The sequence below is a fragment of the Telopea speciosissima genome, chromosome 7 (genome assembly GCF_018873765.1).
Source record: "Telopea speciosissima isolate NSW1024214 ecotype Mountain lineage chromosome 7, Tspe_v1, whole genome shotgun sequence".
Lineage (NCBI taxonomy): Eukaryota > Viridiplantae > Streptophyta > Magnoliopsida > Proteales > Proteaceae > Telopea > Telopea speciosissima.
The window spans coordinates 5,464,944-5,599,193 of NC_057922.1; the positions used below are offsets into that span (position 1 = coordinate 5,464,944).

The window sequence follows — 134,250 nt, forward strand, 5'->3', positions numbered from 1 at the left end:
TTATAAACATAACCAGAACATCAAACAACTTAGGCTTCTAATTCAGAAGTTTAATAGGTTATTTCCTGCTTAAATTAGGGGTTCCATTGGAAGACCGTGGGGAAACCGATTTTAGTGGTCCGATCGAGTCAAACCCAGTTCAATCAGAAGGCTGTTATGGTTTTCAAAACCTTGACAATAATCTACTATGGTATGAGTCGTGGATCATTGCAGATAGGCTTCTATATATAATCACCTAAAGGTGTCAATCGGTCAGTTTGATTTGGATTCAGTCTGTTACTGGGTGAACTTGAAACCAAACCGTTGAAGAAGTGTTTGGTCTAGTTTGACCTGGTTTCTTATCGAATTTTTGTTATCATTTTTAATCAGGCTACTATCAGGTTTGGTTCGAGCTTCCATGTATATATAAGGAAATTAATTGACCCCCCCCCCCTTTTTTTTTGTTGCTTTCAGTTTCTTGTCACGTTACCATCGATCTAGTCTTCTTTTTTTTTTTTTCGGGTTTGATCCATTTTTTATTTTGGTTGATGCATTCAGTTGGTCTAGTATCAGTTCCATAAATCCCAAACCCAAAATTAAATTACCAAATTGATTAAAAAATTGGTTGAATCAGGGTTGAACCGGTCGATTTTGGTTGATCTTACCAGTTCAGGCCAAAATCAACTTGAGGGTCCCAATTAATTTAGTGCTATTAATACTTACTAAATCAACTCAAAAGAGTACAAACAGTAACGCAGTAAAGGCACTTATAGCAATCGCAGTTGTTATTGATATTTGGCTGTCTCTGGAGCTAATTAAGAATCATTTTGATGTTGAATAAATTGCTCTAATAAGCAAATTCTAACTAATAATGTCCTTAAAAGAGTTAGTGGGACAATCGGTGTCTTCTACCATTAGTGGCTTCTTGTTACTTGTTCTTTTAGTCTACTTCTTCTTTTAGACCTCTCTTTTAACTTTTAAGCCACATCAGTTACATCATTTCTTCTACATACCTAGAGTTTAGTGTTTTTATCCTTTCAACTAAAGCTTTTTGCCATCTTGAGACTTTATATTTGTACTTTTTACCTTTCGTGGCCTTACCAGTTTCAACGCAATGGACCAGTTTCAACATAATGGACCATCCAAATAGGAAAAAAAAATATTTTTTCTCTCTCTAAGATATTTCTAATTCAAGGAGCTTCTTTCAGTTTGTTCATGTTTTTCGTGAGGCCAATTGCGTTGCTGATCTACTTGCTTCCACAGCTGCAGGCTCTGGCATTCTATGTGCTGGCTTTCGATCCCTCCGCCTTTCTTATCCTCTTTGTTGTTTGCGGATGTTTCGGGAACGTTATTCTCACGTTGATGAAATCCGATTATAAAAAATAAAAATAAAAAAAAAAGAATTTCTTTAGAAGTCTTATTGAGGCTTCATTATGTGCCATATGATTGGATATAGATGGTCATGTAATAGGATGTCTTACACTCATTTCACTAATAAAAAATTGAGATACTAAAGTGGTTTTAAGTTTAATCTAAAGTTTCAAATTTAGAAATTGTCAAATGACAACGAAAAATGAAAAATTAAAAATCTATCATTTTGAACCATTTCTACTACACAGTTTAGGTTGAAATTTTATCAGTAAATTACAAAGACCTTCCCTATAACTTTATCTAATGACAAGGGATATCCTTGTATTTTCAACAATTACATTCACTATTTATATGTCACTCCTGTCGACCCCACTTCGTTAGTGATTTACTATTAAGTGATGACATCATAGAGAAAATAAATTCATAATGACCAAGTTACCCTTCCCTAGAAGTTATAGTATCTTTTTGCTCTTTCGAATGAGTTGCCCCAAATAGCGATTTGTCCCTTTGACCAGCTGATTCACTAATGTCTCTGCCTCCATGAACCCAACCACATCATCCTCCTCCACTTCCTCTGATTCTGTAACGAATCATGCCTCTTCAACTCTTTATCACCAAACCCCCTTTCTCTCCTCCTTTTCTTTTCTTTCATTCTCAGCTCACAGTTAATGTGATTCGTAGGGAAGATGAAGACATTAGGTGTTTTAGGTGTAAAGGTGGTAAGGTCATTTCATGTTTGTACTTAACAGAGTCTACCGTATTAGGGTTGATTGTAATTTTTAAAAATATAGGGGTGTTTTTTGAGGTTATCAAAGTTACAAGGGAAGTCCATATAATTTACTCTTCTCCTACATTCCTATCCTTAAGATGAAAACCAGCTGATTTTAAATAGGGTAAAGTACATGTATCCCTTATAATGCACCCAATATTCCTCTAACCCTTCTAAGCGGTTCAATATTCCACGTACCACTCCTGTTTTACACCTTAAATCCCAGATAGGTCCAATCCGTTAAATACCATCGTTAGATGCCAAAATTTTGACCATTTTACCCTTTGCTCTATTTTCTTAAATCTGCAAAGACTTAATTACCCTCACTTATTTGTTGCTCTAAACTAATTGAAAATGACTATTTTACCCTTTGTTTTATTTTTATAAATGAAAAGACCTAATTGCCCTCATTTATGTATTACTCTAATCTATTTTGAAAAGACTATTTTACCCCTAAATATTTATTCCTAAAAACCCCAAAATGCTCTCATCTTCCCCAAATCATCATCTTCTTTTACATATCCATCACCACCACCGCCACCGCCACCACCATCTTCTTTAAAGAAAGTTGCAAACCACATCGGGCAAAAAGGTTCAAATAATAAAGCTCTAGGAAGTCAGAGGGTGAGGTGTGTGTGTGTGTCCATCGGTGGAGCAATTTGTTTGGGGATGAATGATGGAACGAATGGAGAGGAATACTATCAAACAGTCATTGTTGATCTTCAGTCGCGTCAGTCAACTTTATTCCCAGATCCAAATCCATGTCGGCAATCGGTGAATCGGCTGGAGGTTCCATAAAGAAATGGTGGGACAGGGGATGGGCTTGGATCCAATCAAAGAAACCCCCATTCGCCAGAGATCTAGAGATGAACGAGGTGGAATCCACCATGTTGGGTTGTCACAGCAAGGGCAGCTGGAGGCATGTGTTCTACAAGGTGAGATCCGAGTTCAGGAAGCTCATGGGTTCTAATAAGGTTGGTTTACCTCAGACCTTCTGGTACGATTCTTACAATTACTCTCAGAATTTCGATGATGGCAAGAAGGTTCAGGATTAATTAACCCACTGTGAAGCCTCAAGTCTCAAATCTGAGCTTTAATTTCTTTCTTCTACTGCTTAATAGTAATAATCTTCTTCCTGGGGGCTCTGCACCTCTTCATGTTGAGAAACTAAGATCAAAATTAATATCAATTCTTCCCTGGGGCTCTACCTCTTCTGTGTAACAAATATTGAAGTGATTAGGATCTCGCGGATTGTGTCGGAGACGGTGAGATTGGGAATGGAGGACGTGAAGTGGTTCGTGATGGGAGATGATGATACGGTTTTTATCACAGAGAATCTGGTTAGGGTTTTATCGAAATACGACCATAATCAATTCTATTACATTGGGAGTTTGTCAGAGAGCCATCTGCAAACATCTACTTCTCATATGGCATGGCTTACGGCGGTGGAGGGTTTGCCATTAGTTACCCATTAGCGAAGGCTCAGGAGGGAATGCAAGACAGATGTATTCAAAGATACCCAAGATTGTACGGTTTCGATCATCGGATGCAAGCTTGCATGGCCGACCTCGGTGTTCCCCTGACCAAGGAGCTCGGTTTCATCAGATGGTGGGTGGTGGTGGTGGGTATGTAAAAGAAGATGATGATTTGGGGAAGATGAGGGCATTTTGGGGTTTTTAGGAACTAATATTTAGGGGTAAAATAGTCTTTTCAAATTAGGTTAGGGTAATACATAAATGAGGGCAATTAAGTCTTTTCATTTATAAAAATAAAACAAAGGGTAAAATGGTCATTTTAATTAGTTTAGGGCAACAAATAAGTGAGGGTAATTAAGTCTTTTCAGATTTAAGAAACTGGAACAAAGGGTAAAATGGTCAAAATTTTAGCATCTAACCTTCTAACGGTGGTATTTAACGGATTGGACCTATATGGCATTTGGGGTGTAAAGCAGGGGTGGTACGTGGAATATTGAGCCGCTTAGGGGGGTACGAGGAATATTGGGTGCATTATAGGGGGGGTACGTGTACTTTATCCTTTTAAATATGAGGGATTTCTCTCATTGTCAAAGGAGTACATCTATTAAGAAAACAACGCCCAAAATGGCGATTTGTAGAAGAAAACGAAAAATAGAGAAGACATACAACACTAGAGATTTACGTGATTCACCCCCAAGATGGGAAGCTACATCCAAGCAAGAGAAAAGATTTCACTATCTTTTGGAAATGTTACAAAACCTCTCTTACAACCCTCCTAGAGATAAGAATATTATATAGAGAAGCGCTAATCCGAGAAAGTACAGAATTGCCCCTAGACCAAACAATATCAAACCGGACAGGATCGGACCAAAACATAACATATATCCCAAAATATACTGTTTTGAAGATCTCGACGAACCCAACACAAACCATTACCTTTGGCAGTAACGTACCCCATTTTTCGGCAATCCGAAATCGTTTCGAGACCGAAATGGTCCTCCAAAGATCTCAACCGCATATTCTGAACCAAAAATCTGACTTCACCAATAACAATACCTGAATCTAATCTCTCAAGAACCTCAGTACAGATCAGTCAATTGAAGATAACATAGGAGTCAAATAGTAATGAAATCCAAGTGAACCATAAGAAAATTCCATCACCCAATATCAATTTGTTGTGTTGTGGACTTTGTGGGATATATGGTGGTTGCTATTGGCAATGTCAAATGTTGAAAGTTGAAATTTGTTGAGCTTTTTATATGTTGACCATTAGCCACAGAAAGAAATTCTTCAATTAATTCACTCTGATCGATCACAAATATAACTTTCTCACGACAAAGAAAGACTTTTTTTTTTTTTGGTAAACGACAAAGAAAGACTTCAATTCCATCTTTTTGGTGAAGGCGACGCGACACAACGTCTTCTATGAGGACCATGACCATGGCCACTTCTGTAATCCTTTGCCGTCTGGGTTGAGTGGCTTCGAGTATTGCCAAGCAATATATGTCATTGTCTTCAAAAGCCAAAATTGACTCAACCTATAACCCCTACCCCCACCACCCTCCAATCAATATGCCATGGTCCACCCACTTGATGTTTCCATTTTCCTTTCTTTTTATAGTTTCAGTACTTACTCTTTATATAATAAAACTTGCCTTCTGTTCTTATCTAGGTTTGAAACATAATTTTGGGCAATGGAAAATGTATTTTTTTGGGTCTCAAAATTATTTTTTCTTACACAATTTTTCAAAGAAGATATCTCCTTGTGGTTATATCAAGAGTGATTTAGAAAATTCGACTATTGGATATCTAAGGTAGCCTAAGACTGACATGTGTCAAAATTTTAAATTTAGATTTTATCATATACCCTCTTATGTAAGGGGTTTTTCTTATTGATACCTCTCATGGTATCATATAATTTATAATTTTTTTTTACCCTTTTTAGTATGATACATATTTTTTTTTCTAATGAGGGTTATAATGTCATTTCACATATATACTCGAAAAATATGCATGACAATGATCCTTATAAAAACCCTTTTATATCCCTATCTTAAAGACCTTTTAGGAAAACATTTTTATATCATATCCCTATCTTAAAGACCTTTTAAGAATATGACAAGGGACAATTAAAAAGAATCATTTTTAAAATACACCTATAAAGTATCCTTAGTTTGAATCATGGAAATCCAAACTACTGTGAATTAATCTATCTTTAGGTTAGATTTGGTGATGATTAATAGTTCAATTGGCAAATTAGGTTTCCATTGAGAACATTTTATTCTTTCATCTAAAATTAAATCAAATTATGCTACTCAAGTGAAGCATGAAGATGGAGGATGTAAGTCCATACTACCCAAGTATTTTACGTCATAAATGTAAGCCATGGTAATCGCCAATTGCATGAGCTGTTATCATCCAAATTTAATGTCAATATGGTGAACCCAAAAAATCTATTTGTGATGAAAATTAGAAAGGAAATAATAAAAAATTCAAACAAAACTTATGACAATTCTAAATAACTTTTCATAGTTAAGAGGGGTTTTTCTTTTTTACTTTCAACAATCATAATACTACTACTTTTTTTTGTAGGACAAAAACTTCATTTCACTTAACTTTTCCCCACTTGGCATAGAAACAATTGAAGCTCTAGTTAGCTGTCGGATGTGTGTGATATAGCCCATTCGTTGAATGTCTCATTGGGCGATGCCCTCCAAAGAGAGGAATCGAATCCTAAACAATTAGTCACAAAAAAAAACCACCTAATTAAGGGTGATTAATCGTTCTGATAAAATTTAAATATAATAGATGGAAGAGAATGATGACTAGAGTTACTTTTTCCTCCCTCAAATGAAACCAACTTTATTGTCACCCTTCTCTATTGACATATAAATGATAGAATATTTTATGATCATTGGGTGGATAAATTATCAATCTCCACGCATAATGAGATGATGACAAATGTACTTACCTACTAATAGATGATTCATCATACAAATATAATATTGAATTAGTTAGATATAGTTGACTACATTAAGGCTCAACTTGGTTGCAGGTAAAAGGAAGGGAAGTGAAATTCATTTTAAAAACAGAAAAATAAACTTTTGTAATCATGATTACATAATCTACTTAAAAATCTTATTATTTTTGGTAATTATGTTTTTTCAAAGGTAATATTTTATTTTTTTTCAATCAAAGGGATTTAGTAGCAAAGTAAAGATATTGAATAACCAAATTTAGAATGATTTGGATTTAGTTACACAATTATATTAAGAAAATATCAGAAAATTTTTCTTTTTAGTTTTGATTTCATTTCACTTCCTTGCAACTAGACGAGATTAACAAAGAGAATGATAACTATAATTACACTTTTTTCTCCCCAAAGAAAAATACAATTTTTATTGAGACCTTCCCCCATGATAAATGAGTTCTATACTTCAACTTTTGCCATATTAAAAAATATAATATTATTATTGGCACGATGAAATATCAATCCTCCTAAATTTGCACATCTAACGATGAGTGAGTAATTAGACATATTTCTTAGTATTATTAGCTAAAAAAGTTTGACTACGCCAAATAGAGGGCATGATGATTATACTTACATTTCCCTCTCCAACAACTCATGTTTATTGCTATACTCTTCCAATGATAATTGAGCTTTATCCCTCTTCCATTAAGCATTGGGAAGATGAAATTTCAATCTTCCAAATCTAAGCAGTTTGTTGAAATTTTGAGATGTAAAATTGCACCAGTAGGAGAACATCCGGCCTTAGAGGGAAGTACCCGCACAAGCAAGTGTGGATGAAGCAAAATCAAGAATATCGACTTGAATAATGCAAACATTGGTGACAATACAATGTCCCGAAAACCTAAGGGTTCTTCCGCAAGGTTTGTCCATGCCTCCATGGTAGGTGAATCAAGTTAAGATCAAGCCAAAAGGCATAGTCAATCAACAATAGATATGAGATGAAAGCTAGATTAGAAGAAAATTTTGAAGAAGTTACATTGTCGTAAGTTAGGGTTACTGTTACTTCCTAAATTCATTTTATTTATATTTTGAAATATAACTTTCAAAATATATTAGATTAAAATATCTATTTTATTTTATTTTGTTTCTCATGTTTTTTCTAGGCATAAAAGAAATGAACATTTTAACATCATGTCACTTTTTTCCACCTTCCTTTGTAATACATTTTTTTGTTTTTTTTGGTAAAGTTTGTAATACATTAACTAATAGCTCATGTTTGTACAACTTATGAGATTTTATTATGCATGGGAAAAGCATTTATTTGAGCATATTTATGGTTACAAAGGTTATACCAAAATCTTAAGAGTAATGACTAGGTCACCAACCAAATGACTTGAGAGGAAAGGGCACAAAGGCATGACAATGGGAAAACATTATAACAGGAAAAAAGTACTCACTACATAGCATGTAACCACCCTCTCGTGTCTCATCCACTCTTTGGAGATGAACACTTGTTGTTGAGATAGGTCCAAATTTAAAATCTCATTTTTTTTGGAGAATCATTATCGAATTGGATGTCTCACTCAATTATTTGACTGTCACATATATTTCTTTATTTTTTCTAAGATAGTTTTATTTCAATTTCCAACTTTTTTTTTTTATTTTTTATGAACATTTTTAAAAGTATTATATTGAGAAAAAAGAAAGAGAAAACTTGCAATGATGAACTGACAAATTTTTACAAAAAAAAAACTGTTAAATTTAAACCCTAACTCAGTTTAATATTTATTTACTCAAAAAATGTTAATTAATGCTTTCAAGAAGAAAATTTTTTTTGAATGGGAACACCATGTATTGCACAATTTCAATCTTTTTTTCAAAAATCGTTTTACCATAAGCAATTTTTAACCACTTTTGTCCACTTGATTTTGACATGTTATCAGATATTTATTAAAAAAAAAAAAAAATGCCACGATGTGGGCCCCACTCGGGTGGTCCCAATGTACTGGAGCGATCATCGGCACCGTCGGAACACGTTGTTTTGGCATCTTCCTAAAAACCAGAAAGAAACAAATGTGTTGGGCTCATCTTAGCCATTGGATATAATCAATCACGTGATATACTGCGTGGTGGAGGGAAACTAGGAACTCTCTCTCGTCTGCGGATTCTGGCGCTAATGTCTGTCACTATCACGCCCCCTAATGCTTACGCAATTATGGGGCCCACATAACTAACGACCGTACTATATATATTAATATCTTAATCACAACGAGGGAAACCTCAACGCAGGCACTCCACATCACTCTCCCAATTCTCCCTAGCCTCCCAGTCACTGACTCCCCCAAGCCATCATCAGCTCAGTCTTTAAAACGGCTCGACGCGAAGCCGAGCCAGCTAACTCTGTGGCTCTCTCTCTGCGAGAGATGAGAGAACACATACTACAGCAGTCGCACGAACGTGTTTCGCTCGCTGCCTATGCGCTGCGTCCGTACACGTGCCGGAGGAATCATTTAATTGTTTTTTCGCGAATCTGAAACGTGGCCGTCTTTGGAAGATCAGTACCGTGAGAATCCAAGGGGTGGGGGTTTACTGTTCGGATTCGAAAGTACATTAAACTACCGTCCTAAAAAGGTTCTGGGGATCCGCGTAGCTGCCGCGTTTCGAATCCGTAATGGGTATCTGTTTCCTTTTTCGTTTGAACTTTTATTTATTTTATTTATTTTTATTTTTTTATTTTATTATTTCTACCTCATAAAGCGATAAAAGGATATCACTAGAATCAATGCAAATGACACGTGGCGGAATATTAGTAGTTGATGAGACCTCGATTATTGGTGACCTTTAAAACCGATATGTGTGCATGTGTGTGAGTGCTGTGACGTCACATCAATGGTTACGGAGCCCACGAGGTGGCTTTTGTTCGTTTCAGTTCATCTTCCGATAGTTATTTTTTGTTGGACTAAAATATCCTCCTTATCATGTAAATTACCATTCTGATGCATTCCTTTTGATTATTAGCTTTACTTTTCTTCTTCCGTTGACTATTTACGTAATGTGTAACGTTCCATTTCTGATTCTGTTGTCGTCCTTTTCTATCTAAAATTGAAGAATCTCTCCGATCCTCCTCTGTTCGCGTTGTTGGGAACATGGTTTAAGGAATCAGATTAGAATCCGCTGTATCCGCTAATCTGTATCGGTATCAATAGAGATAGGTTCGGGTTAATATTGGTGGAGACAGATTCGTATCGGTATCAATAGAGATCAATACAGATTCCTAATTGATGTCTGATACAATATCGATCTATGGAAACTGACCAAGGATAAAACTATAAATAAAATCGATTATCATTGAAATTTAAGAGTAAAATTGTCTGATTCGGATCAATATGAGTTGATCCAATCTGATATCGTATTGGTATCAATCCCCATATCTGCTAATAAAACCTTGGTTGAAAGTTAAGTACTTGGGACTTCAGACCATGGTTCAAGCTATAGGTCGATATTGTACGGCTAATACGGTATCGTTGGAATGGCATAGGTTAGAGGTAAAATTGTTCAAAAATCCAATTTTTTTTAAGAAAATCAGGGTCAAAATTGCTCAATATAAACCAATCTGTGACAATCGATATTGGTTATGTATCAATTTTAAAGATGATCGATGTCTAGTCTAATACTATGCACTAAATCCATGTTTGGGACAGACCTTCAACAGTTAACATTTAAACCTCTCAATTTCCTAGTTTTCACAGGTTTGTTTTATAGAGGCTCAAAGACAAAATCATGTGAAAGGAGTTTTTTTTTTGATTTTTTGGCTTGGTATGACCTAGCACGTTATACTGTAAGCACTCACCAACAAAAGGGCATGATGGTATTGTCATACCCTTTACCAACAAACCAAAACAAAAGAGATGGTGTTGACATACCTTAATCTTTATGTCTCACAACATGCTTTAAAGGGCATTCGAGATATTTATCAATTAATATCAGCGTCATAATGATTTTTGTCTTCTTCTCTTATCTAAAACCTAAAACCTAGACATGGTTACATCGTTACACCAAGAATTTTTTTTTTTTGTGTTCTCACCAAAAAAATTATCACTTTGTGTGTTTTTAACTTTGAAAACAATGATAACCATGTGAATATGGTCGCCATGTCGAATTTAACTTAAATTTGGTGCATAAATAAATCATATCCATTTTTATTTTTATTTTTTAAAAAAAATTTGTAATAAAATAAAAACTTATTCCATTGAACGCAATTAAGATTTACACACTAAATCAAACGACATTGGAGCTAAAATTAAACCATCAAGGCAATTTTACTAGTGAACCACCCATGACCCATTTGTGCATAGTCAATATCAATCGAGATGGGCATAGTCTAAAAATATTTTGATGTATATAATATAGGAAAAGGTTCTTTGAGCCATTGGGGTAGGTTACACTAACACCTCTGTCTCTATCTCTAACCTCATGTGAAATTACCTCACTATCCTCCAATGTAAGATATCATTTTGTTGAACCTCATTGGTGCATTTTTCTATGCCACTTGTTCAAAGAACCCTCTCTCATATAATATATAGAATACTACAACTGTATAATTATTGATTTCTTACAAATATTCATATTTTCATCATTTATACTGTATTTTTATTTAGAAGTTATTTTTTATTTAACTGCTTTGTAATGGTGTGTCAACTTGGTTGGGGCCAACCCCAATTTGCAAGAAAACAAAGTATTGCTCTTCTTGATAATCACTGGCTTTATATATATTTCGATAAATAACAAGAATGGAATGCTTTATTCTCAACAAGAAAAGGTAGAGGTTTTTTACAACTATGGAGTAGGAAGCTGCATCGTTGTTAGGGCAAGAGACAATTTTAGGGATTTACATCTTACTTGAGGAGCGAGAATATCAATGTGGATCCCATGGCTCATTATGTGAGGGCGCGTGAAAAAGAATCTCCACTCTTGTGTTGTGGAGATCTTTTCCCAAAAAAAAATCATGAATGATATGCTTAGACTCAAATGGTTGAATCTTTTCCTAAGGGTTGATATGCTTGTTTGCCACATTCTCTAGTCTAAGTGCAAATCCAACAACCAATGCTCCACATTCTTCTTGGGCTGTTTCAAAAGTTAAAACTTGAAAGTAGGGAATCCAACTAAGACTCAGTTGGGCTGGGCTTTTTCTAGCCCAATACTAACTTTAAGGGTAACCTGGTTCAATTCTTGCTTGGCAATGGTTTGGTAAGGCCGTAATGGCGGACTGAAGTTGAACCTAATGTTAAGGCTAGTTGATTTCCCTCATAACCTTTTTTGTTTTTGGGTTCATGGCTATCCTCATATCAAACGTTATGGTCCTTTTGTTTACATGTAAAAGGTTGTAAAAAGGATAATTTTCCAACGAAAAAAAAAACAAGAAAATATGATTTGCATGAAAAATTTTACAATGAAAGAAACAAGACCTAATGGTAACCCAGGGTTTTAGCAAAGGAAAAATGTGCTCACCCTTAAGCCAGGCCTTGGGAGGGGGAGGGGGGATTTTAAGGCCTAATACAACTAAAAGAGAATGGGCTTGGGCCTTGCTTATCAAACACAATGAGCGATAATATACTATACCTAATTATTTTTTGGGTAACAATATACTATACCTAATTAACATGTAGACATATATATATCAGGAGGTGAATTATTATTGTCACAAGGACCTGTTATTATTCCAAGCTTCACAAGACGACATCTATTCTACAATGTGGACAGATGATTTGTCCATTCCAATGGTTTAATAGTATCGATTTTCAAAGTCTAATTCAATCAAGGGTAAAAGATTTGCACAATGTCAGCTAAATTTCAAAATTGCATGTTGGCACCCCTCATAGGATTCAGATTACTGTAGCACACCTTCTGTAAAATGTCTCATATGCCCCCCTATTTTTAATATTTTTCCCACAATGCACCTCTGTCAAGGCATGAACCTGGACATTGTCCGTGTACCAAACCATCTCCCTTCAATCAAATATCCTCTCAGGTTCCCTGCCCTGTGCAGTCCATCAGGTTTGTCTCATAGGGGGAGAGAAAATGACCACCTTACCCCCTGCCCGGGTGGGGTCCACCCCCCTCTTATTAGAGGCACTAGGGAACTGTACCAGGCAGAGAACCTGAGAGGATAATTTTCCATATTGGCATGCATCTAATGTATGTCCATGCGTGTGTACTTTAGACATTATTGTGCATTCTCCCAACTTTAGGTATGAATAGACAATTTAGATAGAAAAACCATGACAAGGGACAGTTCAAATCGATCTTCATAAATAGTTGTGACTTGTGACCATGGTTTAAAGAATTGGTATCAAATTGGCCGTATCGATTGATATCGATACTTGTCCAATTCTGTATCAATGTAACGATTTGCTTTAATGGTAAATGTGTTTAAAAAATTGCCAATAGTGAGGGTAAAACCATCTGATCCAAGCCAATACGAGCTGATCCGTATTAGTATTGTCTGATATTGATATTTTAAATCATGGACGTATCATATCAATATCGGTGCCCTCAAAGATACTGATATTGTATGATTTTTTTACATTTTTACCCTACATCCGTACCAAGGTTGTGACACCAAAAACTACCATGAAAAACAATGGTTTTGCATGTATCCAAAAGGTTTTCTATGTATTCACCGGAAAAAAAAAAGAGGTTTTTTTTTACGTATATCCTCAACTTTTTACCATATTTGTGTATATTCACACATGTCCTATACTTCTCTTAACCTTGATTACCCCCAAAAAAGCCAACCGGTTGTGTAGCTAATGAAAGTAAACAAAGAGGTATTAGTTTGGATACAATTTTCAATTTTTTAGAGGACTAACACAGCCTTTGTGACCGCGTTCTTTTCCCCACCCATAAAGGGGAAAAAAACTTCTCTTAAACTTGGATATCAAGTATCAACAATCCTCTCAATTCCCATTAGGGATGTCTAAAAAACCAGGCCAGCCTGAGCCTGCCCTAACTAGACCTGAGCCCGGAGAGGGGCTGGTCAAGCTTGGGATTAACATAGGATCGGACTCGGTTGAGGTATCGCACTAAGTCCAGCCCTATATGTATATATATATATATATATATGGCTAATCAGGGTCGGCCCGGCCCAATCAGAGTCAATCAGGGCTGGGCCGGGCCGGGCTTGAAAATACCCTGGTAGGGTCAGGCTGGGTTCGGTGTATGGGATTGAGTTTAGGTTAAGCCCCTTGGGATTGAGTAGGGTTTAGGACAAGCCCGGTCCACCGGCCCGTTGACACTCCTAATCCTTTTTTTGGTAGGAGACACCCCTGGCCCTAATACCCATACTCTATTTCAAAAACTGGAGGAGTCTTGTTGCATCTTCAATTCAACCTTACGTCGTTTCGTTCCACCAAATCCTTGCCTCGAAGACTCCTTAAGTCGGCAACTCGGCTTAACTTCAGGTAATCCCATCTCTCTCTCTCTAAGGGTGAATTTGCCGTAATGACTGAAAAAGAGTCGGAGTTTCATGTCCTAACCCCTACAGTCGAAAAACTTGGATTCTTAATCAGCATTGGAGAAACCAGAAAACCAGCAAACATTAATGAAAAAAAAAAAATCTCCATACCCATGTAAGAAAACCTCGTTAATCATATATTAATGCCAAAAATAAGGTTGTTGCTAACCTGATTTCCCTGCACAATTTCATCTGTTGATGGAAATCATGAATTTCTATCGCATCTTTAATATTTCATTGGTATTGTTATATTTTCACCCCTAATGGATCGAGTAGACTAAGCATGTATGCAAAGATGGTTCCCTTAACCAAGTTTGCAGAGGCACTTTTACTCAGATTGCTGATTTGAAAATTTAGATGCTTTCGGAAATCAAAGCGAGTTATTATTATTTTTTTATTTAATTGCATTTGAATGGGATATTATCCGGTTAGATGACCTATTCGAAATCAGATAGTGCCATATTCACTTAATATATGCTTAGTCGACAACTAGTTTTGCTTACTTCTTGTGATATTTTAGTATAATTGTGCAGTTTTTCTAAGCACAATTGCCTATTTTGTTATAGTGCATCTCTCAAATGCTTGATTAGATAAACCCAGCTTCATGATATTTATGTTACCTATTCACAATCACATGTATTTTGTTAGGATTGATTTAAAAATAAAAATAATAAAGTATAGTTAATTTGCAATTGCATTGGGATTCTTTTAAATTACAGTTTGAAGTTTTTGTTTTTCGTTCAATTTTGCTTCTTGAATAATTGAATGATGAATCTATCAGGAAGCATCTCTAGTGTTAATTTCTCAAAATGTCTGGTGAAGAGGAAGAAAATGCTGCAGAACTCAAAATTGGAGATGGTAATAGTTTTCTACTCTCTTTCCTTTTTCTTTTCTTGAGTGCCCTGTTTGATGCCCCTCCCACGAGAAAGGGGGGGGGGCATTGAATGTGATTTAGCATCAGAGAAAGTGGATGTAACTTTTCTTTGTTACATAGCTCTATTGGAGAGCTGATATATTTTTACTTTCATATTGATATGAGCAAAAATTTTCTGCGATGTGAGATCATTGAAGGGACACAAAAAAGAGTTATTACCTAATCTGCCTGAAAGCACACAGAATTATGTCCGACTGAAATTACCTCCTTAGAAGAGGCTGACCGAATCCTTTTATCCTTCTCTACCTCATCTTGGCTCTTAGATAATCTCAGGATGATATAAGTGAGCATCACCCTTTCGGACATCATTATGCCTGGAATTATTAACTGTTTGTTGCTGTTGTATTTATTTATTTGTCATTGTGATACTGAATATATTTAGGGTTACTTCCTTTTTCCATCTAGGTCTCCTGTTATGCTTTTACAGGATATAACTTTATTTTTCTCATCCTTTTTTTTAATTTTTATTTTAACTTTAGAATTTTTAAAGGCCAAGTGTTTAATGAATTGTGAAGTTGCACTTATCCTTGATCGGAAATATGAGCAGCTTCAGCAAATGTCTGATGATCCTACAAATCAAATTTCTCAGTGAGTGTTAAAAAGCTTTTCTCTTTTGTGGTAACTGAGCAAGATTGATTTTTACGGCTTCAATCCATCTAATCTTATGCCAGCGAAGTTAATATCATGCATTTTTTATTTTTCAGAGTATTTGAAAAGTCATTGCAGTATGTGAAGCGCTTTAGCCGCTACAAAAATCCTGATGCTGTTAGGCAGGTTCGAGAGTATCCTTCAAATTTTCAGACATCTGATGATAGTCTTTTGTCATACTGATGGAAAATCTGATCCTCATGTTTAAATCGAGGACCCAAAGGGATGGGATCTGCCAGGTGGATCTCCAAACAACAAAGAATAGTTTAGGAAAACGAACAGGACAGAAAATGAAAGAACTGAAAATTTCAGAATAAGAGAACCTGAAGAAAAAACTTTGTAACTAAGTAGGAGCGTAAAATGACCTGATACTCTGGTCGACTGTGCTGTCTGATGGGTACTATTAGTCCACAAAAGATCTCAGGATTCTGAGATCAAATAGATTGTGTGATGGGGTAGTCCTAGTACATCTAGGAAATCAGAACAGGATGGCTAGAACTTGAATTCTAACCGTTCACACACAGAGTTTCAGAACAGAATTAAATAGAGCAAGTTTCAGAATCTTATGTATCAAACTTGAAGCAAATTCTGATCAATAACGTGAGAGATGTATGAATTCTAAGTTAACAAAAAATAAAACCAGAAGCAGGGGTGCTGCAAGGTATGGTATAGAGAGTGACCTGAAGTAATGAGGAAATAAATAGAAAACAAAAGAATGAAGAAAGCGAGAGAGAAGAGAACAGGAATCCGCGTACGGGATCAGATCCCTGGAATCTGCCAAGCCAACCCGAGAAATCCACTCAAATTGACTGCAAATCCTCATGGCACACAAAGTTGGAAAATAAAAACTGAACTTTCTATTAGCATAAAATTTTGGTGTGCTCTAGCCCATACAACCTATTTATAGATTTGATCTAGGGACTCGGTTCAATTCATTTTAACACTAGGAACTCCAAAAACAACTCTGATAAACTACAAAAACAACCCTGCCTGAGAATTAAAACTGAAATCAAATTCCTAAGGGCTCTACTCCTAAGTAGCTAGATGGAGAGAGGCACTTTAACCCCATCTCCTCTTCTTCCCAATGGCTGCATGACCTACCTGTGGAGAAATAATAAAATGCCCAATTTTTACTGAGGTTACTCAAAGTATTCTGAGACTACTGAAATTTGGATGAATTTCATGAATTATAATTTACCCAAGATTTTTCTGGTTCTGTCACATCAGAAAGTCCAAATTAAATCCCTTTTTTGAATGATTGAGGGGCTGATTGTATACCTTGTCCGGTTTTGAAAGTGCAGCATTATGATGAGTATTCATTAGTAGATTTTCAGTTGGTGACTTGTTCATTCTGAGGCTGGGCATTTGGCTTGTTAGATGGTCCTTTTTTATCGCAACCTTGAGGTCATGTTCTTCACCAAACCTTACCCTCAGAATATGGGAACATCTGTCAATGGACTCTTGCTAACATGAACAAGATGCATTTGTTAGGTTTTGGATATTCTTTTTGTTGGTTGCTGCCATTCTTATTCTCTGTGTGTGTGTGTGTTTCTCTTCCCTTGTTTTAATTGATATATTTAAATTTCGTTTCCAAGCTTTGTACCTGCAACCAACAGGTTGCAATAGCGCAACTTAACTGCTGCGCCAAGGCTTGTCCACTACTTGGACCTCTTTAGTACCCATCTTTTTTCATTTATACATTAATTCGCTGAATTTTTGTCAGTTTGCATTCCCTTTCAACTGGATTTCTAATTAATAGATCTCTCCAAGATCTAATTAGATGCATGATAAACATATGTACAAAGAGGAGACTTCTATGTCCCTGTAGTACGAGAAAATAGTGAAATCTAACAAATTTCATGTGCTTTCTGTGTAACTTGGTGCCTTCTGCTGGCTTTTGTTGTCGTTTCCATGTAAGAATATGTTATTTAGATTTGACATCAGCAGTGTGATTTCTTAACTGAGTACAGAATCCTTAGTAGATACCAGTTGGCTGAGTTTGAGGTAATGCCACAAGTCATTCTCTAAATGAAATCTAAAACCCTATTAAAGATCATATTTATTTGTCATTTCTATATGTTATGCAGCTCTGTGTCCTTGGCAACCTTTACCCGGAAACTGTGGAGGAAGCTATAGCTATGGTGCCATCTATTAAGGTAATTTCATCAATGTACACATCTTTTACTCATTGCATAGTGTTTCTGCAGCTTTTGTTTGTGTTTTTTAGCAAGCAAATTTGACATTATGGATCATACATGTGGGTACATGCTGATGGAAAAGTACACATGCATATATCTAGAACATAAAAAAAAAAAAGTGTCTCAAATCCCTTCATCCCTGATCCTAAATCCATGAACTATACCCAATCCCTAGCCTCTTCCTGGCCACAAGTCTGCTCCTGGCCTAACTAACCCAGCAGGACACCATATTTTAAATCATCTTTAGTTCCTTAGAAGTCATAAATGCCATGTAAGACCTTAGATTCCATGATGTCGGGCAGAAGTGCCCATATTACCAAACTGAAATATTAAAGAGAAAGTAGAAGAGAAAATAAGGGTAGAGAGAAATGACTAGATGAGCTGCAACCTACTCAAGGTTTATGTACCTATTGGAGTATTGGACCTATTACACATGGATAACAACCTCAGAGCAGTTAAAAAGAGCGACAACTACAATTCTCTAAATTCAACTCCAATATACCATTCTTTGAAACTTGCGATGCTCATCAATCATGTTTTCATTAATTGAACGGATGATTCCTATATTTTAATTGAAAATCTCTTCCAAATCTGAACTTTTTCATTACTGCCTTAGTGCATGTTTGGGGGAGCTTCCGGTGTGGCTTCTTAGAAGCCAGCTCCTAAAGCTTATGCAGATTCCAAAACGTCCAGCCAACTGAAATATGATTGGAATCTTACTGCATAAGCCCAAGAAGCCTGAGCAGCTTGGGGTGTCTAGGTTTCTAGCGCTTCAGGCTTTAAAGACTCCAGACATTTTAATTTGGTTGCTGCATGTATTAAACTTGAGAAGCTCTTTTTGGGAAGCCCAAAACCTGAAGCCCGATGAGCTTAACCAAACATGCCCTTAGTCTACCCTCTTCCATGATCCCACCAAGTTTAACCTTGAAACTCAAAGCATAGACCTAGTTTTCACACTTTTATCCTTTAATTCATAATCAGCTGCAATTCTTACAATTATCAAACCTGTTACACTTGACCTGAAACTTTTACTTTTATTTCTTCTTTTCTTATTTCAAACAATTAAACCCTGCTTTTGCTTGACTCTAGTTGAGATTTACTAGATCCTATCAAGTTTAAGATTTTTTTTTTTCCGCCCAGGTGGGGGGGAGTTGGGAGGTGGGGATGTTGTGAAACAATGATTATGTTATTTGGAGTTGGGGGACTTGGTGGTTTGACTCCCCTATTTAGAAAGATTTTAAGTTATTTTCTTATTCTCTCACCCTTTTTAGGGGGGGAGGGTTCATCAAGTGATTGGAACTTCAGTTGACGTGTTGGTCCTATTGCCCGAGTGGCGAATGATGCAGAATAAAACAATTAGTTCCATTTTTGTTTCAGGGGCAGGAGATTATTTTTGGCATTTTAGGCATAATATATATTTTCCAAGGTTGGATTTAACCATGGTTTAAAGTATTGCACCTTATCGTATTGTATCAGATGATGCGTATCAGTAGCGCAGGGTATCAATATGATACAGTGAGACTCTTTTTTTTTTTTTTTTTTAAATGTCATGTATTGATAAGTACCGAATTGTATCGGCCGATACATTCTGATACAATACGATACTACCGATACTCATCGATACATCAAGTTAAGGGTTTAAAAAAAATTAAAGTATCAGTATGTATCGCAAACGTATTGGCCGATATGGCGCGATACAGGCCATTAAAATCTCGTGTTCACATTCCATTCCAGAACTCAAAAACGAGTTTTGAAGGCGGAAATGACCACCCGAGAGTCTCATTCCTAACTCTCAAGCTCTTTTTTTCCACTTTTTTGACTTGGGGTTTACATTGAAGCGTAAAAATACGAATCAGATTCAACCAATAAACCTTTCTTTTGATCATTTATGTGGCTGCAATCAGAGATTGAAGGAGAAGTTCTCAGAAAAGGTAGGTTTTCAAAGACCTTGATTTTTCCAGTTAAATCATTAAGAGAATTTTTCTCATTATACGATAGACTATTATTACATGTAAGAAACCCCATCCTTTATAACAATTTCAATTGAATGCACTTGTCTCATTATACTTTGTTCTCCATTTTAGTGTTTATGCATGATATATGTTATATATTGCTTATTTATATAATTTTTGACTCCAAAAGTGCATTTCCATGTATATCTTGACAATGTTCATGCGTATCTCCGATACGTACGTCTCTTAAAATCACCCCACCGATACGATACGTGATACCGATACTTTAATCCTTGGATTTAAATCTTGCTAAATTTTAGTATTATCTCAAGTTAGTGTTGGGCTGTCAATTTTGGTTATTTTCTGGAGTTAAAGTGGAGTCTAGGTATCCTTTCTGCCAGTTCACCATGTGTGGGTCTCTAGGTTGACTAAAACTACTTGGGGGATCCTCAGAGGAAGACAGCATTAAGTAAAAAAATAACAGGAAGGATGTGTTTACCAAAATACTGTTTCATATGAAGGGATTATTTAAGGAATGAAGTTGTATGTTCCATTATCCATTTTTCTAGCCAAATATATCTTGTCTGCAAAATTGTCTTCTCTGGATAAGCTTTGGGTTTTAGATTCAAAAGACATCGCTCAATTGAGCTTCATGGTTCTGTTGTTTAAATCCATGAGGCTTCAGGTCTTGAAGCTCAGTTACCGTCTCTATAAGTCCTGCATCGATCTCTCAAACACTGTGGAAGTTTATGATCTCACAATTGCACGTAGATTGGTTGAGGAACAGTGAAAAATTCTTTCAGTTCTTGATTTCTGGATTACTATTGAGTAATTGGAGGATTTTACAAGCCTTTCTCTCTCCCTGGTCAACCCCCTTTCCCCAAGTTCATCTCTCTTTCCCTTTTGGAACATGAAATATTAAAATACCATCACCACCTCCTTGCTGCAGAAGCCAGTAAAAGTTTTAGCCAATCCAGATCACCTCCAGCTCCAAGGAGAGAGAATCCCAGATGAAATGTCAGTTTTCTACTATCCTTAACAAGGATATTTTTTGGATAGATTTAATGAGTGATAGTTTTTAGTAATTGTCAGTTTCTATTTGGTCAATTCAGCTACCATTTAGTGCAAATTTTAGTTCTTGTCCATTTTTTGAAAAGTAAGGCGAGCTTTTGAGATTCAGCCAATTTGACCTAGTTCGCTAACTGACAACGCAAGTTGCTCATATAACAGGTATTTTAATCCTCCTATAATTAATTTGATAGAGATGATACGGCCCCCTTAATTTCTTTTGGGGAAGTCAAAACTGTAAGCAGCTAAAGTGGCGTGAGAAGTCCCCATGTTGCTGCTATCCTTTAAATTCCATATTTAAAATGAGATTGAATTCTTGGAGCTCTCTTTGTTTAAGCAACTACAGATTCCATTTTCCTTCCTTTTTTTTGTTGAGTACTTTTCTTCTGTTTATTTATTTTATTGCATTTATATTTACCAACTCTACCTGTCTTGCAGACCAGAGGACGAGGGCTCGATGATGAGGCAATTGAAAAGATGTTAAATGACCTCTCTTTGATTAAGAAATTTGAGTAATAGCCTCCCAAATTTCTTCTACCATCGTGGCCATGTGGTAAAGATACCACATTAATCTAACTTGCTGTAAACTTGTGTTCATCTTATCCACCAGTATTTAGAGGAATTGGTGTACCGTTAACATATCAAGATGTCAGTATTCTTCAACTGATGGTCCCAGGTCAAGCACATACCATTGCCAGTGTAAATTGGGTATTGCAGATCTTAATGAGCCAATGTCATATGGAAGCATAGGATTTTGATCAAATGTGAACACAATCAGTTTGTTTGATATTTCTGGTGTCTTACCCCGCATGTATCAAGGTGCTTGATGATTAATATTGATGTTGTTTATCAATTGGGAGTAGTGTTGTATCGTATCACTGGTTAAGTATGGTCATAAAATATCTCCCTATTTACGAATGGTCGAACATCCTCCAAATGTGTGCATGATACCCTCTCTTGCGCATTTGAAAGTTGTGGTCAAGAATTCCCCTTCACTGGTCCTTTCTCAAATGACAAGTTGTAACCCATATAGTGTTTGTAAAGTGATAAACTAAAGCTTTGAAAAGATACTAGAAAAACGAAAATTTTGAAGTACCACACAAAAGAATTGGTAAATGTCAATATATACATAAATGAGATCTATTTTCGGGAGTGTACCCCCTTGCGCTTAGACACATTGTGGGGGATGACCACTTTGCCCTCCATGAAAAAGGGTAAGGACTGCCCTGTTGATGTTGCTATGTGTTTTCCCATCAGCCCCAATGCGTATGTAGGGGTCTTGCTCCCCCACAGATAATTCTTGCCTATACATAAACAGAGAAAATTTTCCTTCACCATGCTTGAAGGTTCACCACACCATCCTAGGGTTCACAAACCTTTATAGGATTATGTATGTCTATTGAAATACCCTTTTGATACTAGGGATGTCAACGGATAATCGAAAATCTATATTCGATCTGCGTTCGTATTCGTTTATTAGAATCCAAATCCGTCTGAAATCTAATCGGATACGAATATGATAATCCCCTATTCGATCGATTATTATCCAATTCATTTAGCAATCCGACGGTAATAAAATTTCTGAAATATATCTTTGTGTCCGTTTGTCTGATTAAGTTACCTTATTGGGAATTTTTTTTTTTTAATTTTATAAGTTAAAATAATGTGATTCTTTTTGTAGATTTTCTATTGATATATATATATATATTGACATATTTGATTTACCAAAAAAGAAAAAGAAAAGTATGACATCTATTAAAATAAATACAAGATAGAATCAAAAATAAAAAACGTATAAAAATCAAAGACTAAGAAGAATATAAAAAAAGGTAATTGCTGAACTCTCAAGTCTCAACCCTAACCCTCATCAACAAAACTGTAAAAATATGTCAACAGATAGTCAAAAATTTGTATTCGATCAGCGGTCACATCCATTTAGGAGATTACGCATCTAAAAACCAATAGGATATTATCCGAATCCATCTGTATATAATTGGATACAAATATTATAATATCACTATCCGACCAAATTCGATCCGTTTACATTCTTATTCGATACCTTTCGTGCATGGTGTATATAATTGAATTTAGCTTTAAAATTACACTTTTAGCTAATCTATACTATCTCCTTATATATCATACAAATGGAAGTATATATAATGGAAATGCCATCTGTTTTGTTTTTCCCCTCTCTCTGGTACTATTTGATAAACCATCAAAGAAAAACATCCTTGACTTCCATTATGATCCAGAGTCTTCAACTTTCTAATGAATATGCATATCATTCAACCACTTTAAATGTATTTTGGGTAATCAATAACTTTAATTTAACTATAAGTATTTTTCTTTCAAGTTTTTAAAATATCCATTTTTCCCTGGTCATCTATTTTCTTATTCTTATCATCAATTTTATTTATTAAACCTTTTCATACTTTTACGCCATCGTTTCAAACATTTGTTGGTGTATTTAGAACTTGACATTTTTTTTAATGCCTATTTATTTTATTCTCAAAAGTTATTTAAAAGTATAAAGGGTTATAAAAAATAATTTGAAAATAACATATCATTATGTCATTTTCAAAAGATATCATTATTATGCACATAATTTGAGTACATAAGTGAAATGATGATTTACCCTCATCAGACAAAAATGTGTGTAATACTACAAGAGTAAAAAAATAAGGTTTAAAATTATTTTACACCTTAAAGGATCTCATAAGAAAACCCCTTGAACAAGATTCACAAAATTACCCGTTAACAAATTATGCACATCTCTCACTCATATTTTAGCACATCGCCATTCACTCAATTAGCAAGTTTCAGTTCATTGATATCAGGTTTTCAAAAATGGTCTTTGATGGGCATATTGGTCGATTCATATTGGAATTGGCGGTGTCCGATACTATTATCTATTTGATTTTGAAAATTAGTGGAATGGTTTTAACTAAGATTAAATTTGGTTAGAAATTTATTTTCTAATTAAAATTAAATACAAACTCGTACAAATATTAGTATTGGCCGAGATTGATACCGATTCCAATAATGTTTTTTTAACACCATGTTTGACACACTATATACCATCAATTAGTTAAAAAAAGTATGAAGCATAAAAAATATATTAAACACTTTTATTTTGAATAAATTGGTTTAACCAAAGAGTTGGTTGATAATGGTAAATTGAACTTATTTTTTGGAAAATCTTTAATTTTTCGCACCATTTAAATAAAAAGAAGACAACCGCTTGCTTGCTCAAGTTGGTGTCTTGTCAATAGAGTGCAGACTCCCAAGAAGTTACATGTGTCAAACCTTAGTCTGAACTGGTGAAATCGGATCAAGTCAAAGGAAAAAGCTCAAACTGAAATGAACCGATTCCTTATTGGTTTGGTTTTAAATTGGAGTATTATAGAACCGGTTGAAAATTGGATTGCATTTAAACTAAATTAAACCGTACCAAACATGATGAAAAATGGGGTTGAAACCGAACCCAAACCAAATCGATAGCAACCCAAACCATGTATACATGGTAAATCGAACCCGATAAGACGGAAACCGAGCTACGCCGAATCGAAAACCAAACCTTGCCTTATTAGTTTGGTTTCGGATTCAACCCTTCTCACCCCTGCACGAGTCACGGACTCACAAGTGTAAAACATTCTTTACAGATCGTAATTTTATATAGAAAGAGAAGGAGAGCGCGCCAAAAAGGGTACCGTAATCGGCGACGAACTTTAACGGCACTAACCTTTTTCTTCCTCGGCAGTCAGCTCAGTACTCGAGTCGTCTGGAGACTGGGAAACTGGGAGTCGCTGCCGTAGTATAAGCACACGGTGGATTGTAGGAGACGGTGGCGTTCTTCACAACAATGGACGGGGAAAAATTCTAGGAGTAGGAGGAGAAAGAGCATGCTAGGGATAAACGATTTGTCTCTCCCCTGCAATCATAGCCAACCTCTTTAGTGGCCTTTTTTTTGTTTGAACTTGATATAAACTCATCCTTTCAAAATTTTCATCGTTGTTTATGTTCAGCTAGGGTTTCTATTTCTCTTTCTCTGTGTTGTCTACGTTGTGTTTTCTCTGAAGCTTTGATGCCGCTAATGTTCGTGCTGTAGTTCTGATGTGGAGCAGTGTCTGGTTTGGGCTTGTCCAACATTTCAGGTGATCGAGATTAAATGATGGGGTCAAAGCCAGCTGTATCTTTGATCTGTTTTTGAGTTTGGGAACAGAACATTGCAATGCACTCAAGGAGATTCAAGTGTAGGAGTCAGAAATGGAATTATATGTTCCGAATCTTGAGGTTCTTTAGCTCTGAAGGTGACGGAAGGAATGCGAGACAGGAATTGTTCAGAAATGAGTTCTTGAGGAGGGTGGTCACCTGGGAGAAGATTACAGTTTCATGGGATACATTTCCATATTATATTCAGTAAGTACCATTTTATTTCTTCTTTGTATTGTCCTTCTATGTTTGTACATCTAAGCCTTGTTGCTTCATCCAGTATAATTGCATTTCTTTGTTACAGTGAACATACCAAAAATCTGTTAGTGGAATGTGCTGCTTCCCATTTGAAACATAAGAAGTTTGCTGCGTCTTATGGTTCTCGCTTGGACTCTTCAAGTGGGAGAATATTGCTTCAGGGTGTCCCAGGTTGCGTAACCAAACTAATTTGCTCAGTTTTTTCTATTTTTTATCTAGAAGAGTGGCTTATTTTTTATTTAATTTCGGAATCATGAATTTCGCCTACAGGAACTGAGATTTATCGAGAAAGATTAGTTGGGGCACTTGCACGGGATTTACGAGTCCCCCTACTGGTTCTTGATAGCAGTGTTCTTGCACCTTACGTAAGTTTCAAATTGGAATTCTTTTTAATTCTTCTGCTTCTTGCTGATCATGAAGAAAATATGACAATTGTTGTCTAATATAACTCCGGTGCAGGATTTTGGTGAAGACTGTGGATCAGAAAATGAGTCGGATGATGGTAATGCTGAGGGTGAGGAGTGCTCTTCAAGCAATGAAGAAGAATGGACAATTAGCAGTGAGGCATCTGGTGAAGTCCTTAGGAAGCTTAAACATCATGGTTTTGAAGGCCTTGAGAAGGTAAGAGATGATTTTTAACCATTGGTATACTAGGCAGTTAAAATGGAACTCTGATGCAAAAGATTTACTTTAGATTTATGAATGAGCAATTTGCATGAAACTAGTAGTTTCCCATGCAAATCAGGTGATTAATATATGAATTGGAAAAGGGGCATCTGTGTTGATGCTGTATTGTTGTGTGATGTACTGCATGAGACAGCAACATCTTTAGACAATGAGTTGGCTATTTTATTTGGACCTGTTAGGTTGACCAAATGGAACACCAAATTGAAACATAGGTCCTGCTCCCCCCCAAAGAATCTGAACATAGATCTCTGCTTTTAGTTATCAATTAGAAAAGAAGATGTTGGATTTGGGAAAAATGACATGTGTCTAATGCGACACATGCCCTCTTTATTTATAATATGGAGGAGAACAATCTAGAATGAATACAAGACCAAAGTACCCCTTTAAGACAATAAGACACCACTTACAACATTCCCCATCATGTTGGTGCATAGATATCACACATGCCCAACTTGGAAACAATAGAATGAAAAATCCTACCACTAAGTCCCTTAGTAAATACATCAACAAACTGATAATGAGAAGGAACAAAGGGAACACAGATGAGACCAGACTCCAGCTTCTACTTGATGAAGTGACGATCAATCTCCACATGTTTAGTCATATCATGTAGAACTAGATTATGGGCAATGCTGATGGCGGATTTGCTATCACAGTAGAGCATCTTAGGAAGGGTGACAGGAACAGCCAGATCAAGAAGAAGACCATGGAGCCATAAGAGTTCACAAATGCCATGTGCCATAGCATGAAATTTTGCTTCACCACTAGAACAAGCCACAACAGCCTGCTTTTAGCTTCTCCAAGTAACCAGGTTGCCACCCACAAAGGTGCCATAACCTGTGGTAGACTGACGATCATCAGGTGAACCTGCCCAATCAGCATCTATAAAAGCCTTAATTCTAAGATGATGATGATGAGGAGAGAAAAGAACACCACAACCTGGAGCAAATTTCAAGTAACGGAGAATATGATGAACTGCTTCCATATGCGTGGAGTATGGGTCATGACTAAGCTAATGACATAAGCAATGTTAGTACGGGTATGAGCTAGATAAATCAATTGGCCAACCAAACTCTGATATCGCCCCTTTTCCACAGGCTCACCTTCTTTGCTCAAGAGAGGAGCATTTGCATCAATAGGAGTTTTAGCTGGCTTGCAGCCCAAGAATCTTGTCTCAGACAGAAAGTCAAGAGTATACTTCTTCTGAGACAGGATGATACCCCTCGAGTAGACCTAGCCACCTCAATACCAAGGAATAACGAAGCTGCCCCAAGTCTTTGATTTAGAATTTAGTACTCAGGTAGTCCTTGAGGCTAGAGATCTCATCAACATCATCGCCAGTGACAACAATGTCATCAATGTATACAATCAAAATAACAATCTTGCCCGAAGATTGCTTAGTGAACAATGTGTGGTCAGCATTGCTTTGAGTGTAGCCAACTGACACCATAGCCTTGTGAAACCTCCCAAACTAGGCACGAGGTGATTGCTTCAGTCCATATAAGGCACATTTCAGCTTGCTCACCTTTCCCTGAGTCTTAGGATAATCAAAACCAGGTGGAACATCCATATAAACCTCCTCTTCAGTTTCCCCATGAAGGTAGGCATTTTTGACATCCAGTTGTTGAAGATCCCATCCCAGATTTACAGCAACTAATAAAAGAACACGTACAGTGTTTAACTTGGCCACTGGTGCAAAAGTCTCCTAATAATCTATCCCATAATCCATGTTCGTGTAAAGCCCTTGGCAATAAGTCTTGCCTTATAGCGGTCAACTGTACCATCAACCTTCTGCTTCACTGTGAACACCCATTTACAACCGACAGTCTTCTTTTCAGGAGGGAGTCTAACAAGATCCCATATATCGTTTTTCCTCAGATCCTGCATCTCTTCAACCATAGCTGCCTTCCACTGTGACTCCCTAAAAGCTTCCTGCCAGTTCTTGGGAATAGAAACAGAGGACAATGAAGACACAAAGGTAACGTAGGAAGGAGAAAGAGAATCATAAGAGACAACCTGAGCTATGGGGTGCATGGTGCAAGACCGAGCACCTTTGCTGACAACAATGGGTAAATCAAGTGTGGGATCAACCAAGGAATCAACTACAAGAGAGGATGTAGAGTTACTTGTTGTGATGGAAACTAGAGCAAGACCGGGATCAGGATCAAGTGGCGGCGATTGGTTAGGTAGAGTAGGTGTGGTGGTAATAATTGGCTGCTTGTGCTGCTGTTCCAAACATACATACACATCTCTTGTCTAAGCAACGTAGTGTCCTGTGGAACAATCTCCCCCTGAATAAAATCTGGGACTAACTGTGGCAAATCAATAACGACTCATCTTCCAGAGAAATAGAAGGCTCCCTCTGAAGATGGTGTCGCGGAGTAGTAAGCCACTGACTCATGGAAAATCACATCCATAGTCACAAACCAACGCCGAGTAGGGGGATGGTAACACTTGTATCCCTTCTGAGTGGTAGAGTAGCCCAAAAATATGCAGCGGAGGCCGTAGGGATCAAGTTTACCATGGGGATGATGATCACGAGCATAGCAGACGCAGCTGAAGACCTTAGCAGGAATGGGAAATGCAGAAGACCCTTGGAGGACATCAAGAGATCAGAAATCATGTATCCAAGAGGGCATCCGATTGATGAGGTAGGCTGTTGTCAACACTGCATCACTCCAATATTAGGGAGGGACATGTATGGTAAACATAAGAGAGCAAGCCACCTCCAAAAGATGTCGATTTCCTTTTAGCAACACCATTTTGAGCAGGAGTATCAACACAACTTGTTTGATGTAGGATGCCATGGGTGGCAAGGTAGAACTGAAAAGTACGCTCCATGCATTCACGACTGTTATCACTGTGGAGCACCTGAACCATGGGAGTGAATTGAGTATGAAGCATACGATGGAAGTACTGCAAGCAACAAAAAACCTCCCAAGTAGTTCGAGTGTGACAGTCAATAAAAGTGACAAACCAACATAAGCCAGTAGCAAAATTACAACGGGAAGGTCCCCAAATATTAGAGTGAATAAATGAAAAAGGAGTGGCATTTTTATTATTTGAACTGGAATAAAATGATCGAGTTTGTTTGGCCAAAACACAAGCCTCACAAAATAAGTCACTCGAATTACAATGCTTAAAAGAAGGAAAAATGCAAACTAATGTTCCTAAGGGGGGGGGGATGACCCAAACGTCTATGTTACTGTAGTAAGTCAGAGCCGGTAGGAGTAGGAGACATTGTCTGAAGAGCCTGACCAGAGACCGAAGTAGGTCCTCCGTCAAGCAGATACTGACCACCTTGCACTCTACCAGAGCCAATCGTTGCCCCTATCACCAGATCCTGAAACGCACAATGAGAAGGGAAAAAGGTGACGTTGCAATTATGATTGGAAGTAAGACTACTAATGGACAAAAGGTTAGTAGAAAAATTTGGAACATATAAAATAGAAGAAAGAGACAATGTAGGAGAGCACTTACAGACAAGTCAACGATCACATAGACAGTATGTTCTTTAAATTTGGACTCCAAGTAAGCTGCCATATTACAGATATTTAGGGCAGTGGAGATTAGCTTACAAAAAAGGAATGAAATTAAAACCTTACGGTGAGGTCAGAAGCCCTGAGGATTACCCACATTATAAAAAGATCATTGTCTGGTCTTCACTAACTCTTTTAGTGATGCCAATTTTTCCTGCCCGGCTAAATGAGATAGAAATGATTGGAATACTAGCCAGTGCTTCAACAGAATGTCAGTCTTTATCATAACTCAGCTGGCCCTAAAATTTTGGCTTCTATCTTATCTAACTGTAGTTCTGAACTTTCTATACATCTTCAACCCTTAGTTTCCTCAAGGATTTGATACGCTCCACTATTCTTCTTGCATTATCCTTGTTCCTTTGAAATGGGTGATTTTTGTTTCATGATAATATTAAAAAATTGTTAAATATATTCTCCTTAAATAAAAATACAGCTGATTAATTTCTAAAAGAATAGGTTGAGGTCATGTCCTGATAGTGAATTGCCTCCAATATTATTCGTATATTGAATTTTTCCTACTAACCTTTGCATATGGTGATGTGGAGCCAGGAAGGCTTAGCATACCAGGATCTATCTGGATGAGAATACTAACTTGATAGGGCTATTGTGGGCTAGGTTATAAGTTAATAGATAGAGGGATTATGGGTTTCAGGTCTGGTTCAAATCTTGGGAGCTATAGGTAATATAAGGGATCGAAGATGAAGAGTTAGATCTGATATCGAGGTTACCTTGGATGATGGTTATAATGCTGGTGGTGGTGAAGATGGAGATGGATGATGATGGAGATAGATGGATAGATGTAGAACTGGAGTCCCACCAGTCTACCAGCCGTAGGAGTCAACCTAAGCCCACCGAAGGAGTCCCACAGCTACTTGAGACACACAAGCATTCAATCGAGAGATCGACATCGCGAGAGAAAACAAAACCCACTACATTGAACCCCACCCCCAATACATAGAAAACATAAACCAAGAAAATTAACTAACTCTTGGAATTCTAAAAGAAATACTAAGAATACCAAAAGTCTTCTCCAGCAGCTGTTCCAAAATAATGGACCTAAGTGGACCAAAAAAAATGAACCATATAAAATAAACTCAGCAGGACCAGGTCCCGGCCAGCCTATTCACAAGGTCTGGGCTTGGTTGGTGCTGGTTTTGGACCAACATGTGGACCAGGTCCTGGAAAAGAACCTTGTGAGCCAATTTCTCCCTTCATCAGATGGACTTATGGATAATGATCTTTTGATTCTTTTCATGTTTCTGCATTCTGATGCATCCAGGTTTGGTTTCTAGATTGAATGGTTTGGTATATTAGAGGGTTTCTGATACATAGAATATCTCCATTGAATCATCCTCATTTTTTTCTGGACGTTAGTGACTGCAGATATTCTTGAATGCACTCCTGCTATAAAAGTACTGATTAAGTCTTCCAATATGAGTGTCTCTTTTTTCCTCCTTCTGAGGGATTGAGGTTTTCCATAATCTCTTAGGAGTTAGGACCAAGGTTCTAAATCTCAGTTTCGACACTGGTTTCAACCAGCCAGAAACCGAGATTGTCTCAGTTTCGACCATATCTTGGTCGTAACCTGGGACTTTCTCCAAGCTAACTCGATCCTTGGTTCGAGGCCCATAAATTGTTTTTTTGCCCTGACTCTTGTTGTGCTGCTTAGTTGTGACATTTTGAACCCAACCTATGCATTAGTTTCACATAGAGAACACTAATAATAATACTTGTGGTTTTGACCCAAGTTTGATACTGTATATTGTTCTTGGACATGGTATCGAATAAGGTTTGACCGGAACATAACTCCTTCAATATAAATCAGATTTAAGCAATTTTGGATTGGTCAAACTTAATTTGGTGTGCGCTAATGCTATTTAAAATCGCTTTGAATGAAAATATTTTTTAGACATCAAAACAAATGAAAATTTTACCGCACTTTTGATTTTTAGCAATGTTTTACCATATTAAAATTTTTGGAATTTATAAATTTGAGAAAAACCCCAACAGTTAATAGTTGAAAATTGCACCTACCACCGAAAATCCAATTTTTGTTCTTGAACTGGGGGGTTGACTTCTTATCCTTTAGGAATTTGATTTTTTAACTATTTTTATTAGATTCAAATAGGGGGTACTTGCCTATTTATGAATAACAATCATTTACTTAAATGGTTTTTGACATAAATAAGTGTTTGTCCTGGTTTCGAGCCAGGTTTCCTCAATTTTCAATGGGTACAAGTGTCGAACCTTGCGGAATTTCCAACATCTCGGTCGAAACCGATCGAAACATGTGACTTTTTAAACTCCACCCATATCTCGTCTTGGTTGCTTGCAAAACTGAGATGTCTTGGTCTGACCGTGAGAGAGGGCGGGAAAGGAGAGTTATTTTGAAGTCTTGACCATTGAATTGTTATTATCCTTTTATCTGTTTATTCATCATGATTATATTTCCGGATTGCATTTTACGGATATAGAGCTAATGCATGCCACGGAGCTTCTAGCCTTTTGACCTTTAATTCTGTTCCACCATGTATTGGGGGTGGTTACATATCTATTGTAGCAGCAGAGAAAGCAATAACCAGTCCCTACGAAGCTTGAAGAAGAAGAAATTGACTCTGATTAGGAGAATTAGCCTATCGTGGTTTATCCCCAATACTTATATCATACTTAAGAAATTGACTCTGATTAGGACTTTAGGAGAATTAACCTATCGTGGTATATCCCCATTACTTATATCATACTTAAGTAATTGACTCTGATTAGGAAACTTACTAAGAGTATATGTCTAATTACAAGATAAGTAAATAACTAAAAGACTAAAAGAAAGTAAACCAGTAAAAGGAAACTACAACTACCAACAATTACAACTAAACAAGGACACTCCACACTCCCCCGCACCATAGTAATCCTTAACAATCATAAACTTTTAAAATTCCTAATTGGCTCATGAAAGGACTCCTTGCCACTCTATTATGCTAAACAAATAAAAATCTCAAAATAAAACTTGTTATTTAGTTGTTTCACTATTAAGTCAAAGCATTTTTGCACTGAGAATTTCCTTATTGAACTCTTAGAGCTTTCTTTTTCTTGGTAATTCATTAATTGCATCTTTGAAAGACAGTAAGAACAGTGTCCAATGTTTCTAGCATATTCTTTAATAGAAGTGAAAAATTTGAAGCGATACATATTGATTGTGAAAATTAGATTAACTTTGTTCATTTTTAAATATGCCATAATAAAAGTGCTTATTTCTGTAACATAATAGATGTATATTAAGGTGCTAAAATCTGATCAAAATTTACTTATTATCAGTTCAGTATATTGAGCATGATCTTGATATTCAGTCTGAAGACTGGTACATAGCAATGGAGGCACTTTGTGAGGTGAGATGCTCAATTATACTTATCAATTTAAAGTTTAAACAAGTGAAATACAATGTTCTGGTATAAAGAGTTTATGATAATTTTTTTTCCTTTTTTTTCCAATGTTTGTGATGTTAGTCTTTTGGTTACATCCTCCTGATGATATTGTTGTGCATTTATGTGGGGTTCCTTTAAAACTTGAAGTTTGATTTTCCTTTATTTGCAGGTTTTGCCATCCTCGCAACCTCTGATTGTTTATTTCCCAGATTCTTACCAGTGGTTGTCAAGGGCAGTTCCCAAGTCAAAACATAATGACTTTGTCCGTAAGGTTGAAGAAATGTTTGACCAACTCTCTGGACCAGTTGTTTTGATTTGTGGGCAGAACAAAGTTGAAACGGAAACGGAAACGGAAACGGGTTCTAAGGGGAAAGCGAAATTTGTAAGCTTCGAGGTTTTTCCATTGAGTAACTTTTATATGACAGAGTCTGGGTCTTCCTAGGCTTATCCTATATTTTGAAGATAGCACTAATGTTTCTTCTGTTGCAAGGCAGACTATACGTATTCCTCTTAATATGCTGGTAAGAATTTTTATCATTACATAAATTGAACTTCCTATGATTTGTGATGTGTTCTCCTTTCGGTTTTGTAATGTTAAAATGTAGTCCACTTTCAATGCTCTCTTTTGGCTAAGATTTAACCTACCTTATTTATGGAGAGGGATGCTCGTATGTGTCGCACTAGCTGCAATTGACTTTTGTGTCTTACACGTAATTGTTGTGTTTATGCTGTTAGAGTTTGTATGGTGGAGGGTAATTTGGTCACTGTCTTGTTATTAGTCATTTTAAGTTGTATTTTGTATCTTTTGTTCTTTTTATCTTTTACCTCCCTAGGGAGGCTTGTGTAATTACAATTTACAAGAACTTGTTAATGAAAGGAAATAGGTGAGTTGAGGTGTTACTCGCTCACAATCGATTCTCTCAACCTCTCTTCTCTTTTCTCCTTCTTCTTCTTCTTCCTGCTGTGAATCTATTCTCTCTTACTAGAATCGATCCATCTTCAAGTTCTAACTTGGTATTAGAGCTAAGTCCTCTGGTTTGAGAGTCGACGAAGCTCGGTTGCTGTTTTCACCTCTCTTTGGAACCCTAAAAAGATAGAGGGTTCCAATAGAGGCTATACTATGTGAAGTATTACTCATATTACGTTCTTTGGAGTTCCATTCTTCAAACCAACACACAATGGAGGGAGTTTAGAAGCTGTTGAAGAGGATTGACGCCCTAGAAGCTACACACAAAGTTACCGCCAGCCTATAGAGTTTATTTTTTTGTTTTTTTTTCCTTTCTCCCTCATCTTTCCATCTTTTGGGATGAGATTTGGTGCTTTTGGATTGCCTAGGGGGTATCCTTTTAGACCCCCCACCACTCGGTTTAAGAGAGGAGCAAGTTGAGGAGCATAGCTCAACTCTTTGATGCTCCCCAGGTACCGCCAGACTCTGTTTTTCCCTCCATGTTTGTGTTTTATTGGCTGTAATGAGTGGTATGAACACTCTTGGTTGAATGTTTCAATCCGAGTTTTGTGTCCATCCTTAAAAGAAAGAATAGATGGTCTGATGTTAGTAGTTTGAAGTTATTAGTATGCTTTCTTCCCTCATTGTACACATGTATGTAAGTTGTCACATAACCTGACCAGACCTGCTGAACCCTTTTTCAGATCCAAAAACTATTCGGGTTTGAGAAGTGAAGCTTGGGTTGGGCTTTGCTTTTGTAAATTCAAACTTGAGGTTGGGTACTGCTTGCCCTTCTGGAGCTAGGGTTAGCTTGTACTGGCTCCTAGTCTATGCAACCCACCCAAGTCGTACCAAGGTGGTTAAAGTATTGCCTAAGTGATTGCTTGGGTATTGACTCAACCAGTTGAGAGACAGAGCCTTATTGACTGGAATTAGGTACAGTCAGTTGATGTCTACTTGGTTGGAGAGTATTTCAGTCAAATATTTGCTAGCTGATTAGTTTCTAGTACATGAACTACTAGCAAGCTGTTATGATAATTAGCTTATCTCTTTAATAGAGAAAAGTTAGTACTTTGAACCTCCCCACCAATCTTAGAAATCAAATGGTCGTTATGCGTACAGTTTTGATAAATTTGTGATTATTTGTGTTATTTGTGTTATTTATTTTTTGAGAAGTTACTTGTGTAACTTCACTAATGTCTTGAACTTTAAATATTAAAGACTATATGTGGAGCAATTCGGTATAAATTGATACTGACTCCTCAGAATTTGGCAACTTCAACTCCATTAACAACCACTTATGAATCATTTTTCAGCCTACACCCCTTATCTCAAGTTCTGGATCAAACCAATCCCGGATCGGATGTCAACCTGTGGAGGCACCTTTTGTTACTATTGGACAAATTCCTTCTTTCGGTTTCTTCTTGTTCTTTGCCATAACGCCCATTCTGGGACGAGTTGGAAGAGGAATTTGTTTAACTTTATTGCTAGAATTAGCTTATCGTGAGTTATATATGTAGAGATATTAGTATTTACCATGTACAGGTAGTAACATTTAGTAAATATCAGTTTAATTTGGTCGGCTAGTCAATGCTTAGTTATTGGCTAATTGACAGCACTTTAGGAGTCCAAGACTGTCACCTACTTTGGTTGTACATAATCTAATTTTACATTTCTTCTCCTTAGAACAGTTATGATGTTTGTTTATATTCTTAGTTACCCTGATACTTCGACTTGATGCTCTATGATGTTACATAATTCTAGTTCAATGTAAATTGTGTGAGATACTAAAAGGTATGCTATGCCCCTGCTATACTGGGGAACGTACTTTCTATTTATCTTTAGCTGCATACCGTACTTCTGTATCAGGTCTTCAAGGAGGAATTGATATGCCAAATTGAATTTTATTAGCCATTAATACTCTCAAGCAAGTTTCAGTAGTTTTATACTTTTAATATATGTAGATGCACTGTGAACATCTTGTGGACTATATTTTTCACTTATTTTCTTTTTATCTCTGAACAACATATCTTCATATTGCAGCCTTTCCCCTTGAAAGGGCTTACAGAGGGATTAAAAGCATCAAAGAGATCACAGGACAATCATTTATATAGGCTTTTTAATAATGTTCTTTGTGTTCTTCCTCCAAAGGTAAATATCTACTTTAGTATTCTAGTATACTTTATTATGAAGAAAAGTTTAGTTACTGTTAAATGTTATTGAAAATTTCTCACTCCTTTTTTTTCCTCCAAGAATTAGTTAGAATATTTCAATATTCCATCTTTTAAATTTTAGTGTATGGGAAGAATAGCTTTTTTTTTTTTGGTTTTGAACTACAGATAGCAATGACAGTTTTGTTGCCAGGATAAAAATAGAGTACATATCATAGCATACAACAAGGAAATTAGGCCAAAGCCTAAGGACCAACAAAGGGGATAAACCGCAGAAATTTTTAGATACAAGGACTCCCTGTTGCAACGGTTAAGGTTGCTCCATTGTGACCAAGAGGTTACGGCTTCAAGTCCAGAAACAGCCTCTCTTCGAAAGCAGGGGTAAGGCTGCATACATTATCACCCTCCCCAGAGGCCCAGACCCCACAGTGGTGGGAGCCTCATGCACTGGGTACACCCTTTTAAGAACTCCCTGTTGACCCCTTCCCTTGCCAAATCATCATGATTCAGTAGATATACAAAACCTACAGGTAGCTGGCCCAAAACGTTTGTGCAAAATAGAACAAGAAAAAGAAGGCACTACTTGTTCACTATTAATAAAGTTAGGGTTTGACCATCAGCTTGGAAGATAACCATTTCCTTAACCATTATAAAAAAACTATACCATTGCAGCTGGTAAGGGCTGTGGTCTGTTATTGCGACGTCCTGGGATCAAATCCTGCCTCCGTCTGGGGTTTGAGATTTTTTTTTTTTTGGGGGAGTGGGGGGGGGGGGCGTTGGGGTTGGAAAACTTCTAGTGCCAAAAAAAAATGTTCAAGTCCCTTCTGATTGTATTTTGCTCATCATACATTTGGACCTGACACCAAATGGTGGTTTATCCAACTTTGACGATCTTAATCTGATGCCATTCCGGGGTCCAAAAACCCTAATTGGATCGCTTTTGGACCCACCCAAATAATGGAAGGCTCAAATAAAAGGCAAAATCCGTAAATATGTGGAAGTTTATATAACCAATGGCAGAATTATAAATAAACAGAAGTTTATACTAGGATGGCAATATCGTAATTTAATGGAATTCAAGTTAATGGATGTAAGGTATTAGTGCAAGGGATAAACTAGGAAGATGGAACGAATAAGGACAATAGGGGATTAATAGGAAAGAGGAGGGGCAAACCTGGAAACAAAGACCTAAAAGGACTTAGAAACACAACCGTGAGGTTGTCTTCAACCTTCAGCTAACAGAACCAGGCGGAATAGGGCTTCAATCTTCTTGAGAGATCTCTATCGTCTGGAGGTATTTCGTTCTGAAATTCTGAGGGTAACAACTATACCCCAAGGCCTCTCAATAGCACAAGTAACCAGTTGGAATGAAGTAGCAGAAGAGGAACCGAAGAGACCTGAAACCAGATCTGGCGGTAAATCAGGGGAGCATGTCCCTGTTTCGACTTGATCTTCACAATAGAGGTTGATTTGGGTGATGAATCCCTTGGATTAGGATCACCTATGAGGGCACAGCCTTTGGTTAAGCTCTCAGGTTAAATCCAAAGAGCAGAAGGAGTTCAATCACTTCCTTCTCACCCTGGTAACGTCAACAGAAACATAAACAGCAGTTGGGTAGAGAAGCACACAAGGTTCATGGCAACCATCGGTTAACCTAAACAAATTTTGTTGCATGCCTTTTTATAAAATAAAAGTCCTGATCCTACCTTGAAACTGAAATATAATTGGACTCTAATTCTAACTCTCTGACTCTATCAAGGATAAAAGAAAATTACAAATTTTAACTAAAATAAATCCTAATTCTACGCATAACTGCATCATAATCTGCCAATTCAGAAGGTTTAGGCATGTTGGAACTAAATCTCGGTTCAAACTGACCGAAATCTCTAGGTTGTCTCGGTTCAAACCCAGTGTTGAAACCTTGAAAAGGGATCCGGCACGTCTAGGTTTTGGCCCTGACCGAAACCAGGTTTGAAACCGAGATCTCTATCCTTCCGGTCTGTAGGGTATTTGTTGACAACATGCCAACCCTTAAATCTGACTCGGTTAATGCTATAAACATGCGTGTTCAAAAATATTTATGTGGTTTTATAATGCCAGGTCTTTGTGGTGGGGATTTCAAGTGTAATGTCATGAACTAAATCTCGGTCAAAACTTGCAGTTTCAACTGAGAAATCTCAGTTTCCATAGAAATTGAGACGAAACATAAGGTCAATACTGGATCGTACCACGTTTCGACCATATTTTGAATATTTTGTTTTGATTAAAAAAAATACCGGGTTTCGATCAGTTTCAACAAGCCCATACATTTCGAGTTTGTTCAGAAAAATACCAGATTTCGATCAGGTTTCGGTCGAAACCTGGGAAATCTTGGTTTGGGTTGAAACTGGGCTTGAAACCAAGATTTAGAACCTTGAGGTCAGATTTTGATATTTTTGCTTGTGGCACCTACTTGGGGGTACTTTGGGGATGGATGTTTTTATCATTATGTAGGTTTTATTTAGTAGCATGTGTGGGCAAAGGGGTTTTATTTTCGTTTGGTAGGTTAGATGTTATGTCCAGTTGGAGTTGTTTTTGGGCAGCAATGCAATATCATAATGAGCTGAATGGAATTATTTGCAGTTCTAGAGCTTCTAGAAATGCCATAGATATCAGATAATCTGTGGGCTAGTGGGTTTATTAAGTATTGCTACTGTTTGAGTCAGCAGAAAGTATATATAGGTCGATACGCTTACACAAAATGAATGAAGTGATTTTTCTTAGGCTTTGTAATATTGCGGTGTGGATCTATAGACCCTTTTGAAAATGGATTGCTTAAACCTTTTGATAAATGGATTTTCAGACCACTTTCAAAAGGTCTGTGTCAATATATGAATTTGTTGATGAATAAAGTGATTTTCTCTGAAGCATTTTACTATTGCTGTATGGATTTATAGACTTTTCTGAAAGTGACCCCTCAGTGGATTCCACAACCGTCAGTATCATTCTTCAACCAACTGATCTTGCTTAAGCGTAAGATATACTTGTGAGTTATCCATATATTAAATATTTTGTTTCTTGCTATTTTTAGGCAGAGGAACTACTCAGAAAATTCAATAAACAAGTTGAAGATGACAGGAGAATCATCATATCACGGAGTAATTTAATTGAATTGCAGAAGGTTAGAGGGAATTCGTTTTTTATTCTTTGGATTGATCAAGTGAATTGTTGTTACTTGTAAATAAATGATGCCAAGACATGCTCTTTCTTGTGAGTTCTATTATTAGTTATTACACCTCATGTCACACTATAATTTGTGATAAGTTGGATTTAATTCTTTACTAATTCTGAATCTCAGGTGCTAGAGGAGCATGAGCTATCCTGCATGGAGCTTTTACATGTAAATACAGATGGTGTGGTCCTAACGAAGCAAAGTAAGGAACTCAAATGAATCATAAATTTACATGTTTCAGTGTGGAAACAAAGTGATTGTGTTTCTATGTACTCCTGCATGGAGTAGTTACATACTTACATGTTTCAGATTGATCTCCATCTCATAAGATGATCCATTGTTTTGTTTATGCTCTTCTTTAATTCAATTTCCTAAAATTTACATCTCAAAGTTGGAGTGCTTAAGAAGGAAAAAGTGGTACATTGGTATAGCTGATATGAATGGAGCCGACCCCCTCCAACCCCCCCCCCCCCCCCAAAATAAAAAAAATTAGGAGGAAGAAATTTTAAAGAATTTTTGTCATGTAGCCTATCATTTTTCAAGCTTTCTAAAGTCCCATTTGGAAATGCAATAAACTTAGGATCTTTGAAGAGGAAGACCTTGTAATTCATTGTCTACAACTTCTCTATACATCCCCAAATAATGGCAATGTCTACAAGTTCCTTTTTCATCTAGGTTTTACCTGGCATGCTGCTCTTATCACCTGAGACCAAACTCAAAGCGTTGCAGAAAATATGTTTATTTTAGTGTCACCTGCTTGTTTAGGATGCTTATCACTATTCTAATTTTGTCCAAGTTTAAAACCTTGGATAAAATTTAGAAGCTGTGTTCTTTCTAACATTAATTCTATGACCAACAAAAATAAGAAATGGTGATTGGGAGCCTTTTTGTTTGTTTGTTTGTTTGTTTTTTTATTGATTGTGCTGTTTCTAGTTGGCTATTTATTTATTTACCTTCATCAAACCGATTCTTGTTTTCAAAAATCAGAAAACCAAGTGCTCAGATGAATCATTGGTAGGGGTATGCTGCAATACTGTTTTATTAACTGGATTATTTCTATTTTTTTTTTTTTTTGGGTTGGGGGGGGGGGGGGGATGCAGAGGCTGAGAAAGTTGTTGGATGGGCTAGAAATCATAACCTATCAACCTGCCTTCTTCCATCTATAAAGGAGAAAAAGTTAACTGTACCCCGTGAAAGGTGAGAACTCTCTACTACTTCCATACTGGTTGACCCTGCTATCTGGTATGATCTGGAAGTTGATGTCTGTTTTCCTTCATGCGAAGCCTTGAAATTGCAATTTTGAGGTTAAGGGAGCAGGAAATGGTATCCACAAAACCCTCACAAAATTTGAAGGTAGCTATTTCTATTTGGTCCACATTGCTAATGCTTCAAGGATGCTTATCTTGCTATGTCATTTGTAACACTCTTAATTTGTGGCAGAACCTTGCTAAGGATGAGTATGAAACCAATTTCATTTCAGCAGTGGTTCCACCAGATGAAATTGGAGTCATGTTTGATGATGTAGGTGCCCTCGAAGATGTAAAAAAGACATTAAATGAACTTGTCATTCTTCCAATGAGGAGACCAGAGCTTTTCTCGCAAGGAAACCTATTACGGGTACTTTTGTTTTCTTTTCTTTAATGGGTATAGTTTCCTGGTAGGTTGTTGGGGTTTATAATTCGTTGGTTACAGTTTCCTAGTTAACTCATGATTGTGTGGAACTGATGACAGCCTTGCAAAGGGATACTACTATTCGGCCCCTCCAGGAACTGGGAAAACCCTTCTTGCCAAAGCACTTGCAACAGAGGCAGGAGCCAATTTTATTAGCATAACTGGTTCAACGCTTACATCAAAGGTAGAGGCTGTTGCACCTCCAGTGATAGCAGTTTTTAAAGGGATGCCATATTATTTTTTGCATGGTTTCCTGTAGCATCTAAAGCCCCTGTCAAAACATCAACATGTGCACTTATTTCTGAAGGTCTTAGGTCTGGTTTTAATATTGTTCCTTCTTCATATTTTGTGATTCGTTTATTTAATTTTGGGTTTTTTTTCATGAAATTCATGGGATTGAAATCTGTATATAGCATATCTTTATTGTTGCATTAATTTAGTTGATTGACATGTCTAAATATTTTAAAGCAGACCACTTAACTACTTTTGGATCTTTCTCAGTTCTCACAACTTGGCAGTACTAGGATCTGTATATATTATAATAGTAATTCTTTAGTATGTGATCAAGAAATTTGATGGGGACATGCATATTAGTGAAACTATGTGATTGGCAAGTTTTAATTTTTTGAGGAATTAGAAGTGCACATCTAGAATGAGTTAAGCAGTGTTGGTCATAAATATTATTCATAGCAGGTATATTAATTTTTTTCATACTTTTGTTGTGAATCAGTGGTTTGGAGATGCCGAAAAGCTTACAAAGGCCCTTTTCTCTTTTGCCAGCAGGCTGGCCCCTGTTATCGTATTTGTTGATGAGGTGAGAATCCCTTGGACGCTATTGAATTGAAATGACTGGCCACGTGCATATATAATTGCAATCATTTCATTGTCTTCAAATCTTGTCAAGGAATTACCTGACATCTGAACCACTTTCCTCCCTCCCTTTTTCATTTTTAAAAAAAGCTGGATAAGAACAGGAATGTGGTCAGAAGTGGGTCCAACCGTCCAAGGTTATGTCAAGTTACAAAAAATGTCAGTTGGGTTTGTGGAATGTAGTGGTATTTTTGTTGTTTTATTTTTGCAACTTTATAGGCATTCAGCCTCCTTGATTCACATGGCATTTTTATTTTTAAGCTGAAAATTGACCCATGAGATTAGTGTGGCATTTCTATCATGTATACCCCACTCATGTCACGTAATCATTCTGAGTTCACCAGCCTTGGTAATGTTACCATGTTCATTTCTTATAAATAGCAGGTTTTGTGGCAAGTGCCATAACTACCCATTATGATGGTTTATTCAAAACCTGCAACATGTTTTCTCACTTGTTTAGTTCTTGAATAAAATTAATTCTCTGCCTTTGGATCCATTTAGATTGACAGTTTGCTTGGTGCCCGTGGTGGTGCTTTTGAGCATGAGGCAACTAGAAGAATGCGAAATGAATTTATGGCAGCTTGGGATGGGCTAAGGTCAAAAGACAGTGAAAGAATTCTCATCCTTGGTGCCACAAATCGGCCATTTGACCTAGATGATGCCGTCATCCGTCGATTGCCAAGGAGGTAATGTGTTTGCCCTCCTCATTCAACTCAGTTATGGTTGCATTAAGACCATTGTTATTATCTGTACAAAGGAATGTTCCAAAGACCTAGTATGCATGCCAGGATGGGAGCCACTGCTTTTGATGTTTTGCTTGGAGAATCTCCTTTGTTGTCTTAACCATCTAGGTTATTAGGTTTCATTGAGATTGGTGCTTCTCAGATTTGGCAAGGATTGTGGGCTATTGAATCTGGAAAACTCTACAAGATACAGTTCAAGTGCAAAATGGCTGGTTCATTTAATAGTGAAGAAGAAAGTGGTTACCTCATAAAACTATAAGAAATTTGTTGGATTATGGGACTTTTGTTTTTGGGGTGGGGGGGATAAGTACAGTTTCTTGTAAATTGTGAATTGCATCCATGCATTATATACTTTTGAGTAAGGGCATAAGAATGCAATAAGGAACCAGATCTGATGCCACTTAAGTGTCCGGTATGGTTTGAAATGTGATTAAAATGAGGAACTGCATCTGTTATTAATTCTCTAAGTACAATGTACCAAATGCTGCACCTGTGTCTCATAATATTGGGCAAGAAGCAGCATTGGAAGGTGGTCATTGCTACACATCCATTTAGATGTTCAGAAGGAAAAGGAATATGTCTAATGGTTGAAAGATTGAGGTTTTAATTGTTTGACCATTTTCTTTTTTGTCGTAGTCGTTTTTATATTAGATCCATCCGTTAAGAGTTATGCATACGATCTTCTCCACAAGCAGATGGAAGCACATCAATGCCTTTCTCTTGAGATAATTGATTATAACATTGTGGTGGTGTAATTTTGGGGTTTTGATAGAATATTCTGTGGATGCTTTAAACGTTCATCCTAGGTGGGATTACAAGCAACATATTGTGGGCAAGAAATGCAATCCGTGCAACTACATATATTTTTCAAAATTTTTGTACTGAGGCTGTTTTAATGGAATTGGTGAAATAGGTTCTCCGATACATCTTTCATTGTCTAATAGATAGGAGGTTCTGCGGGTTTTAATACACAGATTTTATGTTTTCTTATAAAAGCATGTTGGCTCTTGATATAGGATATATGTGGACTTACCAGATTCTGAAAACTGGATGAAGATCCTAAGAATATTTCTTGCCAAAGAAAACCTTGAACCTGACTTCAAGTTTGATGAACTTGCCAATGCAACAGAAGGGTATTCAGGGAGTGATTTGAAGGTAATATGTTAATATTTGTGCCTTCCTGTGAATTATATGGTGAGTTCTCATTGCCATCTTTTTGTGCAGAACCTTTGTATTGCTGCAGCTTATATACCTGTCCAAGAACTTCTGGAAGAAGAGAGAAAGGTTTGAAGTTTTAAAGAACCTTTGGACTTGTTAGTTAGATACTGATGCTCTTTCTTCAAAATCAAATTTTTGTCATTTGATATTTTGATTGTTTCTCATCAGGGAGGTGTGACCAATGCAGTTCCAGCTCTAAGGCCGCTTAATTTGGATGATTTCATTCAGGCAAAATCTAAGGTATAGAACATTTCTTCTTTTATGTACACTCCGTATTAAATAATGCACCTCATGAAATCTATGCAAAATTTGTCCCATGATTGGATTTAAATTACTTTCCAGCTTATTGTCCATGTTATAATTCCTTTGTGGTCAATCCAAATCCAATCCAACTGATGGCTCCCCCTGAGGATGAAATCTTAACCCTCCCTTGTAACTAAATGTTTATCACCAAAACTGGATGACCTATTTTACTGGTTTGGTTGAAAATGGGTTCACGCAAAAAATTCAACACATGCAAATTGGAGATTTCAGGCTCTGGTTTTTACCCCCGCTCCCTATGAATTGCTTTTGGGAAAATTACATATACCTCCCCTGTACTTTGCCCTAATGACACGTTCCTCCCCTTGATTTTCCCATCTTACATACGATTCCTTTGCAGTTTTTCAAAAATTACTAATTCCTCCCCTGCCATTAGCATCCGTCTGTTAGGTGCTGATGTGGCATAGTTAGATTTTTCATAATCCCTAAACTAACCTTGGGTCCTTGTCAGATGACCCTTTTACCCTCCTCCTTCATCTTCCTCCTCCTTCTCTACATTGCGATGGTCAACAGTCAGCCCCGATGGCAACGCCGACTACCATACCACCAACTACTCTGGTCACGTCAGTTTCATCACCATCCGCTGTTGCAACCATGTCGATCACGCCTAAAACCCCAGCCCCAGTAGCAACACCAAGAACGACATCACCGACGGTAGTTTTAGCTCTACCAGTGCAAGCTCCCAAGGCAGCTCCACCAGCATCGACGGTTCCAGCTTCAGTTGGAGGGATTCGTTGTTGAATGAAAAAAAGGGAACAACATAATTACAATTCGGTGATAGAAAACCACCCATTTTGCCAATTTGCAAAATTTTCAATTCGAAGTTCCAACCTCGCCCCTTGGATGAGTCAAGTTAGATTACAGCCTGCATCACAGTGTGATTATAATTGGCTGGGTTTTCTTTGAAAAGAACAAGAAACAATAGAAGCAGCTCGAGAAACCCAAAATTCATACAAAAATGGATTTGAAGACAAATATGGTCTATTCGTTGCTGCTACTGCTGTAAGATATTGGGTTTTGTTTGATCAGAAAAACAAAAATCAGAATGGGTTTCAAGTAAATCTTGGGAAATCCAATTTTGAGCTTCACCCGAGAGCCCTAGAACTTTTAAGAGATTCAGGGGTCCAAAACAGAGGCAACGAATGCTTTGGAGACGTCTGTCTTGTGTGGAATCGTTTCATCTCAAGATTAAGAAGCTTCATCCCAATGGCATCTTCCAATGATGTAATGGAAGAGATAAAAGTTGCAGAAACAACAGAATTCAACAGATTTTTTTTTATCACATATTCAAGTTAGAAAGAGGAATTTCGGAGATCAGTTTTCTCATAGAGTTTAATGGCAATAGAGTACCCATTTTTGTTCAAGAGCAGGGCATTGGAAGGGGAGAACAACCCATCTCCCACTACATTCAGAGGTTTTTCTCATTAGGAAACCAATCCAAACCCTAACCCTCCTCCCAATCCAGCTCTTGTGTCAGTGGTGAAGAAGAAGAGGAATCTTCCAGGAACTCCAGGTGAGTTATAGCTAGCTGTGCCCTTTTGCTTCTTTTTCTCTTTTTTGGGGGTGGAGATCAGAACCTCTAGCTTCATCGGCGAGGGCACAACCTGCCATGGAAGCTCCGACAAAGGAGGAGCAAGGCGGTTCAGAAGAGCTAATAACAGAGCAGAAACGGTAGGAGTTATCCTCATTCTTTTTCTTTTTTCTGGATGGGTTTTGGGGTTGGGGTTTTTGGTGTTTAGGGTTTTCTATGGTTTTCGATCTTCAACCTACTTGGTATATACCAAGGTGAACAATCAATCTTCCACTCGATCTATTATCAAATCCAAGTTTGATTCTTTTATTTCACCTCTTAAGTTTTTGCTGATTGTAATTACTAACATTTAATTGAAACATAATCTGCAAATAGAAGGGTCAACATTTAGTGTGTGTGAATTTAAAGTTGTAGGGAATAAGAGTCCGAGGAGGAGGAGGAGGAGGAGGCAGTGGTGGCATTGGAGGAGGCAGTGGCTGTAGTGATGGCGGTGGTGGTGCTGGTGGTGGCTGCGGTGGAGGAAAGAAATGGGTGTTTTAAGGTTGAAGATGATGAAAAGGGTATCATTGTAATTTTACTTGTGGTGTTTTAGAACAAGGGTAATATTGTCTTTTCAAACCATTAATTAACAGCACTCTAATACCGTCAGCCATAAGGGGTCAAAATGTAAGGTGGCAAAACCAAGGGGAGGAACGTGTAATTAGGGCAAAGTACAGGGGAGGCATATGTAATTTGCCCATTGCTTTTATATCTTCAAACAATGAAAATTCCATCTTTTGTTTGTGATCTTAAAAGCATTTTCGAAAAAATATTCTTTTCTCTGGCAAGCCAGTCAAAAGTACCGAGTATGCCTGTTGTTCATCCGAACTAGGGTGATTGGGCGCTTTATTAAATTTCCATTCAAGATGACCATTTCTGCAAGAGGGCTTTGAAGACCTTGTTCAAGCTATGGCTACTCTTGTGTCAGTTATATTTGTTTTCTAACATGTTACAGCATTAGAATTCATGGGGAGCACTTATTAGTGAGTCTACTTTCGCTATGGTTTCTATGAAGTCCCAGTTCTAAAATTGATGCTTTGACTGGTTTTATTAGGTGGGAGCATCGATTGTTTATGATGCTACAAGCATGAACGAGCTTAGGAAATGGAATGAGCAATATGGAGAAGGTGGTAGCAGGAGAAGATCTCCATTCGGCTTTGGGAACTAACATGATTTTTGTTCTTTTGTTTTAGGGTAAATTACACTGTCGGTGTTTGGGTACCCAAACACCCATCACCAACACCCCCTCCACCATCCATCGTGATCATCCCTCTGCTGCAGCCCATTTGCAACAGCCGCCACACCTTTGTTCCCTTGCCTGCGACCTCCCACAACTGCAACTGCGCCGCTGACCCACCATCACCTGCAACTCCGTCCGTTGGTTGCCCTGTTGCATCTTCAGTCCTGCAGCTCTCATCATTCAGCCCCATCAGTCCGTACCTTGGTGCAACCCTTCTCGCTTCTTAAATCTGCAGTTTCTTCGTTTTCTCATAAAAGACCTCTTCCGTTGTAACATAAACCCAGGTTTCCCTCTCTATTGGCCTATTGTTGATTATATTACGACAGTTCTGCTGAATGGAGCGGCAAAGTCATGTCGCAATTGAGAGCTTTTTGATGGCTCAAGAGGGTTGAGTTCAGACGTCTGTATGGGGTTCAAGAATTGCAAGGATCGATTTGAGGATGCGCAGGTTGGAGAAATCTGAGAACATTACAGGGTGGAGAAGGATAAGGAGAGACGGTGGCAGATGGGCTTCAAGTATTTAGAAGAAAGTAAAGTCGAGAAAATGTATAGTTTTATGTTGTTCCCAAATTCCATGGGATTCTTCAGTCCATATACAAGAAATGCATTTGTGTACAAGAGATTTGGTGTAAAACCTTATTACCACAGTTTATCATCCATTAGCCATCAAAGGAAAACTCGCTCCATCTATTCGTAACCATAGTTGATAGAGCTTCAAGTGACAATATAGTATGATATTATTTAAAGGGAAATTTACAAAACACCCTCTAAAAATGGGTCGATACTCAGATCACTCCCTCATATTTGAAAATACTAAGATCATCCTCTGCATTGGAGTCCTATACTCAAATTAGACCTTACCGTTAGTTAACTAATAAAATCAGTTAGTTAAATTTTTTGAAAATCCTAAACTACCCTTAAGAAGAGAATAATTTTATTTCCTGTAAGAAACTGACTACAAATCTCTCGAAGCAGCTCTGATTTTCGCTTGTATTGCAACATTAACATATATTAACCAATTTCCGTCTTTCTGGAGTACCCAAAAAAGAAAAAATCGAGATTAAATCCCCACAATCGCAAGTGAATGAAGAAGAAGACGAAGAAACTTGGGAAATCCAGGGCAGCTAAACATCATAGTAGGATTCGAGAACTGAGGACGAACGACTGTTGAAAATTTATTGGTTTTAAAACAAAACTCATATACCAAAGGAACATATTTATGAAGCTGGGTTTACCTGGATTTGACCAGAGAAGAATCGCAACTGAAGCAGCCAATGGAACAGATTTCTGAAGAACTCGGCATGGTGAGGAAGAGAAAGGAGAAGAAGAAGAGAGAGGGTGATTGCAGGTAAAATTCCAAAAGGGTCTTGCACCAAACACAACTTTTAGCTTCTTTTGAGGATTTTTGAGATTTTCAGGGACTGAAACAGTGGGGGAAATGAGGAGTTTAGGGTTGGAGAGAGCCAAAAATGACGAGGAAGTTGGCTTCACTCTCTCTGTTTCTCTTTTAGCACTTAAAAGATAGAATTACAGAGGGAAGGGATGAGACAGACCATAGGTTAAGAATTTAGATAACAAACGAATGGTTGGATGATAATCAATACTGGCAGGGTCGGAGCAGAGGCGGCAGCGGCGTTTTTGGACCTCCTTAGAGAAGCAGAGGCGGCGGCGGCGGCGGTGCTGCCTGGGCGAAGCAAAGGCAGTGGGGTATTTTAAGTTGAAGACGAAGGAAATGATAGTATTGTAAATTTAACTCTAATGATTTATACAAGGGTAAAATAATTTTTTTACACCAATAACTAACAACAGACTAACATTGTTAGTGTAGAAGGGATGATCTGAGTATTTTCAAATATGAAGAGATAATTTGAGTATTAACCCATTTTCAAGGGGTGTTTTTTAAATTTCTCTTATTTAAATGGTGCGATAGAGATCCCCAACTCGATACAAAAGTAGAAACTGACACCTATCGTTCTTTTCCGCTCCAACAAATTCTCACGGGAACAACCGCCTCTACAACTTTTGTTTCAGCCATTATTAAGTGGCTCTCTGTTTTAAGATTCCAAAATCAGTTAATGTCAGCCACAACTATCAAAATGTCAATTTGAGTTTTATTCGAAGAGGAGAAAATATTCACTTTCAATTGTCTGGAAATTTTATTCGTCCATGTTTATTCTCAGTGGTTCTATGGTTTAATGTAACATGAGAATTGGAGCTCGTAACTATCACGTGTGCAAGTGATGAATCAAATGGTTCTTCTTTCCCGTTGGTAAGGACTTTCGTTGTAGCCAGGTCTTTTTTTTTTGGGAGGGGCGGGGGGGTGTGTTGTGTTTGGTTTAAGGAGAAAGAGAAACAAAGTAAAATTATAAGATTATCCAAATTTTGGTTTAGGTTTGTCAAATTATCTATCCAATCTTATGATTCCCAAGATCACCCAAGAAGCGTATTATTGAAATGTCCTTAAACAACACCAGCTCTATGGTAGTTCTTCAACTGCATACAGGTGTGGCGGTCATAACAAGTCTCGAGAGAAAACTGTAGTACAAGTTTGGCACACACAATTAACTGCTTATTTGGACATTTTTATGGCAATGGTTGGGGGGGGGGGGGGGGTAAAGATGTCAAGAATATATGCAAGTGAGGGATTGCCATACAGTGGGCAATATATTTTAATAATTCACATATTTATTTTAGATAATTTGGTAAACAAAAAGATTAGGTAGGTATTTCAATTTCAATAAGTCACATCTTTATTTTGGATAATTTGGTTTAATGAAAAATTGGGTAGGTAATTTGGCTAATCGATACCCATTTTTGAGTAATTTAATAATTATTTCCAAAAAGATAATGGGGAATGTATATGAACCTTGTTTCTAATGCATCTGTATTAAGAGTCAAATTTTAAGTTCTAAATCATTAGCAAGTTAGTTTAGGCATGCCCCTTGTCCCTTTTAACTCTCTAAATTATACCCTCATATTACCCTTTTTAACTCTCTAAATTATGTTCTTTTTCCTCATCTATGCAGTTACATACTCCCATTATACATGGCTCTGTCACTTCAAATGATATTCTCTCAACTCATTAGATTCCTTTTTCTACATGTTTGCGTTACCTCAAACACTGTTCTATCAGCATATCATAAATTAGAGCTCTCTTAATTTACCTTCCATCTATTAAGTTCTCATTATCTTTACCTTCCTCAAACACTGTTCTATCATGCCACTGCTATATATATAATTACACTAATATTTTTTTAATAATATTAACCTTGTTTATATATGCTGTTTCATTATTGATCAGTTTTCTGTTCCATGCAAAATTGGTCTTATAGTTAGTCTATACATTTATTTTTTGGGTTTTAGTGGTATATACTATTCACTTCACCTATCATGCTCTAATTTTATGTTAAATGACACATTGGGTTTACCAGACCAGAGGCTGCTTCTTGGTGAGATGGTAAAAGCTGCAGGCATTGGTTTAAATCTGAGGGCAGCCACTTTGTGCAAAAAATGGTAAAATTCTGGGCTGATTACAAACCACCCCTATTGGTTCAATACAAGATTTGGTGATATGGATTTGAACACCCTGTTGATCGATGAATAAATTATTCTTGCAAGTTCATACCTTTTGGATTTATGAAAATGTTTACATGGCTTCTAAGCAATGCTCATCACAAAAGAGTGGAAAGTTCGGATAAACCAACACCCTTGAAAGAAGAACTTGCTATACTCCCAACTTTAGTAAATGGATGATTAATTTAACATACTTCTCCTGTAATATACACATGCATGACAGTAACAACTCATGGGGTTGCTGCTTTACCTTTACATCAAGGGCTAATTACAAGGTTGGGTTTTGTCCACAATAACCAGAGAAAGAATGCTCATCAATTCCATCGTTTTGCATTCTTCAACCCTTTTGACTTTGCTTTTGCTTGCTGAAATGCCATCATTTTCTGTTTCTTCCGGGCTTCCTTCTCTGCCTGTGTTTTACAAATAAAATTATAATTTCAGCATTTGCCATGTTGTCCCTCCACATAGTGTGATGCATTGGCCATTTATATCGACATTGATATTTTCCAAATAAATGAATCACATATTTACCTTTGACATTTTAGACTTGGCTTTTATTTTAGGGGCCTTCTCCTCAAGCTCCGCCTCACGTTCAAGTTCCTTTTGTCTAGCATCAAGGTTCTTTTCTAGATAATACTGTGAATTTAAAACAGATACAGGTAAGGAGATTGTAACATTGACAATAGGTCCATACAAACTTCGAGCTGATGATAATATTGTCAAAGTAATCCATGCAAAATAATCCACTAAGGGTAGTAAGAAGTAGCTAAAAATTGATTTAAGCACTATAAAGTGTGGATGAGAACATGCACTCCATGCCTGTACAGCACATGTTCTTGCAAGAGACCCAGAGTCTCTTGATGGATGAACAAGAGAGTTCTAGCAAAAGAGTCAACCTGACAAGAGACCCATTAAGTATATTGGATCTAAAATTCCCTCACTTCTCATTTCCTATCCATCCTAAAGAACGCAATAAATACAATAGAATAGCTTTTCCCATCCTTACATTCTAGAATGAAATTTCTCAAGAAGATGATGAAAAATACAATACCATAAAAGAAAATAAAATTTAGCATAATGAGACAAACTTACGTTATAGTCGCCTGCATAGTCTTGTAAATTGTTGTCCTTAACCTCCACTACTCTGTTAACTATTTGCTTTATGAAATATCGATCATGAGAAACAGTGATAACAGTTCCCTTGTATTCCGATATTGCCTCCTGTTGGAGAATCAGATTACTCGGTAATTTTCCAATATTTTCCTTATTTTCTGTGCATATTTGAATATATCAATAAGAGATTAAATAGTTTTATGGTGGGGAAAACCCAACCAGAGAAAAGAGTACCTCAAGCATCTCTTTTGATGGAATATCCAAATGGTTGGTTGGTTCATCCAATACCAGCAAGGTAGATGGCTTAACCATGAACTTGCAAAAAGCGAGTCTTGCCTACAACAGTTGGCCAAAAAGACAAAAAAATTGAGGTTTAATACCTTTAAAAGTGAAGAAAAGACAGTGCAGTACGTCAAAAGCATCAATTACAAGACAACAACTACTAAAAGGATCTGAACAAATTGGCACAAAACTCTAAATCTCAAACACAAAGGACTTCTGATACAAAACTTCCAAGCAACTAATAACTGTGAAACCAGAACTACACATACAAAGGAGAAAAGCAACTACTGGCTTCCTCTATTACACAGGTATTAGTTGACTTTCTCTATTATACAGCTACCAGTTGATATCATAGCGACCCAGTGCTGAGATTTCAAACCATATACAGGACACTCTTAAGTAGCCTCTTTCCTTTCTTCCTTTTGAAATTCATATTTAAGAACTTCAAAACATTTCCTGAGAGAAACATGAAGTGACAATCCCTATGAATACTTATCCTGGCAAGGAATGCAGAATAGATGATGACTTTATTAAATACAATGGCATGGACTTTGTCATATTCTACACATAAAAGTGTTTAGTATTTTACAGTTCTTTCAATTTTCTAGGCAATTCTCTAATGAAGCTGCTTTTGCATTTTTAGTGGAAGTTTAATTTATAAAAACATAAAGGCACACATTTCTTATAGAAGATGTGATGAGAACTTCAACTAACATCAAGAAACCAAGGAGAATATGCCTAATCAATATTCAAATGAGCACAAAGATTGATTAATTATTTCTTAATGCCATCAACTACTAAACAAAATTTAACCGGATAAATAAACCAAAGATGGGAACAGCATCGCAGTTTACAACTTTCCTTTCATATCATTTTGCTAACAAAAAGTTTAAACTAACCTAGATGGTCTTTCCTATAGAAATGAAAAAGGAAATGAGACAGGAATCAATCAGTGAGCAAGAAGAAGCAATATTTGAACACTGGTCAATCAAAGCTATTGATGCAAAAGATAGACACGCCATTCAGTTTGAGTATCAGAAGTTACCTTTTCACCACCACTCAAAAGGGAAACCTTCCTATCAAGCATGTCTGATTTGAAATTACAACGACCTAGGAGTCCTTTTATATCGTCTAGTCTCCAATCCTCCGCAACTTCTTCCACTGTTTCAAGCACTGTTTTGTCCAAATCAAGTGCTTCAGCCTAAAACCAAGAACAGAGCATTCTCAGTTGGCAATAAACTACTAAAATGAAAGACGGTGAAACTTGGATTTATGCGTTTATAACTAAAACCACCATTCTAATGACGCACCAAATAATGAAAATGCACTGGTGCTTAAAATGACCAACCTGGTTCTGCTCAAAATAGTTTGGGAGAACATTATGCTCCCCAATCAGAACCTCCCCACTTCTTGCCTTGTCCAATCCCATAATCAATTTAAGCAAGGTACTCTTTCCACATCCATTTGGGCCAATGATAGCAACTTTCTCACCCCTCTGAATATTAAGATTGGTTTTCTTAAAAAGAACCTGATAAGAAAATGCACATGGAGATACCTGAGGCCAAGACAGCACAGTAATTAAAGTAAAAAAACATAAATATATATTGTTCTTTACAATGCAAAGTACACAAACCAACCTTATCCCCATAACCAAATTCCAGGTTCTTGATTGTTACCACAGATAGTCCACTTCTTCCACGCTCAGGGAATCTGAACCTTATTTGTTTCCGCTGAAACGGTTTCTCAATTTGCTCATCTTCTTGAAGTTTTTCCAGTTTCTGTTATCACAAAGGCATTCCAGAAACTGTTTGTTTAAAGCCATTGAAGTTAAAATCAAGCAATGTAATGAAACATTACTTTACACGACAGAAAATTACAGAATCAGGTTAATGTAATACTTAGATTACACAGTACAGTGCTAAATATGAACAAGCTAGAATACCAAGAGTATCATTTCTAGCAAAGACAGCTGTGTAAGAGAAGAAAATAAGTAAATCCCAACTAATATCTAGAAAAGTTTAGTTTAGTGTTTGAGGTTACATAAGAAGCAGCAGGCACAATTTAGTGATAATAAACTCAACCAGATAATCATATTAAAAAAAAACACCTGAGTGAATAAATACACTTTCAAAGCAGGCAGTAGTTTAAATTGCATTATTGTATCAAAGCAAGGGTTGGAAAAGAAAAAGTAGCAGCCACCACATTAGCAGTATGCATACCACCATTACAAACTGACACAATTCTGAACTACTGCCATCATTTCAATTCAGTGCCTCTCTAATTTCTTTGCTACAGAAGAAAGTGGGCCTCTACTAAAGAACAAGAGTAAGATGAAAAAGATCTTTCACTTGGAAAGAATTCCATGCAATTGATTACTACTTTAAAGGACTGAGCATCGTCATGAAGAATTATTGATAAAGAAAAGACAGACTACCTAAATGATTTTCCAAACTCAGAAAGCTTCAGTTGAAAATTTATATACCACTTGCTATTCATATCGAACAATAAATTCTATAGTTAGAACTGCACATTAAATTGAAATTGGTCGAGAAGTTCATTCTTTTGGTAGAACTGAATGCCTCAGATTTCTTTTTGAGTATTCAGGAAACGAAAAAAAAAAAAAAAAAAAAGGTTCCTTCTTCTGTTATCATTTTGTTTTTCTTTCTGGGGATCTCAATATACCTTTTCTGCACTGGATGCACGGCCAGAATTTGCTCCAGCACTTAACCTACTTATCATGTCTTTGGTGTGCTCAATTTGCTTCTGCTGCTTTTCCCATGCAGCATTCTGAGCTTCTATCCAGGCTGCCTTCGCAACAACATAGTCAGAATAATTTCCCGCATATGTTCTGGATACACCCATATCAGTTTCCACAATCTTTGTACACAACTGATCAAGGAAAGCTCTGTCATGAGATATTATGACCATAGGTACGTCCTGCTTTTTCAGGTAACCTTCAAGCCACTCTATCGTGTCAAGATCAAGGTGATTAGTGGGCTCATCCAAAAGTAACAAATCAGGCGCCTGCAGGATGGAAAAAAAAACAATTTTGATTGATGAAGATAGCAATATCAACAGAAGGACAAAATGTCTTTGTTCCCCCGCCCCCTTCCGAAACATCAGTAAAAAGTTCAATATTGAAATCAATTTCTCAGAATAAACTTTGAGCGACATTAAAGCAAATAACTGGAAAGATTGAAAGAAGACCAATAAATAGTTACATAGAATAACACACAAGCATCACACTTGAGTTCTCATTTACTGCTCTAATTGTAACTCGATGATCAACACCTAAGTATTTTAATCAAACATAACAGTACCTGAAGTAGGATTTTCCCTAGCGACATCCTCATTTGCCATCCACTACTGAACGATGCAACCAACCGGTCAGAGTCTTCTGGGGAAAAACCAAGCTCGGGCATCATCTTATTAATCTTCACTTCCACCACGTCTAAATCAACGGCCTGTGCTCGCCTCTGAAGCAAATCCAATTCATCGAGAAGCCTCCCCATGAGAGTCAAGTCTTCAACCGTGTTCTCAAGCGCATTCTGGACCTTCTCTATCCTCCCAGCGACTTCCATCTCTTCCTTGAACGCACTCATGAACTCCTCTTTAACCGTCCTGCTCAGAGAAACCTCGAATTCTTGACTTAGAAACGCAATCTTCATGTTCGTTTTGGCCTTAATCACATTTCCCGAATCGGGCTCCTCTTGCCCCGTTATAATCCTCAATTGGGTCGTCTTTCCAGCACCATTAACGCCGACTAATCCTACTTTCTCCCCCTTCTTAACTTCCCAACTCACGTCCTTGAGGACAGTCACTCCTTTGTAGGTTTTACTAATATTTTCTAATCTAACGCCAGAGGAAACACTCGAAGCACCACTGTTCGAATGTTTGTTACTTCGGTTCTGCTTATTCCCATCGACCGAATTCTCCGAGAAGAGAGACTCTATATCTTCTACAGTATTGTCAGAGACAGACGTTTCGACAGCAACCGCAGAAACCCTCGGCTTTCTGCTTCTAGGGTAAAATAAGGTGCTAAGTTTAACTAACTCATCAGTTCTTCTCCTGGTCTGAATTAGTGAAGCCACAATTCGCATAGAACGAGGTCGGATACTGGTTCTTCGAGCATCTAAAAGAGCTGAACCAGTGAAGAAACTTGATCGAAGACCAACGCATTGAATCTTACTAGCTAAACCCATGTTCTCTTCTAGAACTGTAGCAGCAAGAATTCAACAGAGGCTAGTCCCAATTTCTCGACAAATGCGGGAATTGAAAATTAGAAAAATTGGGATTTTTGGAGAGCAATGAGGATTGAGAGAGTCACGGAGAAACTCTCAGTGCACTAAACACCATGGAATAACGAAGAAGATAAATATAGGTTTTCGTATTTATAGCAACGGATCTGAATTCTGAAATGAGGTTTTTCCTATTTTTGACTACAGAAGAACCCTAATTTTGGATTGAAATTACGAAAATTCCCTGTTTTATGCCATCAAGGTATTAAAGAAAACCCCGGTTCTCGCAATTTTGACAATGAGATAAGGGCATTTGTGTTGAGGAGATCTTCTTATTTTACGTGGCCGAGGGAAAAGAACATAACATGTATTAGGGTGGACCGGTGGTGGAGATAACAAGAGAGGAGAGCCGCAACGTAAGTTATTAAAAAACTTGTGTGGTGCCTCGGCCTCTCACTTTACGAATAATTATCATCTCCAATCAGAAAACGAGTTTGTTTCGATTTTGATTATATGTCGATTGGAATTTTGGATTTTATCTAGGTTAGCTCAAATCTTGGTTTTGAGGTTTATAAGTAATTTTTTTGTCCTGATTCTTATCGTGTTGTCTATTTTTTACATTTAAAACTCAATCTATGCATTAGTTTCACATACAAAATACTAAAAATATTATTTGTGGTTTTGATCCAAGTTTGCTACTGTATATTGTTTTTGGACATGGTATCGAATAAGGTTTAACCAGAATATAACTTCTTCAATATAAATGAGATTTAAGCAATCTTAGATTTATTAGAAAGTTTTATTTTAATAATTTTTCAACATATCCAAGATTGTTTAAATATGATTTATATTGAAGGAGTTATGTATCGATCAAACTTAATTTGATGTACGTAAATGCTATCAAAATCGCTCTGAATGAAAACATTTTTTGTGAACATCAAAATAAATGAATATTTTACCGCACTTTTTGTTTTTAATAATGTTTTACCATATTAAGATTTATGGAATTGAAGGTATTTGATTCTATTTGAATATTTTACCGTATTTTTAAACATCATTGAGGGTATTTGATTCAATTTGAGTATTAAATTTGACACACGGTCAAATAGATTGTTGCCTTTTTATCAATAGTTGAAAATGTCTCGTCAACTTGCCACCTCATTGACTTACATCGGCAAATTGGATACACTTACTTGATTGGGTTATGAAATATAAAAAAAAAAACATTATTAAAAATATATTTTTATAACTTTTTTATTGACGAAAAGTTGCTATTTTGTATTAATAAATTTTTGAGGAGGTAGATGTAATACAAACATGTCTAAGAATATTTCAGACACTTCATACCATATGAAGCGTAATCATTTCATTTCCATGGTGTATTATTTTTGTTAGTTGTTGGAAAAAGCAAAAATTTTTTTTGTCATATTTTAATATTTGATTATTTCTTATGATATTACTCATCAGCCCATGAAGGTATAATTAGACTAGTTCCAAGTTTTCATCACGAGTCTACCATTGTCTACCCATTTGATGATCTAACCTTTGTTTTTTATTTTTGGGATTTTTACAATTATCATTCTAAAAACTTTGATATTTATTATTACTCCTCTAAAAATTTTCAAACAATTATTACCCTCTCCTGTTGCATACTAATAACTAACTGACTCCCATCGTTACATATTCGTAACGGGGAGGATTAGTCGTGACAGTGTGCTGTTGTCACGGATTTTTTAGGATCAAAATGCCCTTTTGGGGTGGTAACTGTAAAAAACCCCCCACCCCATCACCGTCCCTTCTCCTCCTCCTCCTTCTTCTTTTTCTTCTTCGAGTGTGTTACTAGGGTGCCCATTCTCAAGAATTACATGTTCTTCCACAGGTTTCTGTACCGGAGATGAATGAGTTCTTTGATCCTTCCTCACTGGATTTTCAAGAATTACATGTTCTTGCTATTGACAATAGCCTCGTCGATCGAAAACTTATCGAACAGTTGCTCAAGATCTCCTCTTGTAAAGGTCGATTCCCAATTCATGTTATTTAATTAGACCCCGAGTCCTCGCTCTCTCTATCTCTCAATTTTTTTCCTTCAACATTCTCTTCATTTGTTGTTCTCTGAACCAACGTAGTGGAATTTCTTCAGTGACGACAGTAGATAGTGGAACGAGAGCTCTTCAATTTCTTGGATTGGATGGGGAGAAGAAGAACTCTGAGGGATTCAATATAAGAGAAGTTTCACTGAACATAATGTTGATTTATTTTTTAAAGTTCCAATTTTTATTGATTTACAGATTTTCTTACATCTTCGGTGACTTGTTTTTCAGGGTTTGAAGGTTAATATGATAATAACGGATTACAGTATGCCTGGAATGAACGGATATGAGTTGCTTAAGAAAATCAAGGTTTGATTTTTCTCTCAAGATTTCTTAACATTTCTGATCTCTTAGATTTCCACAAGAGAATGACATGCAAAAATTTCATTTCATTTTTTTATTTTATTTCGACATATTTTCCAAATAGGAATCTTTGACTTTCAGAGATATTTCAGTAGTGATTATGTCGTCGGAAAACATCTTGCCTCGAATCGATAGGTGTTTGGAGGAAGGAGTAGAGGAATTTATTGTGAAACCTATAAAGCTTTCGGACATGAAACGATTAAAAGATAGAGTTGGTGGTGGAGGTGAAGCCAATGCGAGATGGATCCAACATAGTAAAAGGAGAAAGTTGCAGAGGAGGAAGAAGAAGGAGAAGGGACGGTGATGGGGTGGGGGGTTTTTTACAATTACCATCCCAAAAGGTATTTTGGTCCTAGAAAATCCATGACAACGGCACACTATCAAGACTAACCCTCTCCGTTACAGAAATGTAACGGTAGGGGCCAATTAGTTATTAGTATGCAACAGGGGAGGGTAATAGTTGTTTGAAAGTTTTTAGGGGGTAATAGTAGATATCAAAGTTTTTAGGATGGTAATTGTAAAAACCCCTTTATTTTTTAGATACATATTCTATTGGGAAGGGAGGGAAGATGAGAACTAGGAGACATTGAACCCAAGACCTCCTGGTATGGTGGCCCAACCTTTGTTAATCGAGTAATTAATAGAATGTCTCTTATCAACCGTGTCTTAGCTTTCCTATCAGGACTGCACGGTTAATTAGTTCAATCAAAGAATTGATATAAGAATCTTGATAAAATAAAAAATACAAAAATTGATATAAGAATGTGTCCAAGTAACTATAAGTTTTTACATCAGACTGAGATCATTGCTTTGGAACCTAAACAATTTATCGCTCACATGAAAACACACGCAGAAGTTTGGATTTTTTTAAAAGATTTTCTCCATCATCAAAGACGTACCGGAATTACTAAACTCTTACTCTAATACCATATGTTAGAATTCAAGTAGAAATTGAAATAATGCGAAACCCTAGGGAGAAAGGAAATATTTGGACACACGACTTGGTCATTGGACCATGCATGTTCAAACAACCAACTAGAAACCAACTTAGCAAACAAACGTAGGAAGAGGGTTGAGAATTTTCTTCACATTTAAATATTCCTTTACTACCGGCGATATTCTTATTCTTTATCACTAAAGTATATTTTTGTAGTTTTCTCTTTTTAATAAATACAAAGTAGTAGTAAAAAATAATCAAGTCAAGTCATCCATGATATGTTGCTAGAATACGCATCGGATTAACAAATTAAAAATACGCTGATCTTTAGTAATTTACCAGAATTACCCCTACCCGACCATCGAAAACAACAGAAATCTAAGAAGGGTACCATCTTCCATAAAAATATAGATATAGAGCAGTTTTTAAAAAACCGGAAAAAATTGGGAGAATGTTCTCTGTGCTACAGTGTAGCGCACATGAGCCTGCCACTCAGGGGGCAGGGTGATCATTGTGTCAATCCCATGTATCTGGATATAGTCTACGCTGCCGCACAGAGAACACCGCCCCTTAAAAATTTTAAATAAATGGATGCGCATTTTGAAGATGTCGATGGAGTTGAAGAATTGCAATTAATTATTGAGAAAATACTTCTTTGTCTGTCTGTTTATACTTTATATATAGATCAATTTGTTCTCTGTGTAGCTTTCGTCTATAGACACGAAAAGAGAAGAGCGTAAGAGGAGGGAGGGAGGGAGGAGCACACAAATCTGATCGTGCTGTCATCAATCGTCGTTTCAGAGCTCTGTGCTTTTCGTCTTCTTCCGTTCTTTTAGTTGTTATTGAATTCGCGCTCATCGTTCACTAGCGAACCCTCGAAGACACTTTGTAGTGATCGGAAATTTGAATCCATGGAAAACCGCAAGGAGGTGACTATACTCTCTTTCTCTCTGTTTGTGGCTTTTTGCTCATAAATTCTTTGATTTTCGCCGTCGACTGAGCTTTACGGTGTGATGTGGTTTTTTACTACTCTGTTCCATTTTGAATGTTGAACTAGGAAGTTTTGTTTTGAATGGTTGGTAATCTCTTATGTGTTACTGTGCTTGTTGTCACCAAGGTCACCAAGAGATCTCTTAGGTTAGAGAACTAGTTAACCGCTTTTTGTTTTGATTTGAAATCTTTTTTTGCTGTTTTCAGATTCTACTGTTCTGAAAAAGGATTCTGTTTTCCCCTTTTAAAACATTCTATAGGGTTTATTTAGCTTTTTTTTTTTTTATGGTGAGAATAGGTCAAAGGTCGACCCTTTTTGTGTTTAATCGTTAGAGTTCATGATTAGTGGTAATTTCGTATCTGATTCTCTGCTCTGGGGGAATTCCTTTGATAGTTATTTTCTATTTTAGGGATTGGATTGATTTACGAGAAATTGTAACTGTTAAGGTTCAACTCAATATTGGATGGAATTCATAAAATGGAAGCCAAATGTTATAAGATTATAAATGAATTTCTTTGCAGAAGAATGTGGGGTGGCTATCGGTGCCGCAGTTCGGAGACTGGGAACAGAATGGGAAACTTCCGGATTACTCGATGGATTTCTCAAAAATAAGGGAGTCGAGAAAGCAAAATAAGAAGGACATCTCTAGGGCAAGTCTTGGTAACGAAGAAGAAATCAAAGCGAATCACAAGAACAAAGACCATCATCATCATCATCGAAGTGTCGATCTTTACCCCCACAGTCACTCTCCAACTGTAAGAATCATTACCAGTCATTAGCTATAGCTTGAAATTAATTATTTTGGGTCTTTTTCTTTCTTTTCGCCTAAGGGTCCGTGATGGAATTGGTTTAATGGGAAAAAAAGGTAAAAGATCAAATTAAATTTAGCATTAATGGTTATCTGTGTTGTTTCTGAATTGTGCATTATAATGATTTCTGTAGGAGACAAGGAGGAGCTTTCTCAGTTTCTTCAACTGCTGTATAAAAGCTTAATTAGAACTAGAAGAACCATTTGACAGCCTTTCGATGGCGACAAAAAAGGAAGATTAACATTTCCTTCGTTTGTTCATTCGACTCTTTTTCTTCTCTTCTTTGCAATGTTTTTTGTTTCTTCCTTTGTCATTCTCTTTCCGGAAAGAGCTATCGAATGGCATCACCTTTCCAATTCCACCATTTTTGTCTTTACTGTGTTATGCCCTGCTTTGCAGCTGTTGAAAGTTTATAAATAATAAATTTTTAAAATGGACGAGAGGAGTATTATGGGTTACTGTGTAGATTGTTAATCTTTTTTTTTAATTAACTGTTGAGAATGTCTATATGGGTCTCAACTTTTGTGAATTGATAGACTATGTGCTTAAAATTTAGGGTTAAATACACATACCCTCTAAAATGCACCTAATATTCCTCATGCTCCTTACGGTTCTGACAAGTCCACACGCATCCCCTGAAAATTTCATGTACCACCCTTACTTTACTCCCCTTAAAGTCATTTAAGTCCGCGCTAGGTGTTAAATGCTATAAAATGATCAAACTACCCTTTCTTCTATCTTTTTTTTAATTTGAAAAGATTTAATTGCCTTAACCTATTTGTTAAAATTTGAAAAGACCAAAATGCCCTCATCTTCTCCAAATCATCAGCTTCTTTTATAATGTAGATATCCAATATTACCACCACCACCATCACCATCGTCACCGCCACCCACCATTAACACTATCACCACCGTGAAGCCCCACCTCCAACTTCTCCACCTTTACCAATTCCACCACCGAGTCCCCCTCCTTTGCCTATTCCTCAACCAACGCCGCCGACCTTACCATTGAAATTCAGGCAGCCATTAAACCTGAATTTTGAGTTAAAAAACCAGAATCTAGGTGTGGGGAGCTCTCTCCCAAACAAAAAATATTCAATTAGAGAGAATCTGTTCTTAGAAATTGAATTGCCACATGAATTTCTAATTCTTGAACTATTTCAGATACATGCAACCAAAACAATATCAATTTCTTGATCAAAAATTTATTTATTGACTATGTCATGAAATCAATTCAAAATTGAAATAGAAATCAATCCAAATCAGCCCTAAGTCAAAACTCCTTAGCAATAGATCATGGAAGGAGGTTACTCAGCCATTTATAGGCGATTAGGGAGTCCTACAGGCAATGGCGTGAGTTCTTAGGAAAGGAAGTTCTCTCAGCATGAGTTTAGGTGATTAGGAGTCTTTTTAGCGTTAGGGATAAGCTCCCCAACCCATTACGCCTCGTCAGGCTGGATTGGCACGTTATTTTAGGGCGGTTAGGGCCATTTTGCTACATTTTCGAGAGGTGACTCCACCGTCTTATTCGGATTAGTCATTGTGGCCGTGTTGGGCTGTTATTAAGATCGGGTCGCTACTAAGGCTAAGTTGGTCAAGGACCGACCTTGTCCTTCAGGGGGGCGACCTCGTTTCTTATTTGTTCCTCATTCTCTCCGTCTTCACCCTGAAGGAATACACATGTCATCTTTCTATTAGGGGATGGTTTTATGATGTATCAGCACGCTTGAGCTCGCCACATTCCAGTCTATGTACAGAACAAAGCTGTAGCTGAAACAAGGTCCTGACTCTCCAGCAAATTCCACAAATATCCTTTCTGGTCCTCTCACGCCCACCCAGCCACCGCTTCGATCCCTTTTTCGATGAAACTAAAAGCAGTTGCACACCACAATAGAAATTATGGGTTTTGGAAAGTTCCTAGTTCTCGTTTCAGTGTAGCATGGATAAGAGAAATTGAGATCGGAATTTGTCGGAAATGGCCGAAACTTGCCGGAAGTTTCTTCTAGTGGCCGGTTATCAAAGTTTGATTCCATAATACGATGGGTACGTGGTAGTTACTAAAATAACAATTGCACTAATGGGTGTGGGATAACCAACTTTCACCAAAACCAATACAAAAGCCAATACTCCCACCAATGAAACACAAATTTAATCGTAGTCTTTTTTTTGTAAGAAAATTAATCGTAATCGCAACAGCCAAAAAATCCAACCATCAAGGCATCAACAACTCTTTTTTATTAATGAATTAAGTGTTGGCTAACTTCGAAATTATTAGATGGGAGAAAGTCGTGGTCATTTCGCATGCCCTGTGTCTGGGTTTAGGGTGGTGCATCACACGCGTCTAGGTATCCTTCTCTTTCCCTTATTAAGAAATAAATCTGACGGTTTGACCCAAATCCGATCGATGGAATGTAATTGACGAAATGTGTTAATCTTCCCGTAAGTTTTTTTTGGGTCTATCCTAATCTAAGCTACGAGTTTCTTGAATTTTTATCCTCCCAAGTGTATCGTCAATGCATTCCCACATTCCCTAAATCCAATGTGTTCTTTCTCTCTTCCTCACCCTCAAACTCTCTTATTACTATATCTACTACTATCTTCTGCAATGCCACATTTAAGGGTGCAAGTTTAGGCCTGAATGCTTGAGCCCGCCCTGAACTTGAATAGGGGCATAGGGCTAGGGTGGGCCGGGCTAGGGTTGAGGCCTGAGTCTGAGCCTGGCCCGGTCCAACCCGACCCTGTCTTCTTCTTACTCTTCCTCTAGAGCCACCTCGATCTGGGATTTCACTCAACTCGTTTCATATGGGTAAATGCTTCCAATCGGGTTTGCTTAATGGGTCATTTTGCTTGAAGTAAAGCAAACATTTAACAGCCATTAGATTGATATTCGCCACATGGCACTCACTGGAGGCCGCACCACCAATGCACCGCCAGATTGTGCACTACAGAGGATTTTTATCCACCCAAGTCCCCAAACAGGCAAGGGCAACATGAGTTGGTTTACTTTATTTTTAGTAGCTTTCAGTTTTGGTCTCGTCAAGTTTCTTTTTTTTTTTTTTTGGTAGAAAGATCTCAAGTTGCAGTCTTATTTCCAGTGGTTAGTGGTTACTTAAGCCTGATATCCCGGGCATGATATTAATTAATTATTTCAATAATCTGGTTTTTGCTATTGGATGTAAGATCATATAATCATGTCAATTTTGATCTAGCTGCAGTTGCTGCAGCCAAGTTCCCTTAAGCCACTTATAAAAGCAGGATTAGATGTGTGACCTATGCCACAACTATGTCAGGTAAATCAGAGAGGTATATTAGAATCAGCCTTAGTTTTGTGACCCTAGCCCCTGTAAAATTAGAGAACCAAAACTAAACTTTATCTCAGTCACTTTTTCCACCATCAAATTCAAACTCAAGCAACACAGCATCCAATATCAATCCTCCATGAAATTGATTGCCAAGATATTGTGTGCAAATGATATCACTTGTTCTCACACTGTTTTAGAGACATTTTTCTGTCCTCAATTCAAACAAAATCCACCCAAGAAAGAGATGCATTCATTCATTATGAGACTGAATTTTTTTGCTCTATACATTGACAAATGCATGGTGGCAACTTGTTACATAAAGAAGATACACACAGAAACCATATCCTGGAGGAGGGTTGTGTGTTAATCACTTTGAGATGACCTTCATGAAACGATTTAGTGAAGAAAACAAATTCATGGCTCTAACCAACATCGAAGGGCCCTTCTCTGACTCATCCACGTCACCAAATATAATCTGTATAAGAATGAGTCCAAAGAAGTACAGTTATTGGACACAATAATCAGAGTGGTCAAACAACTAGCTTTCTATCTAGCCAACGTGTTTTCTTCCAACTTCCTCCCAATGTATATTTTTATTTTGTTTTATTTATTTATTATTATTATTTTTTTGGAGGGGGGGGGTTGCAGTGGGAGGTGTAAGTGAGTCGCTCTAGAGTGCCTACTCGAATAGTTATTGTTCATTTCATGTTTTTTGGCTTTGGCATCTCTAGGTTTTAAACCACAAGTACAGTCTCTCATCAGAATCATCATAGATCTCCTTTAAGTTCAATATGAGAGCATTTAATTGAGGACTTAAAAAATGATAAGTCTTACCTAAAAGAACCTGTAGCCCAAATATTGACTTGAATTCAATATATGGCACTGTTTCGGACAGCCATAGAGAATGTCCAGAAAGTGGATGCTAATTATATTTATTCTTTTATTTTTTACTTTACACCATGGGATGAGACCTAGGTCAGATGCTACGATCATCAAATGTGGTGTTTTAATGGGACTCACTACCTCCAGCAGCAAGTGCCTAATATAGTTTGCAATTATCAGTAACTAACCTCAATTTCTTCTGCATCAGGGCGGCTGATTTGTTCTTTGGCCAGCAAATATCGATTTGGTCTCACCTTATCATCAGAGAACACCTTCCACAATCTGGAAGAGAATCAGAAAAGAGAGAATCTGAGGCAGAATTCTTGATTATTAACTCCCCCCACCTCAAAGACAAAAGTAAAATAATAGAGTTTTAAGGAAGAGGAAAATCAACAACTCCTCACCCTGGATAACATCTAAACACTGCACCCGCGGGCAAAGGTCTCATCGAGTATACCACAGTAAAAGTGCTGTGCAGTACATCATAAATAGTTTAGTATTGTAACATGGTCAAAGAATACTTACGATTGATTTGTTCCATAGTACTAAAATCACATAATATAATATAGGTAATTTGTTGCTTATTTTTATTAAGAGAATATTTTCTAATCCGTATTTGAAATGAGTCCCTTTAGGCCCAACATTAATTGCAACCTGCATCGTCGCTTGATGCTGCGAACGATGTTTTTGCTGCTGATAAGCATTTTAAATACCCAAATTATTAAAAATGGGTTTTCAGCTTTAAAATCCAATGTAATCGCACATCATGACATAATCCATCTAGAGTCGTACAAATCTGATATCTGATACTATTTTTGGGTTTGATGATACCTCCCTTAACAGACCTTAATAATTTCACCTCAATTGGAGCTTTGTTTGATGGGTTTTCTTTATTTGGGCCTGGAGGGATTCAATTCTGTCCGGCATCAGTGGTCCACTTGTGAGAAACAGGCAATCTATTTGGATGTTTATAAAGAGGACGAAGCTCTACATTTACAAAGTGAAACTAGAGAACTTGACAAATTTTCCAGTAGAATCATTGCCAGATAAGTCATAAGCTAAAGACACAGGGTGCTGAAGATGAGGAGGGTTTGATAATTGAAGCTTGAAGAGCAAAGATATACAAGAGAGGGTATAGGTTTCAATACAAAAGTGACTGAATATCTTGATTATATATTTCTTGCATGCAACCTTGTTTTTTCTTTAGGATCATGATTCATGCATGGAAACAAATGGAAAATAAAAGAATATGTATATTATGAGAGACTTAGATAGAAACTTCGTATGTAATCCAAGTCCAATTTCCAGTGAACAAATATGGATGGCAATTTTGCATCCAAAAGAAGGGAAGTTCATCAACGGTACCTTAAAAAATACCGACGCAGTTTCCGAACATTAAAACCAACTCCTACATCTTCACTGATCAGACGTGGGTTCCACATGATGAGAGGCCTTGGCTAGAAAGAGAATAATCAGGAACTAAGGGTAAGGAAAATCACCATTGTTAGCCTGAAAACATTGTCATAGGATAACTTCACTGATATGCATTAGAAAAAAGTAATATCTTTACTATCTAGATCTAGTCTGCACGGATAATGCTAATCACATTCCATTCATAGTAGTCAAGACGATTACGCGACCCAAGGCATTGGAGGGGCCGCTTAGATGCCCTAGGAGACAAGGCTTCTGCCTAAGCATCACCTAGGCACCCTAGGCTTGCAGTATTTATTATATAGCATTGATAATTTTATACAACATAGAAGCCATGTCAATGCAATATGGTATATTTATACTAGTATTGCCCTATTATGAGAAATTCAGCATATAATAAACATTATGTAGAATATGATATATAAACATTCAACAAAAAACAAAGCAATAAACATAAATCAACATTAACTTGTGAAATATCAAAAAAACTGATAATATAAGGAATCATGTCACAAGGCGACGCCAAGGAGCCTGGATGCCTACACACCCTTGACAACTATGATTCCATTGTTTATTTCGTAGATTACACCTCAGGTCAATTAGTTGTTGGGGCCAGGCCCTGCAGCGTTCTCAGGATAGAAAGTGACAACCTCAGCAAAAAATTTAACTCAATTTTGGTACCAAAAGATAGAGATCAGGTCCAACCTAGTCACTAAAGCCAGGGTATGGCCTCTTTGTGTGGTTGAGCAATGTTTTAAATGTACCAAAAGATAGAGATCAGGTCCAATTGTGTGAGGCCTACAATTTTTTCCAACGCAACCAGGGTATGGCCTCTTTGTAACCCATCCCCGACCATAACCTTAATCCAATCTTGGTCATACCAGACCCAACTCCTTAGGGCTGGGCCAGAGCAAGCCCCACATTAGAGAATTATTTAAAAAGATTCCTTACGATTCCTTTATTTTCTGCACCAGGTCAGTGTCATTGACAGAAATGTGATAATGTTAGCTAGGGGTGATTTGTGTTTCAATTGTATTGCCCAAAGTGTAATTGTATTTGTTGGTTCAGAATCTAATTAGAAGCAGTTTTGGTTTGATACTTAAATACCTGTTTGGCGTTAGTCATACTGTAAGTTTGAACTGTGTTTCTCAAAGATCTATATAGGATTGTACTCAAGAAATTTCTTAGAGTTGAATGAATTTTTTCCGGAAATGTTGAATGAAGTTGGATTAGAGTCAAAAGAGCTACTAAATGCAGACACATGTACTCAAGGCAGAGAAGGTGCTTCCTTCTTAAGTGGATTCCTAAGTTCTCTTTTTTACCTCCTCTAATTTTTTTATTACAGTTTACAGCATAATTTGCAACCAGCTATCCTTCCCATACTACATCAAATCCCCTGCACCTGAGAGCCAGACCTTTTAAAGCATTCAATAACATCTTTCAATCCTTCAATCCCAGCCCATAGAAAACACATTAAAACCCCACCGATTTGTTGCTTTTTCTTTTTCCATCTATCTCTGTTCACAAATTAAATACATCACAGCACCATAAAATCTTCCGAATCCTGTCTTTTTCAACTTCGTTATCTATTTATGCCTTCCACCTGCCAAATAAGAACCCAAAAGGACTTAAGACCACTTCCCCCCCCCCCCCTCCAAAAAAAAAAAAAAATCTTACTGCTACTTGAATTCCTAATTTCACCAATAATGTAGCCTTTTTCTCTCCGAAACGACCTAGCATTTTTGTAAAGTATTGTAGACACCTCATCCCACACCACAAGGGAAGTTTCCTTTGGGTTTTACCATAGCAATTTTATCTTCAAAATAAAGGATTTGAGCTTAAAGAAGCATAGAACTTAATCCCCAACCACATAACAGTAAACACCTGCTTGAAAAGAAAATATATATTGTCAAACAAAGGAATGAGGAGGTCAGGCAGTTACAGGATCATCTGAGAGATTGGATGCAATTCTTTCTACATATTCCAGCATCTGATAATCAGGAACCACCATAACCACGAGTTCGTCTCCATCTTCCACAGGCTTTCGGTCACTCAAGCTGCACAAGAAAGAACAGAAGGATTCAATACCAAATAAGCCTAGCAAGTTGGCAAACCCAGACAAAAGCCATCAGACTTTGCATTAAGAAAAGTATCCAATTTTTCATGAGCTGATCTCTTCATGTGCATATTGGAGTATATATATATATATCTAACTGCCCATATTGAAATTGAATTCTTCTGGTAGAACCCTACTAGTAAGACATGAATATCTAGATACAACTGAAAGCCAGTTGATATTGATTGATGAGTAGAGTAAGATTTTAACATCTGTTGTGTCAGAAGAACACAAAGTATCAAAACAAGAAGAAAATAAAAAACATTGTTTGTGAATTGGCTTTCAGTAATGTCAAATGGATCTTTTTTTTTTAACTGGTGATATGGTGTTGTCAACATGTGTTGATACTGACATGCTATAGTACTTTTACACGACACTTTTAGATGGCTTTTTTCTCCTTTCTTCCCCCCCCCCCCCCCAAACCAAATAAAACTATAATTTTATTGATAAAGCCACAACTGATATAAAAATGATGCAGGATGCTTCAACAAAATCAAGCAAAATACCAGAATAGGGTCTACAAAAGAAACCCTAAGGTAGATCCAGTTGAATCCATTTGGTAGTACTGTGAGGTGGATGATGCGTCTGATGAATAAGAATGAAAAAATGACCAAGGATTAAAGCAGTTTACCTTAGGGTAATTCCTAGAAACTCGAATCACGCTTTCTTGTGTATTTAGCATTGATATTATTTCATGAAACCTAAGATGAAAGGGTATAACAAGTACCCATTCAGACTAGCATGATTTGAAGTTTTAAGGGTGTGCTTAGGCCAGAAGAAAATTCTCTCCAATTCTTGGAATCTTCAGCAGGTTTCTTGGTTGTTTCTAGCAATTGACTCATTTGGCTAGATCTTTGAAGGTTATACTATGCAGTGGTAGAACAAATCAATATCTAATGTAAGATTCATCAAACAGTGCAAGAGTTCCAGCAGTTCAACAAGAAAAAGCAAAGTCAAATGGCATCCCCAGCCTCCCTTAATATCACTTATGCGTAATCTTTATTCAACTTGGATACCCCTCTGACTAACTTAAACACTTTGGCCTTGCCTAGGAAAATCCATAACTACTCAACCCCGATATCCACTTTAGATGAATGAATAAACTACAAAGAAAAGTCATCCTGTGCTTCGTGAAGCACATTAATATGCTCTCCTTTTCTGTCTGAACCATAAGAAGGTTCCTTCTGGAATCATTGACACCAAGTGGAACCCAAGAATCATTATATGAAGAACAGCTCTGCTTGTGAGGCTCATAAGAAAATGCTCACATCATTCCCTTGGAGTAGGAAATTTGTCCTGAGTTCTGCCCCCCTACAAAACAAAAATTTACCGAGTAGGGACGACAAGGCAGGGCCAGATCTGACCCATTAAGAGCATTTCTCAACCCAGACCCAATTTGCCCTGTAAACATGCATGGGGATCACCAGTTTCATAAGGAAAATGGCGCAGGGCCCCTACAAGTTGATCCACCCCCCCCAACCCCCCCCCCCCCAAAAAAAAAACCAGATAATTTTTTTTAAAAATCTGACCCAAACCCGATCTTGGTCACACTAGCCCAAATCCATTAGGGATGGACTGGGACAGGACCTCTGTTTAACTAGACCCATAGCCATCCCTAGTACTATAACCATGGCCGACATTGTATGAGGCATTGATCATCTGAAAACTACAGTTGCTTCACATGAAACTATCCTACTCATAAAAACCTAGCTACTGATACATCTTGAGGTCCATAATTAGGCCTAAACTGCTGTAAAGTTTTGGACAGCAGCCTGCATTCTAACTCATCCAGGTTTGCATCATACTGTAAGTTGTAGATGAAACGAAGTCATCACTAATATTAGTAGAAATCAAATCACCCATTAATCCCTTGGAGGAAAGACCATTTAAACATTGGTGATTACCTTGAGAATCCAAAGGCTGCATCTTTCCATCGATATTTCAGGAGGGCAGCTGCTCCAGCATCCGGGAATATAGCTTTTACTCTCTACAAAGGACACTAGCATGTCAGAACTTCATTAGAGAATCAGAAACAGCCAGCATTTGGAGGTACTAATCCATGACTGCTCTCAACTTGATTCTCTCTCTCTCTCAATAAAGAAGCCAAACATAACGACCATTAACAACTAGGATTTAGTCCACATAGAAAACTACCAAAAGCCACGATATAGAAAACAAGGAAAGAAACTGGACAAAAAAGATGATACTTCATAAACTAAAGCAGCACTTCTTCCAAACCTGACATTCTGTTTCTTCTATAAGTGTATCCAAGAAAATCCTTGATAATTCCCAGAGCTCACCTTGGGCTCCTTCATCATCAAGAAACTGCAATTGGGGGATCAAAAGCTCAACCTGCAAAAACATCAATAAAATAAGAAAGAGAAGTTAATGGTTTCCAGGTTTATAAGTCATGCCACAGAAAGTTCAGACATCAAACAGTTCATGTAAGTGCTGATAGGTCATGGATTGAAAATTCCTCAATACCTTTGAACTACTGATTGTGTCAAGGATAGGTTTACCCAGTGGCAAAGAATTTTTGCAAACAAAAAGAAAAAAAAATGCTAAGTATATAAGAGGAAGATAATATGGAATGGTGGAATGCAATGGTTGCACAGAAAGGTTCAAACACAAAACTCTGGAGGGAAACCAAGCCATTTCTGACAGATACTTGATGAGGCAAGAAGTTGGCTGAACTTTCAAATTACATTCGTTGAAACACATTATCTTGATGGTCATGGGAAATGTCTAATGAATCATGATATGAGCAAGTTGCCAACAAACAAAGTAAGTGTACATGGTGAAGATGCATGGAGTCAGCCAAGTACTATAATATAGAATCTTATGAAGTTTGTATCAAGACAATCAAACAGTACATGATATCCCGAACTGAAAGACAGTGCAAGGAGGATAGGTAGCAGAATTTCATCCATGGTTTAGTTTATATTTGTGCCACTTAAATACACCCATCAGTATCATTCCATCAATTGGTTTAAGTAGATCACTCATACAACGAAGAGAATATAGTTATGCCAAACTTTGTCTTGGTTGAAGGACAGGGATTTACAATGGCTCTCATTCCTCCAGAAGATAAGAACAGGGCACTTGCTTGACTAGATTGTCGGACTGCACCATCCAAGTCAGATGGTAAGCAACTGAAAAACATACAGAAACCATTAGCATCTTTCTTCGAAGTTCTGCCAACGTATAAAGCATCATACACATCTAAATCAAACCCACAAAAGAGGAACTGCAAATCGTCCAACTGTCTACAGATTACACCTGTAAATTCCTGAACCACTCTTGAGTCTCTTTCTTCGTTTGCTTTATTACGAGATAAGCATGTTTTCTTTTTAATAAATCATTACGGATGATTATTTGATATCAATTGAATAGAATCATTATCTGTAAATTAAACAAAATTTTGCATCTGCAAACATTCACGCAAAACTGATTCTTCTTTTTTCCATTTACATGTTACAGTTGCTTCTACTTTGTTCTTTTCAAGATGTTGAAGTGAAATGGTAAATAAACTCCGTATGGTTGTGCACATTTGCATTGAACTGAACTTAATTCACCTACATGAAGGTCTGATTCCAGAATATGAAAAATTAAGAAGAAACCTGTCATCTTCTTCTTCTTGAGCTGGTTTTTGGTCCTCTAATAGAAGAGGTGCACTGCTATCTGGATTGCCTGGGCTCTCATCACCTTGGAATTTCTCAAACTTCGCACAGGTGCGCAAGTTATTACGAGCTCTACGCAGTCCGATTCCGCAGGCCACACAAACGGTCGAGGGGGCATTGACAGAAAAGGAGAAGAGGTTCCTACTACCGCCGCCGGAAGAGGTGGCGCTGGACGGAGAGCAGAAAGGAAGCCGAGAAGTCATAAGTAGCGCTCTTGTTCTGCTCTGCGTTGCTCAGACACCGGTTTCCGTTTTCATTAGTTTCGACTTTCGCAGTTGTTACTTAAAGAGAGTATCTTATCACTTTATTATGTGTTCTTTCTTTTTTGATAAAAACTTTAGGGTTTTTAACAAATTCCTCTCGAAAATGCCCATTTGTCCCAAATGCCCCTCTACAATTTTTTTTAATTGTAAACTTTTCCCTACTTTCAAAATAATGTAGCACTTAGGTCCAAACCGTTAATTTGAGATGTTAGACGTTAGTTTCAAGGAATCCAATTACCAAAATACCCTTCTAATATAAAACCACCAAAATTAAAGAATAAAATAACCATATTACCCACATTTTCCCCAAATGGTTTAGGGTTTGAAACTAAAAATCAAACCCTACAACATTTGGGGAAAATGAACCCTAAAATCAAACCTCCAAAACACACAGGATGGGGATTTAGATTAGTCATTTGTCAAATTTGAGGGTCTAACTCAATCAAATACATGTTTTGTCTTGACATGCATCTCATGTATGTCCAATATGTTAGATAATATGTGCACTCTTGACTCTTAAGTCTAAGCATGAACAAAGAAAATGAACAAGTCAAATTTGTCTTGTGATTTTCAAAAACGTCACCCTCATTTGTTACATGGAGAACAATGGGTAAAATCTACTAGTTTTGTGGGTTAAATACCACAACGAATCAGACTGATTAGCTTCCAACTACAAGCTAAAGGGAAAGCTAAGACAAACCAACAAATTATTACTACTATGGGGGAATATGCAATCCAGGAGAGTTACCACCAGCCAACCGAGATATCGGTTGTTTGCCCAAAAATGCCTCTTCATGCTATCACTAGATAGGGATGTAAATGAATAGCCGAAATCCGTTTTTGTATCCGTTTAGCAGTATCCGAATCCATCCAAAAGCTAAACGGATATTGATACGGATAGGCTATAGCTATCCGAAAAGCTATATTTACATGTAAACGGATAAAATATCCAATCCGTATCCGTGTCTGTATCCGTTTAGCACCATCCGAATCCGTCCGAAAGCTAATCGGATGCGGATGCGGATATAGCACTATCCGAGCCGAATCCGATCCGTTTACATCCCTATCACTAGAGTGTATAAAGGACATTTATGGAAGTAAATGGACACAATGTTCACCTCAGCCCATTGGCCCCGGTACCCTTAACTTAGCCGAGGCCTAGCCCTAGCCCAGGTTGGGACGTTCTCAACCCAATTTAAAGCATGCACACAAGGGTAGGTGATCCAGATTCGACCAGAGCATTCTACTCAATGTTTTAAAACCAAGAATCGGTCCATGCCAATTTCAATTCAGATCAAATTGGAATCGGTCCCAAGAACCTTAAAATCAGCCTCTGAAAACTCACCACTTTAAGGGAATTTTGGCATGAATATTCCAATTTAAAACTGCAGAAGTCGGGATCGGTCCTGGCTGATTCGTACATAGCCGATTCCCGATCTGATTCACCGATTTTTGAAACCCTGACCCTACTGCCCTTCATGAATCATGTCTCCAAGGATTTTCACCCACCTCGCTTCTACTGATCATTGACCTGATTAATAATCTAAACCGTTCGTTCATCTTCGTATCTCCATTCGACCTTCTCCAAGTCGTAGGGACGAATCGCGGCTTTTGTTGTGGTGTGGATTATTGGTCTCGCTCTCTCGACACTGACAAGCCTCCCAGTTATTATATAGCACATCGACCTCATACATATCTCATTTCAGAGTTCGAAGCAGAGAAATTCCGATCATGGCGTTAGCTTCTCGTCTCTTATCGAGATCCAGACAGGTACCTCCTTCTATCCTTATCGATCAAGTCACTGCACATTTCCATTATTGTTTTTGCTTCCGATTGTTGTTCTTCATTCCATTTTTATTTTTCCTTTTACGATTGCGTTGGCGTATATTTAATTGTATCTCATTCTGATGGCATTTGAAACTTGAAAATGTGGGTGATCGTAACTTTATCTTCCCCCGTCCCCAATCCCCCATTTTTAATAGCTTGGATGGGAAATACAGCGTTTGCCTTTTTTTTTTTTTTTCTTTCAGAAATTGTGTTCGTTAATCAATTAAATCTGGTGAGCGTCGTTCACCAAAAGTTGATGAAAGGGTAGGAGACGAACAAATGACGCTATTGTTTACTCATATAAGATATAGATTTATGGTAGCTGGGTCTGAAAATCAAAATTTTAATTTCATTCTTATGATTTTGGATAAGAAAACCCAATTTTCTGGCAAGTATGATATAACAGGGAAGGAGATTTTCATGTTGCCGCTGGAGTGAAATGTGTTATCTATAGGAGATTTGATTATTGTTTTTGCCATATGTTGAGAGAGAATGACTGGTATGATACACTTCTTATTGAAATATAATAGCTGCCCCTTACCATCTCGCCATGTGCTCCACTCTTTCTGGTATATCACACTTCTCTTCTAAGATTCTTGTTCTCCCCCACCTTTGAAATCAACATGGTGACCGCAAAAGGCAAATTCCTCAATATTCTTCCTGCGACTTCCCATTCCCAGTACCTGGAGGATTGGTAAAAGTATCAAGACATGCCTCTCTCTGATTTGCTTCCAGCTGGAATGGTTTTCTCCTCCCCACCTGGTGAGACCTGTAGATGCATGGGCAGCAGATGCCCACAGTAAGAGAGCCCATGCCTTTTGGAATTTGCCGCTGCCCTTTGCATTGTGTTGGATGATTTCAAAGGAGAGAACAACTGAAAAGTTTGAAGAGTTTGGTATATGAAGCGGGATTCTTGAGAGTCTCCTTACATCTTGTATACTTTTTGGCTTCCATTTTATTGATGAACTCTCTATACATTACCCATCTATATGATTCTATCTATAGTGCTAACCTATGAGTTGGCTTGGTCACATAGTGATAATATTTATTGGATGTTACCTTTTGCTTGACTGTAATTTCTTGGCTGGCAAAACAAGAAAAATAAAAATCTTAGGCAGATATAAACCATAAATATGGGGAAAATCGTGTTGTAACCAAGGATGGTAAAAATAGAAAATCATAACCTTACTTATTTTGCCCTTTTAGTATAACACAATAACACACTTTCTTTTTCAACGAGGGTAAATTCTGTCATTTCACATGCCTACTTAAAAAAATGTGCCGCTGTTAATAATGACATAAATACATAATAACAAATCACTTTTAAATTATTTTGAAAACCCTTTTTTAACCCTACATTAAATAACTTTTCGGAATAAGATGAGGAACAATCAAAAGAAAGTTACAACTTCTCACTTCACCATTATATATTTATATATATATACATATATACCTATCTCTTGTGATGCTATTCATTAGGTTTTACATTCTTTTATGACATTTACACTCACCATCTTTATAATTCCGCTTCCCTGATGGTTAGACTCTTCATCTTTCTTAGCTCTTTGAGGACTTGTTTCCTTTTTCTCTGTCGGTATTTCTTCTGATTTTGTGATCTTAAAGTTGTATGCTTGTCAGATACTTTTACAGCAGGAGCATGGTGTTCCAGTTCGCTGCTTTGCTAAGGAAGCCGCACCCCCAGCCCTCAAGGGAGATGGTGAGTTAGTCAATGGATTTCTCTTGTTTCAGCATCTCAGAGCTTCAACTTTAAGATACTAGTTGATGACTCTACAACTCTGCCACTATAGCGTGGTCTGACTTGTCATTATTTTCTGAGCACCCAGGGGATTAAGCCTCCAAGGCCCGTGTAATGCTCCCTGAAACATAATGTTGGGGAAACATATGTTTTATGATTCAATTTCCATTTTTTCCTTACATTAGGTTATCATTAGTGATATGAAAATGTGGTTAGTCCTATAGTTCAGTAATTATAGGTTTGCTTTGCTCTCCCCCCCCCCCCTCCACCCCGCAGTCTGCAAGCCAAGTGCAAAAATTTCAATTATTTGTCGCCGGTTGAATTTAAATCAAATTTCGTTTTTTTTTTTTTTAAATATCTTCTTAGCTGGATTTAGCTGCTGTTAAACCTTCTTATGTCTCAGTATTGAATGGAGGTAGTCTTTCTCTGGGTGTCTCATCTCTTTTTCTAAATATATTCTCATATAGTGGTGGTAGTCTGAAAAATAGATGATGATTGATTCATTCTAGATCAGTAGATTGTGATGCTGCCTTGAAAAATAGATGATCAGTGATCCATTTTAGATCAGTAGATGGTGATGATGCCCCTATTCATGATTTCCTTCCACTGAATACATTCCACCAAGACCTATTTTTTTTTTTACTTTTTACTACACTGGCAATTGGATCTGAGTTTGTGTTGACAGAGATGTTGAAGAACATATTTGTTGAGGTAAAGAGTAAATTTGAGACAGCCCTTGGGATTCTCCGTAAAGAGAAGATCACCATAGATCCAGATGATGCTGCTGCAGTGTCTCAATATGCAAAAGTCATGAAGACCATTAGAGAAAAGTAAGTATTTCATTTTATTTTCTAGCAGTCAGTAGTTTTTTTTTTTTTTTTTTGCCCTCACTATTTTTTGGTTCAGGAAATGATCTCTCTGTCTTTCTCTCTTGTATTTCACTTGTTATCCTCATCTGTTTTTCTGCTTTTGCATTTTCTTTCATGGCAATATGTCAATGATTCATTTGCATGTTTTATATTGTTGTACATGCAGGGCAGACTTGTTCTCAGAGTCCCAACGGATTCAATATACCATTCAGACTCGGACTAAGGATATTCCAGATGCTCGGACATATCTGCTCACATTGAAGGAGATAAGAGTCAAGTGTGTTCTGTTTTGTCTACTATTTATCATATTCTTTATCTATCAAAAAAATATTAATTTTGTTTGCATTCTTATTTTCTTGGAGCATAATTAGATGTCAGAAAACATTAGATCTTTGATCACTGTGCTTTGTATCCAAAAGGATGTTCGAAATATAGCTGATTGGCCTGAAGTATTGTTACATTACACTTTCTTCTGCTTGAAGAATTCCTTGGCACCCTTGTTAAATTGGTTTCCTTTTTTTTTTTATTGGGAATTCCCAACCAATCACCACTTACCCTTCCATGTTGAATTGTAATAGCTATTGAATCATATTTTGCTCCTTTACATGGTTTATAGAGCCCAATTCATTACTTCCTCATTAATATTCATGAATATGCATTCTTGCAGGAGAGGCCTCATTGATGAACTTGGTGCGGAGGCTATGATGATGGATGCCCTGGAGAAAATTGAGAAAGAAATCAAGAAACCACTTATGAGGTCTGACAAGAATGGAATGAGTCTTCTTATGGCCGAGTTCGATAAGATCAATAAGAAGTAAGTGCCGTTGTAGAAGTTGAATACTACTTTTCTACCTCATTTGGTAATGGGTTATCTAACCTCCTAACAGATTAGAAAACCAGAAAATTCCAGAATTGCAGGAATAGGAACTAAAGCCAGAATAGAGAAAGGAGCTTTCCTCTTCTGATTGGGAAACTAGAAATCAAGACAGAGTGTAAAGTAAGGAATTTCTGACCTGAAAATTTGATTGGAAATAGATAGAAGAGTGACGGAAATACCAGATTAGGAACCCATGGAAGCTTGGAATCCCGCCAGAACCTCACCTAGAATCCACTAGGTCTTCAGTACTGAATCTACTGCAGTTTGGTTTGAATTCCACAGAACTAGACTAGCAGCAATGCTTCTTCATTCATAAAAATTGATGGGCAAGGCTGTAGCCCTTCACATGTGTTTATAACTTTGTTTTAGACCCACTCAGACTCCACACAGGAAAGGCTAAACCAGTCCTGGACAGGAAAGGAATGAAAAACAGAAACATAAACAGATTCTAAAACCCCCAATCAACCAGCTGTGATTGAAGTCCTTAATCAACCTATGACTCTTAACAAAAATAAAGAAAAACACTTTAAAACATAACAAAAATAAAGAAACACACTTTAAAACAGGACTGGATGTATAGAGTCCTAATCCAGCCCGACTAAGGACTTTAAAACTTAAATCACAATTGGAGAGTCATCTTCAACCTTCAAACTCACCAAGAACCAGCGAAGGTTGCTTCAATTCTAAGTGAAAGTTCTCATTGCTCAGGCCTTGGAATGGTTTGAACTGCAAACGAAGGTCCGAAACTCGATTATCTCTCGATTCAGATTGATAGACATCTCAAAGCAGCAATCGAAGAAGAGCTGTTGTCTCTATAACTCAGATCTGACGTTCTGGCCTCGGATCCGTCGTATAGGGCCCCTAACTATTTATGGTTTATTAATCAGTATCGCGTGTCTGATCTATCGAATATGGACCTGATCCTTTTAATGTGGAAGTAACCGGTCTTGGAGTGAACAGTGCCCTTTACTGGAATGAATGGATCGGAAAAATATGGATAAAAGCCTAGTTTTTAAAAGGTATGTAATGAGATTGAAGCCTCGGTTCTAAGCCTCCTTCCTACGAATTGTAAGCCTGGGTTCGATAGGAGCTGCATCCCCAGTAATCTTCTTTTTCTCTCGGCAAGAGGATTCTTTGGGGCAGAGGTTCTAAGTTTTCAATTGTCTGAAGGATAGTCTAAACCCAAACTAACAGACCCTATCGATTACCCACTAGCATGATGGTTCACTCCCTTTATGTTCGGTAGAAAGACAGTTGATTAGAGAGATTACTAATTAACTCAAACTCTTAGAAAGTATGAAATGCTGGAAAATCCAGAACTGTAGGTTTCATCAGATGGCTTCTTTCTCATTGTGTCTGCATCATTTGGTGATTCTTGTGTGAGTGATTTATCAATATTTACATGGAAGTTGGAGTCAAATTTTCATGATTTTAAGTTTTCCCAGTGTACATGTTTTTCTTTTGATAAAATGATGAAAGTCCCTAGCGTTTTTAGCTGCCACACTGTTTGTTTGTTTGTTTGTTTTGCTGGGGCAAGTGTGATTGTTGTCAATTTCACTAATAATGCAAATTCCACTATTCCCCTATAGTTCCGTGTGGTGGTTGAGAAAAACCAGTCTGAATGTTGCACACTCCTGGAAGTTATCATTATTAGTTTTTGCAATGATGATTTGTTTTTATCTCAGGCTTGGCGTTCAAAGAGAGGATCTGCCTAAATATGAGGAAGCATTGGAACATAAAATTGCAAAAGCTCAGTTAGAGGAGCTGAAGAAGGATGCTCTTGAAGCAATGGAAACTCAGAAAAAACGGTGCGTTCCTCGTGCCTCCACACCACCACAGTCGTCTTTTTGCATGTTTCTTTCCTGATGTTTCAATAGCTGTGAAATAATTAAGATATTGGTGGGTCTGGTAATTAAATATATCATAACTACCTACCTACCTCATGATGCTACTTCCTTGAACCATGTTGTTTACGGACTAACCAACTCTTACTCTCCCTCACTTTGTTATGTATTCACATCACTTTATTTATTTCAGGGAGGAGTTCAAAGACGAGCAGATGATGGATGTAAAATCATTGGACATCCGGAACTTCATCTGAATTTAAAGTTACTTGTTTACTTTGTGGGGAGATTTTTGCCACATGTTTGTTCGGCTAGAAGCCTCAGAGCAGTCTTGCTTGGGGGGCTCCACACTGAGGATGGTCCAATTCCTTCATTGGTTTTCCACCCTGAATAAAGTATATATATCAATTGGAGAGTTGAAAATAGTGAATTCATGAGAGATTAATTGCATTGTTTTTATTTCCAGATTCCTGATTTGACTTGCGTTATTGAGCTAGGCACTCTCATGCGTCTATCTCTCCTCTTCAAAATAAGGGGGCATAGGCGCCTTTTTCATATGGGGAGTCATGGGAGTGCTGGGCTGCAGGTGTATGCCACACACCCGGATAGAGTTCTTTTTTCCAATATTTATATATGGTTGTTTGTACAACATTTTTAGATAATGGCAAACATCATGCGATCATCAGACATAAAAAAAGACCTCGATTGAAAGGATATGGTTCAACCATTGATTTAAAAGTAGACGATATCTTGACTTGTGCAAGTTAATGATTGAAGCACACATTATTTTGTAGGTTATTGAAAAAAAATAAAAATGAAAGCACATAAAAAACACCCAACCCGAATATGTCCATCTTTCTGACCATTTTGAATCAGTTGTTGCTGTCCTTGGGGAAGTACTTCCTCGCCCAGGCATGTTTCCCATTTATAACGAACTTTGCCTTTCCTTCTTCGTCTGTTTCTTGAAGGATTACATCCATAATCACGGCAGAATTAATGACGACACGAGCATACAATGCTTGCACATATGGTTGCTGCACTTCCTGCATGTATATGTTCTCAATGCAATCACCGTAGTTCCTACATAATCACAAGAACAAAAGATCTTGTTATCACAAATGTTACCACTACTACTACTATGTTGGGCATGGAAATTTAGAGAGAGAGAGAGAGATTTACATAGTGAAAAATGTGCGGAGTTCTCCTTCAGTGATCGGGTATCCGCGTGAGAATGTAATGAACAGAGTGCGATCATTGGGCGAACTTTCTGTTGTATCAGCAGTGGCAACCAGGAGGTTTTGAGGCTGAAGAGCAGATGAGTTTGATGAAGGACCCCCAACAACATATTGAGAATTGTAGAAGGGATTGGAGAAAGATGGAATTTGGAGGCCAGATTGAGAAAGGCCCTGGCTAACCATGACCTGCTTCCCTCTAGCATCAAATTCAGGCAAATTTCTGCTTTCTCTTCCAAGCCCAAGTCCAAGCCCAAGCCCAATGTTAGTTCTTGGTGGTGGTGATACATAGGAGGTGTTATTGAAAGAATCCAAACGGTTCCCAGATGACTGAGTAGGACGAGCAATGGGCCTGAGGTTGAATCTACCACTAAGCCCAGTTTCTGTTCCTGGTGGTGCTGGGACGGAGGAGGTATCAGTGAAAGAATCCAAACTATGCCCAGAAAACTGAGTAGCAGGAGCAATGGGCCTGCGATTGAATCCACCACCAAGCCCAGTCTTAGTTCCTGGTGGTGGTGGTGGGACATAGGAGGAGGTATTAGTGAAAGAATCCAAACTGAGCGCAGATAACTGAGTAGTAGGAGGAGCAATGGGCCTGGGATTGAATCCACCACCGCCACCACCACCACCTCCAAAGATAGAATTAAAGATTTGGAGTCGATGGGTCATAGTGGATCGGATTATGTCATCAAAGGCTTTGCCCGACTCATTGATAAACTCGTTGATGCTTTGAATTGCAGAAATCCTGTTCAGAATGAAGTAGGAGGAGGAAATGGCATTAGAATTTAGAATTCTACGAGTAAAAAGAAACTGCTGTTCATCATTGTTGTTGTTGTTGTTGCCACCACCTCTTTCCAAAGCGTTTAAGCAATTAACGGATTCGTTTGCAATGAGGTTCAGAACCTTATCTGGTAGGGAGAGGAGTCTGATAACCATGTTTGGAAAACCCATGCTTTCTAACCAAAGCCATAGGCCAATGACCCTTAATGACTCCTCAATGTCACGGCCTAGACTCAGAACCAAACGCCTGAAGATCTCACGATCGATCTCATAGAACCATTTGAGTTCCTGTGTAGATACACCAGAGGCTGATAGAGGTGGTGGCCAGGAATCCATTTTATTTGTTATGGAAAGTTGAACTTGAGGGAGCAGTGGAGGGCGGGTTTTGGAGTGGTCGGAAGTTGGTTTTTTTTTGCATTTTAATAGTGGATGAAGGGTCGCCTCTGATCCTTCTTCACAACTCTCGGTGGTGTCTTTTAACTCTTAACTGTTAGCGTATGGACGAACAGGCACTCCTTGTGAGGGGTGCTCTTGCAAGAGAAGGTGTTTGACATTTAAAATGCCTTTTAGTGTAATTTTCACACTATGGGCATAATAAAATTTTTCTGATTTTCGTTTCTACATTACTCTGAATAACAAACAATCATTCCTACAATTTCAACTTAAAATGAGTAGAGGAAGTAGTTAAAATTACAATAGATGTCAGTTTATATTTTATATTCATCTCCATTTGATGGCATTTTGATAATTTTATGGTGATCACATAAAGAAAAAAAAACATGTGCACAGCTGCGAAGACCACCTTACCCTTGAGTGGTCAGAGCGGCGCAGATTGAGTTGCGTGCACAAAGACCACCTTACTCCTGCCCAAACGCCTTGCCCGAGCGGGGGTAAGGCAATCATTGCATGTGCGGCCCAGTCTGCGCTGTAGAGAATCTGAATTGGGGTTTTGGTGCACTTGCAAGAGAAGATGAGACATACACGACGGTTCTGAAACACAAGTTCTCCTCTATTTGCTTCATTTGGTCTTCAATGTGACGTATCTCTTTGGAAAGGGTTGCATGCTCCTCTTTCTCTCTCTTTCCTTAGACCTTGGAGCTGCAGAAAGATAAATAACTACTTGGTGGTTTTTCCTATGCCCTCTCACAGGGCCTCGTGAAATGATGCCTCTGCCTCCTAGGTAGAAATCAGACGTGCTCTCCTATTGGCCCAGCAAGCGCTTGTATAGAGACCATGTGACCAAGTAGAAATCTCTTGCCCTAATAATAATATCTTTTTTAGCATTCCATTTCCTACTGCCGGAAGATGATTGTTGTTATCACTCCATTTCTCCCTATGTGAGGAAGCATGGACGGACAGTGCACAGTAGATGATCCAAATTGTGAGAGCACAACCATTTTATGTGGATCAAATAAGACAAATCATTTCTCCTCCATATAGTAGAGAGAAGACCAACCCTTACATGTATGAAATGTAGCATAAAGTGAAAGCAATACTTATAGAAGGGTAAATGATGGATTTAATGTGAAATTCAAAACTTGGCCAACCAAACAATTCTCCAAATATTGTAGGACGAAGCCAGAGACCCATCTTTGGGAGCTTGGTGCATCCAACCATCGACTTCCTGCAGTGTACATAATGTCCGGGCTACAGGCCTATAATACCTTCAAGAATAGAAGTGTCTGTGTGAGGCATGGTTCTAAGTGCCGATATTGTATCGTCCATATCGCCCGTGGGAAATATGTATCGATTTTGCTAGTCACCGATATTGATACCGTATTAATATCATATCAGTAGCACAACACGGACGAGATAAAATGATCAAAATACACATTTTTTAAAGGAATTCAGGGGTACATTTATCCGATACAACTGATCCAAGCCGATACCGTATCGATATCATATCAATTTTACGTGTTGCAGATACCGGTTCCGATACCGTGCACTAAAACCATGGTGTGAGGAGAACAGATGGGAAGTCTGTCCTCGGTTTTTTTTTTGTTCAGATGAAAGCAGTGAGACCTGAGCAATCGATAGAGAGTAAGGAATGTTCATATTTGCCACGTCACTCTCTTCTAATTTTCATAAAGAGTGGCTATGTGCAACACATACTGTTCCTCGGGGGATAAGGCAAACAACCTCTGTTCTTTAGCAGAGACCCTACAAGTCGTTAAAGGAAACGATTGGAAACAAAAAAATTTAGATGTCCGCAGAGCATATATTAAACTCAAATCTGTCAATGATAAGCAAAGTCAGAAAACAAATATTAAAAAAAAAAAAGAAGCTAATAACCTGAAAAGAATCTCATAATTCTAGAAAAAGTCACTAAATCTATTCCATGAATCCATGGCATGTCCAAGCCCCAAAAAAGTTTCAACCCAACTAATTAAGGTTACCTATCAGAATAGTTTTTAAAAGACAACCCCAAACAATGAAAGCTCCCCATCAAGCCCTCTATCAAAAAAATGGGCCCCTACTAACACACACACACACGGTTTGCAATACCCAATCAAATCACAGTCAATCATTCAGGGACAATGATCCAAGCTGGTCAGCAGCATCTGTTCCTGCAGCTGCTAGTCGGAGAACATCCATTGCTTCACCAACTTTTTTCTTCAGAGCATCTGGTGATTCTATGAGATGGAGGACTTCTGTTTGATCCATTTCCAACAACATCCCAGTGACTTTTCCCGCAACGTCAGGCTCAACACGTTCAACAAGCGGAAACAATTGCTCCCCAAGCATCTTCAGTTCATTCAGAATTATTACATGAATCACAAAAAGGTAAATTTTGAGATATATCAAATTGCTGACATAAAGAAAAGAAAGAGGGCAGTGCATACCATGCGTTGTTGCTCTGGGGTTGCAGAAGCTAAAGCCGAGGCAAGTGTTTGAATGGGAACTGGTCCAGGCCGTGATGCCTCCATTGGAGTTACAGGCACCCCAGACACATCTAGTGACAAAGGCACCCTAGGACCCATAAGTCCCTGAGGTACCAAAGATGGTTCCAATCCATTACGTGCATTTGGCATGTATCTAAATCCTTGATTCGCATTACGCTGCATCAACTAAATAGTAAAAATGTCAGTCAGTTGAGAGTTACAGGGCAACGATGACATATCACAGTAGCATAAGATTTGTAATTGTTCTGGTCCCTCACGGTAAGGGAGGGCAATTAAAAAAATGCATTGGGACTGGATCAGATAAATAGTGCACCTGCTGCTGCTGCATCTGTTGTGGATTTGTACCCCTCCTCATACCCATCCGTTGTCCAGGTTGTCCTTGCCTCTGAAGGTGGTATGGCATTATGAAGTTTGGAGCAATGCCAGGCCGAATCCCAGGCAAGAGTTGCTGCTGGAAGCCATATCCTGCAGGCTGTGGTGGAATAAGACCCGAGCCTTGACCGAAATACAACTGCTGAGGAGCAAGCCTAGGCCCAGGGTGAAATCCGGGCATTCCCGATGGCACAGGTGCCATTGCACCAGGAGCCCGCATCTGAGAAAATTGTGCCTACAGCAAAAAGTGAACAAACAGATCAATGTTGGCATGGAAAATACGGGAATGACGAATAAGGAGGATGTATTTGCTGTTATTTATAATTTTTTAATCAAGCTCCATTTGTTTCCATGTAAAATTCTACATATAAAACTTTTATTTGAAAAACTTACATGGAAAATTTTTTCAAATTACATGTTTAAAATATTTCGAATGTTGGTTTGTAGGAGGCAAAATATGATATACCATACTATTTTTTTCAATGCTTGATTGCCATTTTATTTAACATGGTTAAGTTATTTTAATTAATTACATACAATGTCATTTTAACTAAATTTGAATAATAATGCAGTACCTATCATATGTTAATGCATGGCCACTGCAACAGGGTCCTACACATACATGGGCCAAAAAACAAATTCCCCCCATTGATATTTTACAAACTTAAAAACAAACAGTGGAAACTTCGATTTCGCAGTAAAATTTTCTTCTCCGGCTATTTTACAGTGAAACAACAGAGCCTCAATTGCAAAGATTCCTGACTTTCACACAATCAAGTGTGAAAACAATCTAATGTGCCAGGAAACAAAATTAGGCCAGAAAAGAAGACCCAGAACGGCAAAAGAAGATATAAGCCAATATATCAGTATCTAGGTTTTCCAGAATAATGTAACACCAACTACTGATGCAAAATAAGCAAAACATGAACAGGAATGGGGGAGAAGATAATCCATGAAATAGGTAAGGTGAATTACCTGAAGCCTTGCCTTCCTTTCTTCCTTGCGTTGAGCCACAGCGACATAAAGAGGTTTCCGTCCAATCATCTTTCCATTCATTTCATTTACCTAAACAAAATTAGATGATATTTCAATCATAGAGGTGTCGGGAATGAGTGCATGTGTGTGTTGTAAATGGAAGAGCAAAGTGAGAGCAAGTATGGACTGTCTGTCTAGAAAGGAGAAAATGAACAAAAACTAATGGTGGAAAAGACAACCAACTTACAGCTCGACTAGCTTCCTCTGGAGTAGAAAATGCAACAAAACCAGATCCCTTGCTGAGGCCTTGTTGATCAAGCATGACCTAAGAAATATGAAATGATGTGCTAAGTTAAACAGAGATCTATTGACAATATCAGAGGGGCAAAGAAATTATTCAATTGCAGAAAACATACCTTGCAGGATGTAATAGTTCCAAATTCTGAAAAATATTCCTTCAGTTTTTCATCATTGATACTATCATCTAGATTTTTCAGATATAAATTGGCCCCTTGAAGTTTTTCTAGCCTACCATTTCTTTCCTGTTCATATTTGGCCTTCAATTCAGATTCTCTTTCAGACTTCCTCTGAGCCCTTCCCACATACCAAACCTTGTCATCATTAAAAGTAGTTCCATTCAAGTAGTCAACCGCAGAAGCAGCATCATCTGGGTTCTGAAAATTAACAAAACCAAAGCATCTAGAATTTCCATTCGCATCCCTCATAACAACTGCACTAGTGATGGGACCATACTTGCCAAAAACTTTCTCAAGGTCCTCATCAGTAGTTGTTTCAGCCAAATTTTTTACATATACATTCGTAAACTTTGGAGAACCATTCGCCTGATCTCTTTCTTGACGACGAATAAAAAAACCAACATAGACTTGTTTATCATTTATCAGCATCCCATTCAGCCGATTAATGGCATTTTGTGCAGCATCCGACGAATCAAACTGTACAAACCCATATCCTTTTGACTGACCATTGTTATCAGTAGCCACCTTGCAAGACAGTACAGAACCAAAGGCGGCAAAGGTGTCATGCAATGCCTTGTTATCTATGGATGTGTCCAAGTTCTTAATAAATACATTCGCATGTCCACTTTTTCGAATGCTAGGATCTCGATGTGAGAACATAATCCTTATTGGTTTTCCATTGATGGGCGAAAAATTGAAAGTCTCCATTGCACTACTAGCTGCAATTACAATTCAAACAATCCAAACAATTCAGGTATTTATACATAACAACAATAACCATTCATTACTCTCACAAAATTATCATGATCATCATGATATAGTTTGTTTTTTAACGAGCGATCATGATGACATTGATATGACAAAAGAAAATTGACTCACTCATAAAAGTATATAAACTCTAATTTCTCGCTCCCTCTCTCTCTGTTCGGGGTGGAGAGTGGTAGAAAAACAACAAATAAGGTTTTCTCAAAAGGAACGATGCAATTTGAGATGTAGGCAGATGCAAGTAAATGAAAAGAAGTATTGACACCCAAAAATACAAATCAAATAGGACATATGTCCATGAGAAAATGAAAAGAAAACAGAACTTGCAGGGTGTATAATGCATAGATTTGTTCTGTCCATCCTGTATGATGTGTTTCTTTGTCAGCTAAAATATCCGTTCTTCTATAAGAAATAAAAGGCAAAGTATAAATAAATCTATAATGGTCCTACCAAAAATTGTAGCACATTTCTCAAGTAGGAATAATTAGATTTTCAACAGTAACAATGGACATTTTGGACTTACATAGCCCTCCATGCTTGTTCACCAAAAAATATAATAGAATACAAAATGGCATACGTTTAATGTAATTAAGATTCCAAAAGATAACATATGCTCATCAAATATGATGTTTTCATCCGTAGATTGAGGGGAAAAAGATTTTTCGACTCCAGCAATGGAGCTCAGAGGAACAAACACCAAAATGTCTCCCACGGTCCTACTCTGGGGATTTGGATGACATTTTATTATTAGAAACTCGTCAGTAAAACAAACTCCGATCACCAGATTCTACTTCGAACTCATATTACTCATTGACAATAGTCATAGAAACCATACTGAGTTAAGATAGAAACAAATAAAGGACTAGCACACATACTTGATATTATGCAACTAGATAATCAAAATGAATAGATAAAAAATAAAATCGTTTCAATGTATAATATATGAATTGAATAAAAAAGAGCATAGAATGCCGCCATTTGGTTCAAACATCTATAGTTCTTACATTTTTAATTTTTCTTTCAGTGATAAACCTAAAGCATGCATAGTTAATCAATCCAACATTTAAACTTGAGGACAAAAGGAAACCCTAGAAGGGATGCATGCATCAAAGTTGGCATGGAAACTCTTACTCGGATCACCAAAACAGAATGAAAAGGAAAACTGAGAAATCGAGGGAAATCACAAGGTAATTAAATGATGGATAAAAGAGTTCTAACCATCCTGAGTGGTGTTGTAATTAACATAAGCATAACCAAGAGAGACCCTTCTGATCTGATCCCTGCAAACCCTAACCGATACGACTGGAGCAACCTGACTAAAGAGATCATAGAGTTGGGCTTCGCCAACTGATGGGTCGAGATCCCCAACATACAGAGAAGCGTTGCCGAACCCTGCTCCTTGAGTCTGCACTTGCGGCTGTTGCTGCTGCAGCGAAGACTGTGGTTGGATTGGCTGTGCAGCAGTTGGAGGAGCATTGGCCATTGCAGCTGTGAAGATCGAAGGATGCAAATTAAAACGAAACGAATTGATAGAACACAAACACCAACAGAAACTGAGGTGTTAGTGTAGGAATTAGGGTTTTGATCACAACAGACGCAAATGGAGAAATCCAACGAGGGTTTTCTATTTTTGGTTTTGATTTTCTATTTTTTTTTAGGTTATTTTTTTGCAGAGAGAGAGAGATAGAGGAGAGGAGGGAAGCGAAATAGGAATAGAAGAGGAAAGAAGAGAACCCCCTTGAGAATGGAGAATGAAAGGGAACTGAACCGACGCGATGGTACATGCTTCAGTTTTAAGGATCCGGCACGTGTGAATTGCTGACCTGGCAGCCTATATATAGATTTCCACGTTAACGAGCACTTTTACATTCCCACGTGTAATGATGTAAGAGAGCAAGAGTGGTACGTGTATTTACCTTAATACCCTTAAAATCTCCGTCACGCCTTGGTAAGGAAGGAGTATCTTCGTCCGAAAAGATTTAGTTGAGAGATCTGCGTAGTTTTGACGGTGAGGATCAGTCGAGCAGTTTCTTTCCAATTTAAAGGACCGTTGGAATTAATAGTATAAATAATTTATAGTCAGCTTAAGAGAGACGCGGCGGTTTCTCTGAACGGGGGGAACGTTTTCCATCAGAGACTTCATCACTGTTATACATTCACATGTTAATCCACGTAAAATATTCACACGTCGGCCACGTCTTGTGTCTCTTTTTAGACCAATAATCATACGCCACTTGGTTCTGATTTGACACAGTGCAATTTAGGGATGTCATTTTGGTCTAGCGAACCCGAGCCTGTCCTAACATGCCATGAGCCGGACAGGGTCTCGCTCTGGTTTTTCAGCCCTTGGGATTGCGTCTAATTTTTTCTTGGTAGTGACATGGTCGGGCCAGACTGGGCAATGCATATAATTATATAATGGGAAGCAGTTTTTTGTGCATGAGTATGACTTATGTCTGGACTCCCATGTGTCGATCTCTCACCTCCTTAAAACATGGGGGCATAGCTATCTTTTTTCATATAGGAGGAGAGAGATAGACTCATGGGAGTGCTGGCGTAGGCCACACTGTTGGACATAGTTCTTTTTTTCTTGTATAATATATACAATAATTACAACAACAACAACAACTCAACTTTATCCAAACTAAATAGGATCGGCCACACGGATCATTGCACTCCAATCTGCTCTAATTAAGATCATATTTGATACAAGGCCTAAGCTTCATGTCTTTCCTCACCACTTCTTCTAATTAAGGTCATTTTAGGTCTATCAATACAAGTTCAAGGTTATTAGAGCTTATTTATATCACTCTCACGAACCAAGTCTAGAAGCCTATCTTATTTCTATCATTCAAATTGGCAAACCTCAAGATAGACTATTGGACTCGGATAGGGAGAGTTATAGAATAAGCTCCAATAAACATGAATTCGGATTCTAGATTTTCTACAACTGAAGGTTTTCATTTTCTATAGAATTGTGACGCAACGTTGTACGTGTTCAAGATGTGATGCAAGCATGTGGCTCTTTTTTTTGTAATTTGTAGAATCAGGGTCAATTAGAACCAACCTGGCCTTAACAAAAATCAAGGTCAAACTCAGGGCCAGCCCAACCCAATCAAGGGTAATCAGGGCTGGACTGGACGGGGTTGGGTTGAGCCGAATAAGGTTGGGCCTGGGCTGAGATATCTCAACCCGACCTCAAGACCGAGTTGGGCTTAGGTTGAAATAAAAGGACTCAGAATTGGGCTGGGGTTTTAAAAAACCCGGCCCAACTCGACCCTGTTTCAACCCTAATTGTATACATTTGAATTTTCATTATACTATGAGAAGTAATGATACTATTAAATCTTTTAGTCTCAAAATATTAACCAGGTGATATCTTTCGCATGGAGATTGGCACTCAAGATAACAAATTAAGAAAGCAAGCAAGGTTTCTTAGTAATGTCTAAGAAAAACTTTCTGCATATAGCAATGAGACTATTTCCCCCCCCCCCCTAAGAATCAGCAAATAGACTATATTAAATATCAAAAAACAAAAGAATGAGAGAATACACCTTTGAGCTTATTCCACCTTCGGCATGACCATTAGTAGAAAAGCAGCCCAAACAATAAATAAAAAAAAAAATCCACCAAAGAAAACAAAAGATAAAGAATTAAGGTAGAACAAAAAACAATAAATAAAGGAAAAAAAAGGTTTTACCTCAATTAGTCATGTAACACAACCATGTTTGTCTTTCAAGATTTGAAGAATATTTTCAGCTACCATCCCAAAACATGTCTAAATATTTGGATAATATAATTGTCAAATTTTATTTATCTATTATGTCTGGTTTTTCTTTTTCTAGATGGGGAAGGATTATAATTCACCACCAAGAATATCTTGAGCCTAATCGTTCACCTCATCGCGAATGGATCGATTCCGACGACCGCTACCATAGAGAACTTGATTTATATGAGCAGCAATAGCATCACTTGATGGAATTTGGTAAGTGAGGTTGCTCTCTTTGACACAATCCATGTTGGTCTCAAGATCATCATTTGATGGAGTCTTCATCTCAATGTCTACTTTTGTTAGAGTAATTGAGATCTCATCAATGTCATTGTCCTTTGTTTCATCTTCCTCAAGTATATCTGCAAGCAAACTTTTACGTTTGGGTGTAAAAATCTTCTTATGCATGTTGTCTATGTAGGTTTCAATTTCTTCCCTTGATGAAAACTGGTTTGGGGTGACTTTGGACATGGAAATAGAAGATGTGAAAATGTCAATCTCATCATCTGTTTTTGATGCTTCAATTTCCATTGGTAAAATCTCTGATGTCATTGTGTCTGCCTCTTTAACCTGATCAATATGACTCAGAAAAAAGCATATACAAGAACAATGAAAAGAAAGAAGAATAGGAATTTTAATAATCAATTAACCCTAAATGAGTGAATTTATAGAAGAGCTCAAGATTTTGTTAAGTACATTCTTTCTCCAAGTAAACATTTGTCATATCAATCTATCCTAATTGAGATTATAGAAGAGGACAAGTTTTTCGGATTGTGAATCTCTTGTGGGGGACCTAGGGACTGACCATGTCATCAATTCTTTGCAGGGAGATCCTAGGGTATAATGGTGTCATTTCAAATCTGAAAAATCCTTCCTTTGCTTTGAAGAATCAAAGCAAGAGATGGGTGGTTCCTCCCATTCTTCCCTACAATCCCAATGGGAAGAAGGTCAATTTCATTTTCAAGTGATTGATGGTTTGGGGAAGATTATGTCCTTTTGTCCCTATTCCGATGACCTTCCTTCAGCTTTATTTGGCTGTAGGGTAGTCCGTTGTTTTGTTTTGGAGCTCTCTCCTTGTAATAACAACCACCTTCACAAACTAGACGACCGAAGCATTATGCAAAATTAATAACCAACCATCTCTCCTCTACATAGTTCCCAGCACCAACTCATCCCTAAAAAACAAACCTCCCCCTCACCCCTAAAAAAAGAAATACCAACTAAATAGAATCCACACTCTTAACCAATTGCCCTATTACAAGATCAAATCACACAAAAACAATGACTTATGCCCTACACTCCTTCAGAATTTTTAAAATTCCTATAAAAGATCTCCTCTAAAACTTGAAAGACATTTCACCTCTACAAAAAAGTGATACCAACCTTATTAATCTCCACAAATTTATCCATATGCCTCACAAAGACATCAACAAGGAGTTTGGATTAAAGGAGTGATTAGTTAGCTCATGCTCCTCCAAGTGTGTGTCTGTGTTAGAGGGTTCCTATTTTTGTTAGCTTTGTAAACTGTATCAGTATAAGTGGATAAGAGCAAATGATATCAAGTTGTTGATTACTTACACCATAGAATTGAAAACTAAGAGTAGTAAAGTTGCTTGATAGTGTTGGACTGGTTGAAGTTTTGATCGATGTTTGGAATGGAAGTTTGATACATTTATATATTGGTTTTAATGACATAATATATGGTATGGTGGAGAGAAAACTTTAAAATTGTTCGTCTTTTTCGCTAATTATGTGGAGAAACTAATACATGAAAGTAGATCATTCATTTAATTCTAACATATATGGCATTTTTGGAATGATAGTGTAAACCAATCTTAAAATTTTCTACAAGTATGGAAGCTTTATATAATTGACTTGTATTATTGGAATTCATTTATTTCTATTCTTAGATAACATTAGCATGACATACATTCATTGGTTTTAATGACACGATGTAGGAAATTTATCCTTTCAAGTGCGCTGCAATCCCCAGTGCACCACACTTAAGAATCCAACCGTTCACCCAACACTTGAAAAGATAAAAAAAAGCCACTATCCTTGTTTTTACGGTTGGATTCTTAAGTGTGGTGAACTTGAGAGAATGAAAATCCCACCATGTATGGTACGGTGATAAAGAGATGACTAGCTGCCTTTAAAGTTGTCAGTCGTTTTTGCTAAATATGCGGAAACAATGATAAATAAAAGTGGATCATTCATTTAATTTTGATAAACAGATGTATAGTAATCAAGTCTGAAACATATCTTTATTCTTCAGATGTTTCCAAAGAGACCAAACTATTTTTCATAATGAAATTATAAAGAGTGAAAAATGATTCACATGCTTATGCTTATACCTGGCAAGCAGAGATGGAGGGCTTCTTAGTGGTGCCATGTGATGATTCTTGTTGGATCCCAATGAACTTGGACTGGCGTGGCAACCACGACATATTGCCAAATTTTGATTGACGCTTTTTACGTGTTTCCCTCGATGACTTAACCATAATTTTGTTCACGTACTACTTCAACTAACTGTCACATAATCAACATTGGCATAAATATTAAAGTAGGCATCCTCTTCCAAATTTTTATTTCCAATTATTAACAATGCAAATGAAAATGAATTAAGAGAACTAAATTTTTTGTCATGGAAAATGGGAACTGCATGTAAGGCAAAACAATCCAACCATAACCAAAAGTACATCAATCAATAATAAATGAATTAAGAGTTGAGATAAATTTATCCAACCTCGTGCAATTTGATTTACGTGTGGTTTAGTCGCATATATATGAGTTATTTTCCACGTCCAAAATAAATTAGAGCTATTTCATTTTCCATTCTCACAATACATTAGTTTTTAAAATGTTGTGGTGAGCTTCTATGAGATTCAACCATGTAAATGGTTTGGAATAGTTCAGGTTCATGATCTAGAGTGCTAAATATATAAGGAAGAAAAACTCCAAAGAACTTGTGTGAAAGTTCTTCCATCCCCCTCCCCCTTCATTTAGCATTGTAAAAGATTTAGATTCAACCCCAAGTCAGATTACCAAACAAATCTCTAGGATTATGCATTGACAAAATATAAAAAAAATAAAAAACTTAACATTACCAAACAAATTTCTAGGGTCATTCATGGACAAAATAAAATTAAAAAAAAAAAAAAAAAAAAAAAACTGTAGATTACCAAACAAATCTCTAGGGTTATAGCATAGACAGTGGAAATGAACAGGTGAAAAAGATAGAGAAAATACCTTTAGAGTGAGTTCCCTCCTTTATATAATTGATCTTAAAATGAAGGTAGGATGTGATAGGAGGAAGAAGAAGAAAAGGGTAGACTGCAATGTCACCAACTTAGAACAAGGGTTGCCTATATGTTCCTATTCACAACATCTTCCTAAAACGTTTCCCATGTACCAAACGTTTTGAAAATCAGGATTGTTATGCCACGTAATGGTAAGACAGTTTTTTTCCTCCAATGCCAAGAAGGTATGATTAAATGGCATTTATTGTTTATTATTTTTAGAGATTTTCATTAAGAATATTAGAGAAAAGTTCTGTATGGGGAGTGTACTGCAGACGCAGAGGCATAAAAGAATGATAAAATGACTGTCCCACCCCTTGATGCCAATGCAAATACTCTTATTGGCCCTACTAGACACACTCCCACTTCCACTTTTTGGGTAATGCCAAGCCTTCGGGATTATTAAACTTTCATCCTTTCTAGTCAGTCTCAAACAGCTAATGTCAAATAAATAAATGGAAGAAAAAAAAATGATTTGACTTTTCATAGTTTGATGAGTCAAAATTTAAACGCAATCTTTGATAGGTAGGCGGGCCCACAGGTTGACTGGTCCCCCACCAATGAGCTTAACTGGAACAAATTCAACCTTAGGCAAGGTTTAAAAATCTGAAATTGAACAAGAGATCAGAATTCCCTCGCTACCCAAAAATTGAAATTGGAAAGTAGAACCAAATATTTCGATTGATCTATGATTTCTTAGAGTTTGATTCAAGGATTTAGTATTCGGTATTGGGATTGGTATCGGTCTTGGTCAATATCGATTTGATATTAATTTGAATCGACTCGTATCAATCTGGATCGAATAGATCTACCCTTACTTCTCTTCAAAAATTGGGTTCTTTTTTTTACTTTATTATTTTTTCTCGGTACCAAGAAAATGAAGATCAATGAGTATTCATGGCTTATTTCAAAATAGGTTGTACGGCGATTCAACCAATTTTGACCCGATTTTTGAAACCATTATCTCAGGCCAACCAACTAAATCGTATTTAGTTTTCCACCCTTTTATTCTAAAGCAAAAACAATCGAGTTATATAATTTTCTGTTTTATCTAAAACAATAGATATTCTCTCACAAGTGTTCCAAATATTCATATCATATGTTTTTATCAAAACTAGCTTCTTTGAGGTGAGTAATTTTTTCAGAGTCTACATATGCAATCATAGAAAACATTTAAATTAAGTCTTACCTAAGAAAAATCATTTAAATTATGTCATGATATATACTAATTTTCTTAGAGATGTTATCATCTTCATCATACAATAAGGGAAAAGTTTAGGCACGCTACCGGGTTACTATACCCGCCACCCGTTGCAAAAGACCCCTTGCCTCACCCATCCCGTGCTCCTCATTGGTACATGCAACTACCTTGCAGCAAACGAGCGGTGTGCCTAACCCTTGCCCATGCAATAAATGTCAAATCTAATCCAATTTTATTTGATTTTACTTCTCTTTGTAGCCATTTGCTTTCGAGGGAAACTATTTAATGAATTTTATGAAGATATGAACTTAATGAATATTCTGAAGATATGGACAGAGTGAAAATTATCAGGGAAACAGTATGCAAAAGTATAATTAATGGTGGAGCACTCATTTTCATTTTACACAATCACGATATGAAATTTCTATCAAAAAAGCAAAATCACGTTTCTGATACCTCAAACATGGGAAGACGGGAGTAAAATAAAAAGGTCCTACCGGGAGTCGAACCCAGGTCGCTGGATTCAAAGTCCAGAGTGCTAACCACTACACCATAGAACCGGTGTGAAAGTTGTACAAGAAATAATATATAGTACCGAGATATCTCATCCACTACATTTTTTTTGTGTGGTAACTTTGGTCTCATTTGTCATATTTTACCAGTTTGTTGATGCTTAATGTAGATTGCAGAAGTTGGTAATGTTGAACTACTGCGCTTGAGTTACTCTTTCTTTGCATATTTCCTTGATTTAAAAATGATGATGAAGAAAAACAAATCATAAGTACAGTATAAAGAAAAAGGAAAAAGAGTTAATTCTCCTAAATCTGATTTTGCCAATTCTCTCCAAAGCCGGAAACCAGAACACCAAAAGGCTCTCTCCCTGTAGCTGCTCAATCCATCACTAGGGGCCCAATTGGCCAATTGCCAAGCATAGCAATTGTTCACTTCCTTTTATTGTCCTTCAAATATAGTCTTCTACTCCTCTCCAGTCATTGTTCCAATAGCAGAGCATGAGAGAGCATTTTCCAAAGGATTCTTCCTTTCTTCCCAAAATTCATCCTGGGTGAATATAGAAAAAGCTTATCAAGCACTGGTTATGAGAATCCTTTGTAGCAGAGCAAAAACTCTAAAAAAAAAAGAATAAATTTTTTTTTTAATGTTTTACCCTTGGTTCATATCGATCCACTAATACGGAATCCACCATGATTCAATATTGATCTCCACTGATATTGATACGAATCGATCAATTTGATACCGATTCCTCAAACTATGGTCTTGAATGAATTAGATATAGTTCTATCTTGGCAAAATCAGTCCCTACCTGTTGGTTCTTTGTTTGGACAACTATGATGTGTACATTGTCTAAGAGATGGCGGTGCACTGACCTAACAACCTGGGCCCTTAATGGATGGCAATTTTAACAGTATTGTGACCATAATTTATTATCCTAATGCACATAGAACGATTAAATATTAAAAAATAATTATAATTGAGAACAAAATGATTATTAAGAGAAATCGATATTGATTAGATTAGATCTGTAGTTATCTGATTTGATTTGGGCTATGTTTGGTATTAATTCGAATGCATTTATGGGTCTAGAATGCATTTTGGAGTTTCAAAAAATATTGTTTGGTACACGTTCATTTTGAATTCTTAGATTTTTTTATTTTATTTTATTTTATTGTTTTGGTATCGTAAGAAATAGCTTTATTGAGATGAAAAGCAGAAAGTTCACATTTTTAACTCTCTAATACATTCTAGACCCTATAATGCATACTGAGAATGACTAAAAGATTTTATAGATTGATCAGTTATCTGTCTGTGCCTGTGTCTGTGTCTGTGTTGAGACCATATGCTAAAAAAAACCTAATGACATAGGTCGTAATCGAACCCATAGTTTGGCATTCATGGTTTTAGGTATCGGTATTGATGAAGCATAAAACACCCCACCAATCAGAAGCTGCCACATGGCCGAGCTGAGGTCATACCAAGAATCGAACCGAGCTAAGCGGAAGACTGAGCCGACCCGATCTTCGATAAACCTTACTGCTTGGCCGAGCTCGTCAGTCACATCCAACTCAACCAGACGTTGAGCCGAACTTGTACGGGTCCGACAAGGCCGACCTAGTAGGCCGAGCTATTCTGCCGATCTCTGGCCACACGGCACGACAGATCAGTACTCACCCAAAGATCCCCATCACAGCTGAGCTGCATGCCCGCCGACCCCATGGTCCGGGCCTGTCACGCCCCCATCCCAACCAGGGATAAAATACATTATAAGGGGTGACTAGGACAACGCTTGTCATCCTACTAAGCTGCCAGGATCACTGACACAGTGTCCCAACGCACAGTCATAACTAATATTAAAACAATATAATATCAGAGTGCGGAAAGAGAAATATTACATTCCAAATGATCAGTAGTTTTGCGGAAGCGTATAAAATCAATAGTTACAAGATGATCAAAGCCTAGATGATAAATACTGTAGTTAATCCATTTTTCATTACCATCTAATAATGATCAACAAGGGTATAACAGTAAATGTTTATACATGGGCCTACGCCCTAAAATAAACAAAAGGGGAACAAGTCCCTAGAATTCTCACGGCCCGTAGGCACAATTGTCACAAGGACACTCGTCGTCATGTTCCTCTAACACAGCTTCCGGCTCCTCCGTACCTGCATCATAATCTAAAAATTGTGTACACGAGGGGGTTAGCTCTCCACTGAGCCAGTGAGGGGATGGGGATGCACAAACACACAATTCACATAGTCCAATGATGCATGCATATGTTAAGTAAATTTTCCACCTAACATCACAACTAAGTCAATGGCATATGCTACTGTGACAACTCAGGAGACACTGTGGGTCACTTAACTTATCGCCACAATGAAACCTCAATTGTCACCTGGGACCTACGCCGATCGAAGCCTCCAAGACCACTCAGTGGCAGACCCCTGATAACCAATACTACCATGACTGGCCTCTCCCACCTCCACAGAATCCGGTGTACTGATTACCCAACACCTAAACCCCTGTTGGTAAGGGTCGTAGCATAAGGGTGTAAAATCCTAGCCACAGCTACATGCAAGTCCTATCGTCCCGAGAGGTAATCCGGGCGCATCAACTTTTCATCTGGTTTAGTGCCCGGTTACCAGCACGGCACGGCGCATACAGTTCAACATGACATTTAACATAATTTCTTCATAAATATATATATTATCCGGGGTTTCGGCACCGGCACCCACCGGCACCGAGACCCATCAAAGTAAAGCATCTCCAATTAACATCATAACATTCATATATAAAAGTATGCAATATGCGCAAGCATGCTTAATAATTTATAATGATGACATAATATACAATGCAATAATAATATCAAGCCCAAACAACCAAACCCACTCACAATATGTGTTATGCCCCGATGTTATGAGTTGTCGCCGAAATCAAGTAACACGTCACAAGATGAAAACTTTAAACCTAAATAAAGAGTGAAAATAGGGTTAATTAAGTAAAGGGACGGATCCCCAAAAGGTCTCCCATTAATCATTTAAGTATAAGGTTTCAGAAGTGAAGTGGTTGCAGGTGTGGTTTCATGCCCAAATTCTGCAACCACATGTAAATCCTAGGAAACCAGGGGCTCAGGACAGTTTTAGTCAAGGTCGGTTGCAGATGTGGTTTCAGAAAACTGAAACCGAGTGTAAATCCGAGCTTCACAGGGGCTCAGGACAATTTTAGTCAAGGTCGGATGCAGATGTGGTTTCAGAAAACTGAAACCGAGTGTAAATCTGAGCTTCACAGGGGCTCAGGACAATTTTAGTCAAGGTCGGATGCAGATGTGGTTTCAGAAAACTGAAACCGAGTGTAAATCCGACCTTCACAGGGGCCTTCTCGGAAAGGTAATTTCAGGGTGGTTTCTTGCAGGTCTGAAACCACATGCAAATCCTAGCTAACCAGGGGCTTAGGATAGTTTTAGTCAAGGTCGGTTGCAGGTGTGGTTTCAGAAAACTGAAACCGAGTGTAAAACCACATACCTGCAGAACCGAAAATTGAAGGGTTTCTCACTAGGGGTTCATTTTCCAAGGGGTTTAGAGGTAGGGAGGCTTCAAGAAAGCTTCCTCCTAGGTCCATTAGGGTTCTAAGACCTCATTAGGTCCATGTAATCCCATGGATTTAAGAGAAAACAAAGAGAACCTAAATTAGGACATAATATGTTGAAAACCTTAAATTTCTTAAATGGAAAGAGATTACTTAGGCTTAGGGCTTGTAATGGAGTGAAATAACTCCACCATAGTCTAGGTTTAGAGGTTCCATCGATTCCTTGGGTTCCAAGAGAACCCTAGGTCGAATTTCTCCCATTTCCCAAACCCCAAAACCCAAAATAGAAGAAAAGAGATGGGATTGAATGGCTTACCCACCCCAAGGTAGAAGGCTCCATGTTGAGGCTCCAAGAAATGATCTTCAAACCTCCAACCAAGATTCTCCACCCTTCTTCCTCCTTTTCTCCTTCCTTCTTTCTTCTTTCTCCTTTCTCTCCTCTTTCTCTCTTCCACGATTTAGGCTAGATGGGAGAAGAAATGAAAATGAATCCTTCTCCCCCCCCTTTTGTCTTATTTATAGAAAATGGGCTTGGGTCCTTTAAGTTAAATGGGTCAAGAGGGTTTAATGGGTTGACCCATGGTCTTATTTAGGGTACAGGAATGGGTTAACCCATCTTTGGGTCAATTAGAGTCAAATGGGCCTCTTAACTAAATGGGCCTGCCCATAGGTTTCAAATAGAAAAGAACCCACTTGGGGATGGGTCCATCCACCATGGGATTATAAGCCCATCACACGCTCCCTTAAATAAGGGGGACCCACAAATAGAATATTCCCAACTCAACTAAAATAACCCGGGCGGTCTAAATCTTGACCCCCACTTCGAGGGCATCGAGGAAAAAGATAAATAAATAAGCCAAGGGCTAAAACTTACTTCTCCATTGCCATGGTGTGTCAATGGTAAGCCCGTATCATGGTCAATAATTTGTAACTGGGTTTGACCACCAGTGAGAACAGCTCACCAGCACGTGGCAGTGATAACCACACGTCACGGGGAAGAAATAATAATTAATTATGATCCGGGGTGCGGGTATAACAGGGCCTGTGCAGGTCGGTCTCGATTGGAGCACCATAGCGCGGCCAAGCCCACACAACTAATGATGACCCTTAGGTCATACAGGCCGAGGCCGAGCCCTGAGGCTGACCTCTGAGGCCGAGCACTCCACGAAGGCTACCATAGCGCCCCACCGGAGATCACGGCGCCACGTAGACACCACCCGAGAATCACTGGATAAGAATCGAGTCATGATCTCATCACGATACGGAATCACACTCCCATTAGGACTCTTACCTTAACAAGAGTCCGACCCCGAAGGAAACTCTCCACTCCACTCCGCTCCGCGGGGAAGAGCCTTACCAAACAAGGACTCTTACCATACTAGGACTCCTCCAACCACCTCATCTCCCTCTATAAATACTAAGGTATGGAGCTCTATTGCCCGGCTCACTTTTTACTAGCTGTTACGCTGTTGCACTGGTGATCTAACTTGAGCATCGGAGAGTCCTAGGCCGGAGCCACACCGGCTCTCTTGTGCTCATCACTTGGTCTTTGCAGGCTCATCCATGGGCGAACCAAGCATCGGAGGTTTCCACACGCAACACGTATTGTATTGTCTGTATTGGGCGATATGTACCGATTTTACTAGTCACCAATACCGATATCATGCCAATACCATATCGGTAGTACGGTACGAATAAGGGGTAAAATGATAAAATTCTGGGGTATTCTTGTCCGATACAACCGATCTAGATCGATATCGTATCGATATAATATCGGTTTTACATGTTACCGATACCCATTCCGATACCGTGCACTAAAACCATGTTGGCATCTATCATTTAAAGATTGATATATGCGTTAAGCTTACGCCAACACACAAAAAAAGGAAGTTAGAAAGATACCAAACCTTCTACCTTATGTGAATATGTGGCCCAAGAAAAGGCCGTTCAGGTAGGAAGTAAAAAACAGAGAATCAGAAAATTCTTTATGAAATCGGATTCTTCTTTATTTTATCAATTCAGTAAGCATTCTAGACCCAGAGTCTATTATGAGAATGCATATTAAGCATAGCCTAAATTGTTTTTTATATGCATTGTTGAAATATATTATCAAATGTAAAATGCATTTCTAACGTAACATGGGAATTTCATTTGGAACAGGATATTCTGGTTCGCAATATGAAGAATGGTTAATTGTTTAAAGGGGCGTTGTTCTCTATGCCGCAGCATAGGCTGCGCCTAGGCACATAGGGGTGGGCGCAATGATCATCCTGCCCCCTTCACAGGCTGCCCATGTGCCTGGGCATAGCCTGCGCTGCGGCACAGAGAACATTCTCCCTTGTTTAAATCATGGTTTAAAAAAAAGTATTAGATTGGATGTATCAGTTAATATTAGCCATATGCCTAATGCCATTTGTTGCCCAATCATGTATCTGATGAATGGTTCTTACTTCTAATCAGAGGTGAAATTATCCCAAAAAAAAAAACCTTTAATCAAAATTGAGGGCAAAACTTGAAAACTCCATGTTTAATTTTAAGGGGTGATGTTCTCTGTCTTGAAGCGCACGAGGGTGAAGGCTACGCCCAAACACATGAGCAGGACACACGGTCATTTTGGCTATTCAGGCGGTGGGGCAGTCATTTCGCCCAGGTCCATGTGTCTGGGCGCATCCTGCACCCCCAGTACACATAACATTTCTTGTTAATTTAATTGCACAGACTCACTCATGAATGTTTGGTTCCAACAGAAATTCAAGGCATGGAGTTTGCATGTTCAGCTTAGAGGCTGTGGTTGGTTTGGCGGTGCATTTGGAATAGCTGAGTAGAAATCTTGTTGGTATTCCCAAATAATTAGGGACAAGGCTTGTTGAGTTGGGCATAAATGGCATGTCACAATTGCAAAAATAGATTCAATTTATTCAAAAGAAAGAACGAATGGTAGTTATTGGTGTCATAATTGTTTGTGATGTTTACAAAAGTTACAAGACAGAAATGAATAGTCGGTTTTCGTGGGGTTTTATTTTTCTTCTTCTCTCTGAATTATTTGTTCACATTCAGGAGTTATGAAAGTGCATCGCAATAGTTAGAGTAGTATTAGTACACCTGCATGGACATACATAGGATGCATGCTAATAGTTTAATACAAGATATATTTGATTGAAGGGAAGCAGTTTTCTGTACGGGAGTGTGGCTTACGCCAGCACTCCCATGTGTCTATCTCTCTCCTCCTTAAAATAAGGGGGCAGAGATGTCTTTTCACATGAAGAAGAGAGAAATAGACTCATGGGAGTGCTGGCGTAGGCCACACTCCTGGACAGACAACTTTTTCCCTTGATTGAATTAGAATATTTGATTATATGACTTAAATCATATCCTCGTTAACAATGGTTGAAATGAATATATCATATTTTCATGTGGCAAAATAAGTTTCTTGTGAGGTTTAGAAAAGTAGAAGATTCTTGTATCAATAATATTTCACCAAGAAAGGAAAAATGCAAATTAAGGGAGAGGGTTTAGGTATGGCTATATGGGTGTCAATCAGTCTGTTCGATCCGGTTTCAATTGAGCTGAATTGGTTTTTGAGGTTATAATGCATCAAACCAAAATAAAATCATTAAAACAAAATTTAGTTTCGATTTTAAAAAAAAAAAATTTAGTTTCGATCATTTCAATTTTTCATATATAAATTAAAAATAATATTTATATTACTTTTTTAGGTTCAATTCGTTTGGATTCAGCTTCCACCGGTTTCATAGAACCCAAATGAAAGCCAAACTGATAAGAGCTTGGTTTGGACTGAACTGATTAATCTGGTCATTTAGGCTAAAAATTAATAAGCCTAAGGTTTCTCATGCCTATGTCATATCAATGGGGATTCAAAAAATAATATCATCCACATGAGATCCATGATGCGGGTGGGGCCAAAAACCCATTGATTGTAACATGGTTGTGGGAAAAAATTTTCCAAACGAAAATTAATAGTGATTTATTGGATCCGGATCCTCTAAGGCACATTGCCTCCTACACCATGATGTGAGGTACAATGATCGCCTTATCTTCATTCAGGCAAGGCGTTTGTGCAAGGTAAGGTGGTCATTATACATGAACCTATATATCTGCACAAGACTGACAGGGCAGCGTGCGGTAGAGAATCCAAATACTGATTTATTAGCCTGTGGTCCCTGTTTATTGTACTTTTGCCTAATAAATAAGTTTGGTGATCCAGAAGAGTCACTCTCAGCTCATCCCATCAATCCTTTTATCGACGAAAAAAAGTTAGGGATTCTGGAAGGTTATAATGTACTCAACCTTAGCTTTGCCTGCTCCTCAAAAGAGGCTGTGACAACGAAGCCTCTGTCACACAATTACTACTAAAAATGGAAAATTAAAAGCTGTTTAGTTTGCTGTAATTTGCTGTAGTGTTTATCCATTTCAATTCAATTTGTATCAGAGGGCAGAGTCCATCTCTCTTTGTTCTTTACTCTCTACTCTTTACTCTTTACTCTTTACTGTATCTGGTGTCCTGCACGTAATACCGTAGAGAAGAAACCTGGATAACATCGCCACCATCACAGGCTCACAGTCACAGCTTTTGTAGGTCGCTTTCCCTGACAAAAAGCCCGTGAAAACCATACGGTACCCGCCGTGGTAACTTCACTGCGGCGACGATCTCCAGCGACGGCGACTTTGCATCCATCACCAGAAACCTTGACTCCCCCGTGTTCTCGTCGTGCACGTACGTCACCAAATACCCGTCATCCTCTGCTTCCACGTGGCAATTCCCAGGCTCTCTCGCCACAAAGAACGGTTCCCCTCCGTAACACCCCTCCCCAAACATCCGACACGCCACCGTACACTCTTTATGCTCCGAACCCGACACGTCCAGCTTCACCACACCCGATATCTTCGGCATCGGATCCCCAATTGCCAGATACGAGTACCGGATCTTTTTCCCCATGAACCCGGGGTTGATGACTCCGAAATCCAGATTCCTCGCCGACACCGGAAACCTCGTCACGATCCCAGTCTTTAGATCAATTCGTACTTTCTCTACCGATGCGTGCACCAGATCCGTTCTCTCCAACGTGTGCTCCACTGATAATATGTTGGGCGCGATCATCACAATCACATCCTCGTCCTCATCCCAAGCGTTGATCGCGTGGATGATATTGAACCCGGGAACCTCAAACCACCTCATCTGCGACTCGTCCTTAGCGTACCGTGGGATCACCCCGATACGGGGCACCTTCCCCAGATCAGACCCGACGGGTGATCCGCCTCCGAATATCATTTCCGTTGGGTTCATCCCTAACTGTATGTCCGGGAAGATTGCATACTTCTTTGTGATCCCGAAGTCGTGAAGGAACGATGGGCTTGTCATGGAGAAGATGGGCACGTCCGGTTGCTTTGACCCATCCGGGTTGAACCGGAAGAAGGTTAGAAATGGAGGTACTGGCCCATACCGGAATGCAAAAGTCTCACCCGTGTCGGGGTCTATTTTTGGATGAGCTGTCATGCTCATGAAAAGCTCCTCGTCGAAATCGTGTCGTCCGATTGTCTCGATGTCACCGTCGGGAGTCAATCGTACAGTATATGGTAGATCAGATTCGCCGAGGGCGAATAGGCGATTACCGAAGAAGGCGAGACTGGTGTTGGCCAGGCCAATGCCATTGGCAGGGTTGAACTCGCCGGAAAGTACTCTCGCCGCAGAGAGAGCGCCACGTGCGATAGTGGCGGTGAGGCCATGGAAGCCGGAGAATACGTTAGGAAAGACGGGGGAGCCGGCGTTACGCTCGACGTAGTATTTATAAGTCTTGACGTAGCGGCTGCAGAGGGTGGCACGGCAGTCGGAGATCCGGAGGGAATGGAGCATGCCGTCACCATCAAAGAGGTGGTATGGACCACGAGGGAGGTACTGAGGGTTTGGACCGTTGCGTATGTAGGCGCCGTCGAGGCAGGAGGGGAGATGGCCCTCGATGACAGGGCAGTCCGTCGGTGGAAGTTCTTCGACGGGAGAGAAATTGTCGGCGAGAACGAGTCGGGGGTCAACGGAAGGACGGAGAGGAGGGTCGATGAAGTTGTTGATGATGTCATCTAAAGTGTGGAAGAGAATAGTGGGAAGATGAGGCTCTGTTCGTCTTCTTGTGGTTGTGATGGTGGTTGCTTTAGTGGAAGAAAGTGTTGTTCTTGCAATGGTACTGTTAGCTTTAGTGGAAGGAAGTGGGGCTGCTTTTGGATTTGAAGGTTGCTGGCGTTTGATTTGTGGTGGTGGTGGTGGTGTTGTCTGCTGGGGTTTCTGCTCTTCGATCCTGACAGAAGAGACATGGAAGGTAGGGATGTGAGGAGAAGGAATCGTTGTGGGTTTATTGGTTGTAGAAGAAAGGAGCTTAGGGTATTGAAGTGTGGAGAGAAAGGACAATGAGAAGGAATCCATTGCGCTCTCTCTCTCTCTCTCTCTCTCTCTTAAGAGAAGCAATGGGCAATGGGGAATGACATGAGTTAGGTGATTATTTAAGGACAGTGAAAATGGGAAGAGAGGGAATATCAGAGGTGAATATCTTAATTCTGAGCCTCAGATTTCTGTGGTTCCTCCTTCCTAGAGTTGATATTTCTCATGAGTTGCCTATATCCAAAGGGGCCCCTTGGTCCTATATCCTTAACTTAATCCAAATCTTATTTAGAATCCTCTCTGGTGGTCCTTCTAATGTCACCACTTTCCGTGACATTTAGACCTGCCTTTTGGGTTCACGTTATAACAAAAATGATTTGGTAAGGCAGCAACCGTATCGGAGCCACCATGCACTCAATGGTCCCAAAGATTTGGTAAAGCAGCCTTATCGATGCCGGCCACCATGCACTCAATGGTCCCAAAGATTTGGTAAAGCAGCCTTATCGATGCCGGCCACCATGCACTCAATGGTCCCGACTCCCAACTGGAGTTCAGTTCCTCTGCCGTACGAATGAGGTGTTAATTACCAACACATGTCCCACTTTTTGTCATTGACAATGGATCGTGTGCACATACTTGCAGTGAACGTACATGTGAGCAGTAACCTATCTGTCCCTTTTGTTTCCATAAATACCCCTTTTCCCCTTAACCGAATGTGTATGTGAACATACATGCACAAGAACTATCAACTCACCAACCTAAACTGGTGATCTCCATATGCTGAATTACTCCATGGGTGGATTAAGTGATTAACAAGAAGAGGAGGGAGGAGGGAGGGAAGGGCCTTAGACTTGCCTCTCCCTGCACTATTAGTTAAAAGTAAGGGTGTCAATTTGGAATCGAATATCAAAACCAAAATCAATCGTAAAAAATCATATCGTACCAAAGAAGATTTAGTAGGATTTCGGAATGAAAAATGAAATCTTTCTCAGTTCGATACAATATTACTTTCTAAGGCAAAACCATTCGGTATATATTGACCCGAACCAAATTATGTGTTTTTGTACTGAACCGATGCTATATGTGTTTACATATATATAATACACATATATAATAAAATATCGTTAAGAGTAAAGACAACTTACAAAAATAAAAGGACAAGGTTTTCCTCCACCTAGAGAGGATGGTTCACCCGGCCACCATCTTAGGGTTCACAAACCCTCCTAGGGTTTAGTATATTCCAAAATACCCTCTTGATAACCATTCCCGCCCTCTCCCACCTCACCGTAGTTGGAGGGAAACCTGGTCCAAAAAAAAAAGTGTAAAGACATTCCTAATGTATATAACCCATTTTGTCTTGAATTCTCCTATTCATAATGGAACCAAACTAATATAGTAAAGGGGGGATGATCAGGGATCTTTATCCTCTCCGGTTCTCTGTCCGATACAATTCATTCAATTTCTCTCATAGGGGGATGGAAATGATCACCTCACCCCTGGCCGAACACATTGCCCGGTGGGATCCACCCCCCCTTATTAGAGGCACTAGGGAACTGTACCAGACAAAGAACCTGAGAGGATAATTTTCCGTAGCGAAAAAATCATCCTAGGACTAGAGAAGAGAGAGAGAGGGGTGGGTATGGTATCTAGAGCATCAGATTGGTACATCACCACATGGACTGGCCTTCTTGGACCCTATTCCAGATATATATAAGTCTTGCTTGCAATCTAAGTAAAAATTGAACGAATTTCCTGATCCAAGTTTGAATTTTCCAAAGATGGACCACTTTATATGGTTTAGATTCATCGGGAGCATCCAGATTTGTACGTCAATATTCGGATAGGCCTTCTTGGACCCTGTTCCTACGTGGATTAATCATGACATTTGGTTGGAACATAAATGTCCAGGAAGGCAGTCCAGGTGTTGCCTAGTCCAATGGACAAGTAATACGTGATTATGGTTTGATAGTTTCACATCGGATCGAAGCAGTTAGGCCGATTTAAATGGTATTCGTTCAACATGTGTAATCTAAATGGAGCTCCATATGACTTTATCCTCTTTCAAAAAATCCGATTGGATCATGACCAGTTACAATTTCTATATAATTTTTTCCAGATGCCATGGATCAGGTAAGTTGATTTGCAACGAAATATAATGTGTTAGGATTCCAGTTAGAAAACTCTCATATTTATATAAACTTGGTTTATATTTTAGAAGAAAGTTTTCCTCCACCGTGTGATAAAGGTTGAATCACCATCTTAGGGTCCATAGACCCCTACAGGGTTCTAATATGTTTCTTTCAAAATAGGCATCCAACATCCTCTCCCGTGGATGTGGAACTCTGAATGGATTCTCATTCATTGTTGTTTTTTAAAAAGATAAAACACAATCCTAAATTTTAATTTAAATTTAAAAACCTAAAAATAAATAAATAAATTGTTATGTCATGCTAAGGGCTAAGAGCCTTGAGACTTTACACACGATCTACATGAACTGAATAAAGACTCAATTTTTATGCGTAATCATGTATGTATATGATCGTGTCTTACCATACTGTAGGATGGGGATGAGGAGCAGAAATGTAATTACACATATCTCTCTCTCTCTCGCTCTCTCCCTCTCTCCTTCTCGTTCTCTCTCTCTCTCTCTCTCTCTCATCCATGGATTGAATGTATAGCGATATACACTAATTGAATAAAATAAAGGGAGAAAGAGCCACTACAAGAAAAGGCGTCTTTTACGGCGTTTTTTAAGTGTCGCCGTAGCTAAAAAAGGCTGCTATATAATTCAACGGCGTTTGTAATAAACGCCGCACATATGTCGTCAAATGTACCGCCGAAAATGTATCACGGCGTTTATGCCATATGCCCGTGTAAGTATACTTGCACCAGCGTTTGTTAACAAATGTCGCCATATATACTTTATAACGGCGTTTTTTGAAATGTCGCTATATATTGGTAAGCGTTGGTTTAATTATGATTTATTTGCGGCATGTTTACATAAACGCCGGTAAAATAGCGACATTTCTTAAACGCCGATAAAATATACACACTTAGCGGCATTTAGTAAAAAACGCCGCTGCATAGAGTATTTTTTTAAAAAAATTTATTTACCTAATCCTTTAACCTGTTATTTTTGTGGTGCAAATCCTTTAACCTGTTCTGTTATCTTATCCTTTAACCTATTGATGTGAAGAAACATAAAACTTCCACAAAAAAAAAAAAAGAAGAGAACATTCATCCCTAAAAACAATGAAATAATGACGAGATCCAAAATAGTTTAAGTTTACCTGTACAAATGACCGTTTGAAACTGAATTACATTTAGTCTACCTTACCCCAAAGGACACTTACAACCTATGACAAATTATTAAAATTCAAAAACAATATAAACAATGTATGTACTTTGCTCTATGTCTTCAATCAATGAACACCTTAGACAATGAGTGCTTTAAATCACCAAGCAACTCCAGTAAACACACAAATTTTAGCAATAACTCATTGACATTAGTATTCAAATGGACGTTACCTGCAGCAATATAACCATGTACCAATCTTTATTAGCTTGATCATGTCGAAAAAGTGTCTGGTTTGAAATCAAACTCGCAATAGGCAGTACCTGTAGCAATATAACCATGTACCAATTTTATCAGCTCATATCAGCATGAAGTATCATAGAGAACAAAGAAGAAGAATCTACAATGATCGATACATCATCTCTATGTCACTGTATAGTTCAATCATATCTTCTAATGATATCTCCAAAAGAACAAACTAAGAAAGAACTACTGTAGACACATTTTTGCTAACTTTCAGTTAAGAAACATGGCCAGATTTTCAGTACATCATCTATATCCAATTTAAACCAAAGAACATTCCTAAACTACCATGAAAAAAATAATGCTAACAATTATATCTTTAAGGTTGAAAATAGAGTTCAAAAAATACCCAAGTTTGAAAAGAGAACAAAGGAAATCCTAAACCAAATGGAGTAGGTTCTCTGCTTGAGTTAGAAAAAGATAATAAGTCAAAGAACTCAGAAAACTACTACTCCCTTGGCTGAAAATGCTCATTGTTTTTCTATTCTCCTTCTTTGACCTTCCTCTCTCTTGTCTCATATAACTCTGCAACAATGTACATTGACCTAACAAGGGAAACATATGGACACATTTATTCGAAAGTGAAGAAAATAAATACAAAGCAACAATTAAAAATAAATAATGTGGAGAAGGAAGCCGTGTTTTTTACAAAATTTGTTCCATGAAACAACTTCTTCATAACTAAACTGCCATGTAAAGTTCCACACCACACCACAACACCTATCTTTGCTTATTTCCGGAGTTTCTAGAACATTATAAAAAAATAAAAAATAAAAAAAACAGCATGTATGAATCAAACAAATTTCCATGTACCCTAGAGTTGCATTGGGGAGCCAATAGCAATGGGGAGTGTAGTATACAAAATGGGATTTAGAATGAAAGGAAGAGTAATTATTGAGAAAGAACCATGAACAACTCTATGCCATCAAGTGAAGTTTACTACACGGAAAGCTACTCATTTAAAAACATCTAGACCAATTTACAAAAGAAGAAAAGACTACCCATTACCTCATCAACATCTCCATTGTCATTATAAGAATAATAAGTTAGTAGGCCAAGAGAAAAGTATGAAGTCAAATTCAGATTACCGTAGATGTTGGAGCATAGGACATCATGTTTTCATCCCCAAGAAACTACATAGATGGTGTCCAATCATTACTCTTGTAACAGGAGGTGGGGGAGCAATCATCTATGCTGGAGATCTCAAATGGGTAGTTGAAGGTGGTGTTGGTGAGAAAGAGGAGGATTCTCAGCAGAAGTACGTAGTTATAATGCTACGGATCATCTGGGATTAAGAAGATTAAGAATATCCTAGGGCTGAACAGAAGAGATTGTTTGGGATTACACCATTATCAGTTCTAACTACTCCAGTCACTCTCAATGTCTAGACTGAATTCTGAAGTGAATAATTTTCCAATCATTGACTACATTAGACAGCTAGATATAAACAAGAAAAAAACCTAAACAATGGACCACCCATCCAAGTGGGTATAAAACTTTACTTGCTTAAGCCCAAAAACAAAAAAAAAAAAGATTTCACTTACATCAGTATTTCAGAAGCATTAAGAGCTCATAGTTATGGGACTTACACCTAATCCTACAGCTTATGACGCATTCTTAGCTATTAACAAAAAGGAAGTATAAAAAAAAATCCATAAATGCATAAAGATGTTGAAGTAAGCTCATGAGAAGTGGGCGGGGGACCCAAAACTTAATTAAAAGAACAAAAAAGAGAGAAAAATTGGTGAACAAATATGTCAAGCTTAAAAGGAAAACAACATAAAAAATAATTAGAACAAATAAAAAGAATAGGATCTGTCAAAGAATGAAGAAGGTTCCCAAAGTGTACACATGTTGAGAAGCCATGAAAACCCAACATAGTAGACGAAACAACAATTCTCAGTCAAACAAAACTGGAACAAGAGCATTCATGCTCATGCCATTCAAGCTAATATCACTACAAAAATAAATATGCACTAATGTATTCATAGTAGTAGAGGAAAATCTTAGACGATTAAATAGGAATACTAAGAGAAATACAAAATGACCACCCACAGGAAGAGATGAAAGAGTACTCAGAGCAAAGAGTCAAGAAACATAGGTAGAAGAAAAGTGCCTCTATTCTGTAATCAAGTAAATTAATAGATGTAAAATTAGCCATCATAGGTTTGAACAGATTTAGAAAACGCAGAATCATTAAAATCCAAAATATCAAATAAAACAATGAAAAGAGAAGGAAAAATTACCAATGCCTTCAGGAATGTAACAGTAACAAACTAACAACAAATAATTTAAAGAACATAACCTGTCAAACCAGAATCATATCCAATCCAAAATTGATTAATAACCATCTGAATCAAAACTGAAACATAAGAGAGAGAAAGAGAGAGAGACCTAACTGAGCCAACATCAACATCCAAAAAGATAGAGGGGAAAGTGGGGCTATGTGCACTTTCGACGCCGGGAAATTCAAACCACAAATCTGCAGAAGCACAATGAACATATATTGGAATGAGACAGATGCAAACCATGTTCAACATCCTATCCATTGCTATTCGTTAGGGAGATGGATAAATTTCGCACTTAGATCTGTAAAGGTAATTTAATTTGGACAAATTTGTATGGATTGAAAGATTTTTTTTTTTGGTGTGTGGAAATCAATAAAACATCTAATAGAGGATTGTTGCTGTTGTAGATCTGAACTATAGTATTTGTTATTCATGATAGTCATCTAATACTTTCACTTGCAATCTAATAACGTTTATGCTTGTGATGTAGGATCTTTTCTTAGCTGGTCTCTCAATCTTACTGTCAATACCTAATTAGTAGCAGTTATCCATGATTTTTAATGTGCACATGGTGTCTTCTCTACATGAATGTTAACTTGCTCTGAAATACACACATCATGCAACTACAATGGCTCTAGGAGAGGAAAGAAAATAATATCTTATGAGACCTTAACAAATGTATAAACCTAAGTAACAATGATTTAACACAAATAGGATGATCAAAGAGCATCAATCAATAGTCCTTTATAACTTTTTCAGTATTGGGCCCATGAAGCAAACAGTAATTCTTCCAGTCACTGCTCCATGAAACTATCTCTTTGCAAATTCTGTTATGTGAAGTTCAACACCACACCACATGATGACTGTGAAGTATCCATGCGTGAATTGAACAAAAATTCCCTGACAGATTTACACAACATTTATCACAGGCATAGCATCAAACATTCTAAGTGCAGTTAGATCTCCTTACACTTGGTTGAATATATTAGTTATTCACCCAAAAAAAAAAAAAAAAGAGGAGCAGCAGTCTATGATTCTTTCAATGAAATTCAACCACATGAGATCCAAATGAAAAATAGATGATAAAGATTATATATTGAAGAAATTTGTCAGATCTCATAAATAGAAACTGCTGATTGGTATGAGTTCCATTGAAAATCAAAAGCATATGTTCAATGGGCAGACACTTATCCACATATAGCCAACAAAACCCTATCCAACCTCAAAAAAGACGAAGGGAAAAAACAGATAAAAGAAGGAAAAAAATAATAATTTAACGGTTCACAGACGATTACATCTCCATTAATTCAAATATAGGAGATAATACTTCCACGCATAGAAACGATAGCACACACAAAAAATGTTAAAAAAAAAAATTAGTTAGATAATTAGGGATGTAGAACAACACCTGATTCCAAGAAGAGATAACTGTGTATTCTTCTCTGTTCTACAATGTAAGAAGCCAATGGAGGGATGTATCTCTGAAGCCAGGGAAATGAGAGAAGGACATTCGAGAAAGGGAAAGGAACAATAGAAACAAAGGAATAAGCAGTAATTAGAAATTCATCAAACAAACAAAAATTGCAGAGAGGAAGAAAGGGCAGTATGTAGCCTCAATCCTATTCGTACCAAACTTGAATCACTTTTGCAATCCCCGCCTGATTCCTGGAGCAGCAAGAAAGGGCAGTATGTAGGAGAGAGGGATGGGAGATGGAAGATATACACATGTTGCATGCAGTGTGTCGATGGGAGGTGTCCATTCCCAGAGGTCAGCACTGTGGATGGACGACGGTTCAGAGGTGGAGGGGAGAGAGAGGAAGGTTTGTATCTGTTGGGTGAGGGAACACTTTTTTTTCATTAATGAGAAATTAGTAGAAGCGCATTACCTCATAGAAGCAGCAAAGGGTTGTAAATAATTTAATCCTTCTCGAGAGAGAGAGATTAACATTAAATTAGATGAAATGTTCATCTACTATTGAGCTGTAGAAGAAAATAACACCTATACATATATTACAATGAGTAAAAGCTTTCTCACATGAATACATAAATACATATTTAAATTAGAAGTTCACAAGTGCTCTTTTTCCATGTTATAAAGCTAATAACAGAATAGGTTGCCAAGTTGGCAGATGATTTTCAAAATGGGCATGCAGGAAGTTCAACATTTCATAGACACAAGTTTTTAAAGCTCATTAGGTGAAGTGCCATCATTAAACAACAATAAGGAAAATAGATAATTTCCTCAACATGCTTCTATTTAGTTTAATGATCCGATCATGGTTTCTGTTAGCACTTTTATCATTTTCCAAAAAAATCAACCCATATCTAGCGGCCATTGATCTCATAGCCTTGAAGATTGCGACGAGCACTAAGAGCTATCTCTTCAGATTTGTACTCAAAGAACCCATAACCTTTTGATTTTCTCGTTTCTCTATCAATAACCAATCTGGAATAAACAAAGCAAATGAGGAACTGAAAGGAGGGCCATGCAAACATTTATAACAATGTAAAATATATCCTATGGACATAGAGGACTGCCAACTTGAAATTCATCCAGTTCATGGCGGAGTGGAAAGTTGAGCAGTTTATAGTTTCATTAGAAAGTAGAAAGTGATGCAACTGCTCATATAATATATGATGGCATACCATTGTTCTCTTACAAACGAGAATTCATGTCACATCAATCAAATCAATTAACATTCAACAATCAATTAGAATACTCCCTAAAGTAAGCTAAAATAGGAATTGAATACAGATGGCTAACACACAGTTTCGGGAAAGAGAACATTGATTCATTCAGTTTAGAGTTAATATCTTGTGCATAAAACCAGTACAAATAGTTTCATCAGAATATTTCTCTCATGCTTAATCATAAGGGTTCACAACAGTTTCCAAAGCAACAATCTTGAAGTTGAAGTGGGTGCCCACTATTTTGCTTGAAAGTGAACTGTTTTCTTATATGTGGAGATACATGTGGTGATTGAACATAGAGGGCTTTCGGATATATATGAGCTTGTTTTAATATTGGCATAGTACCTCTACTGCACAATTGGCATTTATAACCAATCCAGGCCTCCAAGTTAGACGTAAGGCCAAATCTTAACACCCCCAAAAGGAGTTTACTTCCAATATGGATATACAGAAATGTTCCCTCTTTTTTTACCAAAACAAATACAGAAAAGGAAAAGGTAGTAGGGGGAGGGGAGAGAGAGATACTGTCCTGTACCATAAGATAGGTCCAACCTATATACAAATTTGTATTAGCTATTCTTTAGTCGCATCGTACGGTATGTTTCCAACAGCAATGATTCAAACGAAATCAATGGAATAGTTGAGCAAACCATCCAATTCAATCCCAGAATTTCATGCCTATCACCCGAAATTCATCACTCAACAATGAAACCTAATTATATAATCAATAACTTAGACAGAGAGGGAGATGTTTATAACAAACCAAATATGTGCCCGTGCTGAGTGTTGGAAAACACATTCCTCCATAAACTAATTTTGATGATAACAAACATTAAGATTAATACTAATATTCCAATCTTTAAGCAAACTTCATAGTCAGACGTTGGGAGCATCAAGCATCCAGGAAAGACTTGATCAACAGAGCTCACAACAGAAGAGTTAAGGAAAAGAAGAAATTTGAAGATTGAGGAACATCTTCTAAAGGAAGCCAAGACAAAGACTCTCCAAGAAGATTCAAGTGCATTAGAACACATTTCATTACATGTACATATCACATTACACACACATTGCATTCACATGTAAGAGACCCTAGGAGGAACTCATTCCCATGCCCTAGACTCAAGAAACATGGCCATTAAAGTGTTAGACAAAAATCTATGAAGTCCCCAAGCAAGCTGGACCAAAAATCTCCTTGACAGACAATCAAAAAATAGGATAACTGTCTGTCGGTCGACCTACAGACTGCCGTCGGTCGACCTACGTAATATAAAAATACAGACTGTTTCCGTAGCTCCGTCGGTTTCAACCGACAGATCTATCGATGACCGACACTTGTAGGTCGATCCATAGGTCGACCGACAATCGACCTACAGCCCCAAACTTGGGCTTAACGGCTAGTTTTCAACGGCTAGTTTTTTGATGGTCGACCGACAACTTTTATAGGTCGACCGACAGTCTAAAAATATGACAGTTTTATATCCGTTGGAGAACAAACAAACTCCAACTTTTGGCTTTATAAAACACATCCAAACAAGGAACAAAATACATCTTTTGATAGAAAAAGTGCATAGTACATTTGAGAAAGTAAAAAAAGTGAGAATTTGTCATTGAGCTAAATTATTCAATTCAAGCTCTTCAAAGAGATATTACCAAGCTCTTAACTCTCCACTCTCTCCAACTCATGCCATCAAGGAGAGTCATCTAGGAGACTCAAGGTGCATCACTCTCATTCATATCATTGAGCACCATCACTCAAAGGGTAAAAGTGTCACTACTCTTTGATAGGTATTTATACCAAACTTCTATTGTATTCACTTGTTTATGCTTTTGATTTGATAAAGCATTGTTGTATTAATCTAGACTGTACTTAGATTAGTACAAGGACCCTCTCATCCTTAAGAGATTGAAAGGATACTCTTGTCCTGGAACTAAGATTGTAAGGATCCTCTTATCCTGTTAAAAAGAGTTGTAAATGTGTCATTTCCCCACCTATTGTATTGAAAGGGAAATACTAGTGGAATTCTCTCAAGGTTGAGAGGAGTGGATGTAGGCTAAGTTAGCCGAACCACTATAAATCCTGTGCCTCATTTACTTCTGCTTTTTATATTTAATATAAGTGTGCAACCAATCGAAAAAGAGGCAAAATCCACTAGTGGTAACCTATTCACCCCCCTCTAGGTTACCCAACACTGAGAGCTAGCCATCTTTCATAAGAAGAAAGAGAAGCCATCTTAGAAGAAGATTATTAGATCGATCTTCTTCCTCAACATTCTGCTTTTCCAAAAACTACCTTCTTTTCTTCCTTGGGCTCTCTCTCTCACTTCTGCCTACGAAGCGGTAGATCTTCTCCCGATGATGACCAATATTCTGTCTTCTCTCTGCCCGTCTCGTTTCAACTATAGATCTGCTCATGTAAACAGTCCAATAGAAAACCCCATTTCTCAACAAGCCCCTACCAAAATTATTCGGAACCCTAATGCAGAGAAGACGAAACCAAAATATTTTAGGGGCACCTTTGTCTTCCGACCACCAGGAGAAAAGTAACCTCAAGCAGAGAAGACAAGACAAAAATCTAGAAAGGAGAGAGGCATAAACATGAGAAAAATGCAATCAGCGAGCATGGTTAAAAACCCAACTCTCGATTAGGCCGATGACGCAGACTAAGAAGAAGAAGGAAACCCAGATTAAGAAGAAATCGATTGATCAGGTTGGGGAAAATAGAGACCCCGATTAAGAAGAAGGAAACCGAAGAACAGAGGGTAACCAAAAACGCAAGAAAAGTAGAAGAAGTGGGACGGTGAGAGAAGAGGGACGGTGAAAGATTGAGAGAGATTTGAGGGACAGTGATAGATTGAGAGAGAAACTTGAGGGATTGTGATTTGAGAGTTTAGAGAGGATATCGATCGTTAGGGCGCGGCAAGAGGCGGGAAATGAATAGAGCTTGGAGATTTTTCGTGAAACTCTTCATATAACGGCATTTTTTTCTAAACGCCCCAAAGTACATATGGCAGACGATGAATATAGTATGATGCTACGGCGTTTACAAATAAACGCCCCCAACGATGTATGATACTACGACGTTTACAAATAAATGCCGTTGTATTTTTATATACCCCGACAAATCAAAACAAACGCCCCTAAAGATGTATGCTACTGTGGTGATTACAAATAAACGCCGTTGTATCGTTACATACTCCGGCAGTTCATACCAAACACCCCCAAAGATGTACTTGTAGCGGCATTTACATATAAACGCCACGATATCTACTTATTATACTTTATATACCGACGCTTGTTAATAAACGCCGTCAAGTGTTCCTATATGACTGCGTTTACTAGAAAACGCCGCTAAGGCCCGTCTAAAAATGCCACGAAAAACCCTTTTTCTTGTAGTGAGCGCTACTTGGTCGTGTGTGGTGCGTGGTCCCTATATCCAGACACAAGGCTGTGTGAAATGACTGCCAGATCCCCATGGAAAGGCAAAAATCTCTGGGATCATAACGATCATTTTGCACAAACCTGTGTCCTGGATGCAGGGGTCATGCACCGCACACAATCAGGTAGCATTCTTTTTTCTTAAAATAAAATAGTTATCTACATTTTTAGACAAGATTGAGAAACTTAAAAACTAAGATATCTCTTCGAAAGAGATGAGGAGTGTGAATGTAACCTCCAAAAATCAAAGATATTTATCTTTAAGATTCCAAGTCCTTTTCCTTTCTTTTATATTCGGTAGTTGATGGCATTAAATACTTTCATTGGACGTAAATGAAGCACCTCGGTCCCCCCCTTCCCCACTCGATAGCTCCACTCTAGAATCTATTGTTCTAAAATCCATTCTGCCTACCAAAAGAGTTTTGACACTCCTAAGTCAGGTATCATTAGCCCCATTATTGATATGACACTCTTCCCATTCATTGCCATAAATCATGTACTTCGTGTATATTTTCATAATAGATTTTGATCTAGAACGTATTTTGCAGCGAATAAATTTCAGAATGTGTTTTTTATACTTAGTATCTATTCTGAGAATGCATACCAAACAAGTTCTTAAAGTTTATAAAGAGATATTTTTGAAAACAAAAGGAACAGGTGTTGAGTACTTATCATATATGCAACTTGCATGTACATGTAGCAAAGCCAGACTCGGGAAGTTGATTGTGGATGGTCAAGCAAGTCTTAACACCGATGGAGAAAGACAATAGTTAGCGAGTCCAGACCATCCCCGCATACGCAGAGAGTAATTATTCTCTGCATACAAAACCGGATACCTCTTTCATGCAAATCTGGAATCTTCGTTTGAGACTGAAAATTTCTGTATGGGTTTGGGGTACAAAGTCTGCATATGGGGTGGGGCAGGAGAGATTGGAGGGTCGGGCGGGGTTCGGGGAGGGGAGAATTAGAGCGGGAGAGGGAGGGGGTGTTGTAGGTGGGGTTGGGGGAAGATGGTGGCATGGTGGCTGCGGCGATGGTGGGATAAGGAATTCCTTTGTCGGTTGCCAAAGAAGAAGATGGGTAATTAAACGTTAGAAAAAAATAAAAAAGGGATGATGTTCTCTGTGCTGCAGGGGCAGGGTGGTCATTCCATCCACCCCATGTGTCTGGTCGTAACCTACACCCCAGTTTTAGAGAACATTTGACCCAAAAAAAGAAAAGGATTTTTGTCAAATGCCTCCTAAAAATACCCATTTGTCCAATGCACCTCTACAACTCTACAAATTGTAAACTTCCCCTTACTTTCAAAACATTGTAACACTTTGGTCCAATTTGTTAGTCTAGGACATTAGAGGTTAGTTTCAACTTTCAAGGAACCTAATGACCAAAATGCCCTTATGATAAAAATCCACCAAAATTAAAGAGTAAAGTGATCAAATTGCCCTCATCTTCCCCAAATCGTTTAAGGTTTGAAACTGAAAATCGATTTGGGGAAAATTTGAGTTTGGTAACTGTACTCTTTAATTTTGCAATCCTCTCTTTGGAGATTTCCCCCATTCAAGTCCATTTTTCGTAGTCCTCTCAAGAGTTTTCCCCCCATTCGCTGCTGCTATTTTCTTACTCTTCTTCCCAATCGATTCTCATTGTTTTTCTTCTATCTCCCATATTCTCTCTTTCCTAATACTGTCACAGCACTTGACTGAAGAACCAGCAAGTTCCTGCCCTGTTTCTGAGTGATACTTCAGCCCCAAGAGTTTGACTTCAGGCTTCCGAACGCTCAGGGCACTGTCAGTCGTTGGGTTGTGCCGCACAGATCCCTAGACATGCATCGAGATGTGTGCGGCACAGCTCAGCCGCTGGATGCCCCTGGCAGCACCCTGGACGGACGCCTCCCTGAAGACGAGCTAAATTCCAGGCTTCCTCACAGTTGAATCTTTCTTTCTGAAATTGGAGGGTTTACTTACCTATCCCAGGGCAATTCAACCTTTACAACCGGAGGCCGGAAGATCATCTATATGGAGTGAGTTGAACCCAAACAGTGTTTCAGAACCCCTGGATCGCGTCAATTAATTAACCAATTTATATCTGATCCAGATCCCTTACACCTTGATTTGACCGGAGTGCAATTCAGAGGCTAATTTGAACTCAATACAGTGTCCTCACTAGGAATTCAAATGGGCTTTATTATGGATTTCCAAACCGTTGAAATTTCAATTCCCAATTTCCCGTTTAGTAATCAAAGGTTTCACAAATTGAACTGGAAGTTTAACAGAACATCCCAGAAAAAAAATTCATATACAGTTAAAATTTGATCTAATTAGGGAAAGGAACAGAGTTTTCCAAAAGGTTCTGATTTTAGAATTTGGTTTCCTAATTATGGTCTAAGTCAACAAGGGAATTTCATTCAAGCCCATTTTTGTCGCTCACAAACTGTAAAAGTGAGTAATAAAAATCCACCGCTGGCAGTCTTGGAAAGCATGGGAAGGAAGGGCAAGAACTTTAGAGACTTCGAGAGCAGAAACAGTCCATGGGCGTGAGAGAAACTCCATGGGCTCTCGTGGTGTCTCAGGTGGTTGGAAGTTGGAACCCAATAACGGTGACAGACTCACTTTTACAGCTTGTGAGCAATAAAAATGGGCTTGAATGAGGGGAAACTCAGAGAGGATTGTCAAATTAAAGAGTAAAGTGATCAAACCCAAATCTTCAATTTCAAACCCTAAACGATTTGGGAAAGATGAGGGAAATTTAATCACTTTATTCTTTAATTTTGGTGGGTTTTATCATAAGGGTATTTTGTTCATTAGATGCCCTGAAACTAACCTCTAATGTCCCAGACTAATAGATTGGACCAAAGTGTTACAGTGTTTTGAAAGTAAAGGGGAATTTGTAATTTATGAAGTTGTTGAAGTGCATTTGGATAAATGGGCATTTGATAAAAACCTAAAAATAAAAAATAGGGAACTTTTCACGTACCACCCATGAGATATCATGTAAGTATAAACACATCCCCAGTCTTGGAAAATTCTACGTACCCTCTGAGGTTCACAAAAGTTAACACATGTACCCATTCCGTTAATTGATGACTAACAACGTTAAAAATATAGGATAAATTGACAAAAATACCTTTACAAGAAAAGGAAAAAAAAAAAAAAAACTTACAACTAATCTTCCCCCAAATCGATTGAAGAAGAGTTGCAGGTATCCTTGTAGGGGACACCATGGAGGCCGATGGAATCAAAACTGACACCATAACAAACCTTAATGGGCTGATTCAGAATGAGGATTGGCATCACCAAATAAGACGCTGGTTATAAAGGGGAAAATTTTGAAAATAAATGGAAACCCTAGAAATTCAGCCAATCTCAAAGACAATAAATCCGTGCGATCGAGACCGATAACCCGTGAACTAAATCCAATCTTACTGCGTTAAGTTGAGTTGAGAGGCTAACCTCTTTCCAAGATTAAATGGAAAACCTAAGAGTTTACCTACATTTTCCAGAAGAATAGCTGAAATCTATCTCAAGATTAAATTGATGAGTATGTAAACGTAAACATATTACTAACGCATCTCATCATCAATACCCAAACCCTTACGCAGATCTAGGTGGAGCACCTTCCACACTACAGTTTGTAATCTCCAATTCTCTTAATTCTCCTTTCCCTTCTCTTCTCTATTCTATTTAACATCTAGCTACTAACTCCACTCATCTTTGCGAAGGAAGAAATAAATTTCCCCAGAATTATTGTAACGCTTGTTGGCCGTTCCAAATTCTGATAGAATCTCTTTTTGGCTGAGACACCAGCCTACAATACTGTTCTATGGTGTTCCCTACAAAGATACCTGTAACTCATCTTTTTCAATTGATTTGGGGAAGATGAGTTACAATTTTTTTTTCTTTTTTAACAAAAACATTTTTATCGATTCATCCAATGTTAGTAAAAACTTAACAGAATAAAAGCATGTGTTAAGTTCTATAAACCTCAAGGAAAATGCAGAATTTTTCAAAATTGAAAGATGTGTTTATAGTTACGTGATACCTCTGGAGTGGTAAGTGAAAATTTCTCAAAAAAATTTCATGAGGCAGGAAAAGCCGGTAATTGGTTTTACCTTGCCACATTTCAAATGTCAGCCAATCAGCTTATGTGGACAATATTTATTCCCCGCATACGCGGGGATGATCCGGAGTCCGCATTCGTAGTGTGGCATGTGTACACCTGCTAACTTGTTTCTTCGTCATTGACACAGATGTCAGAACCGAAGCTGGCTCAGGTTCTTCTCTTATGGACTTGAGTCGCACAGATGGAATCCAAGCATGGGACCCATCTCTTTTTCTTTTTACTCTCGCTTTTGCGCTTTCGTTCAACACTTCCAAACATGTGGACTTTTGGGTGCTAGTCTACCAAAAACGAAAAAAAAAAGACTTTTGGGAGGTGGCGCGTGATTTGTGCGTAAGAATATCTTTAAAAAAAGGGTTTTTATCAAATGGCCCCTGAAAATACCCATTTATCCAAATACCTACTTATAATTTTTCTAATTACAAATTTTTCTTATTTTCAAAACTTTATAGTATTTTGGTCTCTGTCATTAATTTAGGACGTTAGATGCTAGTTTTAAGAAATCTAATGATCAAAATGCCTCTCTGATGTGAAGCCATCAAAATTAAAGAATAAAATTACCAAACTGCCCTCATCTTCCCCACATGGTTTAGGGTTGAAACTGAAAATCTAAAAAACCCTAAACCCTAGACTTCTCTGAAATTCAATCTTCTTCAACAATTAGGTCTGTTGTTTCTTTCCTTTTATATGCTTCAGATTACTTTGAAATCTGTAACACGCTTTAGGATTATCTGTTTAATTTGTTTGTTCAATTCAATTTTATGAATCTTAAGAATCGTGTCCGATCCGGCGTGTCTGTTTGATCCAGCGGAAGGTGAAGAAAGTATTCAAGCCGTCTTCTAAAGATTTAGATAAGAAGGTATTCATCTCAATACTCTGCACTTTAAATCTCCTCAAATCCTCTTCTTCTTCTTCTGTATTTCTCAGTTATCCCAAATTTCTAGTTGCATCTCTTGATTCTCTTCACACTAATATAAAATTCATCTAATTGATAAGGAAAAACTAAGAACAGTTTCTGTGTATTTACACAATATAATCAAAAGATGAGATCTTGCAGTTTTTAGGCATTAATGATGCATAAAGGTGGCTTCTGGCTAATAGCCAAAAGCCAATAATCCCACTTAGACAGGGATCGTTTGAATGCATAAAGATGGAATGATTTTCAAAGGGGTTATCTTTCATTGATTCATTAATGGATATGGACAATCTTTTATTTGCAAATTAAACAATTCGTTTGTCCAATTTGTTCATGAATCATGATAGAGCAGCTGTTGCTACCTTCTTTCGCCTAATTTTAAAAGCAAAGCAAGTTCCCACCAACCATTAATGCCTAATTTACAATTTTGTTTGAGGAAGGTTGAGCCAAGTTAGCCACAGGCCCACAACATGCACCCTAATTGTTGAAGAAGGTTGGATTTCAGAGAGGTCTGAAAATCGTTTAGGGTTTTTTAGATTTTCAGTTTCAATCCTAAACGATTTAGGGAAGATGAGGGCAATTTGATTATTTTATTTTTTAATTTTGGTGGTTTTATTAGAAGAGTAATTTGGTCATTAGATTCTTTAAAACTAACATCTAACATCCCAAAGTAACGGATTAGATCAAAATGCTGCAATGTTTTGAAAGTAAGGAAAAATTTGAAATTAGAAAGATTGTAAGAGGACATTTGGACAAATGGGTATTTTCAAGGGGACATTTGATAAGAACCCAAAAAAAAAAAAAAAAAAACACATTTGGAGTTTTGAGTTCTCTTTCTCACTCTCAAATTTACTGTTTCGTTCACTTCAACCCCTCCAAAGTCCAAAGTAAACATTTGGACTTTTGCCTCTCTCTCTCGCTCAACCCAACACTCGCTATCTAAACCAATCCTGTCACTTTCAATCAACTCTATTTTGTCTTTCTAATTGATTATATTATCCAGAGAAATGGTCCCCATCCATTATACAAGAAATGGTTCATCTTGTAATCTTGTATAATGGAAACTATAAGGGTGTAAGGTTCTTTGGTAGAAAGGTTGACTATGCTCTTATCTCCAGGAAGGGGTTTAGGGTTTATTTTCACACATGTGTTTTCTTTTTTGTTTCAAATAGGACTTGACCTGGGTTTTGTTTTTTCAATGTTGGATTCATTTCTCTGCCAACGTTGAATATTAACGATTGAATGTGCCAAGCAAAGCATGTTTCAAGTCGGAGTTTGTCAGGAACTTATCGGGTGTTGAATGGAATTTTATTGACGTCGGATGTGTCATCCAATGCATCATCGACATCGATGATCTTATGTTGCATGCCGTTTAAGATGCTTTGGATGTTGACAACAACTAGTTTTATGTGTCTTTGCTCTTACAGAGATAGAAATATGTCTTTTCGATTCCTTTGGACAAGTGTTTCTAAGGGGCATCTTGAGAGTTTTCTTTATTCCATTCTTTTGTTGATTAAGCACAACCTAAGAGTGTCTTGACATGTCCCAATAAGTCAATGCAACAAATACTAGAAGCCCAAGGGGTTGTTTCATCTTGTATGTCGATTTGCAAAAACCCATATTATACCATAAGTAAAGGCTGTAAAGTGACCGGTGGCACAACTTAGTCTCACCAAGTTTTTGTGATTTTGGTTCATGTATCAAGCTCTCCTATTATACATAGTTGTTTCATTTAAGAGGTAAGCGATTGAGATAATTTATGTATTTTTACCCAAAAAAAGAAGATAAGTTCTTTATTTTCAACACAAGAACTTTTAAAACCCAAACAATATTTGTTGATTTTGAAACAAGAAAGTATTGTAACTTAATTAAATTTCAAATTGCGATCTATTAATTTACGGTCAAGATGATCGTTTGCTCTGCAACTGAGTGCAGGAAAAAACTGTTGGGTTTACTGAAAGGTATCTCCAATCTTCATTTCATTAGGATTACGTCTTAGAGTTAGAGAGAAGAGACCATCTTTCTTTAATTGTATTCCAAATCGTGTGGACTTTAATATCCAATTAACAACTCTTTTAGATATAGAACATTTGGAAAATTAGAAACAAAACTATCTTTTTCATCAAAATAGAAATAGAGCTTATCTTTAATTTTGTTATTCTATACTTACTTTATACTATGTCTGTTTTTTCCTTATTTGTGGGGGGATAGATAACTTTGCTTTCATTTTGTACCCCCATTACCAAAAAATAAATAAAATATTTGTGCCCCAAACCTCTCAACATAAGGGCGGGAGAGATGTTATTTTTCAAATATGTTTTAGGTCGCTTTCCTTAACGAAGAGCCCGTGGAATCCGTATGGTACTCGACGTGGCAGCTTCACTGCGGCCACGATCTCCAACGACGGTGACTTGGCATCCATCACCAGAAACTTCGACTCCCCAATGTTCTCATCGTGCATGAACGTCACCACATACCCATCATCCTCTGCTTCCACGTGGCTATTCCCAGGCTCCCTCGCCACGAAGAACGGTTCCCCTCCATAACACCCCTCCCCAAACATCCGACACGCCACCGTTCGCTCTCTATGCTCCGAACCCGACAAGTCCAGTTTCACCACACCCGATATCTTCTTCGACCCGTCCCCCATTCCGGCTGCCAGATACGAGTACCGGGTCTCTCTCCCTACGTACCCGGGATTTATGACTCCGAAATCCATATTCCTTGACGAGACAGTGAACCTCATCACCATCCCAGTCTTTAGATCAATTCTTACTTTCTCCACCGACGCGTGTAGCAGATTCATATCGAACATGTGCTCCACTGGTGTTATGTTGGGTGCGATCATCACAATCACATCCTCCTCTTCATCCCAAGCGTTGATCGCGTGGAAGATGTTGAACCCGGGTACCTCAAACCATCTCATCTCGGACTCGTCCTTGGCACCCCGGGGGATCACCCCTACACGGGGCACTTTCCCCAGGTCAGGCCCGAATAATGACCCGCCTCCGAATATCATTTCCGTTGGGTTAATCCCTATCTGTATGTCCGGGAAGATTGCGTACTTCTTTGTGATGGCGAAGTCGTGAGGGAATGATGGTCGTGTCATGGAGAAGATCGGCACGTCCGGTTGCTTTGATCCATCCGGGTTGAACCGGAAGAAGGTTAGACATGGAGGTCTCAGCCCGCACCGGAATGCGAAGGTCTCACCTGTGTCGGGGTCTTTTTTAGGGTGGGCTGTCATGCTCATGAAGAGCTTTCCGTCAAAATCGTGCCGTCCGATTGTCTCGATGTCACCGTCGGGAGTCAATTGGACGGCATATGGTAGATCAGATTCGCAGAGGGCGAATAGCTGATTACCCAAGAAGGCGAGACTGGTGTTGGCAACACCAATGCCATGGACAGGATTGAACTCGCCGGCAAGCACTCTAGCCATAAAGAGAGCAACACGGGCGAGAGAGGCGGTGAGGCCATGGAAACCGGAAAATAAGTTGGGAAGGATGGGGGAGCCGGCTGTACGTTCGACGTAATATTTATAAGTCTTGACGTAGCGACTGCAGAGGGTGGCTCGGCCGCCGGAGATACGGAGGGAGTGGAGCATGCCATCGCCATCAAATACATGGTAGGGCCCACGAGGGAGGTATTGAGGGTTTGGGCCATTGCGTATGTAAGCGCCGTTGAGGCAAGAGGGGAGGTGGCCCTCGATGACAGGGCATTCAGTCGGAGGAAGCTCATCGACGGGAAAGAAATTGTCGGCAAGGACGTATCGTGGGTCTAAAGAAGGTCGGAGAGGACGGTCGATGAAGTTGTTGATGAAGTCATCTAAGGTGTTGAAGAGGGTGGTGGGCCGAGAAGGCTCTACTCGTCTTCTTGTGGTTGTGGAAGCAAGTGGTGCTCTTGGTATGGTGGTGGTAGCTTTAGTGAAAGGGTTTTGCTGGCGTTTGATTTGTGGTGGTGGTGGTGTCTTCTGCTGGGGCTTCTTCTCTTCGATCTGAACAGAGGAGACATAAAAGGAAGGGGTGGGAGGAGAAGGAATCGTTGTGGGCTTATTGCTAGTAGTAGAAAGGAGCTTAGGGTATTGAAGTGTAGAGAGACAGGACAATGAGAATGCATCCATTGCTCTCTCTCTCTATCAAGAGAGTCAATGAGCAATGGAGAATTGGAATTAATATTAGACGAGTTGGAGGATTCTTTGACTGCGGAGGAGAGGGAAGACCGTTGAATAATTTAGGGTTTTACTTCTTAAAGTTGACATTTCTCAAGTGTTGCCAAAATTAATTGATTTTTATTATTTTTTCCCAGATCAATTGCGACTGCTCAATTATTTAATTTGATCAATAAATTAGGTTTCAGTTTCGACTGCTCCTCAATTATTTAATATGATCTATAAATTTGATTTTAAAAAATTATATAAACCTCTTAACTAATAGGGCATGTAGGGAACCTGGAAAAATATCTCCTGCGATTCTCTTCTTTGACTACTACAGTTCCCCAAGTGCCTCCAATAAGGGATTCAGTTCGTCTACGATGCCCTACCTATAGCGGTCTGGGCGACATACAAATAGAACACACTGTAATTAATAACTACCTTACCCCTACCCAGACGGATCCCACTTACAGCAATTTGGGCATTTTGCGATCACCGTTTCAAGTTGGGACCAGTGAATGCATGGTGACTCCGACAAGCTTGTATCTTGAAATTCTTTTGGCTCTCACACTGGCTTTGTGAATAAGATTTAGATAAGGACCAATAGAGAGATAAGGTTTGGATTAATAAGGATTGAGTTGGACAAATGGGCCTTTTTATTTTATGAAAACCAAGGGGGGCCCTTTTTGATGGATTCCTTTCGTCAGATATTTCAGCATGTGTGAGATTGTGAGAAGTGCTTTTGCGTGTTTGATAATTTAAAGGGTTATGTATGTATGGTGTGACACACACATGTGTGTATGCATGATTAACATTGTAGGGTGTAGGAATAGTTATTTGTGTTATATATATTGTGTGAATTATTGTAAAAATCCTTATTTAATTTATTTGGAAAAGAAGTAAAGTTAAACTTGTGGTTGGCAATTATTAGAATTCTCCTCCGGAGATGAGGTGTGGTTTCATTAACCCTTATTCTCGATCTCCTAAAACTCTCTATTTCCTTATCGATTTCACACACCAACAAGATAGGTAGACGTAATCAATCCGGTTACAACACATGAAAATTTTCATTACTTAAAGTGTAGTAAGGAGAAATGAGGTCTAAATTTACGATAATTTAGAATGAGAATATTTGCGAGTTAATTTTTGAATTTTTTAGAATTTAGCCGAAAATGTTGTGTTGTGATTAGTTATATTCTTCATGTACATATTCAATTAAGTTTGAAGATAGTTATTTTGACATTATTAAATTATTTACGAGAAGAATTGTTCTCTTAGTCCGTACTTATTTATTATAGTAATGGAAGCTTTGTCTCATTTACCAAATATATATATGAATTTAAATATGTTTAGAGGTATTATAATGGAGAGAAATATCTAAGACGATGCCTTTATATTTCATACACCTTCTAAAAATGATATTTCTACCTAGGAGGCTATTTTGACTGTGTGGAGCTCTTATGTGTTGGCTTAAATCTCTTCGAGGGCTTGGATTTCGTTGACTGGAAATTAAGGGTAGGGTTTGTGGGTAAGGCGTGAGGACATGGGGAATATGACAGTGGGGATGGAAAGTATACTTTATTTGAATTGCATGGGTGGCGGGATCCACCATCCTTTTTCTCTGCTATTGTCCTCAGTCACCCATTCATCACTTGTCGGGACTAGATCAATTATTCAAGAATTAAAATTTCGTTGAGGGTTTTCCACCCAAAGGATATGGAGATCAATGGGAAGCAGCACTAGAAGCCTGGAAATAGAGGGTACATATAAAGGCCCTATGCCATGGTTCATGAGAAACTTTTAAAAACCATATAAAATTGGAAGAGGGGGGAAGGGTATTTTGGAAAATACAAAAATCTTAAGAAGGGTTTGATGGTGAGTGAACCCTCCTTTATGGGTGGAGGAAAACTTTGTCCTACAAAATTTGTTGAATTAGAAAAGAAATAATATTATAACTAAAACAAATTCTAAATCGAGAATGTCCTGGTTTTTTATTAAGGTGATCGTGTGCTCTTCAACTCCTCAAGCATTAGTTGAGGCTCGACTGAGATAGAAGGGTGATCGTGTTGTGTAACTTCTCGATGTTAAAAGTAAATAGTAATGTCGTTAAAAAAGAAAAAATTAATATTATTCGCTCTGTAAAAGAAAGTGCTTCCACTCAGCATCTACAATAACATTGTCTTTTGATCTAACAAGGATTTTGAACTTAGAATTGTTGTCTCTAACCTGGATTGGGTCAAAATCATTTAAAATTGGTCCATTGAACGGATACGAATGCTCCAAAACGAATACGGATGCGAACCAAATTCAAAATTTTGAATATTCATTAACATATCCCTAATGTAAATGTGTTGCTTGTCTTTCTACATTGCTATGAATTGGTTTTGGTAATAAAGTGTAGGCTCGTCAACAAATTCGGGTGGTGCTTGAAGGCTTTAAGAGTTGCTGAAGGTTAGCAGTTTCAATCTTATTTTATATCCGAACCACACTTTAAATTAAAGAAAAATAATCAATTTTTGTAGGGATGCCACATATATAGAAAGTAGGAGAAATAATACAAACCAAATCCCCAATAGAAATCCATACATTTTGATTCCGAATTCTACATAATTAAAAAGCAAGCCATATATAATGTCACCAAATCTAATTTACCCAAGTGTATATAGTTATTCTAGAATAGAATTTGACTTTTACATCTCCGCAACAAATGATTTACCACAACTAGAAGATTGTGTTGCAATGGGGTTCTTAAATGATAATCCTTCTCCAATGAGTGCGTCACTAAAGTCCAGCTGCATCTCGTTCTCATATAAGAAAAAGAGCCTCTTGGGATCAGAAACTGCAAAGAAAGATATGTAGTGCTGATTAATAAACAAAATAAAAGTAATACCAAACAAAACATTATTCATACTAATAATATGGTATATATATAGGAAAAGAATACTAAATATATCAAATACGTAGTCGACTCTGGGGCTCTGGCCTACACCGAAGTTCCAAAGCCCAGGCCCACCCAAACACATGGTCTGTGGTAGAAGGGGCTTAGGCAGGCTGGGCCACCCAATGCCACCTCTATACCCAAAACAAACCTTGTTACTTCAAGCTTGAAATTAGAGCTTCAACGGTTGTATAGAAATGTACGTAGAACCCTATATTATTGGGTATGCACGAGTAAATTAAGAAACCTTCAATAAAATATTAGGGGATCGAAGAGTTTCATGCTCGTAATTGAACCGTATATTCATCAAATATCGACACACTCCGTATTTGTCCTCATCCAATATTTTGTGTGTGACTATACATGATATGCATGGCCGTGCGCAAAACTTTTGGCCAAAAAATTAGAAGGAAAGAAAGAAAGATATATTGTATGTGTGTGTGTGTGTGTGTATATATATCAATCATTGGACGATATGAAGAGTCATACCTAGTCCTAGCACTCAAGATGAAGTTTTTCTTCTTCTTTCTTCTTCGTCGTTGTCATCTTTTTCCTCGTCCTCTTCTTTTTCTTTTTCATTGTCATCATTTTCCACAACTCTTTTTCTATACTCTTCCTGCAAACATTAAACTCAACAATTATAATGTAGAAGTCTGAGGTTTTCATATAACATAATATATATATATATATTAGAGAGAGAGAAAGAGATTTTGAAACGTTGTGACCTAGTTGGGGAGAGAGGCATGATTCATTAAAGAAGTTTGGGGCAAAGAAACGGGTGGAGGTTAAAACAACTATAGATTAACAAAAAGATTAAAGAAGGGCTTATTGTCAAGAGATAAATAAGGGGGTTCTTTACTAGAATATAAACCTGTCAATTAAGAGGCTTAATAAACTAATTAACCTTAAATGGGTGCATAATTAAATGGGCATCACAGGGTCGGCCTAGCTAAACATCTGTCTTGCTAAGGCTTATATCCTAATTAATTGCTGCTAGCCCAACAAGTTGCCGCCATTCCTTGACATATATATATATATATATATATTCTGGGTTTCCTAAAAAACATGTCTTCCAAAAACTGGTTAACCAAGCAAGGATTTATATCCTTGCAAAATTGATTATCCAAGCAAGGATATATATATATATTAGTAAATAAGTGACATTTATCAAACTATATACACTAGAAATTATGTTTGGGAGCAGATAATTTTTTTGGTTTTTTTTTTTTAAATTATTTTTTGCATAAAATAGTAATTTTTCTAACTCTTCTCTGAAAATGAAAATTTATTAAAGAATTTTCAAATAGTTAATAATTATTCCCAAAAAAAAAAAGAAAGAAGAGAGCCTTAAAAAAAAAAAAAAGACTAGCTAGTTATTCGATCTTATTATTACTCTTACGTACCTCTCCCTTTATGCATTCAAGATAGGCTTTTGTCTCCTTGCTGTCAGTTTGATCATGTAAACATATATCTGGACGTAGGGCTCCAAACGGGGGTGTCCTCCAACTTAGGACAATCATAAACATGTGCTCCTTTCTCAGTAGAGAGAGATGGCCACTTCATCAAATCCAGTACACCATGGTTGCTGCATATGCCTCTCAATTCCGGTAGCTCACATAGCTCTATTTACTTCAAACTTGGAAATGCATTGATGATGATGGATTCTTCTTCCAAGTCTTCTTTTTCTTCTTCAATAAGGTTCACCAATTGTGGACATCGATAAACATTCAAAGACTTCAACTGTTTTAGCAGCCGTGTTACACCAATAGTGAAAAGTACCTTCAGCTTTGTACAAAATTCAGTTTTGTAAAGCATCCAGGCTGCTGTGGAACCCCACTACATATATATTGTCTCCAATCCATCTAATCGACCAACATCCAACCATTCCAACCTATCAAGATCATCATCATCAATATTCTCATTATTATTTTTATTTTTATTCCCTTCGCCTTCGCCTTCCTCCTCCTCCTCCTCTACGGCCAAAAACATTGTCTTGAGATTTGGACAACCCCTTACACGTAGAGCCTCACAGCCACGAGTTTGCTGCACACTTGTCAAACCCTCATATGAATTGAACTCCACAGTTCTTATGAGTTTTGGAGAGTCTTCTAGAAGTTCAGGCAAAGCAAAAGGATCGACTTCACAATTGACCAGTCCTAACTAAATTAGGCGTTTAACCAATGGCTTCAACAATTGTGATGAAACCTTTACTTCCTCTAAGTCAATGCCAATAGAAGTTAAGTGAGTCAATCCCGACAATTCCAAAATCTCATTGCTCTTCCATTTTAACCCGCTATCCATACTGATCAGCTCCTCTAACTTATTCAATCCTGCCAATACCCCACCTGGTATCCTCTTAAGTTGCCCAATATAAGAGATGTTCAGATGCCTTAAATTCTTCAAAATTTTCATCTCCACCGGTAGCTTTCTTAAGCTTAAGCAATTGCACAAGTCTAACACTATGAGCTGAAGTAGCATCTCGATTTCAGGAGGCAATTCTTGCAGGGACAGACAACTTTTTAACCGCAGCGAACGAAGGTTGACGAGATGAGATATTGAAGCTGCCAAAGTTTTTAACTCAGTACAATCACTCAAGTCCAGTATCCGAAGCGCATGCATGCGTTCCAAGAAGTGCACTTGGGGGATGTCCTTGATGCGTTCACATCCTCCAAGGAGCAAGATGTGTAGTTGTGGACATTCATGCTGATCTGGTAATAATTGGGGTAAAGAATCCATCTCCTTCTTGTTCATCAATGAAATATTAGTTGCTTTGCACCATTCTGAGGGATCCGGTGCTTCACTTATTCTAGCACCTGCTCTTGCAACTTACTTATTGGAGTAGTATTGGCACTTATAATTTGATACAGTAGTAGTAGTAGTAGTAAGAGAAGTGATCCACATACCAAAGGAACGCATCACATCGTGCATTTTAACATCTCCATCTCCAGCATCCTCTAGCACAGATGAATCTCGAAGCTTTCCAACCAAAAACCGCAACTTTATTTTTTCATGTCTCCAATATTATTATTATGCATCAATTCATCACAACACAGCGTATCTTCACCAATGCCAAAATCCAATAAATCCCCGTCTTTCCTATAGATCCAATCCTCAGGAAATAGACAGCAGAACAGGAAAAGAGGGATTGTTGGATTGGTTCTAATTTTTCAAAACTAAAAATGAGTTTTGAAAATACCTCTTCTTCTACTACACCTTCAAGATTTGAAGCTTGCTCCAATTCGTGAATAGCGTGTTTCTATTCTCCCTCTGTTTGCCCTGTTGACATTGTACGACCAATAACAACAATGGCCAGCGGCAATCCATCACACCTTCTAAGAAACTCCTTAGCTAGGGGTTCTATTTCTAGTTTAGATGTAATATCTGCACCAACTTTTTCAACAAAAAGAGTCCAGGCTTCATCCAATGGCAATTTGTTCACTGGAATCGATCGAAGAGAATGTTTTGCTTCAAAGCGACTGACAAACCTTGTAACCACTGATAATGATCGAGATGCAATTAATATTTTGCAGCCATTCCCCCTTCTTTGGTGCAGCAATGCAAATTTCAGCAAGATCAACAACACAACAGGCTCCCACATGTCATCTAAAATCAACATATACTTGGTTGTTCTTGAAAGTCGAGACAATTTTTCCTTCAAGCCGT

General features: G+C 37.9%; 8 protein-coding genes, 1 non-coding gene and 1 pseudogene across 11 annotated transcripts; 4 read left to right on the top strand and 6 right to left on the bottom strand.

Annotated features, from left to right (window-relative positions):
• Window positions 1–13,978: 13,978 nt before the first annotated feature.
• LOC122666649 (DNA-directed RNA polymerase II subunit 4-like) lies at window positions 13,979–21,641 on the top strand. Its single transcript, XM_043862687.1, has 7 exons — window positions 13,979–14,025; window positions 14,860–14,936; window positions 15,492–15,600; window positions 15,717–15,794; window positions 17,631–17,664; window positions 17,748–17,816; window positions 21,317–21,641. The coding sequence occupies exons 2-7, from the start codon at window positions 14,888–14,890 to the stop codon at window positions 21,392–21,394; spliced, it is 417 nt and encodes a 138-aa protein (XP_043718622.1). The 5' UTR covers window positions 13,979–14,025; window positions 14,860–14,887; the 3' UTR covers window positions 21,395–21,641.
• Window positions 21,642–25,163: 3,522 nt separating this feature from the next.
• LOC122667413 lies at window positions 25,164–46,903 on the top strand (annotated as a pseudogene).
• A 3,580-nt stretch (window positions 46,904–50,483) lies between these two features.
• On the top strand, window positions 50,484–60,418 carry LOC122667416 (two-component response regulator ARR5-like). The gene is made up of 6 exons (XM_043863682.1): window positions 50,484–50,635; window positions 58,095–58,175; window positions 58,301–58,389; window positions 58,482–58,559; window positions 58,678–58,848; window positions 60,269–60,418. The coding sequence occupies exons 1-6, from the start codon at window positions 50,551–50,553 to the stop codon at window positions 60,416–60,418; spliced, it is 654 nt and encodes a 217-aa protein (XP_043719617.1). The 5' UTR covers window positions 50,484–50,550.
• Window positions 50,527–56,249, bottom strand: LOC122669362 (ABC transporter F family member 5). The gene is made up of 9 exons (XM_043866112.1): window positions 55,243–56,249; window positions 54,605–54,946; window positions 53,560–53,700; window positions 53,271–53,450; window positions 52,968–53,123; window positions 51,875–51,976; window positions 51,620–51,748; window positions 51,059–51,163; window positions 50,527–50,937 (listed from the first exon to the last, which is right to left on the bottom strand). The coding sequence occupies exons 1-9, from the start codon at window positions 56,122–56,124 to the stop codon at window positions 50,842–50,844; spliced, it is 2,133 nt and encodes a 710-aa protein (XP_043722047.1). The 5' UTR covers window positions 56,125–56,249; the 3' UTR covers window positions 50,527–50,841.
• A 4,353-nt stretch (window positions 60,419–64,771) lies between the features above and the next one.
• LOC122666810 lies at window positions 64,772–73,020 on the bottom strand. Its single transcript, XM_043862883.1, has 9 exons — window positions 72,702–73,020; window positions 72,146–72,233; window positions 71,320–71,433; window positions 70,986–71,068; window positions 68,908–69,022; window positions 66,900–66,991; window positions 65,939–66,004; window positions 65,723–65,816; window positions 64,772–65,127 (listed from the first exon to the last, which is right to left on the bottom strand). Exons 1-9 carry the CDS (start codon window positions 72,962–72,964, stop codon window positions 65,020–65,022), a joined length of 1,023 nt encoding a protein of 340 aa, XP_043718818.1. The 5' UTR covers window positions 72,965–73,020; the 3' UTR covers window positions 64,772–65,019.
• A 1,647-nt stretch (window positions 73,021–74,667) lies between these two features.
• Window positions 74,668–80,662, top strand: LOC122666811 (probable ATP synthase 24 kDa subunit, mitochondrial). Of its 2 annotated transcripts, none has more exons than XM_043862885.1 (7): window positions 74,668–74,794; window positions 76,490–76,568; window positions 77,293–77,437; window positions 77,643–77,753; window positions 78,144–78,290; window positions 80,039–80,161; window positions 80,391–80,662. In XM_043862885.1, the coding sequence occupies exons 1-7, from the start codon at window positions 74,756–74,758 to the stop codon at window positions 80,452–80,454; spliced, it is 708 nt and encodes a 235-aa protein (XP_043718820.1). In that variant the 5' UTR covers window positions 74,668–74,755; the 3' UTR covers window positions 80,455–80,662. The 2 variants fall into 2 exon arrangements, with proteins under 2 accessions (XP_043718820.1, XP_043718819.1); XM_043862884.1 differs by having other exon boundaries at window positions 74,684–74,794; window positions 76,475–76,568.
• A 3,860-nt stretch (window positions 80,663–84,522) lies between these two features.
• On the bottom strand, window positions 84,523–89,418 carry LOC122666809 (polyadenylate-binding protein 3-like). Of its 2 annotated transcripts, none has more exons than XM_043862881.1 (7): window positions 88,919–89,418; window positions 86,876–87,654; window positions 86,707–86,784; window positions 86,460–86,549; window positions 85,426–85,719; window positions 85,053–85,277; window positions 84,523–84,954 (listed from the first exon to the last, which is right to left on the bottom strand). In XM_043862881.1, exons 1-7 carry the CDS (start codon window positions 89,181–89,183, stop codon window positions 84,730–84,732), a joined length of 1,956 nt encoding a protein of 651 aa, XP_043718816.1. In that variant the 5' UTR covers window positions 89,184–89,418; the 3' UTR covers window positions 84,523–84,729. The 2 variants fall into 2 exon arrangements, with proteins under 2 accessions (XP_043718816.1, XP_043718817.1); XM_043862882.1 differs by having other exon boundaries at window positions 85,053–85,268; window positions 88,919–89,417.
• A 7,039-nt stretch (window positions 89,419–96,457) lies between these two features.
• Window positions 96,458–96,529, bottom strand: TRNAQ-UUG. Its single transcript has one exon. It is a non-coding gene; the product is annotated as a tRNA-Gln (tRNA).
• Window positions 96,530–104,636: 8,107 nt separating this feature from the next.
• On the bottom strand, window positions 104,637–106,556 carry LOC122668047 (probable carotenoid cleavage dioxygenase 4, chloroplastic). The gene has a single exon (XM_043864582.1). It carries the CDS (start codon window positions 106,501–106,503, stop codon window positions 104,653–104,655), a length of 1,851 nt encoding a protein of 616 aa, XP_043720517.1. The 5' UTR covers window positions 106,504–106,556; the 3' UTR covers window positions 104,637–104,652.
• A 19,254-nt stretch (window positions 106,557–125,810) lies between these two features.
• On the bottom strand, window positions 125,811–127,657 carry LOC122668048 (probable carotenoid cleavage dioxygenase 4, chloroplastic). Its single transcript, XM_043864583.1, has one exon. The coding sequence runs from the start codon at window positions 127,617–127,619 to the stop codon at window positions 125,811–125,813; it is 1,809 nt and encodes a 602-aa protein (XP_043720518.1). The 5' UTR covers window positions 127,620–127,657.
• Window positions 127,658–134,250: the final 6,593 nt, after the last annotated feature.

What these genes read in the sequence shown, in the direction of transcription:
- LOC122666810 (XM_043862883.1), bottom strand. Translation starts at nt 72,964, where the DNA reads ATGACTTCTCGGCTTCCTTTCTGCTCTCCGTCCAGCGCCACCTCTTCC. An exon ending in CAAGAAGAAGAAGATGACAG is followed by an intron (nt 72,234 to 72,701) that starts GTTTCTTCTTAA and finishes TATGTTTTTCAG; the next exon opens with TTGCTTACCATCTGACTTGG. An exon ending in CTGGAGGAATGAGAGCCATT is followed by an intron (nt 71,434 to 72,145) that starts GTAAATCCCTGT and finishes ATGTTTTTGCAG; the next exon opens with GTTGAGCTTTTGATCCCCCA.
- LOC122666809 (XM_043862881.1), bottom strand. Translation starts at nt 89,183, where the DNA reads ATGGCCAATGCTCCTCCAACTGCTGCACAGCCAATCCAACCACAGTCT. An exon ending in GAACTATTACATCCTGCAAG is followed by an intron (nt 86,785 to 86,875) that starts GTATGTTTTCTG and finishes CATATTTCTTAG; the next exon opens with GTCATGCTTGATCAACAAGG. An exon ending in AACAGATGCAGCAGCAGCAG is followed by an intron (nt 85,278 to 85,425) that starts GTGCACTATTTA and finishes TTTACTATTTAG; the next exon opens with TTGATGCAGCGTAATGCGAA.
- LOC122668047 (XM_043864582.1), bottom strand. Translation starts at nt 106,503, where the DNA reads ATGGATTCCTTCTCATTGTCCTTTCTCTCCACACTTCAATACCCTAAG.
- LOC122666649 (XM_043862687.1), top strand. Translation starts at nt 14,888, where the DNA reads ATGTCTGGTGAAGAGGAAGAAAATGCTGCAGAACTCAAAATTGGAGAT. An exon ending in AGAACTCAAAATTGGAGATG is followed by an intron (nt 14,937 to 15,491) that starts GTAATAGTTTTC and finishes TTTTAACTTTAG; the next exon opens with AATTTTTAAAGGCCAAGTGT. An exon ending in ACCAGTTGGCTGAGTTTGAG is followed by an intron (nt 17,665 to 17,747) that starts GTAATGCCACAA and finishes TATGTTATGCAG; the next exon opens with CTCTGTGTCCTTGGCAACCT.
- LOC122668048 (XM_043864583.1), bottom strand. Translation starts at nt 127,619, where the DNA reads ATGGATGCATTCTCATTGTCCTGTCTCTCTACACTTCAATACCCTAAG.
- LOC122669362 (XM_043866112.1), bottom strand. Translation starts at nt 56,124, where the DNA reads ATGGGTTTAGCTAGTAAGATTCAATGCGTTGGTCTTCGATCAAGTTTC. An exon ending in GTGCATCCAGTGCAGAAAAG is followed by an intron (nt 53,701 to 54,604) that starts GTATATTGAGAT and finishes TTGTGATAACAG; the next exon opens with AAACTGGAAAAACTTCAAGA. An exon ending in CCAAGTCTAAAATGTCAAAG is followed by an intron (nt 50,938 to 51,058) that starts GTAAATATGTGA and finishes TGTAAAACACAG; the next exon opens with GCAGAGAAGGAAGCCCGGAA.
- LOC122667416 (XM_043863682.1), top strand. Translation starts at nt 50,551, where the DNA reads ATGAATAAATTATTCTTGCAAGTTCATACCTTTTGGATTTATGAAAAT. An exon ending in CAAGATCTCCTCTTGTAAAG is followed by an intron (nt 58,176 to 58,300) that starts GTCGATTCCCAA and finishes GAATTTCTTCAG; the next exon opens with TGACGACAGTAGATAGTGGA. An exon ending in AGTTGCTTAAGAAAATCAAG is followed by an intron (nt 58,560 to 58,677) that starts GTTTGATTTTTC and finishes TTTTCCAAATAG; the next exon opens with GAATCTTTGACTTTCAGAGA.
- LOC122666811 (XM_043862884.1), top strand. Translation starts at nt 74,756, where the DNA reads ATGGCGTTAGCTTCTCGTCTCTTATCGAGATCCAGACAG. An exon ending in CCCAGCCCTCAAGGGAGATG is followed by an intron (nt 76,569 to 77,292) that starts GTGAGTTAGTCA and finishes TTGTGTTGACAG; the next exon opens with AGATGTTGAAGAACATATTT. An exon ending in ATGGAAACTCAGAAAAAACG is followed by an intron (nt 80,162 to 80,390) that starts GTGCGTTCCTCG and finishes TATTTATTTCAG; the next exon opens with GGAGGAGTTCAAAGACGAGC.